Source organism: Leptonychotes weddellii, chromosome 1 (assembly GCF_054177405.1).
Source record: "Leptonychotes weddellii isolate Sample4059 chromosome 1, ASM5417740v2, whole genome shotgun sequence".
NCBI lineage: Eukaryota > Metazoa > Chordata > Mammalia > Carnivora > Phocidae > Leptonychotes > Leptonychotes weddellii.
Window position 1 is genome coordinate 160,948,750 of NC_138369.1, and position 144,179 is coordinate 161,092,928.

Here is a 144,179-nt window from a genome sequence, read left to right on the forward strand (position 1 = left end):
TTTTCACAGATGACATGATCATCTATGTAGAAAATCCAACAAAATAGACAAATTTTTCTTGAGCTAATAAGCTTCTATATAGCAAGTTCTCAGGATGCAAGGTTAATATAGAAGAGTTAATCACTGTACTATAAATCAAGGGGCAAGTGAAATTTGAGTTTAAAATAAGATTTACATTAGTACCCACAAAATGAATTACATATAAATTTCACAAAATCTGTATAAGTAAATATGAAGAAAGCTATAAAACTGATGAAGAAAAGCAAAGAAATAAGATAATGAAATATTCCATGTTAATGGATAGGAAAACTTAAAATTGTCAAGATATTAGTTCTTTCCAAATTGATATAAAGATTTAATGCAGTCCCCATCAAAATTCTAGAAAGTTATTTTTAGAATATCCACAAGCAGATTCTAAAGTTTATATGAAGAGGCAAAAGATACAAAATAGCCAAAACAATATTGAGGGAAAGAACAAAGTAAGAGGACTGACACTACCTAACTTTAAGACTTAATATAAAACTACAGTAATCAAGACCTCATCTTACTGAAAGAGTAAACAAAAATTAATGGAACAGAATAAAGCACCTAGAAATGCACCCATGTAAACATAGTCCACTAGTCCTTAGCAAAGAAGCAAAGCTAATACAATGGAGCAAAAATGTTTTTTTCTGGGGTGCCTGGGTGGCTCAGTCATTAAGCGTCTGCCTTTGGCTCAGGTCATGATCCCAGGGTCCTGAGATGGAGCCCTGCATGGGGCTCCCTGTTTAGCGGGAAGCCTGCTTCTCCCTCTCCCACTTCCCCTGCTTGTGTTCACTCTCTCACTGTCTCTCTCTCTCTCTCTCAAATAAATAAGTAAAATCTTAAAAAAAAAAAGGTCTTTTTAACAAATGGTGCTGGATCAACTCAGCATCCACATACAAAAATATGAATCTAGATACAGACCTTAACACCCTTCATAAAATAAGTCAAAATGGATCACCAATCTAAATGTAAAATACAAAACTATAAAACTCCTAGAAGATAAAAGAGAAAACCTAGGTGCCCTTGAGCATGGTAATAACTTTTTAGATATAATACCAAAAAATAGAAGATTTCATTAAAATTAACAAATTTCTGTTTGGCAAAAGACAATGTCAAGAGAACAAAACAAATCCCAGACTGGGGGAAAATGTTGCAAATGATACCTCTGATAAAGGACCATTACTCAAAGGGCGCCTGGGTGTCTCAGTCAGTTAAGCATCTGCCTTCAGCTCAGGTCATGATCTCAGGATCCTGGGATCAAGCCCTGAATCGGGCTCCTTGCTCTGCGGGGAGCCTTCTCCCTCTCCTTCCCACTTGTACTCTCTCACTGTCTCTCCTTCTCTCTCTCTCAAATTAATAAAATCTTAAAAAAAGGACCATTACTCAAAATACACGAATAATTCTTAATCTCAACAATAGGAAGACCTACAACTTGATTAATGAATGAGCCTAAGAACTTAATAGGATCCTCACCAAAGAAGAAACATAGATGGCAAATAAGTATATGAAAAGACACTACATATCTTATGCCATCAGGGAAATGCCAATTAAAACAACAGTGAGATATCACTACACACCTGTTAGAATGGCCCAAATATAGAACACTGACACCACCAAATGCTGATAAGATATGGAGCAACAGAAACTCTTTACATGTTGCTGGTATAAAAGCAATATGGGGGCGCCTGGGTGGCTCAGTTGGTTAAGCAACTGCCTTCGGCTCAGGTCATGATCCTGGAGTCCTGGGATCGAGTCCCGCATCGGGCTCCCTGCTCAGCGGGGGGGTCTGCTTCTCCTTCTGACCCTCTTCCCTCTCTTGCTATCTGTCTCTCATTCTCTCTCTCTCAAATAAATAAATAAAATCTTTAAAAAAAATAAATAAAAGCAATATGGTACAGCCACTTTGGAAGATGGTTTGGTGGTTACTTATAAAACTAAATGTAAACTAATCATAGAATCCAACAATCGCACTCTTGGCATTTACACAAAGCTATTGAAAAAACTTATGGCCACACAAAAACCTAAATGTGGTTGTGTTTATCAGCTTTATGCATAATTGCTAAAACTTGGAAGCAACCGAGATGTCCTTCAGTAGGCAAATGAATAAATTGTGATACATCCAAACAATGGAATATTATTCAGCATTAAAAATAAAGAACTATCAAACCTTGAGAAGATATGGAGTAACTTTAAATGCCTCTTGCTTAGTAGAAAAGAAGCCAGTCTGAAAAGACCACATGCTGTATAATTCCAACTATATGACATTATAGAAAAGGCAAAACTGTGAGGACAGTAGAAAGATCAAGTGTTTTCCAAGGGTTAGGGGGTAAAAGATGAAAAGGTAGAACGCAGAAAAATTTTAGGGCAGTAAAAATACTCTGTATGATACCATAATGATAGGTACTCATTTATCCAAACCCATAGAATGTACAATACAAATAGTGAGCCATAATGTAAACTAAGACTTCAGGTGACTATGATATGTTAATGTAGGTTCATCAATTCTAACAAATGTACCACTCTGCTAGGAGATGTTAACAGTGGGGAGACTGTGCCTGTGTGGGGCAAAGGATATATGGGAAATCACTATATTTTTTCATCAGTTTTGCTGTGAACTTAAAACTACTCTGAAAAAGTCAAATATTTTTTAAAATAATGCAATTAAAATATATTAAATCAATAATTACCAGTGATCTAAGGATGGCCACAATTGTAAATTTGATTCTTAAATCACTGACCTTTTGGAAATGGTAAATTATGGAAATACTTCATGTATTATAGTTTTATTCATTAGTTCAAATAATCATATTGCATTTGAAACACAAGGGACTTAAAATGGTAAAGTGAGGTTTCTGTAGTTCCCTTTTCACTATGTAACATTTCTATTGTATACATTCCTTTATTGTGAATTTCTTGAGATGAGGGGATGTGGCTCTGGAGAGGGAGATTAAAAAAAAAAAATAAACGTGTAGACAAGAAAACCTGCTACTTAAACAGGAAATAACACCAGCTTTTAAAGACCTTAAGAATCCTACTCTATCAGGGAAATGATGTTTTTAACAATTTATTGCTTTTCTTTAAAAAAAAAAAAAGATTTTATTTATTTTTAGAGTGTGAGCTGGGGGACGAGCAGAGGAAGAGGGAGAGAGAACCTCAAACAGACTCCCTGCTGAGCGCAGAGCCTGACTTGGGGCTTGATCTCAACCCTGAGATCATGACCTGAACTGAAATCAAGTGTTGGATGCTTAACCAACTGAGCCACTCAGGTGCCCCACAATTTATTGCTATTCTGAAACCAATCACTTTCTTTCCATTCTGGAAGAGGTGGGTCTCAAAGTCTTTTCATAAAGCAAGGTTGAAATGTTAGTCTTAGATCCTTCCATGCACTTCCACAATGTTGTAAGTGTGTCACTTGCACTTCTTAAAAATAGAACTGCTCTTTAAGGGCCAAACAAGAAATTTTAATCCCCACATCTTCCAACTCCCTAGCTCTTTCATATATTTAAAGGGCTTGCAACATTTCCTGAGCTTTGTTGCCTGATCTCCACAAAAGCATATCTACACTGGGGATATTTAGGAGGTCTGAAACCAGTCTCTGATTTTCACAGGTTGTTATAAAGGAAACATGAATTCATTACCATTATAGAAACTTACTTCTTCCTTATTCTTTGAGAATGCACATCAAAGGTTAAACTGATTAGTCCGTAGAGAAGGGTATGAATTATACATAAGAGAGCAGGCCTGTATCCCTTCCAGAAGACTCTGGTCAGAGCTATATACTTTATTGCTTTTATTCTCACACTGTCCCTATATCTCTGAGCCCCACTCAAAAGGCAATTGAAAATATGTATGTGCATTTTTCTTTGTTAGTCTAGCTAAAGTTTTGTCCATTTTGTTTATCTTTTCCAAGAACCAGCTCTTTGGTAACTATTGCTTTCCTGTTCTTTATTTACTTTTGCTCTAATCATAATTATATCCTTCCTCCTGCTATCGGGCTAAGTTTGTTATTTTTCAAATTTCTTAAAGCATTGAATTAGGTTGTTTATTTGGAATCTTTCTTCTTAATGTAGATGTTTGTTGCTAAGACTTTCCTCTTAGAATTGCTTTTGCTACATCCCGTAAGTTTTGGTATGTTCTGTTGTCATTCCCCTTTAATTTCTTCTTTGATCCATCGATTATTCAGGAAATTTTCACATATTCCTGAATTTTCAAGTTTTCTTCCTTTTAGTGATTTCTAGTTTTATACAATTGTGATATGATTTAAACCCTCTTGAATTTGCTAAGACTTGTTTTGTGGCCTAACATATGGTCTAGCTTTAAAAAACAAAAAAATGTTCCATGTGTGCTTGAGAAGAATGTGTATTCTATTGTTGGGTAGAATGTTCTGTTTATGTCTGGTAGTTCTATTTGGTCTATACTGTTGTTCAAATCTGCTCTTATTGATTCCTTGTCTGGGATGATGTGTCAGTTGCTGATAGTGGGATATTAAAGCCCCCAACTATTATCGTATTGCTATTATTTTCTTCTTTTAGCTCTGTTAGTTTTTACTTCATGTATTTAGGTGCTCTGATGTGGGGCATATAAATATTTACAATTTTTATAACTTTTTGATGTATTTGTTGGGGGAAGTCATTGAGAAGACATGACTACTGGTTGACCCATGAGCTGGACCTGGGTAATTGGAGATTCCCCACCCTCCCTATTATCCTTGGAATGTACATTTGCCTTGCCTTCCCCATTTCCAGAAGCTGTCCCAAGGATACAGCCTTGATGTAGAAGATTGAGGCTATTGGCATGGTATATATGACAGAACCCAGTTAAGGCCATTATATAATCTTTTAAGATTTGGTGGTAATATGCAGAAATCTACTTGTCTTGTGGCCACCCAAGACAAGCCTCATATGTATGTTTCCTTCCTTACTAAAACTGCCACCTACCAATCTTTTTTTTGGTCTGTCCCTGCCCTCCATATATGGGGCCCTGTTTCAGATTAGACCTGGAAGTTTTCAAGGATGTTGAAAACTAATATGACTGACCTTTTTATCATTATATAGTGATCTTTTTTTTTTTTTCTTTTTTACCATTTTGTGTTTAAGGTCTATTTCACTTGATGTAAGTATAGCTAGCCCTGCTTTTGTGTTGTTGTTGTTACCACTGTATGCTTGAAATATCTTTTTTCATCCCTTTACTCTCAGTCTGTGTGTGTCTTTAAGACAAAAGTTGGTAGCATTTCATTGGATTTAAAAAAAAAATCTATTCAGTCATTCTATGTTTTTAGATTAATTTAATCTGTTTACATTTAAAGTAATTATTGTTAGGTGAGGACTCATTTTTGCCATTTTGTTCACTGTTTTTTGTTTCTTTTGTGGATTCATTGCTCATGAGGAATTGTATCTTCCTAAGCAAACCTGTAAAGTCTCAAAGATTCTTTACAGGTTTGCTTAGGAAGATACAGTTCTTCACCAGTTAACTGTTTGGATTTCTGTGTGTGTCTGCTGGTAAGGTAGGATGGGTGGAGTTTATTATTAAGATCTATTTTTGGGCAAGGCAACTGCCCAAGCTCTGATATTAGAAGTTGGGGATGTGCTGCTGGCTGAAAACAGTTGGATGGGACTGTTGGTTTGATTCCCTATCCAAGTGAGACCGTAGGTTGGGCTCCACAGTTGCCTGGGTTCTCTGGTCAAGGCTTACTAGACAGCTGGGACTGGGTACTATACTCAGCAGTAGGTGAGTATAGCTAAGCTAGATAGCTAAGCTATCAATTAGCTTCCTTGGAGGGACAGAATGATGAGACTCAGGGCCTGTGCAGCTCAGTTTGGTGACCCAAATCAGGCAGGAGGTTACACTAAATTTTCTTTCCAGGTGAAGTCCCAGTTTTTCTCTGCACATGGGGAAAGCCACAGGCTGTGCTGTGCTGTGCTGTTCAAGTGCCACTGTAAACAGGTAGGTCTATTGGCTCTAAACCATCACAGTTTCCTGTGTGGCCTGGTAACATTCCCGAGTTAAGTGGGCTGAAGTCTATATTCATCAATGAATAGAGCTATGAATTATTTTTCCTGCCTGAGCTCAGTGGAAGAATCAGCTGCAAAACAGATAAAGTTCTTTGTGGTCTTGACTCAAGCTGACCCGTGCCACAAATTCCCTGGTTGGACAGGGTCTCTGGCTTTGCTTTGCTATCTGTCAACTCTGTTTTTCACACTTCTCTGCTTGAGCTTACACAATATCGAGGCATGCATTTCTTTCTTTTTTTTTTTTAAAGATTTTATTTATTTATTTGATGGAGAGAGAGCGAGCGAGCAAGTGAGCACAAGCAGGGGGAGCAGGAGAAGAAGAGGGAGAAGCAGGCTCCCCACTGAGCAGGGAGCCCAATACAGGTCTCCATCCCAGGACCCTGGGATCATGACCTGAGCCGAAGGCAGACACCTAACTGACTGAGCCACCCAGGTGCCCCAGTGTCCAGGCATTTCTACAGCCTTTCTGGCCAAATAGGCCAGGAGCCACACACAGAAGTAGAGAGGGCTGTGACTCAGCCTCCCTGCCTGGGTAGTATGGGAAGGCCCTCTCCAGGTACCTCCTGTAGCTGGGTGCTACACTAAGCAGTATGTAGGTTATGAATTAACTCCTTTGTCTGGGCATTGTAGGGGAACCCATCAGGCCTGGTACTGACTTTGCTCTGGGGCCATCAGCACTGCCTGCATGTTTCTCAGCTTCAGTGTTACTGGGTTATACAGGTTCCAGGTGTTCTTGCTAACCATTTTGGTAAGATGGGCCTGGGAACTACATTTAGTAGACAGTGGCTACACATACATATATCAGATTACCTTTATAGGATGATTAAAGTATTACTAATTACAATGTTATGAATTATCTTATTTTTTTTTCAAGGATACTATTACTATGAAAATATCCACTAAAAATAAATTGCCTTGTGTAAATATTTTAAAATTAAAAAGTACAAATAGGAGTAAAAATATGTTGGAAAAATATAAGTAGGAAAAACGTGGTTTTTTTTTTGCTTTTTATTTCCAATAATTAGGTTATTATTTTAAAATTATTGTTAAAATGGCTTAACCTCTGAAGGACAAATTTGTTTTCTAAGAAAGACACAGAATGAATCTTAATTGAGAATTTAAATAATTTGCCAAAAACAGGTCTGGGTGTAAAAGTGTTTAGCAGATTTTTAAATTGTATCTTAATATTATGTATTATCTTTACTTGTTTAAAACTCTGTATGCCTCTTTTTGTATCTGTTCCATTTTCATCCCAAGTCATTCTACTACAACTTAATTTTGATGCTAATGATATTCATTTTCCAAGGTTGCTATAACAAAATACCACAAGATGGGTGGCTTAAACAACATAAATTTGTTTTCTCATAGTTCTGGAGACTGGAAGCCTGAGGTCAAGGTCTTGGCAGAGTTGGCTTTGTCTGAGGCCTCTCTCCTTGGCTTTCAGTTTATCATACTCTTCTGCCTCTTCAAATGGTCATTCCTCTGTGTATACATATCTCTGGTGCTTATTCTCTTCTAAGGACATTGGTCATTTTAGATTAGGGCACTCCTCTAATGGCTTCATTTTAACTTAATAACCTCTTTAAAGATCTTATCTCTGAATATAGTTACATTCTGAGGTAATGGTGGTTGGAATTTCAACATATGAATTTTGTGGGGACACAATTTAGTTCATAACATTCCATCCTCTGGAACCTCCAAATTCACATTCTTCTTTGTGAAAAATACATCCCTCCATCCCAACAGCCCTAAGGTCTTAACCCATTCCAGCATCAACTCCAAGTCCAAAATCTCATCTAAGTATCATCTGAATCAAGTGTAGGATATTTCCACCCCAAAATGGAGAAATTAGATAGAGGAAAGGAGTTTGCTGGCCCCAAGCAAGTAAACGACTTAGCAGGTCAGATTCCATCAAAATTTAAAGTTTGAAAATAATCCTCTTTGCCTTGATGCTCTGTTATAAGGACCTACCTTATTGGTGACCCCACTTTCCTCCCACTGGGGTTGCAATGTTACTCAAACATCTCTGAATAGGCAACCTATTCCTCAGGCCCTGGGCTGTAGCAGCCTATTCTGAAAACAAGGTGTTCTCATTTTCTAAAACTAAAGAAGAGATTGCCTTGTTCCCCAGCCCTTGGTACTGCTTTTTAAGGTCATTCTTCCATTTTCTTTAAGAATAATGTGTTCTTGGCCACATAGCTCTATTGACTCATCTTACAGGATTCCAGAAATCTGACTGCATCCTTCATTCTGTCCCACTTTTATTCTCTTTAGTCTAAGCAGGTAATATTTCTGCTAATATAACCCCATCTCTATTCCTGGCTTCAGCCAAGATAGCTGATTAAATTTATGGGTAATTTTTTTATGGAGTTACTGTTCAGCCATACACTTTGTATTCTCCCCAGGGCATGTGTTCTTGTTTTTAGCAGTATGGATAAGCTGAGAATTTTACAAATCTTCATTTCTGATTACTTTTTCCTTAACAATTCATTCAAGTTATCTTTCTCTTGTTGCATTTTACTCTAAATAGTAAGGAGAAATCAAGTCATATTTTGAATATATTGCTTAGAAATCTCCTCTGCTAAATATCCAAGGTAGTAACTCATAAGTTCTACCTTCCACAAAGCACTAGAACACAATTCAGCCAGGTTTTTTGCCACTTTATAGCAAGAATTATCTTTTCTCCAGTTTCCAATATGTTCCTAATTTTTGTCTGAGATCAGAAGCACATTTAATGTTCCTATTTCTATGCCATTTTGTTCATTATGATATATGTATCCTCTAAGATGATACATTCTCTACACTCTGCTCTTTTCTTTCTAAACCTTCAGTAGAGTCATATTTAACATCCATATTTCTACCAACAGTCCCTTCAAGGCAATCTAGACTTTTCTAGCATGCATATCAAAACTCTTCCAGTCTCTACCCATCACACAATTACAAAGCCACTGCTACATTTTGAATAATTATTACAGCAGCAAGCCATTTATGATACCATAATCTGTTTTGTCAACCTGAGCTGTCATAACAAAATAGCACAGACTGGTTGGCTTGAACAACAAGTTTAAATTCTCATTTCTGAATGCTGGAAATGCAAGTTCAGAGGGCCAGCAGGGTTGATATCTGGTAGTTCTGTCTCCTCATCTTGCAGACAGTGCCTTCTCATTGTGTCCTCACATGGCCTTTTCTTTGTGTACACACATAGGAAGAGGGGGAGTAAGAGCAAGTAACTGAGAACAAGTGAGCAAGCCAGCACACTTGCACTCTGGTGTCCTTTCATTTCTTGTAAGAGTATCAGTCCTATTGAATAGAACCCCACCATTATGACTTCATTTAACATTAATTACTTCCTTAGAGACCCTGTCTCCAAATAGTCATATTGAGGTTAGTTCTTCAATATGTGAATTTTGGGAAGACACAATTCAGTTCACAACAGCCAGATAAAGTATATTAAAAACAGCATTTGGCATAGAGTTATGTTGCAAAAATGGCAGCAATAGCAGATGTTGATGGTACTGTGTGAATATTGGTGGTGTCATGCTATTAATAAAAGAGAAGCAATGAGTTAGAAATAATTATCACTAGAAATTTTCACTTGCTTTTTTGATAATTTACTTTGGCAATTGACTATCATTGAAGTGAAAAAATAAAACTATTAATTTGCTAGATCTGCCATAACAAAATATTACAAACTGGGGGCTTAAACAACAAAAATCTGTTTTCTCAATTCTGGAAACTAGAAGCCCAAGACCAGTGTTGGCAGGTTTGATTTCTTTTAAGACCACTTTCCTTGATGTGCAGATGACTGCCTTCTTGATGTACCCTCACATGGATTGTACTCTGTGCCTGTGCACTGCTGGTGTCTCTTCATGTATCCAAAATTCCTCTTCTTATAGATAATGGTCATATTTTACTAGAACCTACCCATACAATCTCATTTATCATAAATTATCTCTAAATGCCTTATTTCTAAATATAATCACATTGTAAGGTATTGGGGCTTATGGCTTCCACATGAAAATTTTGGGGAGATACAATTCAGTGCATTAATAATTAACATACTTTAGCACACTGTTTTGAAAAAATAGTTACAAAATTAAAAAAAAATAAAAACAACCTATACTATCTGCCTGTTTAAGACTATGTATGGATTTTTAGGCAAAAAAAAAATCTTGAAAAATTTGCTGTCAGAAGCTTTAATTTTACTTAAGGATCTTAAGGATCTTGCTAAGGCAAGAGACAGCACATTTGTAAATAACTTATCCAAAATTAGAGGTAAGTGAACCATTAATAAAAATGTTAATCATAGAAGGAGGGGGTGTTAACATAAACAGGAAAAAAAAAAAACCTAGTTAAGAACAGTGGTTTTCCCATTCTGTATGGGGAAGTTGGAGAGATGCCATTATTATTACTGTGAATTTCAGAGATGTAAAACATAAGGAATTGCTGAAGTAGATTTAATGATCACATTTATCCAGATACCAGTTTAGGTTATATTTATGTATTTAAAAATTAACTCAATGTTAGTCCTTAGTTATTGGAGGCATTACCTAAACCTAGTTTATGAAGAAGCAAATCTTTAATGTTTTGGATTTCAACAAAGAGGGTCCTGAAAATTACGATAGAGTTCATGCTTGGGAAGGTTTTGATCATGAGAAAATTTCTCTGCATAAATGTTATCATTGCTATATTGATTCAAACAGTATTTATCAAGTGTCTTTTGCCAGGCACTGATCTAGGCCCTTGGAATTTATTCATTAATAAAGGAAAAAAAATGCCTTCTATCCTTGAAGATGTTGCATCTAGCTTGGAAAGGGTAAAACACAAATTAACATAAGGAGTAATATAAGAGATAGGCAATAATTAATGGAAAAGTGGGCAAGAGATAGATGGCATAAAATTTTGTAGTTAGGAGAGGCTACCCTGAGATGTCTGGAGCAAGGACTTAAATTAGCATAAGAAGCTAGCACAGACTGGGTGTTATACGCAAACAATAAATCATGGAACACTACACCAAAAACTAATGATGTAATGTCTGGTGATTAACATAACATAATAAAATAAAATAAGATAAAATAAAAAGTTAGCACAGAGATTTAGGGGAAAAAAACAAACAAACAACTAAAATGGGAGTATATTCAGCTTCCTGAAAATCCTGAAGTGCATCAACCAGGAATAAGATGGTGTACATACACATGGAGTAAGATCTTGACCTCAAAATGTTTCAACATTATACTAGACCAGAGATTAAGATCATGACTCCCCTAATGCATCTACCCTCATAGTTAGCTTTGAATAAGCAAAGGCTAGAGCAAAAGAGTCAGTGTTTTGGCAAAGACTCAAAAGTAGGCAGAATAGGAAAGCTTTATAGTAGAAAAAAGGGAAGGCTTTGTGTATGGCCCTGGTTGGAGATGGTTGACATGAAAAAGTTGTAGGAAGGCAAAATAGAAGGGCATCCCATGTGATTTGGTTTTAGGTGCATATTTGATTTCTTTGGTAGAAGTGGGACAAAAATTGGAAAATCTGTCAGTTATTAATCATACCCTAGCCATTTGAGGCTAATCATTTCAGGGGTTATTGTTTGGTTTCCTGGATTGTTATTTGAGATAAGTCTAAGTTCCTATGCTGACTTCCTGGGATGTTTATTGTAAATAGAGGGGTTGGTATCCTGGGGAGTTTACTGCAGGCAGTTAAGAGTTCTGCTTTTATAATAAGTCTGGTCATTGTCTCTCAGTATCAACTAAAGCCCATGCCTTCCAATCCTTTCTTATTTAGACCTTTGCTATATTCTGTCTTGGGTCAACTGGAATCAGTATCATTATCCCTTTTATGCCTGATAATGGCAGCCACACCAAGAATACCAAGGTCCAAGTCAACCACCATCTCATAATCTATATGGCCGTATTCTTTTCTCATCATTTTTCCTTGTATAACTTCCCCCCAGTTGTATTATACTCTGGAATGTATGATTCATTATCCACAAAACCCCATACATTTTTAATTTTTCTCCATATGTTTCTTTTGCTTTTACCTTCTTTCTCTAATAAAAACCTGACTCTTCCCTGGGAACACTAATTCCCCTCAAAACACAAAATTAGCTTTGAATCTCCTATAATTAGATCATATTACCCACTAACTCTTGCTGCAGTCACCCATTCACCCTTGCATATTTCCCCTTTTTTGAGATTTTTCACTCCTAGATAATTCTATTCTTTCCACTAGTACTCCTGTCTTAATTCTTGGCGTGATGTAGTATAATACATATGTGTATGACACTTCTAAGGTCTAGCCTTTCAGTACCTCAAATTCCTTTCTTCTAAAGGTCTTGGACTCCAACCTTTTTCAGTCCCTTACTTGCAGATATGTAACCCATAAATTGTCAATACTTATCATAACAACCCCTCTATAACTGTAACTTTGTATACTCAACTCCCTAACCTACCACCTTCTATCATTCCAGCTCATTCCTTATATTAATGCCCTGAAAATCCTTATACTTCACTGTGACCATCAAGGCACTTACCTTCCCACTTTTTCAATGTTTCTCACCTTCTGTGTGTCTACAGTTCTCCAGTTTAAATTTCATGATCAGTAATTATAAACACTCCTTTGTTTATACACTTGGTTCCCTTGGCTTTTTCCTCATGTCATTATTACTGGGTTGACAAGTAGAATTTTGGTTGAATCTAACTTTTCATCTAATCTGTATCTTCTCCAGGGGATATAGACTGAAAAGCTGTCAGATTATTTTATTTTTCAGTTAGAACATATATGTTGTGTAATGGCCCTTAAAAGTTCTTTTATTTGATTCACATCTTATTCTCCCCAATATGTCAATTTTCTGTCAGTTTCTCTCTTTTCCAAAATATTATATGTTATTAATAAGCTATCTCTATGCTGCTCCTCTCTCAAAAAATGTGAGATTCTTGGAAATCAATTTATCAATGACAGTTGCTGGTTCTGCCACTACTTTTTGTGACGTTGGGGAAATTATTTAATCTTTGTCCATAAAATGAGTATAACACTAGTTCATGTAAGGTTTTAGTGTAATATCTTGACAAATGTTAGATTTTACTAAATGTACAACTCTTACCATTCTTGTAACTACTATTGCTTTATCATTACCAATATTATCAAACAGAAGGATTTGTAGTATTCATCAAAAATTTAAGGAGATGTTTTGTATTTTAGTTTGCTAGGGCTCACATAGAAAACATGACAGACTGGGTTCCTTAAACAGGAGACATTTATTTTCCTACAATTCAGAAGGCCAGAAGTCCAATATAAAGATATTGGCAGGTTTGATTGCTTCTGAGACCTCTGTCCTAAACTTGTAGATGGCCATCTTCTATGTCTTCACATGGTCTTTCCTTTGTGCACTTAAATCCCTGGAATCACCTTGTGTGTCCAAATTTTCTTTTCTTTTTTTATAAAGATACCATCAAATTGGATTAGAACATACTTTAAGGTCTTCATTATAACTTAATCAACTCTTTAATTCTGTATCATTGTAAACAGTGATATTCTGAGATACTGGAATTTAGGGCTTCAACAAATGAATTTGGGTGTGGGGACAAAATTCAGCCATAACAGTTTGTATTATGTGTTTCCTCAGAACAATATCTTCTTATAAAATCACAACTAAAGTGCACATTTAATATCTTAACTCCGATTCTTTATAAGCAGGGCTGTTGTTTCCAAAAAGTACTTACAACCAGAGATCCCAGAGACAGATCCCTGTCCTCTGCCCAACAAAATCCAGAAAATTAGTCTACTCTACCTCTGTCTACCTGAAAATGTCACCATTTCCATTCTATTCTTTTAAATACATGCCCTATCCTATTCCCTTGATTAGAACTTCCATGATCTGGGCCAGATTTGCAGGATCCCCATGAAGCCCTTCTCTGATTCTCACCACATCCTGCTTGTGTTAACGCATTTATTCAAAATTTCTCATCACTGCAGTAATTCTCAATACCTGCTCTGCAGTAACATCATACAACTTATATTGACTTGCTCTGTGATAACATTGTAAAACTGAGGATGATAACTTTCCATTGAGACTTTTAGAATAATATATAAAATTAGAGAAGTCTAATCTGTATCCCCCCAGATAGCAAAGGCTGTTTTCATTAAAATTGTGACAACTACTTTTTAGAATCCAGAAAGTATTCAAAGGAAATAGTATTCACAAATATAACCCAAAATAAAATGACTGGACATATCACAAATATACCATTTCAATTTTTTTGATAAAGAATTATTTTTGAAGCAATCTTTCCAATATACACATGTTCCTGACCTATAAATTTTCCTCTCCTTTAGGATTAGTTATCCTGATATTCCTCCTAATTCAGATGAAGATTGATGTTCTTTAAGGCTTTGTCACATTGTTCTTGACCTTTTTGGCTTCCAGTGCTATTCTTCCTGCCTGTTCACTTTCTCCCTCCTCAGTGTGTTTTTACCTCAGTCAATCCACATATTAGTCTTTCCCATGTTAAAAAAAAAATAAACAAAAAAAGTAAAGAAAAAAAAGATAAAAATACTTCCTTTGAAATTATCTTACCCACAATATCATGCCCTATTTCTTTACTTTCATGATAAAACTCAGTGACTGAAACAGTTAATGTCAATGTCTCTATTTCTACCTCATTCCCCAATGCATTAAATCTGGTCCATTTCTCTATGACTGCATAGAAAGAGATTTTGCTGCAATTACTAATGAATTCCTCATCAATAAATCCAATCCCTGGGTTTTGTTCTCATCCTACTTAATCCCGCTGCAGTATTTGACACTGTTAGATACACTCTTCTTTAAATCTTCTCTTTCACTACAGAGAGTTTAATTTTTACAATTTTTTCTTTGCCTGTACTTTTTCTCACTTTTAATATTATGTTCCTCTCTCTCTCCTAAAAGTTTTTATTTCCCATGGATATGTTTTGATATTTAGCTATTATTGCATTACACATCCTGCCTACCAGGTAATCACATTTATTACAAAGACTTTATTATCCATAGAAAGAAAGTCTTAATATAAGTTTGATAGAGGCATGGTCTGCCTATGTTTATTTACTTCTATACTCCTTGCAAGTTTGAGACTGTAAAATTGAGTATTTTATTACATGAATACCTTACTTAAATTTAAAGTCTCTATTAAGTCTACATATTTGCAGGTACGTACTAAACATCTTTATTTGCATGTTCCACAAGTAGCTCAAACTTAGTAATATTTTTTTTTCCTAAAAATCTATCCTTGTACTTCATGCCATTTCACTTAACCCATTCATTCATTTATTTATATATTAAATATTTACTAAGCGTGTACTTTGTACCCAGGCACAGGCTACAGTAATAAATAGACAAAAAATCCTACCCTAATGGAGTTTACATTACGGAGAAATAAACAGAAGACGCACAAGTAAATAACTAGAGGGTTGAGTATTCATGATAATCAAGAAATATATCAAGCAGAGATCAGTAATATAATGCATGCAAAGGAATCTAATTTTTGTAAAATCATAGGTAAAGACCTTAAGGAAGTAGGGAGTTTCTTTTAAACTCCCATGTATCAGTGGGATGTGCAAGCAAGTGCAAAAGCCCTGAGGTAGGTAGGAGTTTACCTGCTTGTATTTGGTGAAGATCAAAAAGGCCAGTGAGGCATGAAGAAAAAGAACTAAAGGGAAAGTAATACAAGTTGAGGTCAGAGACATAACAAAAGGAACAATTCATGTAGAGCTTTAAAACAGTGAGAAATGATCAATCTAATTTCAATATTATCTACATTTTTTAAAAAAGATTTATTGTTTGAGGGAGAGTGTAAGAGAGCATGAGTGGGGGGAGGGGCAATAGGAGAGAATCCCAAGCAGACTCTCCACTGAGTACAGAGCCTGACCCAGCACTGAACCAAAAATCTGAACCGAAACCAAGAGTTGGATGCTCATCTGACTGAGCCACCCAGGTGCCCCTATCATTTACATTTTTAACAAGGCTATCTTTGGCAAGATTATCAGGAACATGTCTGGTGGTTTTTTGCCTATTGCCATTGATAAATAATGTCTATATGTGTTCATTATATGTGACAAAACAGTTATACTCTAATTCTATGGATTTTTCAGTGTGTTAGTTGAGAAATATAATATGGATATTGCTATGGATTGAATTTTGCTGTTCCCAAAATTCATATGTTGAAACTCTAATCCCCAATGTGATAGTAATTGGACATAGGGCCTTTGAGAGCTAATTAGGTCATGAGAGTGGAGCCCTCATAATGGCATTAGTGTTCTTATCAGAAGATATATGAGAGAGCTTGCTTTCTCTTGCTATCCCCCCTTCCACTATATAAGGACTCAAAATTGACCTGCAAACCAAGAAGAGAGCCCTCACCAAGAACTCAACCATGCTGGCACCCTGATATAGGATTTCTACCCTCCTGAAATGTGAGAAACAGACTCTTCACAGATAAATGTAGAGAAAAGGCCACATTGAAAAGTAGGAAGGGTGGAGACATGGTCTGGAGCTTAACAGATGAGTGGAACTGCCTGTGGGAGGGAGAGATACCACGGGCATGGAGGAGGGAGAGAAACAGATCCTCACACCAAACACCCCAGGCATGAGGAAGACAAATCCCTATAACATTTGGCTTTGAAAACCAGAAGGGCTTAACAGGGTTCCTAACCTGGAATCTTAAAAATCAGTGGCCTTGGGTCTGGAAGAGCCAAGAGGCGGAGTCTCTGCCCCTAAAGAGATAGCACAACAAACAGCCCTACTGAGAGATAGTATAGAAACAAAATTTGAAAAATACCAGAGCCATATGAGAAGACGTATTTACTAATCTTAGAGCATGTGTGGGGGCGGGGGGGAGGCAGAGATCTTTGAAGGACTTCTCCAAGAATAAAAAAGATGGCAGATGCCATTTCCCTCCCTCACCACCCCAGCCTAGGTATATAGACACCTGCAGGAACCAGTGCAGCACCTACACTTGCCACCTAGGTTGCTAACATAATGCCCAGCAATTGTGTTCTGTGGGAATACTCCTTCTATCCAAGCCTGTGCAGGAGTTTTCGTGGGTAGCTATAGATCCCCTCCTGCAGCAGACTGGTGTTGACCTTACTTATATCATGCACCCTGCCCCCATGTTCTCCTATGAACCCACCTCCTCCAAAATGCCCTTGGCCAGAACCCATCCAAAGTAGTACCACAAACCTGGCAGTGTGCAAGCAGCCCCAATGGGATAGCACCACTCCAAAGTGACCCCTGCCCTGGGAAGAGGGGAAAATAACCACACGCCAGTCTAGCTGTGGCCCCACCAGTGGGCTGCGGACAGACATCAGGTCTGATTACTGGCCCTACCAATCAACGAAAGCTTCTCAGGGGACAACACAGTAAAAGCATCCTGCCGTTTGGTGATACTGCATCTCTGACAAATGCCTGGTCCGAGTCAGCTCCAGCCCAAGGTGTCCCTGGACTAACAACACAAAGACCAAGCCCTGCCCACAACAGTCAAGGAGAACCATTGCAGACAACTGGACTGAAGTCAAACACAGCTCAGCCATAACAGTAGGGCACACAAAACACACATTGGAGACACACCTGAAGTGCCAGGTTCTGGTGAAAAGAAGATGTTGCACTGCAGGGCACTACAGGACCTCTTCTTCATAAGGCCACTACTTTCAAGAGCAAGAGACATAGCTGACTTTCTTAACACATAGAAACACAGAGTTAGACAAAATGAGGAGACAGAGAAATTTGACCCAAATGAAAGAACAGGACAAAATCACAGTGAGAGAGCTACAGAAAATGGAGATAAATAATGTGCCTGATAGGGAATTTAAAGTAATGGTCATAAAGATATTTACTGGACTTAAGAGTGGAGAACCTCAGTGAGACCCTCAACAAAGAGGTAGAAAACATAAAAAAAAACAGATGATACTATACATAGAAAACCCAAAAGACCACCAAAAAACTAGGTGAACTAATAAATAAATTCAGTAAGATTGTAGGATACAATAATCAATATACAGGAATACATTGCTTTCTATACACTAATAATGAGATGGCAGAAAGATAAATTAAGAAAACAATTGCATTTAAAATTGCACCAAAATTAGTAAAATACCTAGGAATAAACAACCAAGGAGATGAAAACCTGTACTCTGAAAACTATAAAACATTGATGAAAGAAATTGAAGATGACACAAAAGGAAAGACATTCCATGCTCCAATTAATCTTCCACAAAGGAGTCAAGAATATGCAATGGGGGACGCCTGGGTGGCTCAGCCGTTAAGTGTCTGCCTTCGGCTCAGGTCATGGTCCCAGGGTCCTGGGATCGAGCCCCGCATCGGGCTCCCTGCTCCGCGGGAAGCCTGCTTCTCCCTCTCCCACTCCCCCTACTTGTGTTCCCTCTCTCGCTGTGTCTCTCTCTGTCAAATAAATAAAAAAAAAAAATCTTTAAAAAAAAAAAAAAGAATATGCAATGGGGGAAAAAAGTGTCTTCAACAAATGATGTTTGGAAAACTGGACAACTAAATGAAAAAGAATGGAACTGGACCTTTCCTTGCACTGTACACAAAAATAAACTCAAATGGATTAAGGACCTAAACATGAGACCTGAAACCATAAAATTCCTAGATACGTCCTGAAGCAAGGAAAACAAAAGCAAAAATAAATTATTGGAACAACATCAAAATAAAAAGCTTCTGCACAGTGAAGGACAATCAACAAAACTAAAAGGAAACCTGCTGAATGGGAGAAGATATTTGCAAATGATCTATCCATTAAGGGTTAGCATCCAAAATACATGAAGAACTAATACAACCCAATACAAAAAAAAACAAAACAAAAAACACTTAAAAATGGGCAGAAGACATGAACAGACATTTTTCCAAAGAAGACATCCAGATGGGCAACAGACTCATGAAAAGATGCTCATCATCACTAATCCTCAGAGAAATGCAAATCAAAATCACAATGTGATATCACCTTGTTCCTGTCAGAATGGCTAAAATAAAAAAAAAAAAAAACAACCAAGTGTTGGTGAGGATGTGAAGTAAAGGAACCCTCGTGCACTTTTGGTGGGAATGGAAACTGGTGCAGCCACTGTGGAAAGCAATATGAAGGTTCCTCAATAAGTTAAAAATAGAATTACCATATATTTATTGTAACATTATTAACAATACCTAAATTATAAAAGAAGTGATATTCTTTATCCATTCATCTATTGATAGACATGGGCTGCTTCCATTCCATGTGGAATGTTACTCAGCCATAAAAAAGAATGAAATCTTTCCATGAGCAACAACATGGGCGGATCTAGAGACTATAGTGCTAAGTAAAATAAATCAGAGAAAGACAAATACCACAGGATTTCACTAATATGTGGAATTTAAGAAACAGAACAAATTAATAAAGGAAAAAAGAGACAAACCAAGAATCAGACTCAACTCTAGAGAACAGATGATTAGCAAAAGGGAGTTGGGTGGGGGATGGGTGAAACAGGAGAAGGGGATTGAGTACACTTGTCTTGATGAGCATTGAATAATGTATAGAATTGTTGAATCACTATATTGCACACCTGAACCTAATATAACTGTGTTAACTATAGTGGAATCACACATAATTTCATTGATTTAAATGTTGATGGGTTTCAGTATAGTGAAATCATTATTATTGAAACATAACATTTTTCCATCTTTGACTAGTGGTAGTTCCTTTAAGATGACTTCAAAGACCTTTTGAAGTACTATAACGTGTGAGAAAATGCATCTCCTCTGGGCTTATCTTTATTTTTTTTATTTTTTATTTTTATTTTTTAAAGATTTTGTTTATTTATGTGACAGAGACACAGTGAGAGAGGGATCACAAGCAGGGGGAGTGGGAGAGGGAGAAGCAGGCTTCCCGCAGAGCAGGGAGGCTGATGCGGGGCTCGATCCCAGGACCCTGGAACCATGACCTGAGCCGAAGGCAGACGCTTAACAACTGAGCCACCCAGGCGCCACCCGGGCTTATCTTTAATATTTCCTGCTGCAATTCTGGAATCAGTCATAGCTCCAAAAGCCCTTTGTCATAAATGATATTATAACAATCAGCTACTAATTTCTCATGGTTTTGTAATTTTCAGTGGATACTCTTTGGAGGATAAGTATATGCACATATACGTGTATTTGAATTACAATTATATATTTGTATGGATATATCATATTGGATGATTTTATATTTATCATTTTAATCAAATTTAAGAATACATGCTTACTTAAATTTCTTTACTGTATTTACATCTTTCTTCCACAGTGAAATTTATGGTGGTCAAAAATATTGGACATGATAGAATTCAAATATCCCCAATTATTCATTTGCACTGCTCTTTGTACCTATATGAAAGTCTCAGAATAACAATAACACCATCACCAATATAACTTCTTAAAACAATAAAAAATTATGCATACTCATTCACCATTGTTATTTTTATAATTGGATTTTATGTATATTGTCATAGCATATAGCCCTTACAACCCTTACTCTTCTTCATTTCCTCTTATTTTATAGTTTAATTATATAGGTACCAGTATATTTAATGCTGCCCATCAATAGTTGGTGCCTATGTCTCTCCAGCCATTTCTAAAATTTACTTCAAAGGGAATTATTAGAACAATGTACCTCATACACTTGCATGTTGGTTTGTCTATGTTCTTTATGCTTACACTCATTTGCTAGATATAAAATACTTGCCTTACACTTTCTGTATATTTATAGACTATATGGTCTTCTATCATTTTTTGTCTCTTTCCTGATTAATTTGAACCCCCTTGTTTCTCAATTCAGGGCCCTGCCCAAGAATGGCACATAAGTTTTGAAAGTTAATAGGAATAGAATGCTTCAGCCCTTGGTCATTTTTACCACAGGCTTCTTGAAGTCACCTGGTATTGACTCTTTGTCATGTTTAAATGCTATTTTCAAATTTTCCGGTTACATTCTTTTCAGTGAATATCCATTGTTAATGTTGGTGTTTTCCTCCTCACAAATCCATTAGAGACTCTCTTTACTTCCTTACTATTCTTCCCACAAAGATATTGACATCACCTACTTTTGTTGAAAATACCCCCCATATTTTTGACTTCACTATCTAGTTGCTCTGTCTGAAAAATTACACTCTCATAACCATCATCTTGCCATAATTTTCTCCAATGAAATTTTATTTGACTCTATGCCTCCACTTTGTTATTAATGTCAGCTTTTGACATTTGAGGGCAACTTTGGGTACTCAAAAGGGTATTTGAAATAACTTGAGTATTCAGTTCATATTCATATTTAAGGGAGCACATTTAAAATCTAATTTCCATATAATTCATTCAAAACTACCCAAAATATTTTAATTAGTAACCCAATAATTTTATATAAATTATAAGCAATTATTTTCATAGGGAATTTTATTGTTTCTAGGTAATGCATATAGACTAATCCTTAAGTAATTCCATTTGCAATCTTTTTTTTTCCATTTGTAAACTTTATAAAACTTCTTTAAACGGGTTAATGTATAAAAGAATTTTAGTATATATTCCCTGTTAGTACTATAGTTATCCAAGTGAGTAATCTTATATCCAAAAACACAACCTACCTACACAAATACTTAACAGCTTTTATAAGTCTCTTGGGTAAGTTTATTAAATCTAAAAAATTTAATTTATATACAGAAACTTTATAAAAATGTTCAGGTGTGCTTCAAATATAGTTAAATTATCTGATATATTTCTGCTTAAAACCCGAGTTTAGAAAAATTATTCTTTTTCAACTAGAATCAAAATATTTCTTTTTCATTTATCTAACACCACATCCCTTCAAAATTACAATCATTTTAATGCTAAACATATCATTCCTAATTTTAAGACAAAATTATCAATACTAATGATTTGTTTTATTTCATTTATTTAATTACAAATCATCACAGGGTTAAATAGATGTTCATTGAGGGAGGGATCAAAATTTGATATCTTTAAAAATTTGATTATTGAATAAGCAATTCATGACCACAAAATCTCAAGTGGGCTTAGGATGTATTTTGATCACACTTTTAGATTATAATTTTCAGAACTTGAGCTAATATATAACCAGTGTGATCTATTCTGATTAGAAATACTGAGTAATTCTTATGGTCATTACCACAAAAACCATTATTTTGTAGACTGTTAAAGGAGTGTCTCATCTGTTTTAAAATTTATATTTTGATGAGTTTTGATAGATGTGTATGTCTTTGGAACAACAGCCATCATCCAGATATAGAACATTTCCATTATGCACAAAAGTTCTCTCATGTCACTTTGCAGGCAAAGACCTCCTTTAGGTCAGGACTAGGTAGAAACTGATCTGTTTTCTGTCATTATACATGTGTGAATTTTCTATTAGTTTATGTAAATCTTATTATACAGTATGTGCTCTTCTGTATCTCTTTTTTTTTTTCACTCAGTATAATGTTTGAGAGCCCTCCATCTCGTGGCATGTACTATTTGTCCATTCTTGTTGATCACTGTATAATGTTCCATTATGTACACATAACACAATGTGATTATTCATGGACAATTCAATTCTCTACAGTTTGGGGCTATTATAAATATAGTTGCTATGAAAATTCATGTACAAATTCTTCTGCGCATATATATATTCTGGGTAACTATAAAAGTAAATTGTTGAGTTGCATAGTAGGTAATATTTTGTTGCATAGTAAACGTCTCTCATACAATATGGCTGAGTGGTTACAATTTGTAAGTTGTGCTGATGATTTAGCTTCTTAGATAGATGAGTAGCCAACATCTATAATCACTATATCATAGTACTGTCATTTGAGTACTGCCAAAAAGTGACTTTTGCTGGCATGGTACTTTTGTTTGACTAGTGAAACAAATCCCTTCAAAAAGAAATGGTAAGGCTTCCAGTAAAATGTAGAGGATCAGGAAGAAACATTTCAGTTGTTCCCATATTTTTCTGTTGCTATAGGAACAAAATAAAATATGTTAACTATTTTCACTTTATACAATTAAAGCATGAAAACAAATATAGTTTGATAAAATAGTTATTAAATGGTGGTACACCTAAATTTAAACCACTATCATGAAGTAAAATAAAGTCTGAATTACAGTGTATCTGAAAATTGAAGCTTGCAGGTATTTCCCTAAAGACAAAAATGACAGAAGAGTCAGTGGCCTGATAATTGCACCCCATGAAGATCAAAGACCTAAAAGATAAAAGGAGATCCTCTCACAGAGCCCAAACTGGTCCTTCAGGACAGTGATTGACAAAATCATTCTTCACCTCACACACACATTGGGAAGATAATGAGGTCACCAGAGAGGACTGGGCATGTTTCTTGGATTTTGTATAAAGGATTCTGAGAAGAGAATTTCCTGGGAGCACTTAATCCAAACCCTTACCTAAACCATAGTAACCTACCATTTCACTTATAAATTATTCTGGGGTGCCTGGGTGGCCCAGTCATTAAGCGTCTGCCTTCAGCTCAGGTCATGATCCCAGCGTCCTGGGATCGAGTCCCACATAGGGCTCCCTGCTCAGTGGGAAGCCTGCTTCTCCCTCTCCCACTCCCCCTGCTTGTGTTCCTGCTCTCGCTCGCTCTCTCTCTGTGTCAAGTAGATAAATAAAATCTTTAAAAAATAAAATAAAAAAATTATTCTGAATTGAATATAGTTATTTTGAGGTGTCTAAGCAGGATATTTGTGTATGAATAATATCAAATATATTACTAATTGAAATGCCTTGCCTTTATGTCTTAAGCTTTCATCCTTTGATGAAGAAACTGCCATATATCTCTAAAAAATGGATCCAGGATGTTGAGTTTAATGGGGTGAATGGATAAGAAATTGGATAGTATTTTGTAGTGAGATGGTGAGTGTGTGTGTGTGCACACGCGCACGTGTGTGAGAAAAAGAGAGCAAGAGAATGAGAGACAGGATGGTGAAGCAAATATTTAGTGTTGAGAAGCATGAAACATAGTCATTTTTTGCCAAATATTTCCAGAACTCCTCAGGCACTTTTAGGATTAAACTTCTCAAACCCTTGAAGTTATGTTTGACATGTGATTTTCTTTGTACAACACAACCTGAGTATAAAATGTTACTTCCAGGGGCGCCTGGGTGGCTCAGTTGGTTAAGCGACTGCCTTCAGCTCAGGTCATGATCCTGGAGTCCCTGGATCGAGTCCTGCATCAGGCTCCCTGCTCAGCGGGGAGTCTGCTTCTCCCTCTGACCCTCCCCCCTCTCATGCTCTATCTCATTCTCTCTCTCAAATAAATAAATAAAATCTTAAAAAAAAAAATGTTACTTCCAGGCAGAAGATAGAATAGGCAATTCCTGATTTGCCCCATTTAAAATGGGGTTTATGAATAGCTTTAATTTCCCATTGAAACATTGAGAAAAAGAAAATCACAGCAGGTCAACTGCTACCAACCAATTTAATATCAAATTATAGCAGTATGGTGTGAATCCAGAAGCCCTCCATGGCAACTTTTAAAGATACCTTCATCTCCTGGAGGGCAGAGTATACTAAAAAATTAGGGCAAGATATGATTATGAGAATAGTGAAATTCAAAATCCTGGCAAGTCTTTGGGAAAACAAAACAAAACAGGGCAAAACAAGACAAAACAAAACTTAGTACTGTATTAAGGAAAGAGTGAAAGCCTGAAACACAGGATGGAAACATTTAGGTAGATTCTCCTAAGAACTTTGAACACCCAAATTGCCTGAACCATACGGGCTGACAGAGTTGTCTGTCTTCCCTTACTACAGGTGAGCAGATTCCCTTCTCTCGTGTGCTGTGAAAAAGAGTGACCTGAGGCAGATGCCTGTAAAGTGTTGTTTGCATTCCTAATTTGCCCCGCCCCATTCCTTTGACTCAAGTGATTTATAAAGGAGATAAGCAGCATCAGATACAGCTGAAAATATACTGGAAATCAATTCTTGGGGCCCAACCCAAACCTAGTAATGAAGAAAGGGCCATCAATCTATATTTTAACAAGCCTTCTAGGTATTTCTGATGCATGGCACACTTTGAACATTTCTGGTTTAAACTATTAAACTGAGTAGCATTTTCCCTGCTTTGGAGGGGAAAGCATTATACCCTAAAGAATCTCCTGGATCTGGTTAAGATATCCTGGCAGAAAATGGGAAGAATGTCTGGGAATGAACGTTTAGGGTGTTGAATCAGAGTTGGGACATAGAATATACAGCTGGATAGTGGGGACTTGCTTATGATTTAGTAAGCCTGGAATGATTCCTAATATTATTCTGGATTAGTTCCTAGAAACTTGAAAAAAATATGGCGTATTGTAAACAAGGTGGAAATTTTGGACCTGCCTTGAAAAAATACTGAAGGAGCATCAAAATATGCATTTAGGGGAACTTTTTTTTTTTTTTAGGTAAACCAGATAATCTACCACCTGACCATATTCCACAGGAGGGAACTAAGATAGCCAGAGCTTGACATTATTTAAAGCATCAAAGACAGAATTTATTCAGTAACTATTTTAATAAGGGAAAGAGATTTCAGTATAGACCTGAGCTCAATTCTGAATATAGCAAAGGCAAATGGGGATTTTATAGCAAAAGAGTAGTGTGAGATAACCAATGGATTGAAAATTACTAAAAGAAGACATCCAGGGGCACCTTGGTGGCTCAGTCATTAGGCATCTGCCTTCGGCTCAGGTCATGATCCCAGAGTCCTGGGATCGAGCCCTGCATCGGGCTCCTTGCTTGGCGGGAAGCCTGCTTCTCCCTCTCCCACTCCCCCGGCTTGTGCTCTCTCTCTTGCTGTGTCTCTCTCTGTCAAATAAATAAATAAAATCTTTAAAAAAATAAATAAATAAAAAATAAAAGAAGACATCCAGGGCAGGAGAAATTTTGCTAAACCAACTTAATAGGATTCTTGCTGAAGGCAGACCAAGGTGATGAAATATCAAGGTGAAGGGAAAGGCTGAGTAGGATTCTTTCCTAAGACTGGGCTGAGCAGGTCAAATATTGGACAAGGGTTGAGGCTTCGTGTATGACATAATGTTGAATAGACCTGGCAAATAAGGAGTTTTATGTCCTCTAGCTTGATGCCATGATTAGATATATGGACATCAGAGGGTGAAAGAAACATATGACAAATATTCAGATGTTATTACATTGGTAAAATTTATAGGAGTCAATTGAAATATGTTATACTGAACTATCTTCTCTAAGGTAGGAAAAGGTATTGCATCTTTTTTCATATTCAAGGTTTTTTTTTTAATTGAACTGTAACTGACATACAATATCCTATTTGTTCAGGTAGGCATCATAGTGATTCAATATTTTTATACATTATATGATCCTCATTGTAAGTGTAGTTACCATACAAAATTATTATAATATTATTGACTGTATTCCCTATGCTGTACATAGCATCCTCATGACTTATTTATTTTATAACTGGAAGTTTGTACTTCTTAATCCCATTCACTTACTCATCCCCTGCAACCCATCCTCCTGTTAACCAAGTTTGTTTTTTCTTGTAACTATGAATTTGTTTCTTTTTTTGTTTTATTTTGTTTTTTAGATTTCACATAAAAGTAAAATCCTATGATATTTGCCTTTCTCTTTATGATTCATTTCACTTAGCATAATACCCTTTAGGTCCATCCATGCTGTAACAAATGTCAAGATTTTATTCTTTTTTATGGCCACATAATATCCCATTGTGTATATATGTCCCATCTTCCTTATATACTCATCTATCAATGGACACTTGTATTGCTTATCTTAACTATTGTAAATAATGCTGCCATGAAAATAGATATATCTCTTCAGATTGATGTTTTCATTTTCTTTGGATAAATACCTGGAAGTTGAATTGTTGGATCATGAGGGATTTCTGTGTTTAATTATTCTGGGAATCTCTATAATGTTTTCTATTATGGTACATCAATTTACACTCCCACCAACAGTGTATGACAGTTTCCTTTTCTTCATATCCTTGTCAACACTTATTTTATGTTTTTTTGATAATGGCCAATCTGACATTGTGAGGTTGTGTCACCTTGTGGTTTTGATTTATATTTACCTGATAATTAGTGATGTTGAGCATCTCTTCATGTGCCTCTTGGCCATCTGCATGTCTTCTTTGGAACAATATCTGTTCAAGTTCTCTGTCCATTTCTAAACTGAGTTATTTATTTATTGTAGACATTAAGTTGTGTAAATTCTTTATATATTTGGATATTAAATCCTTATCAGGAGTTATGATTTTCAAATACCTCCTCCCATTTGGTAGATTGTTTTTTCATGTTATTGATGGTTTCCTTTGCTGTGCAAAAGCTTTTTAGTTTGATGTAATCTCACTTATTTATTTTAGTTTTTGTTGCCCTTGACTGGGAAGACTTGTCCAAAAAATATATTGCAAAGATTGGTATAATAGAGTTTTTGTCTATATTTTCTTTTAATATTTTTATGGCTTCAGATCTTATATTCAAGTCTTTAATTCATTTAGAATTAACTTTTGTATATGGTGTAAGATAGTGGTCCAGTTTCATTTTTTTGCACGCAGCTGTCCAGTTTCCCATTTATTCACCATTTATTGAGAGACTGTCTTTTCCCCACTATATATTCTTGCCCACTTTGTCCTAGATTAAGTGACCAAATATCCGTTATTTTCTCAGCTTTTTATTTAATTCTACTGATCTATGTCTGTTTTTGTGTCAGTACCATACTGTTTTGATTACTGTATTTTGTAGTATATCTTGAAATTTGGGATTGTGATACTTCCAGCTTTGTCCTTCTTTCTCAAGATTGCTTTGACTATTCAGTGTATTTTGTGGATCCATGAAAATTAGAATTCTGTAAGAAATTCTGTAGTTCTGTAAGAAATACTTTTGGTGTTTTGATAAGGATTGCATTGAATTTGTAGATTGCTTTGAATAGTATGGGCATTTAAACAATACTAATTCTTCCAATCTGTGAGCATAGAGTATCTTACTATTTATGTCATCTTCAATTTCTTTCATCATTGTCTTATAATTTCCCAGGTATAGGTCTTTCATCTCCTTGGTTAAATTTATTCCTATGTATTTTATCCTTTTTTATGCATTTGTAAATTTTATTGTCTCTTAATTTCTGATACCTTTTACTAGTGTATGGAAACACCAGTTAATGTGGGTTAATTTGGTATTCTGTGACATTACTGAATATTTTTATTCTGATAGTTTTTGGTGGAGTCTTTAGGGTTTGTTTGTTTTTTTTTTTTTTTTTTACATAATACCATGTCATCTGCAAATAGTGACAATTTTACTTCTTCCTTACCAATATGAATGCCTTTAATTTTAGTTTTTTTTTTTCCTTGCCTAGTTTCTCTAGCTAGAACTTCTAATACTAGGTTGAATAAAGAGTGGCCCTTGCTGGTGCCTCCAACCATGCAGAAGAGAGTTCAGCAGTTCCCCCCACCATTTAGCAGACACTCTAGCGTTAGTAAACAGATTTTCTTCACCTACACTCCAGTTGCCCTTTACACTGCTGTTTTTTCCATTGTGCCCTAGGGAGGGCAAGTCTGTGTGTACGCCCCTCAGTCTTCATCTCTCCTACCTTTCTGTGGTCCTTCTATTGTTTGTTGTGCAGAAATTGTTCAGTCAGCCCTTAGTTCTTCTTTAGGAGGAATTGCTCTATAGGTAGGTATAGATTTGGTGTGTTGAATTCAGGGTCTTTTTATGCTTCCATCTTGGACTGCCTTCCACTAAAAAGCTATTGAATCTTGACCTATCACTACAAAAGAGGCATATCACCTGGTAAGATTTTTCAGCTTGCTAAAGCTTTGTGCAGGCCAAGCGGCAATTATCAGAGAGTTCATGTTCCCAGAAGCAGCGCTCAACAAATGGAAGACATTGATTTGGTTGAAATCCCAGACTACTTGCCTTGTTGGTGGGATAACATATTCTACTCTATTTCCCCATTTATACAGTGAGATTAAGCTTTTTTCTTTTATTTTTTTCCCTTCCCCACAGTAATAACTTGTTCCATAAAGTATTCTTTGGGGGCTTTCTTTCCCTCCCCATCTCACTTCCCCAACTGCCCATCAGTGTTGCCTGGTGTTACATATAAACTTCATATGCTGTGCTCTTTGTTCCAGTGTCATCCTCTGTGATCTCAATACACAAAGTTTAATAGAGAATTTTACCCCTGATTATGGGAAATATAACTATATAGTGACATTAGATTTTTAGCATTTGCCTTTAGTAAAACTTATAAGGCAACCTTGCCAAATTTTTAATGATCAATTGCTGAAATCCCTTCCCCCCCCAAACGCTAGAAACAATTGAGATCTCCTTGCATCCTTTCTTATTTTCTTATTGTAACTCTCCATTTTACTTTTATCCATCGCCTGCATGATAATAAACTTTTCAAAGACAAGGTTGTTTATAAAAATGTATTTCTGCACTGCTTTAGCACAGTGTCGTATACATTTTGGTGCTGTGTAGATTAGACTAAAATAAATTACCTTAATTTTAATATTAATATGCCAATAATGCTAATGAAAATATATTTAATATACTTTTCCCCAAAAGGCATCTCTTAATTTTGTGAACATGGGGAGAGAAGACAAGAATTAGTTTACAAATGACCCTATGATTTTCTACATCTCTAATGCCTTTCATTCAAGATGTTCCCTCCAGCTAAAAATCAAGAATTGCATGCATATACAAGATATTGTGTTTTGGGCAAGTGATATATGCATTAATATATGAGTGTAAATCAAAGTGTGATACATTCAGAGAAAAGAAATTAAGAAAATAATCAACTTCAAGATAAATGTGTAAAATAATTATTTACCTAATATACACCAGTGATAAATCACTTACAAAATGAAACAGAATAAATATCTCATTCATAAAAGCAGCTAATATTTTAAAATTCTCAATTACCTACAATAAAGTTAGTAAGAGCTAAGTAAAACACTAAGAGAATGAAACAGTAAAATTAGACTGAAATGTAAAGTCTAACAGTAGTATATATAATAGGAATAAATAATATTGTAGAAGTGTTTTATTTTCCAAGTTATTCTGTAAGAGGAATATAGATCTGTATAAAGAATAAATCAGGATTTTATGAAATATTAACAAACCTGCAAAATAACCTAGTTTAAATAAATAGCAATAAATGAGAATTGCTTTCAACATATTGAAATATTTTATTAAGTTATAGAAATTAAATGTGTGAGCTTTGTAATATAAACAGACTGAAGAACAAAAACAAGTGAACACAACCAGTTGTATAGATTATTAACAGGGATTAAATATATGACACAACATTTCTAATGAACAGCTAATAGAGCAGTCAATACATAATGATAAAATACTTGACAATTTATTTGGAGCATAAATAAAATTAAATGAATTCCATAATCATACACAAATATAAATTTCAGGTTAATTAAAATATAAAAAAATAGTTCTAGAAGTCATAGAAGAAAACAGAAGAATAATTGTATAATATTTAAGTGGAAAATACCTTCCTATGTATATAAAAAATTAAGAGACTATCAAGAAAAAAAAATTTTAATGCATAACTGTGCAAAATGAAACACACCTTATGCAAAGGTATAAGACAACTGAGTGATTGACAAATTTGATATCTAAACAAGGAATGGATTAGTATCCTACAAGTCAATAAGTAAAATACCCAGTAGACAAATGGTTTCGAAAAGATATTAACTAAAAGGAAAAAGTGGAAATGGCTACTAATGATATACATTACATAGAAAATAGTGTACAAATCAAGGAGAAGAAAATCATAACTAAAATAGATATTAACTTTGTGCATATATTTGGGAAAATACACATCTGATAGTACTGGGGTTGTAAGGAAAGATTTATATTCAAAGTAATATTCATTGTAGCATTTTTTTCTTATACAGGAAGACTGGAAACAATCTTAAATTTTAATAATTTGGGTATTACTAAATAAAAGTTCAATATTATAGTATCCTATGGAATACTGTGCAGAATGACGAGGTATAATAATGAGAAGGAGAAAGTGAGTGATAAAGGGAGAGAGAGATCTCTAATACATGTTGTTAAATACATTGTAAAAAATAGCAAGTAATAAATACAAAATATAGATGATGATCCTATTTACATAAACAAAGTAACATATTTACTGAGTGTGTATGTGCCAGGGTGTGTGTGTGTGTGTGTTTGTGTGTATAAAATGCTGAGAAAGAAGGTTACATACAAGTTGTAAGAACTACCTCTGGGGAGGAATTTGACTATGAGAATGTTCCTAATGTAAATTTTTGCTTGTTACAGGATAATATACATCTAGAATTACAAAATTTGTAGTGCAGAGAGAAGGAAATGGAGGAAGTGAGCCAAGGAAGAAAGTAAAATGCAAACAATCCCTTTATGGGATGATCTAGGTTGTAATACCTCCACCTTTCTTTCCCCTTGGAATGGACAGATGTAGATAAGACAGTCTTGAGATTATGACTAACTACTATTGAACTGTAACTCAAGTCCTCAGGATTCCTGCCTAGGAGTTGAAACTGGGTGAGCTAACATAATGAATGCTATTGTGATACCAGATTCACATGAATCTGAGATCTTGCTCAATATCAAGTTTTACCAGTAATTTCAAGAAGACAAATAAGGGGCGGGGTAAAAGCAGAGAAGATGGGATATTGGGAGCTGCTTCCAAAGCCCCTTGTTCCTGCACCAAGCACACATTATTATTATTAATTATTATTATTATTATTATTATTGTTTGTAATAATCAGTGCTGAACAGGACTAAAAGCATTATATATAAAATGATCCTTTCTTGCATATATCAGTAGTCTACTTCTCAGATAGTCCACTTATCATTTTTACAAGAAAATTAAACCAAACCTCTCCTCCTTCTCCTGAAGCATCAGTGTTGACAGATAAATGAGTCACAGGCCAGTTGCTTTAACTTCTTTCCCCTTATTGGGAATAGGGCATGATCCAAACTGGATCTATGTCCTGAGGATAGAGTGATAAGCGCATTTCATTTTATGAGATTTTGGCAAAGTTTCGTAGAAAAAGTAGAATTTGTGGGTCCAATAATATACTGTGGCCTAGCATAGTAATTTAAATACTTTCAAACTTCAACATTTAATAAATGATTGTTTTCTTAATTTAGAATAATGCAAATGCATGCATTATTATTGAGCCATGTCAAACATTATTAGTCTATTAATATAAGTATGTCAAAATTGACAGGAAGATAAGTCCTATCAATTATTATTCTTTTTCTTTGTGTCACCACAGACTAATTCAAATAAGAGTACTTGTATCTTTGATGCTGGGAGAAGATTAGTATTAATTCAAATACAATTTCAATCTTTAGGTGTTTATAAGAATCATTTTTGAATATGTTTCATGATAGCAATTTATATTTACATCTTTAGTGTGACACAGATAAGATTGTTTGATGCATGAAACAGCAATAATTCACAACTCATGTCCTAAAAATAATTCTAATACAAATATGCAAATAACACAGAGGACATAATTTAAAAGATAACCCTGTGGAAAATCATAATTTACTTGAACAAGATCAAATGAATCTTTTATAATCACATGAAATTCACTGGGATAAATAAAAAGAACAAATAATTAATTCAGTACCAGAGCTTACATGATGTTAGAAATGAATGTAATAAATGAAGTCTATGAACTACAATCAAATAACAAAATATTTAAAACTATAGTAGAATCAAATATACCAGTTTGTCAATTCTCTCAAAACTGGATCCTGAACTAATAAATATGAAGTCACCTTTTGAATAGTATACATATTATTTATAAAACAATATTATTAGAAAGTTTTTTTAAAACTATAGTAATATTTTTCTGAGTGCTACTTTTGAGATTATTCTATAATCTATAATAAAAACATGAAAATAGGATATAGAACAGAAGGTAATATAGTGAAAACTGATAAATATGGACGTAGACTTGTCTCTTAAAACTAGGCTAAGGGCATAATTTGAAGGAAGAATAAAAAGCTATATATATATACATATTTTTTTTAATTCCTCAATTTATACAGCACTTACTGAAGACCTATTATGGACCAAGCTCTATTTGAGGTATTGGGTGCAGTGCGAAATGACACAAAAAAAGTCCCTACTTTTTTAATGTAAATTCCATCAGAGGATCGTGGAAAACTAAAGAAAAACACTCAAAAATATCACTGAAAATGTCTATGCGGAGATGTTAAATAGAATGACTTAAGAGACAATGATTTTAGGACTGCTTTGAATAAGGAGAGGAAAAAGCCTTCTGAGTGATTTATGCTGAGATTGGATGCCATGAAACTGGTTGTATAAGCCATTCCAACCAGACGGGATAAAAAGACCCTGTGGAGAATGTATTTAACATGTTCAGGTGCTAAACTAAACTAGTATGGCAGGAGAAGGGAAGCTACTTTACAGAGTCAGGAGATGAGCCCAGAGAAGTTAGCAGGGTCTTTATAAGCTGGGAAGAGAATACTATTTCACTATATTCTTCAAGTGTATGGATTATGAACATTTAGTGAAGTGGTGACAACCACTAATCTAATCTCCTATCTCTGTGGTTTTTCCTATTCTGGACATTTTATATAAATGGAATCATATGTGGTCTTTTGTGTCTAGCTTCTTTCAGTTAATGATTTGAAGGTGCATTCATGTTATCAGATGTATCATTAAATCATTCCTTTTTAAGGCTGACTACTCTATTGTATAGGATATACCACATTTTGTTATCCATTCATCACTAGGTAGACATTTGTTTTTCCTACTTGTTGTCTATTATGAATAATGATTCTATGAAGATCTATGTACAATTTTTTTTGTGTGTGTGAACATGTTTTCAGTTCTCTTGTATATATATACCTCAGAGTGAAAATGTTGGGTCACATGGTTACTCTACTTTAATCATATGAGGAACAGCCAGCCTGTTTTCCAAAGTTGCTTCACTATTTTACATTCCAATCAGCAGTACATGAAGATTCCAGTTTCTCTACATCCTCTTCAATACTATTTTTTTTTCTGGGTTTTTTGTTTGTTTTATTTAAATATCATTATAGCCAAATTAGTGGATGTGAAGTGATATCTTACTATGGTTCTGATTTCTATTTCTCCAATGAATAATGATATTGATTTTTTTTCATATGCTACTGGCCATTTGTGGATCTTCTTTGGAGAAATGTCTATTTAAGTCCTAGGTCCATTTATTAAGTGAATTGTTTATCTTTTCATTATTGAGTTATAAGAATTCTTCATATACTCCAGATACTACACTCTTACCTAATATGATTTTTAAATACTTTCTTTTATTCTGACAGCTATCTTTTTACTTTCTTGATAGTGTACTTTGACACACAAAATTTTAATTTTAATGAAATCTAATTTGCCAATTGTTTTTTTTTTGTTGCTTGTGCTTTTGTTTTCATATTTTTTTTATTTTTTTATTATTATGTTATGTTAATCACCATACATCACATCATTAGTTTTTGATGTAGTGTTCCATGATTCATTGTTTGCATATAACACCCAGTGCTCCATGCAGTACGTGCCCTCTTTAATACCCATCACCAGGCTAACCCACCCCCCTACCCGCCTCCCCTCTAGATTTTGTTTTCATATTTAAAAAAAATCACCTAATCCAAGATCATGAATATTTACTTATGTTCATATCTAAGAATTTGATAGTTTTAGCTCTTACATTTAGGTATTTGACCTATTTTGAATTAAATGTTTTTGTGGTGTACAGTCAGAATCCATCGTCTTTATTTTGCATATGAACATCCAGTTGTCACAGTGCATTGTCTAAACAACTGTTCTTTCCCAATGGAATGGTTTTGACACCCTAGACAAAAGGCTATTGACCAGAGATCTATGAGTTTGTAACCAAACTCTGAATTATATTCCATTAATCAATGTCCATCTTTGTCATCCCCACACAGTTTCAATTATTGTAGCTTTGTAGTAAGTTTAGAAATTGAGAAATATGAGTCTTCCAACTCTGTTCTATTTAAGATGGTTATTGGCTATTTGGGACCCCTTGTAATTCCATATGAATTTTAGGACCAATTTGTACATTTGTGAAAAAGAGGCAGCTGAAATTCTAATAGGAATTATATTAATGAATTTGGGAGTATTGCCACTTAAATAACATTAAGTTTTCCAATCCATGGACACAGGATTTCTTTCCATTTTCAAGTCTTTTTTTCTTTCAACAATTTATTATAATTGTTATTGTATAAGTAATTCACTTCCTTGGTTATATTTGTTCCCAAATATTTTATTCTTTTTGATGTTATTATAAATGAAATTAATTTTTAAATTCCATTTTGAACTACATGTCATTGCTAGAGAGAAATACAAATGATTTCCTGTATTTTGTTCTTACATCCTGAACTCATTCATTAAATTCATTCAATGCTTGTTGAACTCATTTATTAGCTGCAATAATATTTGGGGATTCATTAGGATTTTCTATATATAAGTTTTTTTCAACTGTGAATAGAGATACTTTTTCTTCTTCCTTTCATGTCTGGGTAATGCCTTTTCTTTCTTTTCCTTGCCTTCTTGCACTTGCTAAAAATTCTAGTATAATGACAGAAGTGGCAAGAGTAACATTCTTGTTCCTGATCTTAAGGGAAAATTTTGCATGCTTGTACCATTGTGTATAATGTTAACTGTGTTTTTAAAACATATTTTGTATTGGCCTAAGCAATATCTCTTCTACTCCAGAATGATTTTATCATGAAAGTGTTTTGGATAGGGTCAAATGCTTTTTCTTTATCTATTGGGATAACATATGCCCTTTTTTCTTAATTCTATTGCAATGGTATATTATGTCTATTGATTTTTGTATATTGAACCAACCTTGCTATCCTGGGATAAATGCCACTAGGTTATGGTGTATAACCATTTAAATATGCTGATGGAGTTAGTTTTCTAGTACATATCTTAAGATTTTTGCAACAATATTCATAGTGGTTACTGGTCTATAGTTTTATTTTTTTGTGATGTCTTTATCAGACTTTAGTGTCAGAGTAATATTGGCCTCATACAGTCGTCAAGAATTGTTCCTCTCTCGTATTTTTTGAAAAAGTTTGAGAAGAATTAGATTGGTATTAATTTTTCTTTAAATCTTTTATATAATATACCAATGAAGACATTTTGTCCTGGGGTTTTCTTTGCTGGGAGATTTTCTGGTTGCAGACTAAAACCTCTTAATTTGTTATAGGTCTCTTCAGATTTTTATTTCTTTTTGAGTCAATTTTGGCAACTGTTTTGTTTAGGAATTCTTCCTTTTCATCTGTATTATCCATTTTGTGACATGCAATTGTTCATAATAATCTCTTATCATCCTTTGTTTCTGTAAATTGGGTATCAATGTCTCTGTTTTCTCCTAGTCTTAGTGATTTCAGTCTACTTTCATTTTTCTTTATCAGTCAAGTTAAGGCTTGTCAATTTTATTTAAAATATAAAATAACCCAAAACAATTTATTTCATTGAATTGTTTCTACTCTTTTCATTAAATACTTATTTCTACTATAATCTTCATAGATTTCTTCATTTATTTTTCTAGTTTCTTAAGATAAAATTGTAGGCTATTTGAAAACATTCTTTAAAAAAAAAAAAAACTCAACCTCAACCTATCTTTTGTATCCAATATGTGTCTTATATAGACATCATGGAGTTGGATCAAGTTATATTTTAATCCATTCTGTCAATCCCTGAGTTTTAATAGATTTTAATCTATACACATTTAATGTAATTACTAATAAGAAAGGGCTTGCTTCTTTATTTTTTTCCCAAATGTTTTGTATCTTTTGTTCCTCATTTTCTCTATTTTTGCCTTGTTTTGTGTTACAAATATTTTTCTAACATGCCAATTTAATTCTTTTGTTATTTCTTTTACTATAGAGATTTTTAGTTATATTTTTAGTGATTGCCTTGTGAATATAATTAACCTCATAATATAAAAGTATGTAATTTGGATTAATATCAGCTAAATTTCAAGCTTCTTATATAGCTCCTTCTTCCCTTCCCTTTATACTGTTACCACAAATTAAATCTTTATATATTGTGTCCAAAATATAGATTGATAATTATTATTTTATATTTAAATCAGATAGGAAGAAAGGAATTATAAATACATATATACTGTTTTTATGTTTACTAAGGTTATTACCTTTATCAATATTTACTTATTTGTGTCAATATCTGCTGTCTTTCATTCAATTTGAAGAACTTCCTTTATCATTTCTTGTGAGAAGATCTGCTAGCAATGAACCCCCTCAGTATTTGTTTATCTGTAAATGCCTTAATTTATCCTTCATTTTTATTTTTATTTTTTTTAATATTTTATTTATTCATTTGAGAGAGAGACAGAGACAGAGCACAAACAGGGGTGAGGCAGAGGGAAAAGGAGAAGCAGACTCCCCGCTGAGCTGGGAGGCAGACATGGGGACCAATCCCAGGACCTGGAGATCATGACCTGAGCTGAAGGCAGATGCTTAACCATCTGAGCCACCAAGGCTCACCAATCCTTCATTTTTAGAAATGTAAATTGGCCAGATATAGAATTGTCATTATGTTGGTTCCTCAGTTAGATTAAGAACTAATTTTTTCAAAAAAAACAATGAATCCAGAAGGCAGTGGAATTATATATTTGATATGTTAAAAGGGGAAGAAAAGCTGTCAACGACAATTCTTTTCTTTAAGATTTATTTATTTTAGAGAGAGATTGAGAGAGAGCACAGAGGGAGAGGAGAAGACTCTACACTGAACAGAGAGCCTGACATGGGGCTCAATCCCAGGACCCTGGGATTATGACCTGAGCTGAAGGCAGACGCTTACCCAACTAAGCCACCCAGGCGCCCCTCCTTCAGTTTTTTAGATAAGTCTTTTTTTAGTAAGCCCAACCTCTGGACTTCCTCAGAGATAATTGCTGCCAAAAGCACTTTTCCTTTGCATGGAGTATAGTCTTTTTTTTTTGTATACCTCATAATTTTTTTAAAGAAATGGACATTTTGAATATTATAATGTGTCAACCCTGGAAATCAAATTCTCTCTTTTCTCCAGGCTTGTTATTTTTCTGCCTCTTATAATCATTGTTTGTTTAGTAAATTTATAAAACTAATTTATAAAGTGTTCATTTTTCAGTCTGTGGCCACTGAAGTCTCTGTTCTATTAGCTCATTGGTTAGCTAATTATTGACAGAAATATTTTTAAATCCCTGTAACTACAAAGTTCTCCTGATATTTGCACAAGGGTTACATACCATCAACCTTCATTTAGACAGTTGTTTCTAAGCATTTTCAACAAGACCTCCTGGGATAACAGCTTTAGCACTAGGCCAGTTCCCAGATAGGTGAGATCAAGACACATATTTTGTCTTTCAGAGAGTCAGATCACATATCAAACAAATAATTGCAAATAAGATCCATTCTGCCGCTTCAGGTGCTGGTACCTAGAATGCAGTCTGTTATTTTTAAGGCTGCTACTGAGCTGGAGAGCACAGAAAGAAATGGGGATTGGTTAAGACACTGCAACATTCAATCTTTTTATTAAGCATCCATCGTTTTGTTGAATAAAGACTAACCAGATTGTTGCAAGCTTTTGTTTAGAAGCAGAACTCAGAGAAAGTTTGAGAGTTTTTGTCAGATTTTTTTATTGCTTTATGAGAGTAGACTTAACAGCATTCCTTACTCTGACATGTTTCTCCTAACTCTATTCTGTATAAAATTCTGGTTTGGGAGTTTTTTGTTTGTTTGTTTGTTTGTTTTATTTTCATCAATTTAAACATCATTCCATTGTCTTCTACTTTTACTGCCTCTGTATTTTTTTTTTTCTATTAGGAAAGTCAATTTATTATCTTTTTCTGCTTTAATGTTATTTTCGTTCTGGATATTTTAAAGATTTATTTGACCCTTTTATTTATTTAGTTTTAGTATTTTTGGAATAATTTATGCTGATTGAGTATATAGAAATTTTAGAATCCATGGTTTAATTTTTAAAATAATTTATTTAATATTTCTATCCATTTTATTTGCATTTACTGTTCCTGACCTCTATGTTCTCCACCCCAGAATCACAAATTATGAATATGTGAGGTCTTTTTATCCTCTTCTATATGTTACTTTTCTGTATTTTCTATGACTTTTTTTTTAATTTGTGCTTCTGTCTGGATATTTTTTCTATATATCTTTGATTTTTTTTTAATTTATCTGTGACCATAGAGATGTTAATTATCAGTTATTGTGGTTTTTATTTCAGAATTTGCATTTGGTATTAATTTATACCTTCTGAAATACTTTGCTGAAATTCTCCATATTGCCTTTTCATATCTTGAAATGTTAATTTTTAATTGAAGCATATTTGACATACAATGTTATAATAATTTCAGGTGTACAATGTAATGATTCAACAGTTCCATACATTAGGCAACATTCACTATAATAAGTGTAGTCATCATCTGTCTGCAAACAATATATTTATAATAGGATTGATTATATTCCTTATATTGTACTTTCATCCATAAATAATCAGCCTAGTTATTTATTTTATACTTGGAAGTTTGTCTCTCTAAATCTCCTTCACTTATTTTGCCCATCCCTGAACGCTCTTCTGCTCAGGCAACCACAGTTCCTTCTCTGTATTTGTGAGCCTGTTTCCTTTTGTTTGTTCATTTGTTTTTTAGATTCCACATATAAGTGAAATCACATGGTATTTTTCTATCTCTGTCTGACTTACTTCACTTAGAATAATATCCTCTAAGTCCATACATGTCAAGATTGGCAAGATTTATTTTTTTTCTTTTTTGTGGCTGAGAAATATTTGATTATATGTATATGTGTATATATGTGTATGTACACACACACATGCTCACACACACACCACATCTTTAACTCTTTATCTGGAGATGGATACATTGGTTGCTTCTGTATCTGTAAATAATGCTGCATTAAAGATAGGGGTGCATATATATTTTTTAATTAGTGTTTTTGTTTTCTTTGGGTAAATACTAGCAGTGGAATTACTGGATCATATGGTATTTCTATTTTTAATTTTTTGAGGTACTTCCATAGTGGCTGCCCCAGTTTACATTTGTCTACATCCTCACCAACAGTTGCTATTTCTTGTCTTTGATACTAGCTAATCTGCCTGGTATAAGATGATACCTCATTGTGGTTTTGATTTGTATTTCTCTAAGTAATGGTGTAAAGCATTTTTTCATGCATCTTTTGGCCATCTATATGTCTTCTTTGTTAAAATGAAGGTCCTCTGCCAATGTTTTAATCATATTGCCTTTTTGGTGTTAAGTTGTATGAGTTCTTTATATACTTTGCGTATCAACCTCGTTTTGGATATAACATTTGCAAATATCTTCTCCCATTCGCTAGTTTGCCTTTTTGTTTGTTTTGTTGGTTTTCTTCATTGTGCAAAAGCTTTTTAATTTGATGTAGTCCCATTATTTTATTTGGGACTTGCCTCAGGAGACATATCCATAAATATGTTGCTAAGGCCAATGTCTAAGAGATTACTCTCTATCTCTACTTATAGGAATTGTATGATTTCGGGTCTCACATTTATGTCTTTAATCTATTTTAAGTTTATTTTTATGTATGGTTTAAGAAAGTGGTCCAGTTTCATCACTTGCCTGTAGATGTCCAGTTTTTCCAACACCATTCATTAAAGAGACTTTCTTTTCCCCATTGTATAGTCTTGCCTCCTTTGTTACAGGTTAATTGACCATGTAAGTGTGGGTTTATTTCTGGGCTTCTTTTTCCATTGATCTGTTTATTTTTGTGCCAGTGCCATACTCTTTTGATTACTATAGCTTTTGGTAAAGCTTAAAATCTGGGATTGTGACACCTCCAGCTTTGTTCTTTTTCAGCATTCCCATAGCTATTCACAATCCTTTGTGGTTCCATACAAATTTTATGATTTTTTTTTTTTGGTTCTGTAAAAAATATTTTTGGTATTTTGATAGGCATTGCACAGAATCTTTAGATTGCTTTGGGTAGTATGGACATTTTAACAACATTAGTTCTTCTAATCTATGAGTATGAAATATCTTTATATTTGTTTGGGTTGCCTTCAATTTATTTGATCAACATATAATTTTCAGAGTACACCTTATAGTTTTCAGAGTACAAGTCTTTCACTTTCTTGGTTAAATTAATTCCTATGTGTTTTATCCTTTTTGATGCAATTGTCAATGGGATTGTTTTCTTAATTTCTCTTTCTGCTACTTACCTCATCATTAGTGTGTAGAAATACAACAAATTGTTGTGTATTTTGTATCATACAACTTTACCGAATTTATTCTAGTATTTATTAGAATTTAAATTAGTTCTAATATTGTTCTGGTGGAGTCTTTAGGTTTTTCTATATATAGTACCATGTCATCTGCAAATGACAGTTTTACTTCTTTCTTACCAATTTGGATGCCTCTTATTTCTTTTTCTTGTCCTTTTGCTCCTGTTAGGACTACCAGTACTATGTTGAATAAATGTGATGACAGTGGGCATCCTTGTCTTGTTCCAGACATTAAAGAAAAACCTTTCAGATTTTCACCATTGAGTGTGATGATAACTGTAGGCTTGTCATATATGTCCTTTATTATGTTGAAGTAGGTTTCCTCTAAACCCACTTTATCAAAAGGTTTCATCATAAAGGGATGTTTAATATTGTCAAATGTCTTTTTCAACATATATTGAGATTATCATATAATTTTCATCCTTAATTTTGTTAGTGTGGTGTATCATGTTAATTAATTTGCAGCTATTGAATCACCTTTGCATTCCTGGAATAAATTACACTTGGTTGTGGTGAAATGATCATTTTAATATATTGTTGAATTTGGTTTGCTAATGTTTTGTTGAGGATTTTTGCATCTGTGTTCATCAGGGATATTGCCCTGTAATTTTCTTTAGTGGTGTCTTTGTCTGGTTTTGGTATCAGGGTAATGCCGGTCTCATGGAATGAATTTGGAAGTTTTCCTTCCTCTTCTGTGTTTTGGAATTATTTGGGTATTTACTCTTTAAACTTTTGGTAGTATTCACCTTTGAATCTGGTCCTGGACTTTTGTTTGGTAGGAATTTTTAATTACCAATTCAATTTTGTAACTAGTAATTGGCCTGTTCATATTTTCTATTTCTTACTCATTTTTAAAAGAGTATATATTTCTTAGAATTTATTCATTTCTTCTAGGTTGTAGAATTTGTTGGCTTATAATTTTTCATAGTTGTCTGTTATAATTCTTTATTTTGTTGTGTCAGTTGTTACTTCTCTTTCATTTCTGACTTTATTTGCTTCCTTTTGTCTCCTGGAAGATTTTGGCTTAAGAGTTATCAATTTTATTGATCTTTTCAAAGAACCAGTACTTGCCTTCATTGATCCATCCTTCCTTCCTTCCTTTCCTCTTTTTTTAGTTTCCTTCCTTCTACTAACTTTGGGCTTTGTTCTTTTTCTAGTTCCTTTAGGTGTAAGTCCAAATTTTCTTATTTCTTGAGGTAGGCCTGTATATCTCTATAAACTTCCCCTTTAGGGGCACCTGGGTGGCTCAGTCATTAAGTGTCTGCCTTTGGCTCAGGTCATGATCCCAGGGTCCTGGAATCGAGCCCCGCATCGGGCTCCCTGCTTGGCAGGAAGCCTGCTTCTCCCTCTCCCCCTCCCCCTGCTTGTGTTCCCTCTCTCACTGTGTCTCTCTCTGTCAAATAAATAAAATCTTTAAAACAAAACAAAACATTGGGCGCCTAGGTGGCTCAGTTGGTTAAGCGACTGCCTTCGGCTCAGGTCATGATCCTGGAGTCCCAGGATCGAGTCCCGCATCAGGCTCCCTGCTCAGCAGGGAGTCTGCTTCTCCCCCTGACCCTCCCCCCCTCATGCTCTCTCTCTCTCACTCTCTCTCAAATAAATAAATAAAATCTTAAAAAAAAAAAAAGATTTAAAACAAAACAAAAACCTTCCCCTTTAGAACTACTTTGGCTGTGTCCAAATATTGTGAATGATTTTATTTCCATGTTCATTTGTCTCAGGATATTTTTTTTTTTTAATTTCTTTTTTGATTTCTTCATTGGCCATTGGTTGTTTAGTAGTATGTTGTTTAGCCTCCATGTGTTTGTGATTTTTCCAGTTTATTTTTTTTTGTAATAGATTTCTAATTTTATAATGTGGCCAAAAAAGATTATTTTTTTAAGTTTTTATTTGTTTACTTGAGAGAGAGAGAGAGGGAGAGAAAGCATGAGCAGGGGAAGAAGCAGACTCCCCATTGAGCAGGGAGCCTGATGCGGGGCTTAATCCCAGGACCCCAGGATCATGACCTGAGCCAAAGGCAGATGCTTAACCAACTAAGCCATCCAGGTGCCCAAGATTATTGATATGATTTCTAACTTTTTAAATTTCCTAAGACTTATTTTGTGGCCTAACATGTAATCTGTCTTGGAAAATGTTTCACGTGTGCCTTGAAAAGAATGTAATTCTGTTGTTTTTGAATGGAATGTTCTGTATATATTGGTTATATCCATCTGGTCTAATATGTCATTTAAAGTCACTGTTTCCTTATTGATTTTCTGACTGGATGATCTATCCATTAATGTTTTAGTGGTGTTAAAGTCCCCTGCTATTAGTGTGTTAATGCCAATTTCTCCTTTTATGTCTGTTAATACTTGCTTTATGTATTTAGGCACTCTTATGTTGGGTACAGAGATATTTACAGTTGTCATATACTGTTCTTGGATTGATCTCTTTATCATTATCTAATGCCTTTTTTGCCTCTTGTTACAGTCTTAGTTTCAAAGTCTATTTTTATTTAATCTAAGTATTGCTACCCCAGGTATTTTTTTTCCACACTTCCATTTGCATGGAATATCTTTATATATCCCTTTATTTTTAGTCTTTGTGTTTTAAGGTCTGAAGTGAGTTTCCTGTAGGCAGCATGTAGATAGGTCTTGTTTTTTATCCATTCAGTCACCTTATGTCTTTTGATTGGGGCATTTAGACTATTTACATATTAATGATCGATAGGCATGCACTTATTATCATTTTATCAATTGTTTTATTTTTCTTTCTTTTTTTTATTTTTGTAGTTCTCTATTCTTTTCTTCTCCTCTTGCTTTATTCCTGTGTGAGTGATGACTCTGTTTAATGTTATGCTTGGATTCCTCTTTTTCTGTGCGTATCTTTTATGGGTTTGTGGCCTGTGATTACCATAAGGTTCATATATAACATTCTAAGTTAATAGCAGTCTATATTAAAATGATGGTTGCTTAATTAAGTTCTAACATATTCTACAATCATTATATTTTTATTCCCCCTCCATGTTTTATGTATATGATGTCTTATTTCATATCTTTTTATTTTGTTAGTACCATAATTAAATTTTTAGATATAATGGATTTTATTACTTTTGTCTTTTAATCTCCATACTAGCTTTATAAGTGATTTATCTAACTACATTTATTGTATGTTTGCTTTCACCTGTGAACAGTTGTTTTTCACAATTTTCTAACTTTTAGTTGTGGCCTTTTCTGCTTAAAGTCTCTAACATTTCTTTTAAAGCTGATTTAGTGGTAATGTACTCTTTTTTGTTTTACTGAAAAACTCTTTTTCAATTCTGAATGATGACCTCGCTTGTAGAGTATTACTGGTTTTAGGTTTTTTCCTTTTAGTACTTTGACTATATCAGGCACTCTCTAGTTTCTGCTAAAAAATTAACTCAGACCCTTATGGGGTTTTCCTTGTATGTAACCAGTTGCTGTTCTCTTATTGCTTTTAAGATTCTCTAATTATTTTTAGTCTTTGACATTTTAATTGTTATGTGTCTTTGTGTAGACCTCCTTGGGTTATCTTTTTTTGGCTTTCTGTACATTCTGGACCTACATGTTTGTTTCCTTCCCCAGGTTAGTTTTCACCTATTATTTCTTCAAATAAGTTTTCTAACCCTTGTCTCTCTTCTTCTGGGACCCCCTATCATGCAAATATTAGTACACTTAATGTCTCAGAGGCCCCATAATATTTTCATTTTTTTTCTTCTGTTTAGCTTGGTACTTTCTTTGTTTTTTAAGAATTCATTTATTTATTTGACAGAGCGCAGGAGAGCACAAGTAGGGGGAGTGGCAGGCAGAGGGAGAGGGAGAAGCAGGCTCCCTGCTTAGCAGGGACCCTGATGTGGTGCTTGATCCCAGGACCCTGGGATCATGACCTGAGCTGAAGGCAGTCACCTAACCAACTGAGCCACCTAGGCACCCATAGCTTTAGTACTTTCTTGAAATATTAATTATAATCATTTTAAAGTCTATTTATGCCCCCCAAACTGCTTTAAAGGTCTGAAATTTCCTCTAGTTTTTAGGAGCACTTCATTGTCTGATGCTAATCTTATTTTTTTCTAATATATTTCTTATTGAAAGTTGAAGGTTGAATATAAAATACTGTAACAATGATATGTAATGTGCAATCTTTATGGAAGTTCTATTTTTGCTACCAAATTGCAGCTGGCTAAAGCTCACTAGATATGCTAATTCATGTTAATATTATAAAGAGTTGAGAAAACTCAAAACCAAGTGTCAGTCCTGGGATGCCTGGTTTATTGAAACTTCAGATTTATTTTCCTTGTGTCTCAACAAATTCTGAAACTGTTATACAACTTCTTTCTCTTTGGCAGACTTTGAATTCCAAGTTGTGCCTTTTAACCTCATGATTCTGTCAGCATGACCATTTAGCTACAAAACCTTTTGACTTCCATTTCAGAATAGACTTTGGAAGGGAAAATTGACCTAAAAGTTCAATGCTGATTTTTTAAGTACCTATTTAAGTATTGCTTTTTAGTCTGCAGAACCTTCAAAAATGTTAGATTTGCATTTTTCCAATTTCTTAAATTATTTTCAGGGAAATAATTTGTCTAAAATCAGCTAAACCATCATTTCAGGAAGAAGAACATATATAACATTGATTTTAATGATTTATTGCTTGACTCATTCATTTTTTATGATAAATCTTTATTGTACAGTCTATACTTATTTGTGATGTTACTTCATTTAATTTGCTTGCATTTCTCAATCTTGACCAATTACCCTTACCATCTTTTTATCCATAATATTTTCCTTTATGCCAATTCTAACACCATTAATTCACTGATTTTTAAGGTTTAAACTTCCATTCAGCTTGAGTTATTTTTATTGTTTTATGTTTGTTGTCATATACTTCCATCTCAATTTTCTAACCATTTTGAGGTTTGGTTTTAATTTTTTGGTTTTTTATTTCATGAATATATATTGGATCATGAGTCTTATTTTTATATTTCATGTTTTTTTTTTTTTCTCTTCTTTTCTATAGTTGTCATTTTCTTTTCTTGAATTGTCTTTATGGAGAGCCTATGCTAGTTTCTGTCAAAATTATCTTTCAATCAGGTATGCAAATTTAGGCTGTTTTTGTGTGAAGGGATGATGATAGTATTATGGAATAGCTAGGATTCCCATTGATTCAAAGCAATAGTCGTTTGATGTGGGTGAGTTGTGTCTGTCTGTATTTCTGTGTGTACATGTTTTGTAGGGTGTTTGTGCATGTGTGTGTTTAATTCATTGTGTTTATTTTTTGTAGTTGACAGTGTTTAGCTACTATAGATCTGCTCACAATTTTCTTTTCAATCAGCATCAGTTGACTGCTTCTTACAAAGTAGCATACTTGGGTATCTCCACAATCATTTGTTAGGGCAGTTTTCCCTGCTTATTCTCTATTTACAAAATGAATCCAAATTAATTATTGGAAACAGTCCATAAAATGCATTTCAGCTCTTGCAAAGGTGGGTGCTTTTGATAAAAGAATCTTTTGACTGAACTGCATGCAAGGACATATTCTCTCTTCCTTTTTGTAGCATCTGTCAACTATTTCTCTTTAACCTTCTTTTATAAAAAGTCTTATGGAGAAATTTATAGGATAAGAAATGTAAGATTTTTTAAATACCAACACAGCACTTATAGAATGAACAAATAAGGGATGTATATATAAAAGAGAGCATCTACAAAAATAAAATCTATTGTCAATTACTGTTTACAAGTTCTTAAAGTACATGCAACAGGTAAATATTTTAAATGAACACCACTACTGGGAAAAAAAAAAAAAGCAAACCCATTTTATATTTAGGAAAAATATTTTGATGTAAAAAATTTAATTTTTAGGGGTTCTTGGGTGGGTCAGGTGGTTAAGTGACTGCCCTTGACTCAGGTCATGATACTGGAGTCCCAGGATCGAGTCCTGCATCAGGGCCCTGCTAAGCAGGGGGTCTGCTTCTCCCTCTGACCCTCCCCCCCTCATGCTCTCTCTCTCTCTCAAATAAATAAATAAAATCTTTAAAAAATTAATTTTGAGGGAAGGTTTTGGAGGTTAAATTTTCTTCAATGTGACACTTAGAGCTATGTGAATTGGATGGCCTGCAAAAAAAGCTAAGGTTCAAAGGAATAGCCATTGAGAAAGTCCCTGTTATATCAATAAACTTGAATAATTTCAAAATTAGTCACACTATTTAGCTTCATGCTATTTTTGGTACTTTGCACTTACATTACTCACAGAATTGTGACAAAATTTTGTGACCTACATTCACACTCTAGCAGTGGTTCTTTTGGTAACTTATGTAGAAAGGTGTTTCTGTACTATGTTTGAATTGAGTTTTTTTGGATAACTAACAACTAAAAAGGGGAAACTAAAGCTAGAATCCAGCAGAGTTCAAAAATCTGTCTGGTAATGGTTGACTGAAAAGTGAGATAAATGCATCTGCCTTAGGGAAGATCTAGGTGGACCAACTAACTTGTAAATTTGAGCTCTTTTTGTTTACATAAACTGAATGTTTCCTCATGAAACTGGTGATTTGAAAGCCCACAGGCCATTAGCATCAAGATTACACTTGTGCTTGCTGTTGGCAAAATTTCTCAGATTAATCAGTCTCACTTATGAGTAAGATAAATTTTGTAACAATGAATGAATGACACCCATGCATGATTAATAAAACTGCATTGACCTGAATGATATCAGATAAATTAAAACAACAGATTTCCCAAACATTTATTGTATGGTGAGGTGAAAAAGTAAAATTGTGAGAAGGTTGGAAAGAAGTATAAATTTAAGCATACAAAAGAGTACAATTTCGTGCAACATAGTAAATTTGTGAACTACTGAGAAATAGTTTCAACAATCTTGAAATAAAGCAATAAATAAACAGGTTATTCTTTTTAAACTAAACCGTTGAAAGTATCATGAGTATTCGAGACATTTCCCCAAACAGTGACAGATTTAACAGTTTTATGCTTAAAATAAAATCAGTCATATTATGTTTTGAATTTATTAATCCAAGACCCACCTATGGTTCTACCGTGAAGGAAAATAATAAGTTAAGGTTAAGAAATACCATTTACCAGTAAAATTGAGTTTCCTAAAAGTATTTGAAGCAGCAAAGATACTGCTAAGAATTTTCCTACAAGAGTATTCAATTCCTATAAAAAAAACAAAAACAAAACAAAACAAAGATTTTTGCCTGTCAAATGTTTTCCATTTTTTTAAAGCTTTTAAATAAGGCTATTAATTAAATACTTGGTTTGAAGATATATTTGCCTTCATAGACATTAATAGTTATTTACACAATATTTTAATATTAGTGAGAATAATAAATATATAGCAATCATTACTGTTTGAAATATTTGAATTTTAGGCCATTTGAAAAGGAATAGAAAAAATGACCAGATTTGATATCCGTCCATCAGAACTGACTTGCGCATGATGACAGAGAACAAGTTATCTAGGACCAATCAATGATTTCTAGTTATTATTTTCTAAGTTATAATTTAAAGGAGCGCCTATAATCTTTGTAAATAAATGCTGCATTACTCTGGAAGTTTAATTGACAATCCTATTTATATTAAATCTTTCCAGGAAATTAAATTTGTCAAATGTTCATTTTTAGGAAATAAAAAAATTAAGGTTTACATTGAGTTTAGATAGATAGCTTAAGCTCAGTGCAGAAATTTTACAAGGCATATATATTTTGTTGGTTGCTTAGTAACCCTACAGTATGAAAAGCTAGGGAGGGTTTTTTTAACTTACTTTGTGTAGAACATTTTGAAGATTTTAATAATCCCTTGTTGTTTATTAGCTACAATCTGTGGCATTCTGTTATCGCCGTGTGCCCTTTGAGTAGTAGTTCTATTATGTTTTCTTTAAATATCCTTGAGATGGATCATTACTGACAACACATCTTTTTCCGAATGTCGTCTATGGCCAGAACTAAAGTATTCCAACACGGTTTTTCCACATGAGGAAGAATAAGTAAGGGCAGATATGCATTTTATATGTTACTTTAGTTGTCATTAATACTTATAATTTATTTCCAAAGTATAAAAGTTACTGCAGTTTTTTAATAAATGAAATTTTATGAAAAAATTAAAAAATAAAATTCAGTTATCTTTATTATCGATTTATCTCCATATATACATTTGACCACACGGTATTTAGCTAGTGTGTTTGTGTGTGTGTGTGTTTTAACACATTATGAATATGTGTGAAACTGTTAAAGATTTCTTCAAGGGAGTTAAAAATAAATTTGCCCATCCATTTATGTAATGGAGATCGCAAGGAAAACATGTAATGTGTAAAAAAAAAAAAAAAAATTCAAGGGTCCCAATTTAAAGAATCTTAAAATTTTCCAGACTAATTAAGCACAGCAACAATATGTAAAGATGGGAAATAATTATTACATAATGATCGTATATAATATATAATTGTACAACTATAGAATTATAGAATATAATAATTGAATATAATTTAAATAAATATTAAGATTAAGGCTTAGTCATGAAAGGCTAACAAATGCTACAGTAACATTCAGTCTCAAACTTTAGTGGCTTGACAGAGCAAAAATTAATTTTTCCACCATGCTACATGTACAAAGCAGAGCAGGAGTGGTCCCAAAATTGTGTTTAGGCAATGCTCATGCTATAGACACCAAAAGAATAAAGATCTGATGATTTATCATTTATATACATATTCAATAGCATATTATTGTTATAATTTTAGTGATAATTCCATGCAAGAAAAAAGTATATTACATGGCTGAGAAAATCAGCTTTATTCTTTTTTTTTTTTTTTTAAGATTTTATTTATTTATTTGAGAGAGAGAATGAGATAGAGAGAGAGTATGAGAGGGGGGGAGGTCAGAGGGAGAAGCAGACTCCCCACCGAGCAGGGAGCCCTACACGGGACTCGATCCCGGGACTCCAGGATCATGACCCGAGCCGAAGGCAGTCACTTAACCAACTGAGCCACCAGGCGCCCAATAAGCTTTATTCTTGATGAAACCCATTTTCTGTTAGTTATTCTGTTAGAGAAAGATAGTGTAACATATGCTATGTTATTAAACAAACTCAACACCTCAGTGTCCAAAGACAGTGCAATTTTCTTATTTTTTATTTCATTTGAGGAAATGTTGGGGCCATATTTATTATAGTCACTCAAGAACCCATATTGATGATAGCTTCATTTCAACATGGGGCTTTTTGTGCTTTGTATTACAGAAAATGAATAATTTGGTATTGTATGAAGATGTATTATCACATTTATACATGTTCATATTTTTAGTTACTTTTAGTATTTTTAAGTAAGAATGTCTTCGTTCATATACATATATTACATGTCACATCTATTCTCACCTGGGAATATTTCATAAATTTTGCCCTATGAGAAAAGTTATTGTTAGTGAAATACACAGAACAGCCCTGACAGTGATTGAGAAAAATCAATTTCAGCAGAACTATGTACTCCAGAGAAAACACAAAATTGTTCTAAAGAAAAGCTGTCATTGATTTATTTTTTTTATCATGACACAAGCAAAATGTAGAATTTCATACACCTTTTTCCATCTCATTCATTTTCATTTACTCTCTACTCACCAAGGAAAAACAAAACTTCTCCATCTATATTTCATTGACATTTTACTTTAAAAAGGTTGGATGACATATTTTACTTTTGAGTTTTATAGTATGTTTATTATAGATGATATTGCAATCCTTGATGTTTTAGGTTATTTTGTAGCTAGACAGAAACTGTAAGTAAATCAAGGAGATTTAACATTTATAAAGTATCTCAATATTTTTTTAAAAAATTAAGGAAATGATAAATACATATTCTAAAATTTAGACCAGCGAGTTCATCACCATTACTTGTAATATTATTAAATTAGTGCACATAATTCTGTGACACTATTGCATTCTAGCTACATATATAAAAAGAATCACATAAAGCTAATAAAAAGGATTCCATTATCTTCATGAATGCCATTAAAACCACTGGTGGAGTATGACTTTTTAAAAAATTGTGACAGAATGGTAATTCAATTAAGAAGTCTATGAGATTTAAAAAAAAAAAAGTTTATGAGATTTTTATTCAAACATGACAAGAAGCAGCGATGATGTGAATCTTTCTTTCTTCCTTTCTTTTCCTTCTTACCTTTCTTTTTTACTTCTCTTCTTCCCTTTCCTTTCTTTCTTTTCTTTTTCTTCTCTTTTTTTCTTTTCTTTTCTTTTCTCTGTCTCCCTCTCTCTCTCTCTTTCTTTCTTCTGTCTTTGATTCTGGTATCTGGGTCATATTAGCCTCATAAAATCAACAAACTGTTTAGTTTCTTTCTAGAATAAGTTGTGTAAAGCTGCTGTAAATCTTTCTTTTATTGTTTGGTACAACTGTCCACTGAAAACATTTTGGTCTGGAGGTTACTTTTTGAAAACTTTAAATTACAAATCCAATGTTTTTCATAATCATAGGACTACTCGAGTTATATTTTTGAGGAATTGGTCCATGTCTTTATTTTTTTTCAAGTTTTTATTTAAATTTCAGTTAGTTAACATACATACAATATAACATTAGTTTCAGGGATGGACTCTAGTGATTCATCAGTTACATACAGCACCCTGTGCTCATCACTATAAGTATACTACTCAATACCCATCACCCATTTACTGTTCCCCCTCCCACCTTCCCTCCAGAAACCCTCAGTTTGTTTGCTATAGTTAAGAGTCTGTTTTCTGGTTTGTCTCTCTTTTTTATTTTTTTCCATATGTTCATCTGTTTTGTTTCTTAAATTCAACATATGAGTGAAATCATATGGTATTTGCCTTTCTCTGACTAACTTATTTCACTTAACATAATAGTCTCTAGCCCAATGCATGTTGTTCCAAATGTCAAGAATTCATTCTTCCTTCTTTTTGATGGCTGAATAATATTACATTATATATATATACACACACATTGTATAATGTGTATAATACACATTATATATATGTGTGTGTATACATTATACATTGTGTGTGCATACATTATACATTGTATGTGTATACACACATACATATACATACACCACTTTTTTATCCATGCAATAGTTGGTGGACACTTGAATTCTTTCCATAATTTGGCTGTTGTTGATAAACATTGGGGTGCATGTATCCCTTCAAGTCAGTTTTTTTGTATCCTTTGGGTAAATACCTAGTATTGCAATTGTTGGGTTGTAGGGGACAACCATTTTTAACTTTTTGAGGACTCTCCATACTGCTTTCCAGAGTGGCTGCACTGTGGGAAACAGAACGCCACAGTGACCACTGGTGCATGTTCACTCAGACTCCGAGATCTCTGAGAAAACTCGAGATTGCAGGGTTAAAAATAATCCAAAAGGATCAGAGTGAAATGCCCTTGGGACATGTGTGGTCAGTTCTAAAGTACGCAGCAGAAGATGTTTTGTAGATAGGAAGCCAACTGTAAACAGCACACTGGGCACTCCCCTCTGTTCCTTTATTCTGGTTTAAAGATTCTTACGTGCTTAACTAATCCTGTATACATGGAGGAATGTGCCTTACTACGCCCCTGCTGTAGAAAGTATATAAGAGTATGGAAAATAAACCTCGGCGCCTCGGGCTGTTTGCTCGGGGTCCCCTGTGCCTCACTATACTCTCGTGTCTTTTTCTCAGTTCCTTCGCTGCCCCAGGTCCCCGACTCTCTGAGGTTGACAGCTGCACCAGTTTGCATTCCCACCAACAGTGTAAGAGGGTTCCCCTTTTCTGCATCCTTGCCAAAACCTGTGGTTTCCTGTGTTGTTAATTTTAGCCATTCTGACAGGTGTGAGGTGATATCTCATTGTAGTTTTGATTTGTATTTCCCTGATGATGAATGATGTTGAGCATCTTTTCATATGTCTGTTTGCAATCTGTATATCTTCTTTGGAAAAATGTCTATTCATGCCTTCTACTCATTTTTTTTTAACTGGATTAATTCATTTTTGGGGTGTTGAGTTTTATAAATTCTTTATATATTTTGGATACTAACCCTTTATCAGATTTGTTATTTGCAAATATCTTTATCATTCTAAAGGTTGCCTTTTAGTTTTGTTGTTTCCTTTGCTGTGCAGACATTTTTTATCTTGATGAAGTCCCAATAGGTCATTTTTGTTTTTGTTTTCCTTGCCTCAGTAGACATACCTAGAAAGTAGTTGCTATGGCTGATGTCAAAGAGGTTACTGCCTGTGTTCTCTAGGATTTTGATGATTTCCTGTCTCACGTTTAGGTCTTTCATCCATTTTGAATTTATTCTTCCATATGGTATAAGAAAGTAGTCCAGTTTCACTCTTCTGCATGTCGCTGTCCAGTTTTCCCAACACCATTTATTGAAGAGACTGTCTTTTTCCCATTGGTTATTTTTGCCTGCTTTGTTGAAGATTAGTTGACCATAGAGTTGAGGGTCCATTTCTGGGCTCTCTATTCTGTTCCATTGAGCTATGTGTCTGTTTTTGTGCCAGTACCATACTGTCTTGATGACTATAGCTTTGTAATATAGTTTGAAGTTGGAATTGTGATGCCTCCAGCTTTGTTTTTCTTTTTCAAGATTGTTTTGGCTATTCAGGTTCTTTTGTGGTTCCACACAATTTAGGATTGTTTTTTCTAGCTCTGTGAAAAACACTGGTGGTATTTTGATAGGAATTGTATTAAATGTGTAGATTGTTTTGGGTAGTAAAGACATTTGAACAATATTTTTTTCTTCCAATCCAAGAGCATGGAACTTCTTTTTTTTCCATTTCTTTGTGTCATCTTCAATTTCTTTCATCAGTGTTTTGTAGTTTTCAGAGTATAGGCCTTTCACCTCTTTGGTTAAGTTTATTCCTAGGTATCTTACATATTTTGGTACAATTGTGAATGGGATCCATTCCTTGATTTCTCTTTCTGCTGTTTCATTATTGGTGTATAGAGTTGCCACAGATTTCTGTACTTTGATTTTGTATCTTGCAACTTTACTGAATTCATGTATGAGTTCTAGCAGTTTTTGGGTGGAGTCTTATAGGTTTTCTATATATAGTACCATATAATCTGCAAATAGTGAAAGTGTGACTTCTTCCTTGCTGATTTGGATGCCTTTTATTTCTTTTTGTTGTCTGATTGCTGTGACTAGGACTTCCAATACTATGCTAAATAACAGGGGTAAGAGTGGATATCCTGTCTAATTCCAACCATAGAGGAAAAGCTCTCAATTTTTCCCCATTGAGGATGATATGAGCTGTGGTATGCCATACATTTTGGTATACTTGGTATACTTTGGTAAATGGCCTTTATGATTTTGAGGTATATTCCCCTCTATCCCTACTTTGTTGAGGGTTTTTATCATGAATGGCTGTTGTATTTGTCAAATGCTTTTTCTGCAACTATTGAAAGGATCATATGGTTCTTATCCTTTCTTTTTTTAATGCAGTGTATCACATGTTGATTGATTTGTGAATATTGAACCCCCTGGCAACCCAGGAATAAATTGCACTTGATCAAGGTGAATGATTTTTTAATGTATTGTTGGGTTTGGTTAGTATTCTGCTGAGGATTTCTGCATCCATGTTCACCTGGGATATTGGCCTATAGGTTTCTTTTTTAGTGGAGTCTTTATCTGGGTTTGGTATCAGGGCAATGGTGGTACCATAGAATGAATGTAGAAGTTTTCCTTGTTCTTATTTTTTGGAATATTTTGAGAAGACTAACTATTAACTCTTCTTTAATGTTTGGCATTGGTAGAATTCACCTAGAAGCCATCTAGCCTTATCATCCAGCAATGACAGTACTGGGTATTTACCCAAAGAATACAAAAACACTAAATCAAAGGGATACATGCACCCTTAATTTCATAGCAGCATTATTTACAATAGCCACGTTATGGAAGCAGCCCAGGTGTTCATCAGTTGATGAATGAATAAAAAAGTAGTGGTATACACTTACAATGGAATATTATTAAACCAAAAAAGAATGAAATCTTTCCATTTGCAACAACATGGATGGAGCTAGAGATTATAATGCTAAGTGAAATAAGTCAGTTGGAGAATGACAAATACCATATGCTTTCACTCATGTGTGGAATTTAAGAAAGAAAACAAATGAGCAAAGAGCAAAAAAAATAAAAATAAAAAAAAAATAAACCAAGAAACAGACTCTTAACTTTAGGGAATAAACAGATGGTTACTAGAGAGGAGAGGTGTGGGGGTAGTGGTGAAATAGGTGATGGGGATTAAGGAGTATACTTGTGATGAGCACCTAAGTAACTAAAATAAAAACTAAAAAAAAAAGGAGGAAAATACACAGAGTTATCTCTTTCTCCCCCATGTGAGAACACAGCCAGAAAGCAAACATCCATTAGCTGGGAAGAGAGGTCTCTCTGAAAACTAACTCTCAGGAAACACACTGAGGGTTGCTGGAGTGGGGGTGGGTGGGAGGGGATGGGGTGGCTGGGTGATAGACATTGGGAAGGGTATGTGCTATGGTGAGTGCTGTGAATTGTGCAAGACTGTTGAATCACAGATCTGTACCTCTGAAACAAATAATACATTATATGGAAAAAAAAAAAGAGGAAGAAGAAGAAGATAGCAGGAGGGGAAGAATGAAGGGGGGGAAAATGGAGGGGGAGATGAACCATGAGAGATGATGGACTCTGAAAAACAAACTGAGGATTCTAGAAGGGAGGGGGGTGGGAAGATGGGTTAGCCTGGTGATGGGTATTAAAGAGGGCACGTTCTGCATGAAGCACTGGGTGTTATATGCAAATAATGAATCATGGAACAGTGCATCAAAAACTAATGATGTAATGTATGGTGATTAACATAACATAATAAAAAAAAAAACTAACTCTGATGGCACCTTGATCTTGAACTTCTAGCTTGTGGAACTGTGAGAAAATGAATTCTGTTGTTTAAGACAAAAAAAAAAAAAGTATTGGTATATTCTACCAATAAATTCCAAAGATACAAATAACAAATAACAGCATCACTCATATAAACACATAGCAACAAAAACCTAGACATCTCCATGGCCCAAACTGATCATATTACTTCACCCTTCAATTTTTTTTTTTTAAGATTTTTTATTTATTCATTTGACAGAGATAGACACAGTGAGAGAGGGAACACAAGCAGGGGGAGTAGGAGAGGGAGAAGCAGGCCTCCTGCAGAGCGAGGAGCCCGATGCGGGGCTTGATCCCAGGACCCTGGGATCATGACCTGAGCCGAAGGCAGACGCTTAACGACTGAGCCACCCAGGTGCCCCCACCCTTCAGTGTTTTATCACTTGCTAGATGGCACCACAGTTAAAACCAACATTCAATATGAACAGACACAGAAGCTAAGTAAGTTTTAAGAATTGTAATAACATGTGAACTAGCCAAGTGTAACTAATTAACTGGCTAATACAACAGAAAATCCAGTCAGTTGAATTCTTAGGGATAACTTAATTGGGAGGGGTTGCATAAGAAACATTCCTCAGTTCAAAATAAGCTGCTTCCTTCCTTTGCCAACACTAATATTAAAAAAGATGCCAAATGCCTTTTGTAACTATTTTGAATTTTGAAGGATATTGCACCTGGACATTGAGTTAACCCTCTCTCTTCAAGTGTTTAAAACATTATTTGAATTAAAATAGAGTTCAGACAAACACTGGCTTTGAGAGAGTTGGTGGAAAAGGCCTAAACTATTTACTGTAGTCTGAGGACTATGAATCAAATATAAAAATCATTTTGAAAATAGCCATCCCACGGAAGTATTCTAACTGAAGTATTTGGTAGATTTCTAAAACAGCCCCAGTGATAATCATTGGAATTTGGGGCTTAAAATTTACCTGACACAGTGGCTAATACATAATCTCTTAGAGTGAACAATCATTAAAACATGCCTAGGATTTTGTAGAAACAGTTATCAAGTAATTTTAAACTCAAAATACCTCTATGTCATGTATAATGATATAGAGAAGTTCCAATAAGGATTGTGCAGCTCAGCAGAGTACACTGGAAAAAAAAATGATATGAATGTGGGAATGCAGAAGTTTATTCTTTCACAGTTCTGGAACATAGAAATCTTAAATCCAAGTGTTAACAGGATTGGTTCTTTCTCAGGGCTCAAAACATATATGGTCTTCTTCCATAAGCAGCTGACTGAAAAATACTAGGAATGTAGCCAGAATGCCCAACTATAAAGAAGGCATTAAATTTTTCCTGGTTTGTAAAAAAGAGGGGAACTGAGTCCTGAATAAGGTGACCACTGGGACTTGCATGTTGTGCAGAGACAACTTGGAAAACACAGAATCACTATTGTTTAACATTTGGTCAGGTGACCAGAAAAATAATTATTTGAGGAAGCAATGACAACAATAAACTGTCTCTCAAAGTTCACATTAATACCTTCTGTTCTCTGTGTTGAGTAAGTGTGTCATCTGCCTACATAGACATTAAAATATATATAAATGCACTTTGGGGGTTTTTGTAGCCCCAGTGTAGACTTCTGTACCTTGTGAATTATTCTTCAAAAGTAAAGGAGAAATAAAGACCCTTTCAGACACACTTGATATGAAAGAAATGTTAAATGAAGAAGGAAAATAATACAGGTCAGAAACTCACATCTGAAAAATAAAGGAAGAGCATGGAAGAAAGTATAAGGAAAAGTAAAATTAAAACTTGTATTTCCTTAATTTGTCTAATAACAGTTTATTATAATAAATTATATAATAATGTTCAGTTATGTATGTTTGTGTATGTGTATATATATATATATATACACACTTATTTATATGTAGAGAGAAGTGTATATACACAGAATTCAGTGCCTATAAATAAGTAAAGTGAATGACAGCATGATAGAAGAGAAGGGAAAAAAGAATTAGTGTTATTTTGCTTTTTTTATGTTTTTTTCTTTTAGGTACTCACACTCCTCTTGAAGAGTATAGCATTATTTAAAAGTTTACTTAAATTAGTTGCAAAAGTATATTGCAACTCTAGGACAACAATTTTAGAAGTTTTTTAAAAAGTATAACTGATATACCAAGAGAGAAAAGAAAATGGAATAACATAAAATGTTTTATTAAAAACACAAAAGGTGGGGGGCACCTGGGTGGCTCAGTTGGTTAACCGACTGCCTTCGGCTCAGGTCATGATCCTGGAGTCCCGGGATCGAGTCCCGCATCGGGCTCCCTGCTCGGCGGGGAGTCTGCTTCTCCCTCTGACCCTCCTCCCTCTCATGCTCTCTGTCTCTCATTCTCTCTGTCTCAAATAAATAAATAAAATCTTAAAAAAAAAACCACACAAAAGGTGGAAAAAGAATAAAGATAAAAAGAAACAAAGAACAAGGGCAAAAACTAGAATACAGTAAAAAATTGTAGGAGATATTGATTCAACTGTATCCATAACAACTTAGAATGTCAGTTATCTAAGCGGACCAATTAAGAGACAGAGATTGCTGAAGGGGGTCCAAAAACAAGACCCACTTTAAATAAAAAGGTACATAAAGATTAGAAGTACATTGTTGGAAAATAAGACCTACAGAAGCCAACAGACATGAAAAAGCCAACAAACACATGAAAAGACATTCAACATCACTCATCATCAGGGAAATGCAAATCAAAACCACAATGAGATATCACTTTACATCTGTCAGAGTGGCTAAAATCAAAATGACGTAAAACAATAAGTGTTGGTGAGGATGTGGAGAAAAGGGAACCCTCATATACTGTTAGTAGGAATTATATTGGTATAACCATTGTGAAAAACTGGAGATTTCTCAAAAAAAATAAATGTTATATAACCCAGTAATTCCACTACTGGGTATTTGCCCAAAGAAAATGAAAATATAATTAAAAAAGATATATGCACCTCTATGTTTATTGCAGCATTATTTACAATAGCCAAGGTATGGAAGCAACCTAAGTGCCCATCAACAGACAAATGGATAAGGAAGATGTGGTGTGTATATATATATATATATATACACACACACAATGGAATATGACACAGCCATAAAAGTGGATGAGAACATGCCATTTGTGACATGGGTATTATGCTAAGTGAAATGAGGTATTATGGGTATTGTGGTATTATGGGTATTAGAGGGTATTATGCTAAGTGAAATAAGTAAAACTGAGAAAGACAAATAGTATATTATTTTCCTCAAATGTAGAATATAAATAATAACAAACAAAAAGCGGAATTAGACCTGTAAATATAGATAAAAAACTCATGGTTGCCAGATTGGAAGTGGTGGAGGTTGGGCAAGAGAGGTGAAAGGGAGTGGGAGATACAGGCTTCTGGTTATGTAGTGAATAAGTCACAGGAATAAAAGTCATAGCAGAAGGGATATAGTCAATGATACTGTAATAGTGATGTGTCAGACAGATGGTAGCTATACTTGTGAATATATCATAATGTATAAACTTGTTGTTTCAACTTTTTACCAAAAACTAACTCAAATGATGAAGAAATTGAAACTTTCTTCTGTGATCAGGTACAAGGATAGGATGTCCCCTTTAACTGTTCCTTTTCAACATCATCCTGGAATTTTAGCTAATGCAATAAGACAAAAATGCCAAATAAAATTTATACCAATTAGGAAGGAAGAAATTAAACTTTGTTTGCAGATTACATGATAATGTAATCACAAAAAAACAAAAAACACTCCTGGAACTAAATAGGGCTGCAGGATGCAAGGTTAATATAGAAAAGTCAAGGGTGCCTGGGTGGCTCAGTTGGTTAAGCAACTGCCTTCGGCTCAGGTCATGATCCTGGAGTCCCAGGATCGAGTCCTGCATTGGGCTCCCTGCTCAGCAGGGAGTCTGCTTCTCCCTCTGACCTCCCCCCTCTCATGTGCTCTCTCTCTCTCTCTCTCAAATAAATAAATAAAATCTTAAAAATTATAAAAAAAATATATAGAAAAGTCAATTTCCCATATAACAACACTGAACAAGTGGAATTTGAAATGAGTAACACAATATAATTTACATTAGCACTTGAAAATTAAATACTTAGGTATGAATCTTACAGACACACACACACACACACACACACATATATAATATTTATGAGGAAAACTATAAATCTCAAGACCAAAGTAGAACTAAGTATTGGAGAGATGTTCCATACTCATAAATTCAAAGTCTCAACATTGTCAAAATGTATGTCCTTCCAAACTTGATCTATAGATTTAATGCAATCCCAACAAAAATTCCATTAAGCTATTTTGTGCCTACTTAAAAACTAATTCTAAAGTTATATAGAGAGGCAAAATATTTGGAAGATCCAACACAATACTGAAGAAGAACAAGAGTTGAAGGACCTATCCTACTCAATGTCAGGACTTACTACAGAGCTACAGTAATCAAGATAGTGTGGTATTAGAGAAAGAACAGACAAATAGATTGGTGGAATATAGTAGGGAGCCCAGAAACTGACCCATATAAGTACTGTTCACTGATCTTTGACAAAGGAGCAAAGGTAACATAATGAAGCAAATATAGTCTTTTTAACAAATAGTTCTGGAACAACTGGGCATCCTCATACAAAACATGAATCTAGATAGATCTTACACTTTTTACCAAAAACTAACTCAAAATGTATAAAAGACCTAAATGTAAAATGCAAAATTATTAAAATCCTAGATTTAACAAAAGAGAAAATCTAGATGACCTTGGGTATGGTGGTATCTTTTTAGATACAATAGCAAAAGGAGAATTCATGAAATAAAGAATTGATAAACTGGACTTCATTAAAATTGAAAACTTCTACTCTGTGAAAGACAATGTCAGGAGAGTGGGAAGGAAAACCACACACTGGGAGCAAAAGACTCATCTGATATAAGACTGCTATACAAAATGTATAAAGAATTCCTAAAACTCGACAATTAGAAAACAACTTAATTAAAAACTGGACCAAAGATGTTTGTAGACACCACACCAAAGGATATTTACATATAACAAGTATATAAAAAGATACCCCCTATTATATGTCATCAGAGAAATGTAAATTAAAACAAGGATGAAATACAATTACATACTATTAGAATGACCAAAATGCAAAATACTGACAACACTGAAAAACACCAAACGCTCTCTTGATGTGGAACAGGAAACCCCATTTACTGCTGGTATGAATACAAAATGTAATAGCCACTCTGGAAGATAGTTTGGTGGTTTCTTACAAAACTAAACATAGCTATAACCAATCAATTCATGTTGTTCCTTCATATTTCCCTAAAAGGAGTGAAAACCTATGTCCACACAAAGACCTAAAAATTAAGTTTAGAATAGCTTTATCTATGATTGCCAAAACTTGGAAACAACCAAAATGTCATTAAGTAGGTGAATAAATAAACTGTGGTACATTGAGACAATGGAGTATTATTAAGCACAAAAAGAAATGAGCCATCAAGCCATCAAAAAACACGGGGGAAATTTAAATGCATATTACTAACTGAAAGAAGTCAATCTGAGGGTATATCCTGTATAATTCCAACTACATGACATTGTAGAAAAGGCAAAACTATGGAGACAAAAAAGATTAGCAGTTGTGATTGGCTTGTGGGAAGTATTTAATAGAGGAGAGTATTGGGCGCCTGGGTGGCTCAGATGGTTGAGCGTTTGCCTTCGGCTCAGGTCATGATCCCAGGGTCCTGGGATCGAGTCCTGCATCAGGCTCTCTGCTCCTTGGGAGCCTGCTTCTCCCTCTGCCCCTCTCTCTCTCTGTCTCTCATGAATAAATAAATAAAAATCTTTAAAAAAAAAAATAGAGGAGAGTATTTTTAGAGTAATGAAAATATTTTGTGTGATACTATAATGATGAATACTTTTCATGAATATTATTTTACATTTGTTAAAACCCATAGAATATACAAGAGTGAACCCTATTTTAAACCATGGACTTTGGATGATTATGATGTGTTAATGTAAATTCACCAATTGTAAACAATGTATCACTCTGGTGGGCTATGTCAATAATAGGGAGGACTAGGCAAGTGTGGGGGCAGGGGATATATAGGAAACTTTTGTACTTTCTCAATTTTGCTGTGAAACTAAAACTTCTGTAGAAATTAAAACCATTAAAAGCAATAAAGTTGTAGCCAAAGAAACCTTGAGAAAGAAGAAGAAACCTGGAAGAATAACAATTGCAGATTTCAAGCTGCACTACAAAGCTATAGTAATCAAAACAGTATGGTATTGGCACAGAAATGAGCACATAGATCAATGGAATAGGATAGAGAGCCTGTAGAATAGGATAGAGAAATAAACCTGTGCTTATGTGGTTGATTAATCTGTGAAAAAGTGGATAAAAAAACACAATGGGGAAAAGACAGTCTCCAGTATAGTGCTGGGATAAATGGAGAGCTACATGTAAAAGAATGAAAAAGGAACACTTTCTTAAACCATACACAAAAATAAATTTAAGATGGATTAAAGACCTAAATGTGAGACCTGAAACTATAAAACTTCTAAAGAAAACAAAAACAGTAATCTCTTGGACATTGGCCATAGGAACATATTTATGGATGTAAACAAAGAACAAAGGACTGCATAAATGTATGTCTACCATAGAGACTCTTAGTACGTTTGGGGATTTCAAATAATCCTAACTGTTCAGTTAAGTGTCCATTTTGACTAAAAATATATTACTTTCTTGGAACTATGAATTACTTGGGAGTTCCACAATGAATCAGATTATTTCTTTCATTATGGCAATGACATAATTGAGCTAAAAGCACTCCATGGGTTGGACTTATGATACTCCTTAAAACTCAAAAGTTGTTCTTTGATTCATAATCATAACTATTACAAAGTAAAACACTTGTTAATAAAAAATGGAGAAAGGGGTGATAAGGACTTTATTGATTCACTTGCTTAATGAAGTGATATATTTCATCTGAATGTGATTGGTTGTAAAATAATAACTCTTATGGAAAAGTTTCCAAAATGAATGTTGAAATTGATGCAATCACTTAAAACTATGTTTTCTCTCATAGAATATGTCCTTTATCTTACCAGAAAGTCTTGTACTAGGTATATAATTATAGTCACATATCAGGAAAAAAAATGCACTGATGCTCAGTAGGGAATTTTAATTCCTCTGAATTTGTGCACATTCCTAAAGGAACAATAGACTTGATCAGGAATTTATTTCATGTGGTTAAAATGGTACTGATTGTAATAGCTCCTGCACGGCCTAATTGTAGAAATAGTTTCATTATTCTTTTCTCTTCAATCTTCCTGGAAATAATAAAAATGGAGGCTTTGGCAAGTTTATTTGTGCTCTCTCCCATGGTTGGGTATTATTGCTGAAACAAAAACTTTTTCCCGGGGAGGTCAAGTGTGCAATGAAACATTTAACAGAGAGAAAGAAGGGAAAAATCATGGATAAAATGTGTGCATATAAACAGGTAATAATAAAGTAAAAAATGCCATCATTCTTTTCCCAAGAGAATATTTTAGAGCAAGAGAATAGTACTTGGATATTTCTCTCATGATCAATCCTAAAAGAAACTTTCCATGCAGTTTTTTTTTTACTGTTGCCATTTTTTGTTTGTTTTACCCCTAAGAAGAAGAATAGAATTGAGCCAAAATACTAGATTTATTAAAGGTCTCTATGTGGGGTGATTTGAAGAAATAAAATCAACCAATATGCTCTCAAAAGTCAAATTTATAATAATGGATTAGAATTATCATGTATTCTTAGTTATATTTCTTACATTGGTTCTCCTTTGGTCTTTAGACAGATTCTATCTTTGAAATTAAATGTGTCACTGAGATTAGAAGCCTATAGCTGACAATTGCTTTTCTGTGAACCCAGATGACATCATGTTAAGGCAACTACCTAGGTATGACATGACAGAATCAGAGATGTTTCTTTTCCTAATCCTTTAAGAACCAATACTTAGGTAAAATGTAAAATAAAGTCCTGAAGTGTCTTGATGATATTTCTATAAAAGTTTAAAAAATACTTAGATTCATTTTCTGTATTTATCTCATTCTCAAACCAGTAAAAAAAAGAGTTTCTGTACTGATATCTTCCATAGGTTAAACTTTGAGTAGCCCTATACAACGGTAAAAATGATGTTTTTGAACATTGAATATATTTAGCTATAGAGTGAAGAACAAGAAAACAAGAATAAAAATGATAAAATACTGTGGAGACGATATGGCAATAGAGAAATATTGCAACTAACATAACATAGAGAAGAAGAGAGCTATATTGAAAGTCCGTATATTTGACCCTTGGCTACTTGCTGATAAAGAATTAAAAATAACAAATCAAAGAAAGGAATTCAAGCTTATATAAGAAGAACAAAAATGAATACTAAGATAATATGAAGGAGTGAAATTGGATAGTTTGGAGAAGAGAGAAAAGGGAGTTGGTTAGTATGAGTTACTATATAGCTGTGGTATTTCTCAGAGTATGGCACAGACAGTATCAAAAACACAGATAAGATTAAAGATATTATATATTTTTTTAATGGTATAACTTCTGTTTTCAGAACAAGATGATTATTCACTTTTCCCTGGTTTTCCCACAAAATACAACTAACATACCAGAAGATATTTAACAGCTAATGGTTAAAAAACTGAAACCTGGAAAGAAGTTGGGCTGATTAGAAACTTAAGTAACAAGAATGTAGGGAGTTTCTTGGGTTTTCTGTTTCCCATACAATCCCAAATTGTATGTCAGAGGGGCCTGCAACCTGGTAACCGGTTGACACAAATAAAACATCTCCAAAATGCCTTCTATTTCTGGCAAAATGATTTGGAAACAGGAAACCTAAGAGCAACTTAGTTGGGAACCTCAAAACTCCTTCAAACTAAGGTTCTATCAGGTGGTTCTAGGCAGGGGCAACAGTGAAAACTCAAGCTGTTTTAATTCTTGCTCCGCAACCATTGCCCCAGTGGGTGGCCTAACCTGTCCACAGCAACATTGGTATGATACCTGGTGTCTCTTGGCACTCCAAACAGCAGAATAATGTGACTCAGGATCAGTAGGTTTGACCTAAATCACCTTGAAGTTTGCTCAGCGAAAACAAGTGATACTGGGAAGCTCCTTCTACCTAGGTAAACATTATTAACTAAGACTTAAAAGCAGTGTTTATACCACTAGAAAAATAAAGTAGACTAAAATATTCTTGGCAAGAACTCAAAAAAAAAAAAAAACTGTCATGAGACTAAAGCCCATCAAAGTAAGAAAGTACATATATGCCAAATCTGAACAAAATGGCTGAATGATAAAATAAAAGTAAGCAAAGTCTCCCAAGGTAAATGTTCAGAAAACAATTAAATGTTCAGAATACAAAATGCTCAGAATACAATTAAAAATCATTCAACATAAACCCAAGCAACCAGCATTTAAGTTAAAAAAAAAAAATGATCAACTAGTGCCAATATTCAGAAGAATCAGATACGGGAATTATCTGACAAAGATTTTAAAGTGACTTTCATAAAAGTGCTGCAAAAATCAACTTGAGAAGTTGAATAAATCCTAATGAGGAATAATCCAAATAAATCCACACCAAGAAAAATCATAATTAAACTTTGTAAAACTGAAGGGGGAGGGACTCTTAAAAGCAGCAAAGAAAAATGATGTATTCCTTATAGAGAACACCAATTAGAATAACAGATTTTATGTGGCTCCACAGAGTCCAGAAGACAATGACATTTTACTTTTAAAAAAAATTTAGTTAATATCCATCACCATAGTTATAATATTTTTCTTGTCATCAAAATTTTTAAGATCTGTCTTAGCACTTTTCAAATGGTGAAAGAGAACTGTCAAACCCAAAACTACTCAATACTATCCTTCAGGAACAAAAGAGAAATAAAGGTATTCCCAGACAAAGGAAAGCTAAAAGAATCTTTTCCTAGCAGATCAAACAATAAAGAATGCTTAAAAGTAGCTTTTGAAACTGAAAGAAAATGGTAACACAATAAGTCTGGGCCCTTCAGAATTTAAATTAGAACAATAGAATTTGTAAAAATAGAGTTAACATAAGAGTGTTTTTACGTCATGAGTTTTTTAATTATATTTTTCAATTGAAGCAAAAGTTAACATCAGATGTGCTACTCAGTGGATATAGAGGAAGTATTTAAGAAATATATTTTTAAAATTGTGATGGTAAAGAAACGTAAATGGAAGTAAGATTTCTACTCTTTATTCAAACTGGTAAAATATTACACCGATAGAATGTGATAAGTTATGTACATATGTGGTAATACCTATAACAACTCATAAGAAAACTATACAAAGTAATATACCCAAAAATATTGTAAATAAAATGGAAATATAAAAAATGTTCAAGTCATTTATAAGAATCTCAGAAAACAAAAATGAGAAACAGGAAATAAAAACCATCATAAAAAGGCAGTCTGAAACTGTAATATATTATTTTAAATATGTGTCTAAATACACCAAAAAAAGAGATTATTAAAGTATATTTTTAAAAAGCAACCATATTCTGTCCACAAGAAACCTACTTCAAACTTAATACCGATTGTTTGGAAAAAATAAAAAAAAGAATGTAATATGCAAAAATTAATGAGTAAAAATAACTATATAAATATCAGGTAAAGAAAATTTCAGATGAAACATTACTAGAGACAAAGCCAGACATCAGATAATGATAAAAGGATCTACTTATGAAGAAGAGATAAGAATTCTAAATATGTATGAATCAAAGACCAAAGCTTCAAAATACATGTAACAAAAACTGCTAAACCTAAAATATAGACAATATCACATTTAGAATTAAGGACTTCACCATACTCTCAGCAACTGAGAAGTACTAGACACAAAATCAATAAGGATAGAGCAGTACTGAGTATTGCCAGACAACAGAATCTGAGAACATTAGAGGACATTCCATCCATCAACAAAATATATATTCTTTTAAAGAGCCCATGGAATATTGAACAAAAGCGACAGTATTCTGTGCCATAAACAATCCTTAACATATTTAAAACAAAATCACACAGAGTATTTCTCTGACAATAATAGAATGAATAAAACTAAAAATAACATAAAAACAGATAAATTTTCAAACACTTAAACAATAAATTTCTAAATCATTCATAGATAAGAGGGATATAAAAATAAAATACAATACATAGCACTGAATAAAAACGAAAACAATATAACAAAATTTATAAGATGAAGAAAAACAGTGTTTAAAGGAAAATTTAGACTCCTAAATTCATGCATTAAGAAAGAGTAAAAGGCTCAAACTAATAATTTCTCACCTCAAGAACCCAGGGGGGAAAAGAGCAAAATTAACTTGAAGCAATGAAGAAGAAAAATAACATAACCACTAAACTCAAAGAAGAATAACAAAAAAATCAATAAAATAAAATTAATAAATTTTCCGTGAGATTGAAAGATAAAAAGAACTTAAAATCACCAATGTCAAGAAAAACATCATTTCTATCCACAATAGATCCTGCAGCCATTTAAAAGATAAAATAACATGAACAATTTGTTTGTAAAATTGGTGATTTAGAAGATATGGACCAGGTAGGGAGCTAAGATGGTGGCATAAGAGGAGGACCCCAGGCTTGCCTCTTCCCTCGAACACAGGTAGATAACTATCAAATCATTCTGAATACTCAAGAAATTGAGTATTGGACTGAGGACTGATAGAACAAACTGCACAACCAGAGGAAGAGAAGAGGCTACATCATGGAAGGTAGAAAGTGTGGAGACCTTGTTTGGGGGAGAAACAGATCATGGATGCTGCAGAGGGGAAGGAGCCCTCGCTGTGGAGAAAGGCAATAGAGAGTGGAGCACACAGGGATACACACAAAGAGAGCAATTTCCCAAAATCATTGACTGGGAAAATGAGAGCAGCTGAATTTTGTGAGTTTTTGCAACCAGTGGGGCTCAAAGACTGGAGTTTTAGAGGTCCCCAGGCTTGGCTGGAATAGAGACCTCTGGGCGCTACTCTACTGGAGAGGAGGCAGACAAACAACCCCAGGGCAAACTGTTCCATCTGTGGATCGTCTAAGGGTCATGGGGAGAGACTGTACTTTTTGGAACATATTTGTGAGAGATGATATTGCCTCTCTGGGGACAAAAGAACCGATGGGCACCAATTCCCTCCCCCACCCCTCAGTATAGGTGCAGAGACACCTGCTGAGGGCGGCTAACCAGGACACTGGCTATTTAGCCTGGTCTGCTTGTTCCAAATCCCATGTCCCTGTGCTCTGGTGCAATTGCCATCTGGGTAAAACCTGCATCAGTTCCAGAGTGGCAAGACACTTTCCCAAAGGACCAGTGCAGGTCCCTGCCACATCATGTTCCTGCAGTTTGGAAATTCAAAGTCAGCAGGCCTGGCTAGGGTAGAGGCCTGTGCTGCTCCAGGCACGCAAGCGACACAGAGACAGTGTGAAATCAGCAATCTGAAAAGTGCCTGTGATGCATGAGGAAAAATTATTTGCTCCTCTAAAAGTGCTTCCTGAGAGCACTTTAAGAGGGACTCCCCTCTCTGGGGACAAAGGAGGAAGCTGGCACCATTTCCCTTTCCTGCCTTTCAGCATAAACAAATTTCAGTAAAAAGCAATATGCCAATACTGGCTACCTAACCCGCTTACACAAAGTCCCACCCCAACATGCTCCACTGGTACTGTTTTTCTCAGGCAAATGTGCCTCAGGACCAGGGAAGTGAGCACCTTCCCCCAGGAAACCAGCACAAACCCCTGCACACACCATGTCTACTGACCAGAGTACTGCAAAGCTCAACTCTAGTTGAAATAGTTATCAAGTCTCTTTTAACAATAAGAACAGAGCACACCTAGTTTAAATTCACCACACTCTGGCCAAACTCCACTCTTCACTGCAGGCAAGGAGAAACTCTGCAGAGGACTGACCTGAGGGTAGCCAAAACAAACCAGCAGAGTGCATGCAGCACACACCAGGGATACTTCCTGAAGCATCAGGCCCTGGACATTATATGACCTCTTCTTTATAAAGCCATTACCCTTAGGAGGAGGAAACATACAGGCTTTCCTAGAACACAGAAGAAGACAGACCTAGATAAAATGTGAAGACAGAGGAATTCATCCCAAAAGAAAGAAGAAAAGATCATGGCCAGGGATCTAAATGAAACATATATAAATAATATGCCTGATCCAGTATTTAAAGCAACAATCGTAAGGATATTAGCTGGGCTTAAAAGCATGGAAGACATCAAACAACACTTACCACAGAGATGATAGAGTTAAAAAACAATTGGGCTGAAATGAAAAATGCAATAACAGTTTTGAAACTGACTTGATGTAATGACCACAAGGATGGAAGAAGCAAAGGAATGTGTAAGTGACACAGAAGTTAGAATTATGGAAAATAACAAAGCTGAACAAAAGAGAGAAAAATAATTTGGATCATCAAAGTAGACAGGTAACTCAGTGACTCTATCAAATGTAATAACATTTGTATTATAGGAGTCCCAGAAGAAGAGAGACAAAAGAGAGCAGAAGATTTGAGAAAATTATAGATGAAAACTTCCCTAATCTGGGGAAAGAAACATCCAAATCTAGGAGGCACAGAAAAGAACTATCAAAATCAACAAAACAGGCCTCTGCACAGTAAAGGAAACAACAAAACTAAAAGCAACCTTCAGAATGGGAGAAGATATTTACAAATAATATATCTGATCAAGGGTTAGCATCCAAAATGTATAAAGAACCAATCAAACTTGACACACAAAAAAACAAATAATCCAGTTATGAAATGGGCAGAAAACATGAATAGACATTTTTCCAAAAAAGACACAAAGATAGCTAACAGACACATGAAAAGATGCTTAACATAATTCATCTTCAGGGAAATACATACCAAAACTACAATGAGATATCATCTCACACCTGTCAGAATGACTAAAATGAACAACACAAGGAACAACAGGTGTTGGTAAGGATGTGGAGAAAAAGGACCCTTCTTAAACTGTTGGTGGAAATGCAAACTGGTGTATCCACTCTGGAAGACAGTATGGAGATTCCTTAAAATGTTAAAAATAGAACTGTCATCTGATCCAGCAATTGCACTACTAGGTATTTACCCAAAGAATACAAAAATACTAATTCAGTGGGATACCTGCACCCCAGTGTTTATAGAAGCATTTTCTACAATAGCCAAATTATGGAAACAGCCCAAGTGTCCATCAAGTGATGAATGGATAAAGAAGATGCAGTATATACATATAGAATGGAATATTAGTCATGAAAAAAGAATAAACTCTTGCCATTTGCAACTACATGGATGGAGCTAGAGGGTATTATGCTAAGTGAAATAAGTCCATCAGCAAAAGACAAATACCATATGATTTCCCTCCATTTAAGGAACAAAACAATTTAAGAATTCAGGAAACAAAATAAATGAGCAAAGGCAAAAAAAAAAAAGAAGTAAACCAAGATACAGACTCAACTATAGAGGACAAATTGATGGCTACCAGAAGGGAGATTTGTTGGGGGGATGAGTTAATAGGTGATGAAGATTATGGAGTACACTTGTGATGAGCACTGGGTGTTGTATGGAAAGTGCTGAATCACTATATTGAATGAACACTGTAGCTTAGTCTTGATATTTCAAAAAAATAATATAAAAAATAGTAATCTAATAATTCAAAAAATGTTGAACTCCTAGAATCAGAGAATACAACAGTGGTTGCCAGGGGCTGGGGCATAGTGGAAAAGGGGTACAAATTTTCAGTTATAAGATGAATAAGTTCTAATTAAACATATTTTATTATATACCTGAAATTTGTAAAAGAGTAGATCTTAAGTGTTTTCACCCCCCCCCACACACACATTTCCCTTGTTCTTACACTTAAAATAAAACTGTATGTCCTAGAAAATAAATTGTTTAGATAATATTGCAAAAGATTAGAAACTAATCCTATGATAGGACTATATGTTCAGGGTACTTGCATTTTTTTACAATGTCAGTGGATTATGGCAGTCTCAGCTCTTGGTTATTCTTATCATCCAAAAATGTTGCCATGAAAGGATATATTTAAATTCATAAATCAGTAAAATCGAATTTGGCTAAATATCCCCGCTATTTCACATGCATGAAACTTGCCACATAAACCAGAGGGTTTTTTTTTAATATTCCTAAAGTTGAGTTCATATATTTCATTAATTATAAATGATATTTTATTGTACTCTGAGAAGAAAACACAAGGTTTGGAAGATTTAAAATTTTTCTTGAGGGCCCTTGGTCAAATTTTCTTGAGTAATTCATTACTTGTGTGTTCTAATCACCAAGAATTAGGAGTTCTTGGAAAATGCTTTTCTGCATTAAAAAAATTTAGAATACCAGAAAATACTTGCAAGAAACTCTGGTTTCATAAATCAACACCAAAAAAAAAAAAAAAAACTCCCCCAAATAATCCAGTTAAAAATGGACAGAAGACATGAACTGGCATTTCTTTCTTTCTTCTTTCTTTCTTTCTTTCTTTCTTTCTTTCTTTCTTTCTTTCTTTCTTTCTTTCTTTCTTTCTTTCTTTCTTTCTTTCTTTCTTTCTTTCTTTCTTTCTTTCGAGAGATTGAGAGAGAGAGCACATGAGAGGGGGGAGGGTCGGGAGGGTCAGAGGGAGAAACAGACTCCCTGCCGAGCAGGGAGCCCGATGCGGGACTCGATCCAGGGACTCCAGGATCATGACCTGAGCCGAAGGCAGTCGCTTAACCAACTGAGCCACCCAGGTGCCCTGAACAAACATTTCTTAAAAGAAGATATACAGATGGCCAAGAAACACATGAAAAGATGCTCAATATCACTCATCACCAGAAAATGCAAATCAAAACCACAATGAGGTATCTCCTCACCCCTGTCAGAATGGCTAAAATCAAAAACACAAGAAACAAGCGTTGGTAAGGATGTGGAGAAAAAGGAACCCTAATGCTCTATTGGTGGAGATGCAAACTGGTACAGCCACTGTGGAAATGGTATGGAGGTTCCTCAAAAAATTAAAAATAGAATTACCATATCATCCAGTAACTCCAGTATTGGGTATTTACCCAAAGAAAACAAAAGCACTACTTTGAAAAGCTATGTGCACCTCTATATTTATTGCAGTATTATTACAATATGCATGACATGGAAGTAACCCGAGTGTCCATTGATAGATGTATGTATAAAGAAATACTATATACATACAATGGAATATTGTATCAGCCATAAAAAAGAATGAAATCTTTCCTTTTGCAACAATACTGATGGAGCTAGAGGGTATAATGCTAAGTGAAATAAGTCAGTCAGAGAAAGACAGATACCATATAATTTCACTCATGTGGAATTTAAGAAACAAAGAAAGAAAAAAAAAAAGGACAAACCAAAAAACAGACTCTTAACTATAGAGAACAAACTAATGGATACCAGAGGGGAGGTGGATGGGGGGTTGGGTGAAATAGGTAAGGGGATTAAGAGTGCACTTATCATAATGAGCACTGAGTAATGTATAGAATTTTTGAATCACTATATTGTACACTTGAAACTAATATAACTGCATGTTAACGATACTGGAATTAAAATTTTAAAAAGTTGTAGTAATGGGGAAAAAAACTTCTAGTTTCTATTTGCTATAAGTGAAAATAACTATTATAGAAAAATTAAAATCATCTTAAAATTCAATAAGTAAAATTTAATATGAACAATTGAAGTAAAAGGAAAAAATTCTGAAGTGTTAGAATGTTATTAGCTATTCCAAAAAGTCAAAGTTGCAGTTTACTTTTTCTGCCTTTTTTGTTGAGGGTCAAAAATCCAAAAGAACAACTCATCAACTACTGAATGGTTAGTGTTTTTCTAGTGTAATTGATTTTTAAATATTTTATTACACTGTTATTTGATTACTATAGCAGAATAGGACTCTTTGGAGGTATAATAATGACTTTAACATTCTTGAATAAGAATTTCAGATTATATTACATAACACTTTGTGAAAATTGCTAATTGATTGTTAGGTCTGAACTACATAGCTCAAGCGATGTAAAACTAAAACTGAGAAAGAAGAAAATGTGATATAATTATCACTCAAAATAAGTCTGTAAGTAGAAAGAATAGCATAAAATATGTTTAAAAGCATTAAAAATGGGCAGCAAGCAGGCAGAACAGGAAGAATGTTCCCTACAGCCAAGTGTTTTTGTTTTTTGGGTTTGATTTTTTGAATGATCAGTACTAAAACAAAACAAAAAAATTAAAAAGCAGGATATACGTTCTCTAGTTTGTTACAGTCTTCACACCTGTAAATTATGGGAGGAGTTTTCCAGTTTACTGAACTCAGTGGTTCTCTATCTTGAACATGCGTTAGTAGCATTGGAATGCTTGTTAGACCACATATTGTTGGGTTTTCTTTCTTAACATTAAGTGAGGATGGGGAAAGAGAAGGATGTTGTTGAAGGGAAGACAGTCAGACAATTTATCGTTCTAAATGGTTCTCTTATTCAACTCGTCTGGAGATGAACTTTGAGAACCATTGACCTTACTAGGTCCTGAAGGTGTTTTGGTTTGCAGAGCATGACTAAGTCAACTTCCAGTTCCGCTTTTTCATTAAGGGGAGATTACAAGAAATCATCTGCAAAAAGAGTAGCATCCACCAATGTCCCCACTTCTACTTGAAAAAATAAATAAAAAAAGAAGCAGCCAACCTCAAAATAATACCATCAAAACATCATTTAGATTTTTGTTGAATGATAGTTGTTTAATCTGTTTCTCCTGAATAAAAAAGTTTCAATTACCATTCTTATGGTAGGCCAGCCCCCTTGGATGGAGAAGAGGAAAACAAATGGGGACATTGGAAGAGTCTCTACTCATTGGCAATAGTGGCTGATGAAGAAGGAGCCAAGGACTTTGTAAGATTTTTACTTCATAATCATCTGGAGGCCAGAAAGAAAAATTCATTTCTCACTAGGTCTGGTGGGAGAAGAAGGACATTATTTTTCTGGTGTGGAATCTCCTAGCTGATAGCCTTTGGGAATTTTAGTGAATAAACAAAGTACACTGAAGCCTAGATAAAACTATTCTTTTTCGAAGCGACCAAGTTCTGCGATGCTGCTCAAGGATATTTGAAATTTCTAGCATATGAGTTGGTCAAATCCTTCAGAAGAATTCTAATTAGACGTCTTCACATGTCAGGGACGCTTCTGGTGATGAATATTCTAACACCTAAGGAAGTGGGCAACAAAGCACTCAGAAGTATTGTAGTCAATATACCAAGTGCATGAATTAGCTATTTTACTTGGATCAAAGATACATACAAAATTTTATGTTTGAAGTTAAAATTATAGTTTTGTTTACAAATTAGCAAACATTTATATTCAATTGCTCAATTGGAATCATGAGTTAGTAAAATAAATTCTATCATTTATTTGACTTTACCCACCTGTAGGCTAATGTAAGTCTGAGCACATTTCAAATAGGCTAAGCTAAGCTGTGATGTTCAGCAGATTAGGTGTATTAAATGTGTTTTTGACTTGATATTTTTAACTTATGATGGGGTTATTGGGACATAACCCCATTGTAAGTCAAGGAAGATCTCTACTCAATAGTTCATATCTCCAAGACAACGGCTACTTATATTTACATCATGTAAAGTCTCTTTACTTGACTAAATTAATCATTTTACATTTCCTAAATGAAAAGGTGAAACTATTTACATATGTATAAGTTTCCTTACCATCAATAGTATCATGATAACTGCAAAAGTCTGTTTTCAAAGGTTTCTGAATATCTTAGGGTTATTTTCAGCTATTTGGCAATTTTACCAGCTAGTGCTGAATTATATTTCCTTCTATAAGACTTAACAAATCTGCTCAAATCTCATCCTCACCCCATTTGTTATTATCAACATGAAATATTGATAAATCCAGTGAGGGTACTTGCAAAGATGGGACACTTCTGTGATATCTTCTTCTGGAGTATATTGACAAACCTTGTCTATGTTATTTCTTGGTCACATACATGAATTACTTGAGAGAAAAAAAAAAGTAATATTAACAGCTACACTGTGAGAGGTGTATTCTTCTGAATCCGAACAACTGGCCCTTTTTACACCCGTAGGGGTTTATTTGTACCACAAAACTGTTGTTTAAGGGGAAAAAAATGACTGCCAAGTTTTTTTCTGAGGAACTGGTGCTAGCCATGTAATCACTAGAGAATTCAGAAAGTCCCTGTGGATCCACAATAAGGATATGTCCATTAATCTATACCAAATGAGTCCATTCTTCTCTTAGTTTCTCAGAAATTCTAAAGGAAAAAAACTCAAGACATTGATAAATCAACAATCACAACATCAGTTCTTCAACTTCTTATGGGAGGGCATCAACAGTGAGAATTATTAAAACCAAATTTATTTATTTATTTTAAAGATTTTATTTATTTATTTGACAGAGAGAGACACAGCGAGAGAGGGAACGCAAGCAGGGGGAATGGGAGAGGGAGAAGCAGGCCTCCCGCCGAGCAGGGAGCCTGAAGCAGGGCTCGATCCCAGGACCCTGGGATCATGACCTGAGCCGAAGGCAGACGCTTAACGACTGAGCCACCCAGGCGCCCCTAAAACCAAATTTAATTTAGCAACTCTCATATCCTATGCTTATCTCTTTCATGTATCTGATATGATATCTTTTTTTTTCCTTTGAAGGTTACCAGAAGCTTGAAAGCAGACACTGCCTTATTCATAATTTTATTTTCAGAGTTTAGTATGGGATCTGGTGTGTAGCTGATTCTTACAAAGTTTTTCATGGAATAAATAGTTGGATGAATGAGTGAATGATTGAATAGATGTATTACTCCAGTATCATAAAAGAACTGATTTTAAAACAGTTCCATAATATTATTAGATCAAAAGTATATAATGACTTCAACTTTACTCCTTTGGTTTTTAAAAAAGTTATCAGGATTGAACAGAGAAAAAAATCTTAGTTTAAAAGTGATAAGGCTCTTGAGCTATCTGATTATTTTGTCTAAATAATTAAAATTTTAGGAATATCTCACAATTATGTCAATTTATAATATAGATGGTAGGTTGATTTGTAAATGCATCTGTATTTTTTTCACTAGTTAATGAAAAAGAAATATGTTTATAATTAATTGGAAGGTCATGCCAGGAAATTGGTAGTTTGTAGAAAACATCATTGAAAAACAATCCTGTTAGATAATGAGTTGGTGGACAATTCTGTGTAAGTCAGAAGACTTGTATAGATGTGTAGAAAGGCACATTATGACTGGACACCAGAGTTTATCCAAAACAAATGTATCATTTAAGGTTAGATTTACCTTTGAGTAATAAAAAATCCCAGTATAACAGTGGCTTAATCAACAGAGAAACATATTTATTCCTTAAATTGAATCTGAAAGCAGTCTAGGACTTATATATTAGGAAGACAGTGTGCTATAATCTGGTCTGCTGGTCTCCTCTACTGGTCTGCTCTACTTAGCATGTGGATTTACTCCATATTCAATTTAGGTAAAAAAAAGCTGGACAAAACACCCACCCATTCCTATTAAAGACACTTCTTAGAAAAGACAGTCAATACATTTTCTTTCATTCCATTGGTCAGATTTTGGAACATGACTACAGCTATGTCTAAGTAAGTCTTGGAAATACAGTGTTTATTCCAAGTGGTCATACACCCAGATGAATCCAGGTCCCTAAGGGAGAAGGAAAAAAATATTCTGGTGGAAAACTAACAGTTTGGACTCTAAAATGAGCTAACTGTATAATACCTGTGTTTGGTTTAATAGAATGTTTGAAGAGTTCTAATCCTCAGGTTCTAGGTCTATATGCAGATGGAATCATATATCTAGTTGTAATGGTTAGTCTTAGGAGTCAACCTGGCTGTCCACTGTACTCAGATATTTTGTCAAATATTATCTGGATATTTCTGAAAAGTATTTTTTATACAGAATAACATTTAAATAACTAGAATTTATATAAAGCAGATTACACTCCATAAAGTGAGTTGGCCTCAACAAATCAGTTGAATGCCAGATTAGAAAAACACTGACCTCTGAAAACCAGGTGATTCTGTCAGCACACACTACCTTCCAACTTAAACTACAGCATCATCTATTTCCTGGGTCTCCAGCCTACACTGAAGATTTGATGTCCACTACAGCATAAATAATTCTTTCTGTGTGTATGTGTGTGTGTGTAAGGTGGGAATAATCAGGTGTATATATAGATATAGATATTTCTATCTATCATCTATCTACCTATCATCTATCACCTATCTATCCATCTATAATCTATTATCTATCATCTATCATCTATTTATCTATCATCTATCTATCATCATCATCTATCTATCATTTATCTATCTTCAAGATATAGTAGAATAGTTTCAAGTTCAGCTGTTGCTTTAAGACAAGAAGGTGAATCAGCAAATCAGCAACACTTGGTGTGAGCTACCAAGTGGTTGCTCCTTTCCTTTGAGTCTCAAAATCTTCCAACAATCTCATTTGAGATTCTACCCTAAACAGAAACATACAAAAAATAGACTTCTGGGAAATAAGGTCAAACCTAGCCAAAGGAACGCAACACGAATCTATTACACCATCCAATAGAAAAATGGGCAAATGATAAGCATTGATAATTCAAGAAAACAAATAAAACTGGGCAAAAAGGAAAATGGCTGTTAAAAATCTCTGTTAACAGAGATTTTGTAAAGTAGAGAAATTAAAATTTAGGTAAAGTTGCTATATTATTTTACCACCATCAGACTTTCAAAGGCAAATGTGGGATCCTATTATTCATTGCTTGGGAAAATGTAAAATGTACATAATATCAAAAATTTAGAGATGCATGTATTCTTTTATGTATCAACCCTGTTCTTATGATTTAAAAAATGAAATAGAAGCATTAATGGATATATATGTGTACTGAAACAGTTTACAATGACAAAAAAAGGCAACATTGTGAATTAAGACCAATGGGGACATAATTTATTCATTTTGCTTTATAGAAGCATTAAAAATAAGCAATTAAAACTATCAAATTAAGTATTTCCAGAATGAGTGTAAAAATAGATTAATTTCTATAGCATAAACATTTCTAAAAGCAAGTAATAACAAAGATGTGTATTTTATCATTTTCTATATGTTTATATTGATGTAGAAAGATGTTAGCCTTGGGGTTATTATTGAGTGTATGTGGGATATAGGACAATCCTGTAGGGGTATAAGAAGAGGAGAGAGAAAAAAAGGATAAGCAATTTCCTACATTTATCATATATCATTTATGCGAAATTGCATATGTGTGTGTGCATATGTTTGTGTATAAAAGTAAGAAGACAGTGTTAGGCTGCTATAGCCTAGACTTGTAGATATAGCCATGATTTATCAAAAGAAAAGAAAAACAAGGTTGAATATTATGTTTATAGTATATTTCTCTGTAGGAAAACTATCAAAGAGAGCTTTATTAGGAAAAATGCATGTATGTAAGCATATAAACAAAAGAAAATGAAACACAACAATTTATAATAGTTACTATAAGAGGGTATATTAAAAAATGTGAGGAAAGTATTAAAATAATAAAAATATTCAATGTTTGAAAGGTCATTATTTCTAATTTTCAACTAAGTATCTTAGTGCATATTTTAATCTCATAGGTCTTATTTAGTGCTATTTAATTACCAAAGTTTCCATCAATTCAATTAGATATTTAAGCATAGCAAATGTACAATATCTCAGGTACCAGATCTTTAGAAACAGTTTGGTGAAGGAAATGAATTGTGAAAAAATTGAAAAATTATATAATAGTTTAATATATACTATGTTATATATTACTTTAGGAAAGAAAGAGAAAATGCCTAATTTTCCAGGGAGTGATGGCAATAATTTATCAGTTGGGTGATGCTTGATCATAATCCTGAAGATTTTAATCCCCGAACAACCAAGATACATTATGGTTGGAGTGTGGAATTTAAGTTACACATGGAAGTTTGATGATAACTTTAAAAATGTAGACAAGGTTTTAAATATCAAGGATTTTGTATAACTTACTAATGATATTAAAAACAGTATTTGTTGAGCAGCAATAGGTCAGCACTGGACTGAGTAGTTTATGTCAATTGTTATTTAATTGTATACTTGCAGTAATTTCAAAACTGGTAAATTAACCTTCATTTTACAGATTATAAAAGGAAGCTTAAGTTATGGGTTATGGGTTTTGGTTTTACTTTTAGACCAGGTAAGCAAAAACACCGAGGAAGTCAGAGTTAAGTAATTAGTGACATGGTCATTGTTTTAGAATGTTAAGGTGATACTATACAATAGCCCAGTGATGTAATTTTTGAATACATAAATTAAAGTAGTAGCACAAGGAAATGAAAATAGTGGGCATCATTTTAGTGATATTTGGAATACTCAACTAGCAAGATTTAGTAATCTGTTGCAAGTTTGAAATCAGGAGAAAAAAATACAGTCACATTTGATCTTTTATTTAGGTGCCTGAGTGAATAAGTGCTATTAATTAAACTCATGAATGCAGTAAAAAGAACATGTCTCATTTTATCCTGAGGAAATCACAAGTTCACATTTGAACTTAATAAAACTGAGTTGCCTATGGGATGTTCAATAGAAAAATATCCAGGAGAAATTAGAAATATATGGCAGGACTTGGCCATCATCTTCAGGATAGAAATAGAGATCATGTTTGTGGGTTTTATTTTCTTGATTAACAATGAATTTTGATTGAATCAGTCATATTGCATGGATATGATAATCCCCAATTATATATTTGTATCAAAATCTAGAATCAGGATAGAAAGCCTAGTCTTTGAGAAGCTGGTTTGTCCTCTTCTCTCTGCTTAAGTGTAAGTTGATTATTTGCCTTTATTTCTCCTTTTCTGGATGATATAATGCCTTAGAGATAGCTTCATTAAAAATATCTTAAGAATCCAGAAGGAGATTCACATAAAATGTATGCATTTAATTTTTGACAAAGGAGAGAAAGCTGTTCAGTTGAATAGGGTTAGCTATTTCAACAAGTGATGCTGGATCATTTAGGTAATTAGAATTAGTGAAAATATTTCTTACCTTGATATCAGAAATCTAATTCATGAAAAGAAAATATAAATTTGACCTCATCAAATTAATATTTGCTCTGTGAAAGATGCTGTTAAAAGGATGCAAAGACAGATTACAATGTGGAAGAAAATATTTACAAGTCCCATATATGACAAAGAATTTATAAAGAACTCTCAAAATTCAACAGTAAAAAAATACAATTAAAAAATGCTCAAAGGGTGTAAACGGACATTTTACAAAAGAGGATATACAGATGACAAGATGAAAAAAAGTCAACATCATTAGCCATAAGAGAAAGGCGTATTAGAATTACCAGTAAATATCACTACATTCCTATCAGAATGGCTAAATATAAAATTAATGATCCCACCAAATGCTCATGAGGATGCAGAAAAACCGAACCACTCACACATTGTTGGTGGGAATGTGAAAGTGTACAGCTACTCTGGAAAACAGTTTGGCAGTTTCTTTTAAAACTAAAATAAAAGGACTTATATATGCCCTGGCAGTTACCTACTTGGGCAGATATCCATGAAAATGAAAACATTTTCATATTAAAATTTGTAAATGAATGTTCAAGACAGTTTTATTAAGAATAGCCAGACACTGGATACTACCCAAAGGTCCTTGAATGATGACTAAGCAATCTGTGGCACATCCATATCATGGGACGCTGATCAGCAATATAAATGAATAAACTTGATGCATACAAAGACTTGTTTGGACTTTAAAGAAATCATGCTGAATGGAATCCTGGGTGGCATTGGATGACTCTATTTGAGAAGGTTTATATTTGTTTTGTTAGCCCCCCTATATATTTCCACAATATGAATGTTTAGTTGTAATATTTATATATATTAATATTATCCTGAATGCCAATACAAGGTATATTAAGAGGGGACAATAAGCATGCCTTTACTCTTTGCCCCAATTCTTCAGCCTGGGGTGAAACAAGGAGAACCAAATGTCATCCTATATATGGTAGAGTCTACTGTAAATGAGGAATCTCAAAAAAGTAAATGTGGACAGTTATATAGGAAAGAGAGTCAGCTGTCTCTCTTCCCCCTCTCAGAGAATCTCTCCAGAAATATAATGGGAAGGATTTGGGGTTCTTACTCAAACCCTTTGGAATGTAAATAATTTTTTTAGGGGAAATATGATACTGATATTGGCAAATTTATAATCCAGAGATAGGGTAATTTATCTACTATTGAAATGTAAACATAACTCCAGGGATGTTTATCTCATTATCTAATTAGTCACAATTTAACTTTCAGGTTGTTTTATTTTAGAGCAGGTGACAAGTTTCAGTAAAATTTACTTAGAAAGGCTTGACTGTACAGAAATACAAAATATTTTTTCTCTTGCCTCAGAGAAGAAAGGCATATAATCAAGATTTTAAAACAATTTTAAATGTACTGTTCTATATTTTGTAGAAATGATTTATTACATTTCTTTGATATGTTAAATTCAACATCCACATATCACCATTTTCAGTGAACTCATTGACAAGATACTACAATTATTAATAGACAGCATTTTGTCCCACAGGTGGATCATTACAGCGGGCATGGGAACTTTAAGATTTTATCTTCCCCCAAGGAACTGAAAGAGATTTAGAAATATTATGTGGACCACTTATCCAATTGTGAAGTTGATTAAGTTTTGAAAATAAATGACCTAAGCAAATCTATCTCCTCTCTTTGAGATATACTTTCCTGAATTGTGTAAGAATGTCTTTCCTATCCTTATGCTCCCTCTATATAGATTTGTGACTTAGTCTCAATAGCATTATTTTTCACAAGTTTTAATATTTCACTCATGACTTTATTCCTAATTATCCTTAAGAGAAAATATGTCCATATATGTATTGAAACTTGTTGATAAATATTATAAACTTGTATGATAAATATTTAACATACTAGAGAGATTAGGAATATCAGCCATCAGTTTATTTTTCAATTTAAGAATTTTAAGAAATTTTAGAATTTTAAGATATTTAAGAGTCTCATTGTTAGGCCCCAGTAGTTGTTAGTAAAGTTTTACTGAGTTTGACTTTTGGCTTACCAAAATTTGCTGAAATATTTCTTCTTGCAAAACATAAAATGTAAGTGTGATAAGCAGTGATTCTATCAGATTCTGTTTAGAAAAGTTATCTAATGGCTTCTGTAAACTGAATTTAGAGGCTACTTATTTTGCAATATCTACTTTAACGTCAAAAAGAAATTGATAAGTGTCTGAAGCTTTGACTTTGAGGAGTTCCTATTGGCAAGGATTTTTTTTTTTTTTTTTTTTTTAAGGTAGAGTAGGTAGATCTATAAGCAGAAATGCTATTCAGAGCCTCTTGGAGAGTGACTAAAATAAAAGCATTAATATTTCTGGTAGGTGACTTGTTCATTGATAGTTCACCTTCTACAAATTCAAGGTCTAAAGTTTTTGAGTATATGCATAAGATTATGAACCTTCTTTCCTTGGGAGCTTTTACAGTATCAGCCCAATTTGACTAACTATACATCAGAGCACATGGGATTGGCTTGTGTGAAATGGGTTTAGAAAGAATCATAAAAATTTTGTTAAATGATTTAAACAGTCTGAAAACCATACTTAATTGAATATGCATAAATACACCTTTGTGAATAATATCCACAATTACTGATGGTAAAATCCAAGGAAGACAACAGGATTATAAAAAATGTCTAAAATACCTGTTATGCAGAATCTCCTGAAAAGAAAAGAAATAACTTCTATAGAGATAATAAACATATGTTTTTTGTGCTTTTCTATATTATTTTCATATTGCAAAAGAAGAAAAAGCTGTTTGTACTGGTGCTATATTAATTCAAGCATTGAAATAGTAAACATTTAGAAAAAAAACAGCAAAAATACTGTAACTGAATACAGAAGCTTTGGGTAAGTTTTATGGAAACTTTATGGAAGTTTCTAAGCATATGCAAATGTGGAGAGAATAGCATCATGAACTCCTTTGAATCCATCCTCCAACTTCAATGATACCTACCTGAAAATACTGTTTCATGTATATGCTTGCTATTGCCTACCCACAAATTATTTAGAGGTAATCACAGATATTAGGCCATTTTTTGATAACCAATTTTCTAATAATATCCAATATCTGGTTTGTGTTTAAATTTCACTGCTTACCTGAAAATATTTTTTATTTCAAATTTGAATACAAATAAGCCTGTTATTACATTTAGTTATATGTCCTTTAGCTCTTTTTTTATCTATAGCATGTTCACCATTCCTACCTTGTCACCTTTTTAATGCTAGTTTTTTTAAAAAAAGGTAAAGGTAGTATTACGTTAAAAAATGTTTGCACTGCTAAAGATAACCAATACCTCTGTCTAAAATGTACTATTTAAAAAGAATGTCATTTTTTAAGGTAAACTTTCCCACTCAAACATTCATATTTTTTTTTCTTTTTTAGATTCTGTCAAGCTGTGATCATATAATGAAGCTTCTAAGAACAACCCCAAAGGATATTTGTGTCCAGTCAGTTCATTCTCCATAGCTGAGTAAGTACATATTTATGATAGTTTGAAGTAGACATGCAGTGTTTCACACTATTTTTAGAGTTAACTATATTTAAAATGACATTATAATATTAATTTTCAAAAGTATAAGTAATTTAGAATTTCTAATGCATTTATTTTCATTTAAAAATATATTTCCAAGATATTTCTTATTTTTGGAAAACTTGTATCAGTAGGAGAAATTATAGTTTATTTTGTTTTTATTGCATAGACTAGATTTTCAATAGAAAATTATCAGCATATTTTATAGGTTCAGTACACTTAACACAAAACACTAAGTATGAATTTCGGTAACTTCTCTTTAGAGGACCACATTAGACTGCATGAATATAAACCATGGTTCCGTTCAAGAGAAACTTGCACTGGTACATTAACATAATCCATTTGTAAATTTCAGGGTATTTTTCTGCAATATTTCTGTCTATAGACCACCACCTGACGTTTCTGTACACAATTATAAAACTATACAAACAATTCAGTGTTGTCTAAAACTGCACCTTAGACTTTAATATATTTTTTCTATGTACAGAATCATAAAATATTAGAAGCTAGAGAAGGAAAAGACTTCGAGGTCATCTTATCTCTCTCAGTTCCAATATGAGATCGTTCCAGGCAATATATTCTTACATATTCTGTGTAAAAGAGATTTTAAATGATTCAAGTAAGAGAACTTCTGTTACTTCCCATGGGATGCCATTCTGCAATCTAACACACTTCAGTAGAAACCCATTTAACATTCTCACTTATATTTTCATCTCTTCCCTTTTACTACACTTTGTTGAATTTGGTGTTGGAATGCTGCTTTGTCATGCTATCCTTCAGATATGATGAGCATTTCTATTGCCATGCCACTTGTTAAGTGCAAGGGAAGGAAAACATTATTAGAATAATAAAGGAAGCCTACTGTATCATACTGTAGAAAAACAACTTAAATATAATTGTAATAGAATTTTATTTGAGAAGTTAAATGCTTTAGTGACTTAATATGCCTGTTTGAGAAAAGTGGCAGGTAAAGCATGCTGAGCTAGTCTAATTTCTTAAAACATAGAGGCAGTTTGTCCAAAATCAGTTGAAATCAGTATTTCAGTTAAGTTCATATTCTAACATTCCCAAATCTCTAAAAATGAAAATATTAGTAGAGATAAATAGGCAATGAAAGAAGGCTCATTGAACAATAATCCTTTGGTTGATAAAAATCTGGACTAACCTTCACTGTAAAGCAGAAGCACAATGTTGAGTGTTTTGTGCATACATACAAACATTCCAAATATCAAATTATTCTTCAGCACACCCTGAAGTGACCCTTTGTATGAGTACATATTTTCTCCTAAGGAGAAAATATTTTGTTCTAGTCTAGCGTTAGCAATGTATATACTACAGGCTAATCAGGGGGAGAGTGTACTTCTGTTATTTTTAATTAAGTATGGTTAATATATTTATATTAGATATTTTCATTAGCCTCCATTTAAGATTTTAAACCTATTTCAAATGTTTACATGTTCTGATCCTAGAAGATTTCAGTGAGGAAACAATTTGCACCCCCTACTTTTTTAAATGAAAATGTTGAATATCAACATTTCAAACCTTTTTTTTTTTTCTTTTGCACTCAGTCCCATCCAATAAAAACCCAGGGTATATATGGGTGTGTTATATATGTGTATACATGTATATATGTATAAATACACACAAGAACTTTCATTGCAGCACATACCTTTTAAAGAAAAAAAACGTCAGTATCCCTTTTCATGATATCATTGATAATACCTGAGTTCTTAAAAATACATTAAAAAATAGTATTTCAATTATTTTATCTCACATTCTATTTAAGTTAAGGTATATTTTGCCTAGAAAAGATTGAATTGGAAGTTGGAATGACCAGGCTTAGATCTAATTCTGCTGGTAAATAGCAGGGTAACTAGATTCAAGATGTTTGTTGCTCTGTGATTTTATATTCAAAAAAAGACACTTAAGTTGAATATCCACTAAATTTTCTGAAATGTTGCCTTTCTTTATAATTTTTGTTGTTGTTGTCTTTCAAGTATAAACAATTTGGTGAGTGTTTTAATAACTATAATTTTTTTGATTTAGAAAAGGTTTGAGATATTTTATTTTTTACAATTTTCCATGAAGCATTTCTTTTGTTTGTAACATATTTCATGTTAATAATTCTGTTGACTTCCTGTACACTGACTAATCTGTAACAATCTCTCTTTCAATCATGTACATTTATATAACACACCTCTTGTTAACACTTTAAAGTGCTTTACAGATCAGAACAAATTAAGAAAACACTAACTCAAATAAAAGTGTTTAATTTGGGTTTAAACCATGACAGGGTCTATGAGAATTTAATCCTGAGAGAAATAAAATGAGGAGAATTAAATACTGGCAGTTATTATACAAACAGTCTATTTTACAGCTAGCCTATTTCTAAAATGAGGCATTTAAAATTAAAGTAGAAATGAGGGACAATTATAACATGTCAAACATGCAACTTTATTCTGAGAAACTGAAAACATGCCAATTTCTGTCACAGTGTGAATATTCCAGAAGGGAGTATTGTCAAATGACAAATTTGGGGCATGGCATGCAAAACACTAGAATCATAACAAATTATATTACTATGAATATTGGAATACAAACTTCTGTTGTCAGTATTATATCAAATATCTGTAAAGTATACATTGCTAAACACGGCAAAGCTTCTGAAGAACTTACAGTTGATTAGCTTTGTTTTTACGTATGTAGTTTCTCTTTATGCCAGGTTGTGAGGTTTTATAGTGCTGTAAATGGAGTTGAGAGGAAAGGCCATGGAGGGATAATAAAGTAACATATATTTAGTTCTGTAGAAACTAATAGTTATGATCTAGAGGAAGAAAGGAATCAGTGATGCTCTTCATTTTGAATTTCTGTCTGCCATTTTGTATTATTCGTATAACTATGTTGATATCCTTATCTTGGTTATAGAAGTATTCAAAATATACATTTAAATTGTGTCTAACTTAGAAATTTTGATACGATATATATGATCTTTTGAAAATAAATAAGTAAATAAAATTGCTTAATCAAATTTGGGGGAAAAAATACCATTTACCTGATATCTTTTGGGTCATTCTATTCTGCCCATCTACTTGTCTACAGCCGACAATTCATCCTTTTTTAACTTGTTTTGCAAATATAGCATCATCTACTGTTTCCTGATCTGCCTCTCTCTATGCTGTATAAACTAAACATATTCCTTAGGCATTGAATCTTCTTTTGCAATATGGTTATAACTCTTAATGACTTCATACAATTCTATAGCAAGCAGAATACAAAAATAATGTATTATTTTTCATCACAGTTCATTTGTTCAATATTAGCTTTCCTTAATTATGAATTGATGGTCAGCTTTTAGAATATATTTAGTTACTTAGAATAAATTCCTAGAAAAAAGAATTTCTGTTGCAAAGGGCTTACATATGTATTAGAGTTTGGAAAAAATATGAAATATATTTCCAGAGAAGAGGTGGACACATATGTAAATGGAAGAAATTCATATTTAGAATGCTATGAAATCCATTTTAATTCTATGAACCGGTTATGTGACAAATTGTATTAAAAGTTCTTATGATTGTAAACAATTCTCCTGTTGGTATATTAAACTCCATTTGACCATGGCAGACGTTAATAGTCTACCATTAATAGTTATTTATTAATTGATCTGTTTTATTTCTCATTTTATGTTAATGTTCATATTTGAAACACCTCTAGTTTTTTTCAGTCAAGCAGAGAAAGCTAGGCTATTACTACATCATCAGATATTTTAGGCCCTTTAATTCTTTTATGTTTTTTTAAATATAGAATTTATCAGAAGTATTTTAGCTCAATAGAACACAATATAAAAATGAACTTCTGATTATATTGAAAGCTTTTTCTAAATCTTCCATAGTTATTGGTCTAATCATTTTTGTCTCTTTAGCTTTTGTGCTTTATTTTTGTTGAAGTATAGTTGACAAACAATGTTATATTAATTTCAGGTGTACAACAAAGTGATTCAACGCTTATATACATAGAAATGCTCACCATGATAAATGTAGTTATTCTTTGTCTCCAAAGTTATTACAATATTATTGATTTTATTTCCTATGCTGTACCTTTTATCCCATGACTAAGTTATTTCATAACTCAAAATTTGTACTTCTTAATCCCCTTTACCTGTTTCTCTCCCTCCACCAACTCCCTTCCCCTCTGGCAACTACCAGTTTGCTCTCTGTATGTCTATTTTGTATTTTGGTTTTTTGTTTGTTCATTTTGTTTTATAGATTCCACACATAAGTGAAATCATATGGTATTTGTCTTTCTCTGTCTGACATTTCACTTAGTATAATATCTTTTAGTTCTATCCATATCTTCACAAATGTGAAGATCTCATCCATTTTATGGCTGACTAATAGTCCATTGTGTATATATCACATTATTTCTTTATCCATCTATCATTGGATGCAACAGTAGTTTGGTTATTGTAAATAATGCTCCAATAAACACAGGTGTACATGTATCTTCTTAAATTAGTGTTTTCATTTTCTTTGGGTAAATAACCAGTAGTGGAAGTACTGGGTTGTGTGGCATTTCTACTTGTAATTTTTTGAGGAAACTCCTCTACTGTTTTCCACAGTGGCTGCACCAATTTACATTCCTACCAACAGTGCATAAGGATTTCCTTTTCTTTACATTCTCAGCAACACTTGTTTCTTGTCCTCTTGAGTCTAGCCATTCTGACAGGTGTAAGATGATATTTCAATGAGGTTTTGATTTGTATTTCCCTAATGATTAGTGATATTAAGCACTTGTTGAGGAAAATATACAAGATCCCTATCTGATATGAGCTCCCCTAAACTAATGTCTTAGAGCCAATAACTTTGTGAGAGAATTTACATTTTCCCACATCTGTGCTCCTCCTAACTGTCCTTTAAAATGATAGAGCAGCATAGGAAGAGATTTGTTGTCCTGGAGTCCTTCCCATGGTGTGACAGCCATGCCCAAGGCAAGTACACTTCTCTGTGGACTGATAGGAGCTTAGGAGACTCTGTGCATTTGGCCTAGTCTTTGTGTCTAACTTCCGTGAAAAAATTCTGTATACATTATTTCCATAAGTGGAACAATAAATTATCAAGAAGCATAATGAAATATGTTTAAGATTACATGAAATTAAAACTATAACTTAAAGCCATGATAAGATGGCATTATTTGCCTTAAAAAACTGGCAAGGACTTTAAGTAATAATCATTTTCTACAATAACCTTTACATATTGCATGATTCATTTATCAGTAGTTAGTTTTTTATACCATCCTATGACTGATTATTTAGGGAGTCATATTATTCTCAGTGCTTGGGGTTCTGTATCATTTTTTCACACCAAATAATGAATGGTAAGTTTTCCCATTAGATAGAAATGGCTAAGTACAAACCCAATTACAAATTCATATAAACTTCTTCGAGCACTTTAGTTTGCACTAAATATGGAGAGAGAGTTTTTCTAAGTATGTTATTCAATAGATATACATGTTTTATAATTCATGGGTATATTAGTTGAAACATATGGAAATGACATTTTTATAGGTTAAAATTATGAGATATTGGCAAGTATATAAGTTTTGACATGACAGAATACAATATATTTCATTCTCTTTAACATTAATCAGGTAGCAATAATATCCAAGTATAAATATTTCACACTACAGGCTAGTAACTAATGACAATAATTAATAAATTGATGTAATTAGTCCTTTTTAAATATAAGACATTATATAATCTATAATTCATCTAAAATAATTTTCTTCTAAAAATTTCCCAAAGTATATGCTATAGATATAAGCAGCACCAAATTTGCTATGGTTTTATGGTTTTATTAAAGCTCAAATCATTCTATAGTCCTTAAATATTTGAAGGGAGATAGATTTTCTTGTTATATTCCAACTTATTTCTTCAGAATAATTAAAACATGAAAATATTTTGTATAATATATTCATTCTTTTCCAATCAATGAAATAAGCCTGTTTAGTGCTGAAAAGTGCAGAAAATAGGTTTGCAAAACACACTTACTTAGTACATTGTCCATAATAACCGAGGTATGATAAGTAGAGAAAAAATTGAAAACTGCTGTCTAGCCTCAAAGGATTACTGACAGATAGCCTTGACCAGAGATTGTTGCTATCTATGATTAGAAAGTAATCAGTCATTTTAGCACATTATTTACTTTTGGAAAGACAGACCAAGGTTTCTTGTTGCCAATTCATCTTCAGGTTACAGACTATTTGTGTTTAATTATATATATTTGTTTAAAAGCATATATTCAATATGTTAAATGTTTTACATTTTATTTTGCTTAATTCTAAATAGAAAATATTCTTGAAATGTTTAATGAAAATTACCTAGTATATGTTCTTATCTTTTTTATTTTTAAGATTTTATTTATTTATTTGAGAGAGAGAGAGAGTGCAAGCAGAGGGAAGAGCAGAAGGAGTGGGAGAAGCGACTCCCTGCTAAGCAGAGAGCCAGACTTGGGGCTCATCCCAGGACCCTGAGATCATGACCTAAGCTGAAGGCAGATGCTTAACCAAATGAGCCACCCAGCCACCTCTGTTCCTATCTTTCATTTTTCTATGCTTTTGGATGGTATAGAACCATTTCATAATCTTAAAAAAAATGAAATTAGATTTAGTTTCAGATATAAAATATAATACCTGAAAGGGATATGATATCTTGAGCGTTGCATTGTAACTTCCTTTTTCTCTACATGTTTTTTTATGAATGTATTTTATAGCATTTTAAGTTTTCTTTAAAAATTAGTGCATTAAAAAACACTGTATAAAGAATGAAGTATTTTTAAATAATATATTCAAAGCTAAAACATATTAGAGATCTAGAGAAAGCTTTGTTACAAAATGTGATATAAATCAAAGAAATGCAAAGTTGCTCAGTGTTGGCAAAATAAACTTGGTGCCTTAGCATTAGTATATTTTAAAAATACAAGTTTGATACAATAATCAACAGTTTTGCTTATTATTTTAGATAGTATATATTATAGTTCACATGTCTTAGATGTTTGCTCTATACCTGTTTTTGAGGTTTTATTTTTTCCATCTCTATTGAGATATAATTGACATACATTTTTTAAGTTTAAGATGAGCATTGTAATGACTTCATATATGTATATATTGTAAAATGATTATCACAATAAGGATAGTTAACACATCTGGCACTTCACATAGTTAAAGTTTTTTTGTGTATGAACTTTTAAGATCTACTCTCTTAGCAACTTTCAGATATGCAATACATATTGTATAACCATGCTGTATATTACATCCCCAGAATTTATTAATCTTATAATTGGCAGTTTATTGCCTTTGACTACCTTCACCCATTTCCCACCAACCCCCACCTCCCATCCCAGGCAACTACCAACCCACTCTTTGTTTTTTTGAGTTGTTATTTAATTTCACATATAAATGAAATCATCTATATGATGAGATTATCATATAGATGATTTCATCTGACTTATTTTACTTAGTACAATGCCTTCAGAGGACATTTGTGTTGTCATAAATGGCAGATTTCCTCTTTTTTTTTTTTGTTGAAAAATATTCCTGTGTGTGTGTATATGTGTATGTACTTTATCCATTCATCAACATTTGTTTCCATGTCTTGGCTTTTATATGAACATGGGAGGGTGCAGATATAACTTTTAGATTGTGATTCAATTTCGTTCAGATACATACCCAGAAGTAGTATTGCTGAATCATATAGTAGGTCTAGTTTTAATTTTTTGAGGAACCACCATACTATTTTCAATAGTGGTTGCATCAATTTACAATCTCATCACAGGGCTCCCTTTTCTCCAAATCCTCACTGGCACTTCTTAGCTTGTCTTTTTAATGATGGCCATTCTAACAGGTGAGAGGTAATTTTTCTATGTGGTTTTAATTTTCATCTCCCTGAAGATTAGTGATATTGCATATTTTCATGTTCTTTTTGACCATTTGAATATCTTCCTTGGAAAAATGGTTATTCTGAATCTTGCCTATTTTTAATCAGATTATTTTTGCTGCTATGTAACATGAGTTCCTTACATACTTTGGGTATAAATCCTTTATTAGATATGTAGTTTGCAAATATTTTCTCCCATTCCGTATATTGCCTTTTCATTTTGTTGATTGTTACTTTTTCTGTGCAGAAGCTATTCAGTTTGATGTAGTCTCATTTCTTTGTACTTTTGTTGCTTGTGCTTTGGGTGTCATATCCATAAAATCATTGCTGCCTGCCCTCTCTCTCTGATCCCCAGTGGTCAGATCCTGAAAATTCATCCAGTGATCCACTGAGGCGAGGCCTGAGTGCAACTCTGGGAACTGTCATTCAATGCTGGGGAAACTGGATGTCCATCTTTGACTCTCTTTTTCCCACTGATGAAAATGTAGACCCAGCAAGGCCATCTCAGAGAGACCTTGCATAGGGAAGGAGCGATGTGGTCAGAGTATAGCTGCTTTTCTTACCATTCTAATATAGTCCTTCTTAGTCTCTCTTATCCATTGAGGTGCTTCAGCATTGGTTTCTGGGATTTTCACAATGGTATCTTGTCTATGGATATTTGCTAGTCAGTCTTGTGAGGGGGACTGAAGTTGGGAATGACCTATATCACCATCTTCATGGATTTTCTTTAAAGATTTTATTTATGTACGTACGTATGTATGTATGTATATGTATGTATGTATGTATTTGAGAGAGAGATTGCACAAAAGCAGAGGGGAGCGGCAGGCAGAGGGAGAAGCAGGCTTCCCGCTGAGCAGAGAGCCTGATTCAGGGCTCCATCCCAGGACCCTGGGATCATGACCTGAGCCACAGGCAGATGCTTAACCAACTGAGCCACTCAGGCTCCCCCTGAACTATTTTTATAGATGGGATGTATTCTGTCTGTAGCTCTCTTCTCTCAAAACAACAAGACAGGTTTACTATTACTCTAAGCAGATATCATTTAATAATGCAACTCTTTCTCCTTGGGAGAAAGGATATTAAAATGACCTAATTTTAGTTAGCTTCTCTATTTTTTTTTCCTTTTTTGCACAATGTGAGTCGTAGTATTCCTTTAAGATATTATGGACACTATTATGCTAAAGAATGAGAACCATTTATTACAAATAAAAAAATACAAAAAGAAATAAGAGATATGTAAAGGAAATACAACTTATCTCTAAAAGTTACTAAGTTCATTTTTGTTTTATTGTTTCCATAATTGCAATGACGATACTTATACAAGAAGGGGGAGTCAAGAAGATGAAAGATAGTCTCACCACAATCTAGTTTTATTTAAGTTATACCATGTGTTTTATTTTAAGTTTTTATTTAAAACCCAGTTAGTTAACATATAGTGTAATATCCATTTCAGATGTATAATTTAGTGATTCAACACCTCCATACAACCCCCGGTGCTCATCACAAGTACACTCCTTAATCCCCATCACCTATTTAACCCATTCTCCCACCTACCTCCCTTCTGGTAACCATCAGTTTGTTCTCTATAGATAAGAGTTTGTTTCTTGGTTTATGTCTCTTTCTCTTTTTCTCCCTATGCTCGTTTGTTTTGTTTCTTAAATTCTACATATGAGTGAAATCATGTATTTGTCTTTCTCTAACTGACTTATTTCACTTAGTATAATACTCTCTAGCTCTATCCACATCATTGTAAATGGCAAGATTTCATTCTTTTTATGGCTGAGTAATATTCCATTGCATATGTGTGCAATATATATATATATACACACACACACATACATGCATATGTATATAGACCGACTCTTCTTCCTGCATTCATCAGTTAATGGACACCTGCTGTCTGCTTGTGTTCCTGCTCTCGCTGTGTCTTTCTCTAATAAATAAATAAATAATAAATAAATAAATAAAATCTTTAAAAATAATTAAAAAAATAAAAAGATTTTTATTTATTTATTTGACAGAGAGAGAGAACAAGCAAGGGGAGTGGGAGATGGAGAAGCAGGCTCCTTGCTCAGCAGGGAGCCCATTGTGGGGATCAATCCCAGGACACTGGGATCATGATCTGAGCTGAAGGCAGATGCATAACCAACTGAACCACCCAGGTACCCCAGGTATAAAAAAAAAGTTCTGAGCGCCTGGGTGGCTCAGTCATTAAGCGTCTGCCTTCGGCTCAGGTCATGATCCCAGGGTCCTGGGATCAAGTCCCACATCGGGCTCCCTGCTCCGCGGGAAGCCTGCTTCTCCCTCTCCCACTCCCCCTGCTTGTGTTCCTGCTCTCACTATGTCTCTCTCTGTCAAATAAATAAATAAAATCTTAAAAAAAAAAGTTCTTTATATATTTTGGATACCAACCCTTTATCAGATACGTCATTTGCAAATATTTTTTCCAATTCCATAGGCTGACATTAGTTTTGTTGATTGTTTCCTTCACTGTGCAGAAGCATTTTATCTTGATGAAGTCTAAGTAGTTTATTTTTGCTTTTGTTTCCCTTGCCTCAGTAGATATATCTGGAAAGGGGTTTCTGTTCCATTGATCCATGTGTCTATTTTTGTGCCAGTACCAACAGTTTTGATGACTACTGCCATGTAATATTACTTGAAGTGCAGAATTGTGATGTCTCCAGTTTTGCTTTTCTTTTTCAAGATTGCTTTGGCTATTTGGGGTCTTTTGTGGTGTCATGCAAATTTTAGGATTGTTTTTTTCTAGCTCTATGAAAAATGCTGTTGATATCTTCATAGGGATTGCGTTAATGTATAGATTGCTTTGGGTAGCATAGACAGTTAAACAATATTTGTCTTGCAATCCATGAACATGGAATGGTTTTCCATTTCTTTGTGCCATCTTCAATTTCTTTCAGAGCAAATTCATTGAACAAGATAAAAAATGTTGCCTTATAATTGTTAAATTGCAATAAAATTTTAACTAGAAATATATACTTTACACAATAGCCAATGCAATACTAAAGGAGAAGAAGAAAGTTGGAAGATTGGCATTACCCAACTTTAAGACTTACTATAAAGCTACCATAATCAAGATAGTGTGGTATTGCCAAAATGATAGACAAATATACCAATAGAATAGAACAGAGATCCCAGAAATGTATTCACATGAATATAGTCAAATGATCTTTTAAAAAGGAGCAAGGTCAAAACAATGGAGCAAAGACATTCTCTTTGATAAATAGTGCTGGGAGAACTGGACATCCACATGCAAAAAATAAATAAATAATTCTTTATACAGATTCACCCTGCACAAAAATTAATTCAAAATGCATCATAAACCTACATGTGAGATGCAAAACTGTGAAACTCCTATCCCTGACAAACATGGATGCAAAAATCTCAATGGAATACTAGTAAACCAAATCCAACAATACATTAAAAGAAATCATTCACCACAATCCAGTAGGATTTATTCCTGCGTTGCAAGGGTGCTTCAGTATTTGCAAATCAATCAACTTGTTACACTACACTAATAAGAGAAAGTGTAAGAACCATATGATCTTTCTATAAATGCAGAAAAAGCATTTGACAAAATACAACATCGATTTGTGTTAAAAACCCTCAACAAAGTAGGTTCAGAGGAAACATATTTCAACATAATAAATGTCATATATGAAAAACCCAGAGCCAATATCATCCTCATTGGGGAAAAACAGAGCTTTTCCTCTATGGTCAGTATGAAGACAGAAATGTCCACACTCACCACTGTTTGTTTGTTTGTTTGTTTAGAGAATGTGAATGGGGGGGAGGGGAAGGGGGAAAGAGGGAGAGAATATTCAGCAGGCTACATGCCCAGCATGGAGCCTGATGTGGGGCTTGATCTCATGACCCTGAGATCAATATCTGAGTAAAAATCAAGGCTCTGACACTAAACTGACTGAGCCACCCAGGTGACCCACCATTGTTATTTAACATAGTAGTGGAAGTCCCAGCTACAGCAATCAGATGATAAGAATAAATAAAAAGCATCCCAATTGGCAAGGAAGAAGTCAGATTTTCATTATTTGCAGATGACATGATACCCTATATAGAAAACCCGGAAGATTTCACCAAAAAAACTCCTAGAACTGATACATGAATTCAGTAAAGTCGGTGTACAAAATCAATGTGCAGAAATCTGTTGCATTTCTATACACCAATAATGAAGTAGAAAAAAAGAGAAATTAAAGGATCAATCCCATTTACAATTACACCAAAAGCAATAAGATGCTTAGGAATACACCTTACCAAAAAGATGAAAGACTTGTACTCTGAAAACTACAAAACACTGATGAAATAAATTGAAGATGAGACAAAGAAATGGAAAGACATTCCATGCTCATGGATTTCAAGAACAAATATTATTCAAATCTCTATACTACCCAAAAACAATTTATATGTTTAATGCAATCTTTATGAAAATATCAACAGAATTTTTTACAGAGCTAGAACAGACAGTCCTAAAATTTGTATGGCACCTTAAAAGACCCCCAAATAGCCAAAGCAATCTTGAAAAAGAAAAGCAAAGCTGAAGGCATCACAATTCTGCACTTCAAGTAATATTACATGGCAGTAGTCATCAAAACAGTTGGTACTGGCACAAAAAGAGGCACATAGATCACTGGAACAGAATAGAAAACCCAGAAACAGACACACAACTATAAGCACAACTAATCTTCAACAAATCAGGAGAGAATATCCAATGGGAAAAAGACAGTCTCTTCAACAAATGATCTTGGGAAAACTGGACAGCAACATGCAGAAAAATGAAACTGGACCACTTTCTTACACTATACAGGAGAATAAGCACCAGAAGAATAAATTCAAAACGGATGAAAGACCTAACTGTGACACAGAAAACCATCAAAATCCAACAGGAAAACACAGGCAGTAACCTCTTTGACATTGGCCATAGCAACTCCTTTCTAGTTGTCTACTGAGGCAAGGGAAACAAAAGCAAAAATAAACTATTCAGACTTCATCAAGATGAAATGATTCTCAACAATGAAGGAAACAATCAACAAAACTGAAGTAAGCCTATGGAATGGGAGAAGATATTTGCAAATGACATATTTGATAAAGGGTTAGTGTCCAAAATCTATAAAGAACTTATCAAACTCAATACCCCAAAAATAAATAATCCAGTTAAGGAGTGGGCATAGGACATGAATAGACCTTTTTCCAAAGAAGACATCCAGATGACTAACAGACACATGAAAAGATGCTCAACATCATGCATCATCAGGGAAATACAAACCAAAACTACAATGGCTATCAGAATGGCTAAAATTAATAATACAGGAAACAGATGGTGGCAAAGATGCAGAGAAAGGGAAAACCCTCTTACACTGTTGGAATGCAAACTGATGCAACCACTGTGGAAGACAGTATGGAGGTTCCTCAAAAACTTAAAAATAAAATTACACTATAACCCAGCAATTGCACTACTAGGTGTTTATCCAAAAGATACAAAAATACTAAATTTGGGAGGCACATACGCCCTGATGTTCATAGCATCATTTTCAACAATAGAAAATTATGGAATGAGCCCAAATGTCCATCAACTGATGAATGGATTAAGAGATTTTATATATATATATATATATAAAATATATATATATATTTTTAAATAAGCACACACACACACACAATGGAATATTACTCATCCATAAAAAAAGGAATAAAACCTTGCCATTGCCATTTGCTGTGACATGGATGGAGCTAGACTGTATTATGCTAAGCAAAATGAATCAGAGAAAGGCAAATACTATATGATTTCACTCATATGTGGAATTTAAAAATAAAACATGAACATAGGGCAAAGAAGAAAAAAAAGACAGGGAGGAAAACTAAGAAACAGACTCTTAACTATAGAGAACAAACTTTGGGTTGATGGAAGGTTATTGTGGGGGATAGGCTGAATGGGTGAATGGTATTAAGGAGGGCATTTGTGACGAGCCCTGGGTATTATATATAACTGATGAATCACTAAATTCTCCTCTTGACACCAGTATTACACTATATGCTAACTAATTGGAATTTAAATAAAAATTTGAAACATTAAAAAAGAAAGAATTTGCTTTGTATTCAACTCAGTATCATGTTATTAGATTTTGTTGTGTGTTGACTTAAAGGTTTTTTTGTGATCTAAATATTGAAATGTTTATTTTTATAAATATCTTATTTATATTTACTGTAAAATGGGATATGTTTGTTCTTGATTGTGTCATCTTCTATTTGTCACATTATCTCTTTCTAATGCTTCCTTTGATATCCTTCCTTTTTCGTATGATCTGTGGTTATTTTTGTATTGAATATATTTAGAAGTTATACACATATTTTAATTTCTTCTCTGATTTACTTTTATCATTTTGATTAATAGTCTATTCTTTATATGCAGTATCCACTGATTCTCAATAAAAAAAAAATGTGCTTTCATTTCCATACCTATTTGTCCTATTCACTTTTGTATATTTTAGTTACATTAATTTTATACCATAGTTACCAATCTATTCTTTAACCAGGATTTTCCAAATTTATTAATTTATTAATTTTATGTATTTTTAATTCAATCTAATATTTTGACATTAGATTGGTTTATATTAAATATAATGTTCATCAAGTTTTTCTTTTATTATTATTAAAATTATAAGACATGCTTTATTCCATAAACCCTCACATTTACAAACATTATTAGGTATAATCAAAGATCCTTGGGTCAACCTTTTCTTGCCCCACACGTTTAAACTTGTATATTATTTTTATAATTCATTTTTCAATGAAGTGTAGTTAACATACAATGTTAGTTTCAGGTGTACAACACAGTGATTTAACAATTCTATACATTACTCAGTGCTCACCATGATAAATGTAGTCTCCATCTGTCACAAACATTATTGACTATCTTCTTTATTCTGAACTCTTCATCTTTGTGACTTATCTATTTTATAACCTGTAGTTTGTATCTCTTAACCCCTTTTATTTCACCCCCAACATCTCTCCTCTGGTAACCATCAGTTTGTTCTATTTAGAAGTCTAGTTTTTTGTTTGTTTGTTTATTTCCTTGTTTGTTCATTTGATTTTTTTTTTTTAATTTCACATATAAGTGAAATCATATGGTATTTCTGTTTCTCTGTCTGACTTATTTTACTAAGCATAGTACCCTCAGGTCCATCTAGGTTGTCACAAATGGCAAGATCTCATTCTTTTTTTATGACTGAGTAATATTCTATTGTGTATCTATTATATTATGAGAATTACTTCTGGTGTTTTTTTTTTTTTTAAAGATTTTATTTATTTATTTGAGACAGAGAGAATGAGAGAGAGAGAGCACATGAGAGGGGGGAGGGTCATAGGCAGAAGCAGGCTCCCTGCCGAGCAGGGAGCCCGATGCGGGACTCGATCCAGGGACTCCAGGATCATGACCTGAGCCGAAGGCAGTCGCTTAACCAACTGAGCCACCCAGGCGCCCACTTCTGGTGTTTTTGAAACAAAGTTAACATCTTAAGTTGTTTATTTTTTTTCCTTTTTTTGGATTTATTTATTTATTTGAGAGAGAGAGAGAGAGAGAAAACTAGTCTGGTGAGGGATGGAGAGAGGGAGAGAGAGAATCTCAAGCAGACTCCCTGTTGAGTGTGGAGCCCAATGCAGGGCTCGATCTCTTCACCGTGAGTATCAATTCTACAATTAGTATCTTCCCTCTATTATTATTTTCTCTGTATCTTTACAATACATATCAATCCATGGTGTAAGTTTGTAGCCTTTTCTTTGGTTCAGTAAAGACTGAGTTTTCTTGGCTATTTTATTTAAAAAACTTAATAAACAGTTCAGATTTCCAGGTAGAATTTGGATAGCTGTACATTATTCTTCCATTCTTTTTTTAAAACTTATATTCTATTAATGTGTCTGAACACTTTACTTGACAAAATTTGAAAAAAGAAAAATAAAAGCCAAATTAAGAAACTAGTTCTTTTGCATATGGAGAGAAAAGAAAATAAAGTTAAATGTTTTTAATGCACATATGTTCTTAGTGCAAATATTTAAGACTGTGCAAATGTTCTCAGTTTGCAAATATTGAAAATACGATTTCCTGCTATGTATGTTTTAATTTTATAAAATCCCTAGGTTAGCTTATTCTCAATTGAGCATGATTACTTTAACATGTATTAAGACTTAGAAATTTATAATTTGTTTATTTTAAAAATTCAAAGGGGTACAAAATAAGTAAATTGTCTATCAAGATAAGCCAAAGAAAAATCTGAAAAATTAAAACCAAATTAATATCTCTGTAAAGAATGTAGGCAAATTTTTCAAGAGTTAAAAAAAAAGTTAATTTTATTACTCAGGAAATTTTAAGTGTTTTTGTTGTTGTTTTTTTGTAGAACTATGTGAATTGACAGTTCACAATGATTCATATCACTGGATAACTTCCTATATCTTTCTTTGTATTTTACCTGGGAAAATATCGTTTTTTTCTACACCAAAGAAATTTTTATCTAAGAAAGCAAAAATGAGCCAAAAACAAAAGAAACATTTTCAAAAATAGTGTCATGAACTATTTATTTGAAGAGGCACCCAACTGAGAATACAATGGATATTTTTTTATTTGACGTTTTGTATATGCATGTCTTTAAGAATGGCAAATATGTGAGTTTTTCTTGTCTTAAAATTTCAGATACGTTTTTTTTTTAGTGTCACATTTTTTAAGAACAATGTTTTTCACCACATTAGATTACCATAATATAAAACAAATTTTTCAGTCAATGTGGCAAATAATATTCACCACTAGGGACTAGAAGGGTATCTTATTTATAAGAACAAAATAGCATGGAGACATATATCTTCCATTTCCCTCAGAACAGGCAAACATTTTGCAGCCTAACTTTATTTAGTTATTTTTTAGTCTTTGGGAAAGTGTTCATAATTCGACTGATTTCTAATATTTATTGAGTAACTACAACATTCTGGGGGGAATGTTTCATTAAAAGAAAGTAGAATAACTTCTAGTTTCTTATATATTATTTCTGATGAGCTCTTCCCTGTTTCTCTCTAGTATTTATCTCCTTCCTATGAAAGTTTGAAGTAAACATTTAGGTTAAAAACATCCCATTATTTTGATATTGTGCCTTATTTCTGATGATTTTTTTTTTCTGCTACCAATTAGGCTAGGAAATTATGTTTATTTAGAATATTGATTAGGAAATATGTTTAAATTTTATTAATTAGTACTTCTAAGTTATGTCACATGATTAAAGAAATGTGTATGTGTGATATTATTACCAATTCAAGTTATAATATGTAAGTTCCCACTTGAAAAGAAAATCAAAAGAAAACAACTAGTCAAGAAAAAAAAAATTGAAAAAACATATTGCTTGTGAGAGGTGATTATCATTATTCTAGTGATTTGGTGTTGTGTGTAAGTTCACCATTTTTTCCTCAAACGTCAACCTTTCCACATTACCTATCTGCCTGATCCAATGAGGTAAAGAAAAATGGCAATTCTAGAAAAGACTTTGCATCTTAGAACTGGAAACTCACTGCCTGAGTTTTCTTGGTTTCTAGACTGTCTTGAAATTGAATGTTATTTTAAATCTGTATCCAGGAGTGCCTGGGTGGCACAGTTAGTTAACTCTCTGACTCTTGGTTTCAACTCAAGTCATGTTCTCAGGGTCCTGAGATGAAGTCCCATGTCAGGCTCAATGCTGAGCATGGAATCTGCTTTGGATTCTCTATTCCTCTCCCTCTACCCCTCCTACTGGTGCGCTCTCTCATAAATAAATAAATAAATAAATAAATAAATAAATAAATAAATAAATAAATAAATAAGTAAGAAATAAATAAATAAATAAATAAATAAATAAATAAATCTGTATCCATAGTCTTTAATCTCTCATTTTCATATGCTGAAAACATAGATTCTATAATTATGGTTGCTTGAATCTAGAAATGGAATAATATCATCATCTCTTCACTGGCTTCTGAAGGTCACTAAGTGTATTGGTATTAATCATTCAATAATAGCTGAAATCTAGGCAAAAACAAGTTTATTTATGAAAAGAGTTAAATTGTAGATTATTGAAGTTGAAATTTTTCAAAATTTATTATTTTATGAAAATTTTAAAAGAAAATTGTGCCATGTTACATTGTAGTTGCAGAAACATCTAATCAAGAGTAATTAAACATTTTATGAATATGTTTTCATTGATTATAAAGTAAATTTTTATAGAGTATTTGAATAATACAGCTATAAAACAAAGTTTACTAATAATTCTTCTGGCATAGAAAATTTCTCTTAAAATTCTGATATGTGAAATTGAAAACTTATTGTACATACATGTCCCATTTTTAAATTTGTCATATCGTGATGATTACATTTACTTAAAAACATGATTCTAGTAGTTCCATACTAAATATACTTTGTCCAATGTCTTCAAATTATTTATACTTCATTATTTTTATTATTTATTAACTGATATTTATTGACTGATATTTCATTTATTTTTAATTTACCTATAATTAGACAATATGCCAAAATAATGTATTCATACAGAGGTTCTACATATCTCTATTGTCTTAATTTTGCCCTTAGAAATTGAATATGTAAAAAAAACTCAAGGTATTTAATACATACTGGTATTATGTATTCAATTTCAAATGTTTTAAGCTGTGAAATTCAGCTCAAATTTTATTTTTCTTTTCAGTATATTTATCTCATGACATCTTTTATTATATCTTAAATAATCTCAACTTGTTCTATAATATTTTCATAAAGAACTTATCCTCAATAAACAAACAATTGGATTATCAAGATTTCTCTATCATTTTGAAATTCAACTTTCACTAATGAAATATTGACACAGATTTGAAACTTTTCTTTGATTTTTGCCAACTGTACATTGATTAATCTGTGCTTTTAGTACTAAACACTCTTTTTTAGTTTTAGATTATTTTATTTAAAAAATAGCACTTAATCAAGTATTAGACTTAGTGTAGTGCTTAAAAAATATTGTCAGGGTGCCTGGGTGGTGTAGTTGTTTGAGCATACAACTCTTGGTTTCGGCTCAGGTTTTGATCTCAGGGTTGTTAGATTGAGCCTCACATGGGGCTACGTGTTCAGTGGAAAGTCTGCTTGAGATTCTCTCTGCTCCTCCCACTCATGCTCTCTCTCTCAAATAAATAAATAAATCTTTAAAATATATTGTCTATTTGTACTAAGGTATTTATAATTAGATATTTAAAAAAATCATCTCAGTAATATGATTGTGATTGAATTAAGCCTATCAGCTAATAGGGAATTTTGCATTATATTAGCCACTCTACTTCAATAATGCTGCCTAACAAACAATCACAAAAATCCCAGAGGTTTATAACAATAACTGTACATAGTTTTACTTAACTTCTGTATACATTTTTATTTGGCTTGTTTCCTTTTTCTTTTTTAAATTACCTAGGATATTTTTTAGTTTTTTTTTTTTTTTCTCTTTCACTATTTAGTAATTGTCCACCCTTAAGGAATGATGTGCCTATTATTGGAAAATGGTTGAAACATTTGGAGGTCCTTCTTGAAATATTTTGGGTTCAGATGAAAAGAGAGGAAAGAGCTAAGGTAAGAGTTTTTACAATTCTACTCTGCCAGTTCAGAAACACAGCAACTGGCAGTATTAAGGACAGAGAAAAAGTAGTAAAAGAAGGCATTATTCTTTCATTCTGAAGAGTATCATTCTTCACTCTTTTTATAAATAAAAATTCTATGTACTTAAGGTGAACCACATGATGTTTTGGTATCCACTATGAAGTGATTATTATAGTCAAGCTAATTCACATGTGCAATGATTCACATAGTTACATTTATGTATGTGGGTGGTGAGAAAACTTAAAATCAACTCTCAGCAAATCGCAAGTACACAGTACAATGTTGCTAACTTTAGTGACCATGTTGTATGTTTGATCTAGGATTTTATTTATCCTACATGACTGAAACTTTGTACCATTTGACTAATGTCTCACCACTTACCCCACTCTTCACCCCTGGTAACCACCATTCTAATTTTTCCTTCTGTGAATTTGATAGAATCTATGAATTGTTTAAATTCCAAAAATAAGTAAGGTAATAGAGTATTTTTCTTTCTTTGTCTGGCTTATTTCACTTAACATAATGCCTTCCAGGTTCATCCATGTAGCTGAAAATGGCAGATCTTCTTGTTTAACAATAAAGCTTTGTGTGTATGTATGTGTGTGTATGTATCTATATCTGTCTATCTAGATAACATATGTATTATCATAGATAATATGACAATTGCTTTGGCCATTAAGGGTCTTTTGTGGTTCCATATAAAGTTCAGGATTTTTTTTTTATTTCTGTGGAAAATGATATGAAATTTTCATAGAGATTGCATTGAATCTATCTGTCACTTTGGCTAGTGTGGAAATTTTAACAATATATATTAGCTTCAGGTGTACAATATAGTATTCAACAATTCTATATATTATGTGATGCTCACCACAATAAATGTACTTATCATCTTGGCATATTTTTGTTTTCATTTGTCTTAGAATATTTTCTTAAATATTTTATTTATTTATTTTAGAGAGAGAGAGAAAGAGAGTGGGGACAGGGGCAGAGGGAGAGAGAGAATTCCAAGCAGACTCCATGTTAAGCATGGAGCCCCTTGCAGGGCTTGATCTCATGACCCTGAGATCATGACCTGAGATGAAATCAAGAGTTGGATGCTTAACCAACTGAGCTACCCAGGCACTGTTATCTTAGAATATTTTTAAATTTCCTTTTGCTTCCCTCTTTGACCCAATGATTATTCAAAAGGGTGTTTTTTAGTTTCCCTGTATTTTTAAATTTTCCCATTTTCTCATTGTTATTAATTTTTTAGTTTCATTACTTTGTGATCTGAAAAAATACACTGAATGATTTTAACCTTCTTGAATGTATTGAGACTTGTTTTGTGACCAAACATATGATCTACCTGACAATGTATTTCATGTGCACTTTAGAAGAATATGTATTCTCCTCTTATATGAAAAGTTCTAAATATGTCTGTTAGGTCTGTTTGGTCTACAGTGTTGTTCAAGGCCATGGTTTCTTTATTGATTTTTCTATCTTGATGGTCTATCTATTATTGAAAGTGGGGTATTAAAATCTATTATTGTATTGCTATTAATTGGTCACTTTTGTGATTATAGTTATTCTTAATATTTCTGTCTTTTAATTTTTATGTCAAAGTTAAAAATAATTCATGCACTACCATTATACTATTACATTGTTCTGTGTTGACTGTGTATTTACCTTTACCCTTGAGATTTATGTTTTCACATGCTTTCATTTGTTGTTTAGCTTATTTCACAGTCCCAGACTTCAAGTTATATTACAAAGCTGTAGCAATCAAAACAATATGGTACTGGTACAAATATAGATGCATAGATCAATGGAACAGAATAGAAAACCCAGAAATGAACCCACAACTATATGGCCAATTAATCTTCAATAAAACAGGACAGAATATCCTATTGGAAAAATACAGTCTCTTCAACAAATGATATTGGGAAACCTGGATAGCAACATGTAGAAGAATGAAAGTGGACCACTTTCTTACACCATACACAAAAATAAATTCAAAATGGATAAAAGTCCTAAATGTGGAACCTGAAACCATAAAAATCCTAGAGGAGTACATAGGCAATAACCTCTTTGATATCAGTCATAAGAACGTCTTTCTAGATATGTCTCCTGAGGCAAGGGAAACAAAGGCAAAAATAAGCTATTGGGACTTCATAAAATAAAAAGCTTCTGCATGTAAAGGAGACAATCAACAAAAGTAAAAGGCAACCTATGGAATGGGAGAAGATATATGCAAATGACATCTGATAAATAGTATCCAAAATATATAAAGAACTTATAAAATCCAACACCCCAAAAATGAATAATCCAATAAAAAAATGGGCAGAAGGCATGATAGACATTCTTCTAAAGCAAATATATAGATGTCCAACAGACACATGATAAGATGCTTAACGTCACTCGTCATCATGGAAATACAATCAATTTGAATAACTCTTAAGCATTTCTTATAAGGCAGGACTATTGGCAACAAAGTCAGTTTTTGTTTGGGAAAGACTATCTCTTCTTAATTTTTAGAAGATAATTTTGGCAGGTATAGAATTTTTGGTTGGTGGGGTTTTTCTTTCATAACTTTGAATATATCAACCTAATCTCTCCTGTCCTGCAAAGTTTCTGCTATAAAATCTTCATATAGTCTTATGAGACTTCCCTTATATGTCATGACTCATTTTTCTCTTGCTGCTTCCAAAATTTCCTTTGTTGTTGACTTTTAACAAATTGATTATAGTGTTTCTCCACATAGTCTTATTTGAGTAGATACTATTCAGGAACTTTTAAATTTCATGAAACTGATGTTGATTTATTTTCCCACTTTTAAGAGTTTTTAGCTACTCCTTTTTAAAATAACCTTTCTTCTCCTTTCTCTTTCTCTTCTCTTTCTTGGACTCCATTAAGTGTTTATTGGTTCCTTTGACAGTATCCCATAAATCCTGCAGGTTTTCTTTATTCCTTTTCATTAATTATCTTTTTTCCCTCTCTCTGGATAATTCAAATGATTTATCTTTCAATTAACTTATTCTTCTGCTTAATTGAATCTGTTGTTGAAGCTGTCTATTGTATTTTTCACTTCAGACATTGTATTTTTCATATTTTTCAGCTCCAGTGTTTTTCTTTGTGTGTTTATTTTTTTAATAATTTCTGTCCCTGTTGAACTTCTCATTTTATTCATGTATCATTTTTCTGATTTTTGTTGTGTTATCTCTGTTCTCTTATAGCACCACTGAGCTGCTTTAAGACAATTATTTTGAATTCTTTGGTATTTCATTGATATCACCTCTTCCAAATGTCACAAACTGGCCTAGAAAGAAAAAGGCCTCCTTTCACAGGTGGGCACAAGCACACCAGCTGGGTAAGATATGCCATGGCTCCCAGTCAGATCCATGTCCAGACACTTACAGGGATATGAGTTTTGTGGGACCGTAGTGCCACTGTCTTAGGAAAGTGTTCATGGATTGGGTTCAGTGGGAAGTGGCTGTAGTTGTGGCAGGTGTCTGATCTTGTGAATGTGCTTTGTGGTAGGCACTGGTCCCAAGCATAAGACTGCATGGTGGTGTCAGCAGGTGCTGGGGCCAGTGCACATTTGTGTACTTGGTGGTGGGTGTCTGTGGGCTCAGGCGAACCCAGTCTCACCAGGGCTACAGGGATACAGTGGCCTCAACTCCAGGGTAGGGAGGGACAGTGCTTGGTAGCTCCAGCTCTAGGAGATACAGGAGCTATAGCTCTCAGCAATGCCAGCAGCTGGAGTCCACATCAATAAAGACATTGGGGATCATCTGTAGTCATAACTAGGGCTTTTGGGATCTTATTTGGTAAAGGCAATTGAAGGCTCTCTCTCAGTCTCCCCCTGGGGGAACTCAAAGCCAATAAGATTCCTCACAGTGCTTCCCTGGTGTTGGAGATGATAAGATATAGACACAATATTTTCTATCCATTTCTAGGCAGCCATCCCCAACAACTACATTCCTCTGGCTTGCTGCAACCCCCTAACCACACTCCTGGTTTTTCCAGAACTAATTCTTTGGTAGATAATTGACTTGATCATTATTTTTGTTTGAGTGAGAGCTAGGATCTCCTACAAGGAGATCTCACCATCTTAATGACATCACATCTCATTACTGCAACCACCCTTGCCTACAATAAGCATTCAAGCTATGTTAAAGTAAATCATAATTTTACCATAAACTCAGTTTCAAGGCAGTCCTCAACATCTGTGTCTGAGATAATTGCTAGTGTCCTGGAGATCTTTTTCAAGTATGACCCCAAAAGCTTTTCACAAGTCAGGCCTGGATTTATCTTTCCTTTTATCACATATTACCTGAGTTTTTTAGGAATCTGCAACTTTCTGTATCCTAGTACAATCTTAGATTTTTTCCTTTTCTATTAATTTTATCTTTCAAGGAGAAATACTGTCTTTTTGTCAGTTTCAGTACAAACATTTTCATTTTATATCAGAAATTCAGGTGGCATCAAGATTAAAGGAAAGATTATTTGGCATTCTTTATCTATACTAAGTTATGGGATTATTAGTAAATTGGTCATTCTTTTATAAAATTTTTGAATCTTTGGGAAGCCTAGGTGGCTCAGTTGGTTAAGTGCCTGCCTTCAGTTCAGGTCATGATCCTAGGGTCCTGAGATCGAGTCCCACATCAGGCTCCTTGCTCAGCGGGGAGCCTGCTTCTCCCTCTGCCTGCAGCATCCCTTGCTTGTGCGCATGCTCTCTCACTCTCTGACAAATAAATAAATAAAATCTTTAAAAAACTTAAAAATAAATAAAAATTTTGAATCTTTATAGAGATCTTTCTTTCTTTAGGCCTAGTTTCTAGCATCTCTGATCTACTGATTTCCAGGAAGATGTTGACCCCAGGCAGGATAATTTAAGAGGCTCTCTGTTAAACTTCTTGGACTGAGCATCAAGTCAATTTAATGTTTCTTGGTCTGAACTGGCACATTTAACCAAATGACTGTGTTCTAAAATAAAGGTGACTGCCTCCAAGATCACATTTCCTTGTAGTGGTCACAACTGGTATCTACAAGTCTTCTATAGTTTCTCTACCAGTGAGACAGACTATGCTTAGACAATTGGCAGGACATAGTCTATGTAAAAGTCACAGTCATTTTCAGAATCTGGAGTAAAATATTGTAACTATTATTATAATAGTTCTTTATTGATATTCAAATCACTCCCACCACTATCATCACCAGAAAAGAAACAATCAATTATATTCCTTACAAAAGATTTTGCTTTTCTATGGTTTTCTATTTTATGGTATGCTATTGTTTATAGCACTTTGAAGCTTGAAAATACAATTTCATTGACCATTGATTTTATTCTGTGCTATTTAACAGGCACTGGGATGCATGGAGATTTATAGAACTAACTTCCAATGTAGTATGATTAGAAAATACAAAATTCTGTCATTCTATTTTTTATCATCCAAAAGTAAAATATAAGTTGGTTTCCTTGTGTTTGTTTCCTAAATTATTTATTGGGTTTTTCCATATTAATTAGTGTTGATTATTTTATAAATTCAGGTTTTAAGAGCAACTCAAAATAAGCAGGCATATACTTTCACAACCCAACATGGATGTTTAAACACATCTAGATTAGTAAGCTTAATTATTAATATAAACTTAAATATAGGTTGAGTTTAAATTACAAGAAAAAGACACACAAGTATATATTTATAAAAACAATGCACTCCAGTCACCAGTGATTTTGACGACATTATTCTTTTTGTTTTTCACTAACTCACATGTATTTTTAAAGCTTTTTACAATATGAAAATGTGTATAATAAATGCCAGCATTGAGAAGGCTTGCTTAATCTAAGTAAGTAATTATGCTCACTCTTTCTCTATGAATGGCAATACTTCCTGCAGCACACAATTTAGAATATATTTTATGTCCTCCACAACTGAATAGTTAAGGTTATACAGGATAAAAGAAAATGGCTATAATTAGCTTGTAACTTTAATGCAACAGTACAAAGAAATATCAGAAGTGGGTCTTAAAGTATTTGTCTCTGTTCTTTTATGAATGAACATGATTATATGTGTCCTAGAAGTTTTCTATATGGATTCAATAATGGAAACATTTGTTCCAGCATGCGAGAGCTAAAGCATTAATTTATTCCTGAATAAACATAGTGGACATAGATTGGAGTGTTTCTTCACTGACAATCTATGACAAAACAATAAAGATACAATAATTTAATATTATTAATTGTTATCAAGCCTAAAAAATCAAAGTAAACTCATCCATTAACATATTTTAGAAAAGAAAATCGTATGTGTAAATGAATGATCTACTAGTTATGATGCCATATGATGTAGAAAGAGTGAAAGATGAATTAGATACAGTTAAATAAATATAGTTCTCTTATAATTTTAATTTTTTAAAAAAGTAATATTAATCTGGTGGTAGACATGGCTTAGAAGCAGTTAGCTGCCAAAACCCAAACAATACCAAATTTTTATGAATTAGAAGATACTTGTGAATGAGAAAAACAAATGAAAAGCTAATGGAAAAGTAAGCCTAGCATAGCAGATCATAATCTGAGAAAGGTAAAATTTTTAAATGACAGATTTATAATACTTAATAGAAAAACAAATACTCTTTGTTTCTTAATATTAAAAAGTCAGGGGAGACTGTCAAGTTTTACATGGTATTAGGGTTGAATTGTGTCCCATCAAAATTTATATGTTGAAGTCCCAATACCCAGTATGTCAAAATGTAACATTCTTACTATACTCACTCTTGCCCAGAATAAGCATCTAAGACATGGATACTTTATTATTTAGAAATTAAGTCATTGTAAAGGTAATTAGTTAAACTGAAGTCATTGCAGTGGGCCCTAATATGACTGGTGTCTTTATAAAAAGGGGAAATTTAGACAAAGACACATTTAGAGAAAAATCCATGTGAACAGGATCATAGCCATATACAAGCTAAGGACAGAGGCCTGGAACAGAGTCTTATCCTTATAACACCTTGATTTCAGACGTCTATCTGCCAGAACCGTGAAATATAAATTTCTGTTCTTTATGCCACCTAATTTATAACACGGTTGTGACAACCCTAGCAAAGTAATACATATGGCATATTCTAATATTCAAATGGTGACTATACTCACCATTGAACTTCAAATTTAAATAGTAAGTTGGAGAGTGGTTTCAAAGTGTCACACACATGCACACACACAGAGTTGAGTGAGTGGGAGAGAGTTTAAGGAATTGGCTCATTGTGGGGGCTGACAAGTCTGAAATCTGAAGAGCAGACCCTCATCCTGGAAACTCAGGCAAGAGTTGAAGTTGTAGACTTCAGTAGGTGAGTCAGGCAAGGTTTCTATGTTACAGTCTGGAGGCTGCATTTTTCCTTCTCTGGGACACTTGTTTTTGCTCTTAAGACCTTCAACTGATTGGGTGAGGCCCACACATGTTATTGATAGTGATTTCCTTTATTTAATGTCAACTGATTGAAAAGTTAACCACATGTACAAAATACCTTTATAGCAACATCTATACTAGTGTTTTTATAATTAAATTAAATTTTAATTCCAGTATAGTTAATATACAGTGTTATAATAGTTTCAGGTATAAAATAGGGTGATTCAACGATTCCATATATTACTCAGTGCTTATCATGATAAGTATATATATATATATATATATATTTAATTTATTTAAATTCAGTTAGCCAGCATATAGTACATCATTAGTTTCAATTATAGAGTTCAGTTATTCATCATTTGCATATAACACCCAGTGCTCATCACATTACCAAATAATTGGGTGCCATAGTCTAGCCAAGTCAACCTTTATCATCAGTCACCACACAGATTTATGTCCTCCTCTTTGAATGAAATCTCAAGAGGGACCATTATTCAAAGCCACCCTCACATAGTAAACATGGAGTTTTGTATTTCTTTTTAAATTAGTGTTTCATTTTCTTCATATAAATACCCAGAAGTTAAATTTCTGGATCATGTGGTAGTTTTGTTTTTAAATCTTTGAAAAATCTTCATACTGTTTTCTGAAGTAGCTGTACCAATTTATGTTCCCACCAATTGTGCACAAGGGTTCCCTTTTCTCCACATCCTTACCAATGCTTCTTATTTCTTGCCTTTTTGATAATAGCCATTCTAACAGATATGAGGTGATATAGCATTGTGGTTTTGATTTGCATTTATGTGATGACTAGTCATGTTGAGCAGCTTTTCACATACCTGTTGGCCATCTACCTTTGGAAAAATGTATATTTAAATCTTCCCATTTTTAAAGTGGATTGTTTATATTTTGCTATTGAGCTATATGAGTTCTTTATATATTTTGGAAATTAACCTCTTTTTAAATTTTTTTAATTTTTAAAGATTTTATTTATTTATTTGACAGAGAGAGAGGGAACACAAGAAGGGGGAGTGGGAGAAGGAGAAGCAGCTTTCCCGTTGAGTGGGGAGCCTGATGTGGGGCTCGATCCCAGGACCCTGGGATCATGACCTGAGCCGAGGGCAGACGCTTAACGACTGAGCCACCCAGGCGCCCTGGATATTAACCTCTTGTCAAATATATAATTTTCAAATACTTTCTCAGATTTGGTAGCTTCCTTTTTCATTTTGTTGATGGTTTCCTTTGCTGTGAAGACACCTTTTTATTTTGACATAGTCCTACTTCTTTACATTTGCTTTTGTTGCCTTTGCTTTTGTTGTCAGGTTCAAATATCATTGCCAAGACTAATGTCAAGAGCTTACTGCCTATGTTTTCTTCTAAGAATCTTATGGTTTCAGATATTACATTCAAGTTTTTAATCCATTCTGAGTTTATTTTTGTGTATGTTGTAAGACAGTGGTCCAGTTTCATTATTTTGCATGTGGCTGCCTAGTTTTCCCAACACCTTTCACTGAAGATTGGTTTTTCCCTTTGCATATTCTTGGCCCCTTTGTCAGAAATTAATTGGCCATACATCCATGAGTTTATTTGGGGGCTATTTTGCTTCTTGGTAAATGTGTTTCTTTTAATGCCACTACCACACTGTGTCTTCTTTGGGCCTCCCTAAGGAATATAATTATCTAGTGGGTATTCCAGCCATACACAGAATGTCAATTTTCTCAACTTTTAGTCCCTTTCTGACTACTTATAACAATTCTGTCATTTTAATTCTGGTCAACTTAGGCCATCGTCTCCCCCATTCTTTTGGGAACAATACTAGTGGTCAGTTTACATTGTCTCCTGGAGTCTTTACCATGTTCATCCTGTATCTTGGGATACTTTGCCATAATTAAAACAAAATTATGCTCCATCATCCCACCACCTCTTGATCAGCCATTCAAACTTCAATTCTATGCATAATTTTCCAATTTCTAATTCCTGTTGGCACATACTGGTTATATATTTTGGTTCTTTTGGATATAGTACCTTTTCTTCCTTATAGACCCAGCACATCTCCAGCTAGGTTGCTGACACTTAAACCTAGTCATAAGTCCATTTGTCAGGAAAGGTGCTGGGTCCCAACTAAGTGGGCTTTTTTTCATCTTCTCAAATTCACAGAGTAGTCTGCATTTTCTTCTACCACAGGGGTAGGGATAATTCTTAATAGGGTAAAATGGGTCTCTTCTTCAGGTTTAGAAGTTACAGAAGAGAAGAGGGTTAAAACCTTTGCATATCCCCATCCAAATGCCCCATCAATGTGTCAAGGCTTCAGATTTTTCTAATCAGGGCTCTTATTTCAGCATAATTCTTATTCTTTGATTGATTGTTTAATCATCTTTGAAGTTCAGCTGCTCTTGATTATTAATTCTAAGAGTACAGTCCTTGGACTTGGCTCTGTCCCCACCTCTTCTGATATGGGAAATGATAGCTCCTTTGTTAGCAAACACGTAGGTCTTTTGGCTTTCATACCAGGCTTTTAATTGCCTATTACTGGACCTCAGCTCTTTATTATTTTTTCAATACTATACTAAACATACTTATTTTTATTATCACTATTACTTTTCAATATCTCCAAATGCCTGATGCATCACACCAGCTAGTAAATTCCCTTCCATAGCTACATCTCCTCAACTCATCATTGATTAAAGTATTAATGGGGCTTATTCTGTGGACCATGATCTATCTGTGCTTACCTACCACTAGTGATTTGGTCCTCATTTTCTGGTAAGCACTGAGTGATTCTCCTCTTTAACCAAATTGTATTACTTATTTTCTCCAGCCACTCCTGGTACCAACTATTTAAGATTGGCTTTGAAGAAAACAGAAGCTGAGACAGGTTTTGAGTGAAAAATATTTATTAAAGACCAATATCTATAAAAGATAAAGAGAGAGAAAAATCAGAATTATATATAGGACCACATCAACTGGCAATACAGACCTGAAAAAGTCATTGCCAACTGTTGAGGGAGATCTGTAGTGAGTAGTGTCCAATACTGTGGGGAGCTATGTAGCAAGGAGTTTCCACCAGAGCTATCTCTGGCCTTTATTACCCCATTGTATTCAGCCAAAAATATTTGAGATGTCTAGAAAGGTCAAGACTCCAGGCAAGAGGTCTCTTTGCAGTTGAGGAAGACCCTAAATTGCCTGATAGCTGAAGATTCACTGCTGACTACACTCTCTATTTTCTAAATGGCCATCTTTTCCCTATGTCTTCACATAGTCTTCCCTCTGTGTGTGTCTGTCCTAACCTCCTCTTTGTATAAGGACAGCAGTCATATTGGATTCGAGCCCACTTTAGTAACCTCATTTTAACTTACCTATTTCTTAGAGGATCCTATCTATGCAGTCATATTATAAGGTACTGGTGTTAAGGACTTTGACATAAAAATGTTGAGGGAACACAATTTAACCCATAGCAAACAGTTTTTAATTAATTCTTGAGATTCAAGCCATTATAAAAGTGTTCTTTTTATGTTATTTATTATTGTTTAAACATATATTAGATTTAAGATTGCAAAAATGGAGCTTCAGGGGTGTCATCATATAAGAATTAGCACTACTTGAAAAAAGGTTGTTCAACTATTAATTTATTAATCATTCAATATACTTTTCATTCGATTTTCAGACTATTTAAAAAGAATTTTTTTTAAGAGAGAGAATTGAGTTTTTCCTCATCTAGAGTCTTAATCTTCCACTGTAAAAGTACATAAATTAAAAAAAATTAAATATTTAATAGATTTACATGCAGTGCCTTGTCTCATTGATTTTCTTCAGAGCATCACTTCAGTTCAGTGCTTTACTCCAGTACTTTTAGCAATGCCAGCAAAATAGAAGGTGCTCAAGAATATTTGTTGAATGAATAACCAAGTGACAAATTGAGAGATTACTTCATCTCTCTGTAGAGGTAGCGTAAAATACTATTAGAAGGCTTTGATCAGGTTTTCAAAATTTGCTTATAAAATATTTATCACTTGTTCATTTTATTACCAAAATATACGGATTACCATATAATAGAAAAGATATCTTTTCTAGGTCTAGAAAAATTATATGAAATTATATGTATTAGTTATATAAAATTATTTATTTCCCATATTTAACCAAAAAGTTGGTTTCAAAATAATATTTATGTATACTACTTGAAGGATAATAAATTTCATCAATTCCTATATATATATTCTAAGCTGTATTCCAAGATCCAACTGGATCCTGTGACTCATATTTTTTTTGATGTATTTGCATTCAATATGTACAAATATTCAATTTTAGGTTTCATCTTTACAAAACTTTACTATGACATTGTCCATGTCACCTCTGTTTTACTCATGAATGAATATCCACCTGAGACATTTCAAAATTAATTTTGAAAACTTTTTTTTCTTCAAAGAACTGGATAGTCATTTCTATATGGCAATGAGAAGCACAGGAGAGGTTGAGTTTTACTTTGTCTTAGGTTGCAGAGAATCCTAGTGATAAATTTCTAGTTCAACGTTTGGAACGATCTTGGCTCTGTTGTTCGTATCTCCATCCAAACTTCTAATATTTTCTCATTTTGAGGGTTTATAATTTATTCTTGTTTTGTTGTGTTAATGAGTCAGCAAATAAATTTATATGCACATAAAATCTTTCAAATGTTAACCATAGTTTTTTATGATTTTACTATAATGTATCAGGTTGGTATCCGGTCTCACTTTTATCATGACTCTATGTGATTCAACATTTATTTTTGATATTTATTTAATACACTGGAGTGGGAGTTGATTAAGAAAACCAGAATCTGTTTACCATATAGCTATAGTTATGTAGGTCCCCCAAATTACATCAGACATATTGAAATATGAATCCACTTGGCAATTGCTTTTGACCATTCACTTTGGACATCCTCTGTGATGTTAAAGCAAGAAAAAATAAAAGTGCCAAAGTTTATGAGTTCCCACTTCTATATTTGTATGTGTGTGTGTATGAATAGGAATGTGTATGAGTATGTATATATATTTACATATATATGAAATATTTTCCTGAAGGTAGGTTACTTTCTGCATTATACCAAAAAGGATCCATAATAGTTTTGTGATAGTACCTGATATGTTTTCTGTTTATCATAATACATTTGATTGGGATCAGAATGCTTGGTTTTAGGCAACTTATTGACAATATTCAGGAATTCTCACTACTATGATAAACTACAAATCTTGTGGAGACTATGAAATAAAATTTTGTAAAAAAGATCCTTTACATTCTTTCCTAAGCTGCTATATGATTGTTAAGCTTCTTTAGAAACAAATGAATTTAAGTATAAGAAATGGATATTAATTTTAGAACTCACACAAAGTGAATCTGTTACTAGAATAAATAACTAATGAATAATACCTAAAAACTCTTTTCAATTTTTAATAAAATAACTAGAAAAATGGAATCAAAGACTAATTCAGAAAGCAAAATCTTAAAAAAAAAAGAATAATGTGCTTGAGAAATGGAAACATTTTAATGGCAGGATTGTTTATGCATAAGGTGGGATTGTATTTGTTATTCAGTGGTTTGAGGCTTATAATTTGTAGGAGGTTACTGGAGATCAGAAAATACAAGAATAGGTTGATAATTGGGGTTTTACAAAAATTTATAGAGTACTCTAAGTGTATTTTAGAGAAGGAAGTAAAGGTCTTATAACAAATGTATACTTGCTATATATGCTATTAAGTTAAAAGGAAGAGTTGGAAAATAAGATGTAACTGCCAGCTGTAATTAAATAAACAACAACAAACTTAGTGTCTCACAACAGTAAATATTTTTTTCCATGGATCAAAAAGTTATTTGAGATAATTCTGATTTAGGCTATGTTTTATCATTCTTGGCTCCAAACTGCATGTTGGGTCCAGATTTGGTCCATGTGCCATTACCCTTGGACAAGCTAGCTAGCATGTTCTTCTCATAGTGATACTAGAAGTGCAAGAGAGCAAGTGGAAATAGGTGATACATCATAAGGCTTATGCTCATAACTGGCACATTGTAACTTTTGCCTACAGTCAGTTGGTCTAAGTCAGTCTGTGATGGTTTTATACATCAAATTGACTGGCCTAGGGGATGCCCCGTTAGCTGGTAAAATACTATTTCTGGGTATGTCTGTGACAGTTTTGCTGGAAGAAATCCATCCTTTTTTCTATAAAGTGAGTAAAGAAGAGTACCCTCACTAATGCAGGTGGGTATTATTAAAAACAATTATAATTATTCTTACCTGCGCAGTATTTGGATGAAACCTCTTCATTTCAGTTGATTCTAATATAATTAGAGACAAAATTTATCCTAGGAAAATTTATCCTAAATTTTATCTTAACTATGCCATTCTCAGGAAAATTACTAATAAATCTGAAAAATCCTATAGCCAATATAGCAATAGATTCAGTAATCAGATACAAAAAAAATTCAAAATCCTTATTCACATTTTCTGCCAATTTTGTATATATATACAAATGTTAATAAATAACATTTATTTTTATAAAAATTTAATTCAGTGTCTGAAAAATTTGCTCAAAATAAATCTGATTTTTGTAGTTATTTGGCAGTTGTCTTTTATATAAGAAAATGCTCAAACCTAATAGTGATCATGAAAATAAAAAAATTAAGACTTTTCACACATATCTGGTAGATATATATTTTTTAATTCTGAAAAATGGAGCATTAGAGTGTATTTGGATCAGTAGAAACTGGAAGTTTAGGTTAAATTGATACAATCTTATTAAAGAGCAATTTGATAATGTCTTTCTCTATTTTTTACTGCTTCAAGTTTTTATTTAAATTCTAGTAGTTAGTTAATATATAGTGTAATATTAGTTTCTGGAGTAGAATTTAGTGATTCATCACTTACTGGTACTGGCCAGTTCTATAAAAAAATATTATAAAAATATAAATATATGTATATAATATATTATGTATAATATATATATAATATATAATATATAGTATATAATATATAATACCAAAAGTTCACATACAAAATGTATAAAACATGTGTACAGTTTTAAAGCAATAATTTAAAAATTGAATATGTGGTTAATACAAACCAGCTGGGAATAGAACGTTGTCAATTTCTTTCAAGCCCCTCTGTTCTTTTCACTAATCATATTCTCTTTGGTGACCCAAAGATAACCACTGTCCTGGATTATTTCTTTGCTTTTCCTTATAGTTTTACCACAAAAAATTACACCCACAGACAACATATTTTTCAAGTTCTACATTTTAAATACACGATAATCCCTAGTAGAATTTTTATTTAAGTGATATAAAATCTATACAACAGTTTTAAAAGAACTCACATCCTTTCATTACTGAATTCCCTTCCTATGAACATAGTTTAGGTTTCTTTCAATGCTTTTCTATCAATTTTTATATAATTAAATATAAAAAATTGTGTCATATTTTCTTGTATTCTCTTACAACAGATAGGATACAGTATTTTTAAGGAATATATGCATTTTGGGGCGCCTGGGTGGCTCAGTCGTTAAGCATCTGCCTTCGGCTCAGGTCATGGTCTCACGTCCTGGGATCATGCCCCGCATTGGGCTCCCTATTTGGCGGGAAGCCTGCTTTCTCCCTCCCCAACTCTCTCTGCTTGCGTTCCTTCTCTCGCTGTGTCTCTCTCTGTCAAATAAATAAATAAAATCTTAAAAAAAAAAAAAAGGAATATATGCATTTTATCTCTAGTTTAAATTTTACTCACATAAGTTTGTAAGATCTTATTATCACATTAATATTAGTATAATCTTTAATGATGACCCTTTACATTCTTTACATTATATTCTTTTTAAAATAATGAGCCTCACAAGATTTTTTTTTTTTTTTGGTCTTTCAAAGACAAAATATTTCATTCTGCTAATACTCTTTATTCTGTCTTCTATTTCATTAACTTCTCTTTTTTTTTTTATTAATTTTTTTTTATTCTTATGTTAATCCCCATACATTACATCATCAGTTCTAGATGAAGTGTTCCATGATTCATTGTTCGTGCACAACACCCAGTGCTCCATGCAGAACGTGCCCTCCTCAACACCCACCACCAGACCAACCCATCCTCCCACCCCCCTCCCCTCTAGAACCCTCAGTTTGTTTTTCAGAGTCCATCTTCTCTTATGATTATTTTTTCTTTCTATTTATTTTGCACTGATTTTATTGTTCTTTTTCTACTTTCATGAAATAAGTATTTATTGATTTTCTACCTCTTCTGTTTTCTGATATGCACACTGAAGGGTGTAAATTTTTCTATACTTCACCTGACCTTCACAATTGTGATATGTAATATTTTTGGTATAATTAGTTCAAAATTTTTAAGTCAGTGTAAATTTTTTTCTTTGTACTATAAGTTATTTTGAATATATGGATATTTTACAGTATGTTTTTGTTATTTTTTTTCTAGAATAATTGAATTTTGGTCAGAGAACATACTATTTATGGTCAATTTTTTTTTTAAGTTTTGGTACATTCTACCATGGTGGGTACCATATTTTGTATATGTTTACTAGAATAAATTTACTCCTTGAGTTTTTAAAAATATTTAATATATTTTTGTGTTTATTTTTTTAAATAGTTAGGGAAGTATTTTTTTAAAAAATCTTATAATCATGTTTTGTTTATTTATGCTTATAGTTGTGTGCATTTTTGTTTTATAAAAATAAGACAAGGTCAGCAGGTACATACTCATTTGCAATTGCTGTGTCTTCCTGGTGAATTGAAAATTTATTATTCTGAAGCATTTTCTTACTTTGAATAAAGATTATTGCCTAAAGTCATTTTTTTCTGAAATACAGCCATTCTTTTTGAGTTTCTTTTGTATAACTTCTTCCATTTTTAAAAAAATTTCATACTATTTGATACCTATTTTTAGATATGTTTTTTATAAGTAACAAAATAGTATATATCTGGAATTTGCTTTTTTTTTAAAGTCTTGCAATCTTTATCTTTTAGGTATTTAGTCAATTTAAATTTATTATTATTGCTGATCTGTTGAACTTAAAACGTTTATATTGTGCACGCCTTCTGCTTTCTCTGCCTGTTCTGTTTCTTCTCTCTCTCATCTCTTCTTCTATTTTAAAATGACTGACTATTCTGTATTTTCTACCATTAACTCGATTTATTTACTCTCTTACTATTTTTTTAGTTTACACTAAATATTACTACATGTATCCTCGAGTAATAAAATTTAGCATTAATTGGTACCTTTTTCCTCTTAAAATACATAATAAACAAACATTTTAACTATTTTTATTTCCTACTGATATATATGCTATCCTTGTTGGTGTGATTTAATACTAATATCTCTCAAGTGCATTTGACATTATTTTTATTTAGAATGTTATCACTTCATTATATTTACCCACATTGTTATTACTACAATTAATCTTCATTTATTTCAACATTTCCAAACATTCTTCTTGAATTATTTTCTTCCTGCTAGAAGAATTCTCTTAATTTTCTTCTAGTTTTTCCTGTAGTGCATACCTGTCAGTGATAAATGATTTTTAAAATGTCCTTAGAATTTTTTTCTTTTCTTTTCTTTTTTCTTTCTTTTCTTTGTAGTTTCAAGTTTTTATTTAAATTCTAATTAGTTAGCATACAGCATCTTAGTTTCAGGAGTAGAATTTAGTCATTCATTACTTACATACAATAGCCAATACTCATCACAACAAGTACACTCCTTAATACCCATCACTCATTTAACCCATCCCCCTAACTGCCTCCCCTCCAGAAACTCTCAGTTTGTTCTCTGTAGTTAAGAGTCTCTTTTATGTTTGCCTCCCTTTTTCCCCCCCATGTTCATCTGCTTTGTTTCTTAAATTCCACATATGAGTAAAATCATATGGTATAATATTTCTTATAACTGAAGGTAGTTAAACTTTCATCCTAAACACTAAATACCCTAAAAAAAAAATCTCATAATTAAGGGAGGTAATGTACAAAAGTTACAAAATAATTTTAATTTATTTTAATTTAAACATTTAGTATAGAGAATAAAAATTTGCTATAATTGCCTAATAGTTTGAATAGTAACTGGTATAAAGTTGGAAAGAAAAACTTCATCATAGAGGAAAATATCTAAAAATCTGTAGTAGTTAAAACAATGAAGACAAGAGTGGTAACTGATTGCTAGAGGATTTTTCTCATATCTGCATATTCTTCACTCTTAAAAATAAAAAAAAATCTTATTTCATGTTGAAATTTTAAATTAATATTTATGGAGACTTGTTTTTAAAATCATTTGAATTTTTCAGAATATGCATCTATGATAAACATTTTCATTTGTGATTAGTTTTAGGTAATTAAAAATATTTAAGTAATAAGAAACATTAACATTTAGGTAATTAAATAAGTACAAATAAATACAGTCATTCCTCATTATTCGCAGTCCATATATGTGAATTTGCTTACTCACTAAAATTTATTTGCAAACTTCAAATCAGTGCTCCTGACAGTTTCATGGTCATTGCAAATATGTACAGAGTCATAAGAAACACCTGGTTGCACATTCCCATCTGAAGTCAAACATGGGGACACTCTGCCTTCTTGTTTTAGCTCCAATAATGTAAACAAGTGTGATTTTGTGGCTTATTTAATGTCATATTTTTACATTTTTCAATTTTTGTTGGTGGATTTACCATTTAAAATGGCCCCAAACAGGGCAAGTGTGGTATATTGGTCCCAAACTCAAGAGGACTGTGATGTCTCTTACAGGGAAATTATGTGTGTTAGATAAGCTTCTTTCTGGTGTGAGTTATTGTGGTGTGGCCCATGAGTTAAAATTAATGAATTAACAATATATATTAAATAAGTGTCTTTAAACAGAAAGCAAACCATAAAACATAATTACGTATCGATCAGTTGTTGAAAATGTGACCAGAAGTCCTCAGGAACCTAACTTTGTGTTTCCTCTATAAGCAATGGTTCTGTATTCATCAATTAACTAAGTGCTCACAGTGACTTCATAGAACATAACTACCACATATAACGGAATCTATTGTAGTTCTTTGTTTACAGTGATTTGATGATCATTTCAATATATATCAGTACATTATTTATATCAGGTCATTAGTTAAATAATTAGAAAGAAATACCACAAATATTTACAAACACTTTTTACTGAAAAATATCACTATGCTTATTATATATATGATAGTGCTATAATTATATTTTAAAAACACAGGGGCCTTGGTAATAAACCAGAAATCTAAGTACAATGAGGACATGTGGGAACACATTCAAAAGTAAAATAGCAACTATATGTAGGAAGTCAGTGTAAGAAGATTTGATAAGAGATACAGTTTTCAGTATATATTTGAGGAATTCAAGGAGTTCACTTAATTCTTCTTTGGTGGGCAGATGTTTTCTGAATGGGATGTCAGAAAAATGAAGCTTGCTACACCAAGTAGGATGGGGAAATAATAGGAGTTGTTAAATATGAGTTAGAGGACACATTTGTGTAGAATTATAAGGAAAAGTGATATTCTAAAAGAAATATGAGATGATAAAAATGCCCAAAAATATAAATGAGAATATTCATAATTAATATATTAGAAAGCCATGATCAAAAAAAAAAAAAGAAAGCCATGATCAAGAGGGCTCTCACTGAAAGTAAAAGTAGTTTAGACAAAATAGCAAAAGAAGATCTCTAGTGTTTCTACCTTTAGATTATCATAAAAATGTTTGGCTATTCTTAGTAAATTAGTAAATAGACTAGTGAAATTAAAGAGGAAATATATACTTGTTTAGTAACACTTGGGGAGGAAGATGTGAAAAGATTTTAGACTGACAATAGAAATAAATGGGTATAAAATTTCTATAATATATGCTTATAAGATTTCTGTTTAGAATTCATCTCAAAAACTCTGTTACCACAGACCGGAAACAGTTTTCCAGTAGTTCAGACAAGTGGTGATGAAGTTTATTTTTATGTTAGTCCTTTGGATGGCAAATTACCATACATACTCAAGAGAAATTGAAACAGTCTTCCCTATTGCTCTGCCTGGTGGTTTAGAAACTTCAAGTAGGAATTAAACATAAAAACTGCTGCAGGACTACTGACATCATTGTATCACTGACAGCCATGTAAAACCACTGAAAAGGAGGAAAAAGCATGACAATGAAAAGAATAGAAATATATGAGAAAACCAAACATGATGAAGAAAAGCTAAAGGATGCAGTAAATTAAGAGATTAACTTCCAAGGAAATTCAAGACTATACAGGTATAAGATATATTTTATAAATAATAAAAAAGAATGCTCATCATCTTAGGTATATTATTAATAAGAAATAAATTAAAACCAGAAATCAATATTGAAGTATAAGAAATATGAATGAGCAAAGAAACTGTTCAGTATATGGATAATTTTAAATAATTTCTATGGAAATTAATTTTAAAGTTATAAGCTTAAAATGTAAAAAATAAGATACAAAGGAAATCTTCCTCAATATTACATAAAATATTGGTAGCTGTAAATAAAGGTTAATATATTCTTGTTGCTGTTTGGGGGAAAGATGGATATACTGGTTAAATCACACATACAGATGTTAAATTTTTATAGGTACTTAACAAAATATTCAAAATATAACAAAAACTGTTTCTGTACTGGGGGAGAAAAGGAAAGAGGGAGACATACTGAGTCAGAAAGAGACAATTGAGTTAAAAACTTGTTCAGGATTTGACTGATAAAGGACATGCTTCACTCAATTACCAAATTGTAGACAATGCACATTTTGTACAAATTTCAACTTGGTAGAGTATAAACTGTAATTTAAATGTAAGCTAGTTTATATTTGGTAATGTTTTCCTAGATGTCATTTGCCTTGGTTTGCTACAGATTTACTGCATAGAAAGAGCTAATAGCCAGATTACAAAGTTGGTCTTCTTTATCTTACCATATTTTGTAATAAATCTAGGGTACTATTCTTACTTGTTTGTTTTGCTAAACATATAGACCACCCTGGAAATGGCAGTAAGAAATAAAGTTCAGAGATTTTTATTTAATGTGCCCATAAAATTGAAAAAGGAGCCTGTAAAATCCTATTTATTGCACAGAGTGACAAAGAGATTATAAATAATTGTTTTCAAGATGGTTTCGGTCATTATTATTTCCTTCAGGCCTAAGCAAATATTTTAGATGGATTTGATTAATACTAAGAAAAAAAAGGAAATGATCAATGTGGAGACTGAACAGATTTTTGTTTCTGCTTTCTAGATTTTATATATTTGCATGCTTTTAAATACATTTAAAATTTACATTTTAAAATCAATATAAGGAAAATTTATGTGAATAACATAGTTTTTTTTGAGAATGGAGCAAGAAATTTAAATGTCTTTCTCATGGCAGTTTGAAACAGAAGAATTTGGCTTATTTTAATTAATTTATTAACTTGGTTAATTACCAAAGAGATCATTTTCCAAATTTCTTCTGTGAGAGCCATTTCTGAATTTAATATCCCATTTATTCTTCAGTAATTTCTTCTATAATTTTGTTTTTAGGGATGTTCTTTTTTAAAATAGTATTTATTGAGATATAATTATGTCAATTATTTATATATTGCACAGGTTTAAAGTATACATTTATATATTGTAATATGGTTACTATCTCAGTGTTAGCTAACACAAGATTGTTATTTCTTTTTTGTAGTGAGAGCAATTAAGGTCTGTACTCTTAGCAACTATGAAGTCTATCATACAGTATTTTTGTCCATATTTACTATGATGTGTATCAGATCTCCATTGTATCTTTGAAATTAGTTTTGCTTATATGTTTAAAATAATTTTCTTCTTTACCACATTTCAGTATCTTTATTTTATTTTATTTTTTTAAATATTTTATTTATTTGACAGAGAGAGACACAGCGAGAGAGGGAACACAAGCAGGGGGAGTGGGAGAGGGAGAAGCAGGCTCTCCGTGGAGCAGGGAGCCCGATGTGGGGCTCGATCCCAGGACCCTGGGATCATGACCCGAGCCGAAGGCAGACGCTTAACGACTGAGCCACCCAGGCGCCCCACATTTCAGTATCTTTAAATCCTTATTTCCACTTCAATTTTATTCCATGGTTTTCTATCCTTTGGTGTTTTTAGTCTTTTAAATTACCAACTAACATTTCCTAATATATTTCAGAAGTCCTATTATACTCTGGAGTTAATGTTTCTGCCTTTAGCTCTCATACATAATATTTTGTAAGACAACCTCAATGCTTAACAATTAAATTGAATAATAATAGTGATTTTCATGAAATATCAGTTTTTTTAAAAGTACAGCAGTTATATTGAGCTTGAATAATGCATTTATTCATTACTAAGTTGTTGTCAATGAAAATATACCTGTGAAACTGATTTCCTCCACTTTAAATAAAACTATAATTTTATCAATGATGTTTTTGAACTGTGGAAATAGAATGCACAGAAATCTTTAGAATAATAGAATATTATTCTATAATAATATAATTGTCTTCACTGTCTTCAAACTTTTTCCATATTTGATCTTTATGTTGTTTTTCATTAGTATAAGATAAATTTTATACTGTTTTTTATATTTAATATGCAATTTGTTACTGCAAGAAGCTATCTGTAGCTAAGGCATTTTTATGCCTTATTCAGTTATTATTATATTTTAAAAATTCTCATTACAAGTTTTGTATGGACAAATGCTTGTCAGTGGATTTCAAAAACACAAAGTTTACTTTATGTTAGATCTTTCAATTATATAAATTACAGTATTTTTACTGTCCTAATAAAATGTAAGCATCTTTTGTTCTGTGAATGGCATAATAATTTCATAAAGATTTTTTTCAGATATTATACTTGTTAATTGCTTTAGAGTGAACTTGATTTAATCTTGATGTTCTCTTGTTTTACATTGCTTATAGCATCACAAATATTTCTCACCCCAAGAAAATTACTCATAATTTAGCATCAATATACTCTATTAGAAGAGGCCAACTGATATAGGAGGAGTCCTATGAAATTTTTGATGAGGACTTTTTTTCACCAGGAAGGAGTATGTTTGCTACATTTGGTAATAATGTGCAGGGCAAAAATTTCCATGTAGTATTTCAATAATAATAATATACTCTATATCTCAAAGCTTTCATGAAAAAATGTATTGATCTTAATAGCCTTATTTTTTTATCTAAACTACTGTATGAATTCCATGATATAGTTTGTCTTATTTATCTTTGTTTCCAGTATATGGCAACATCCAATTGCTACTGTAACCTCTCATAAAAGTACATATAATTCAGATTCTGCTGTAACATAATAAAAAGGGTATAAGATTATTTTAAATATTTACATATTATGAAGTGATAGTAGTGAGAATTTGTATTAGCCACATTCTTCAAGAAGAGGATATTAGAATTGATCCATATACCCATTCAAAGTGGTAGGATGGGCTTATTAACTATTTTTTTTTTAAATCACTGAATTTCTAAACTTAGGTTTCTCAAAATGGAAACCAATCTATATATTCAAATTTTAACAACAATAAAGGGAAGATTCTAGAGGAATACTACCTTCTCCCCTCTCTCCGCCCCCATAACTGGTATTCATTCCCTCATTATTCTAAGACAGAAAATGTCCAAATTTATTACAGGAAAATGGGAGAATGTTTACTACTCTGAAACCTAATTATGGATCATAAAATCCTGTGTGTGGGACTGTCCAGAGGCTTTCTTTTTTTATTGAGATATAATTGGCTTATAACATTATATTATTTTTAGGTGTACACCATAATGATTTGCCATTTGTATATATTGTAAAATGCTCACTGCAATAAGTCTAGTTGACATCCATCACTATACAGTTACAATTTTTTCTTCCTTGTGATGAGAACTTTTAAAATCTCTCAGCAATTTTCAAGTATGCAATACAGTATTATTAACTATAGTTACCTGCTGTACATTACATCCCCATAACTTATTTATTTTATAACTGAAAGTTTATACCTTTTGTCCCACTTCACCCATTTTGCTCACCCCAAGCTCATTACTTCTGGCAATCACCAATCTGTTTTCTCTCTCGATTAGCTCATATTTTTATTCCACATAAAAGTGAGATCATACAGTATTTGTCTTTCTCTTTCCAACCTATTTTACTTAGTAGAACACCCTCAAGTTCTATCTATGTTGCTGCAAATAGCAAGCTTTCTTTCTTTTTTATGGCTAGATAATACTCAATACACACACACACACACACACACACCACATTTTATCTATTCATCCATTAAGGAACACAGGTTGTTTTCATATCTTGACTATTATAAATGCTTCAATGAACGTGGGAGTGCATATATTTTTTTTTTGAGTTAGTGTTTTTGTTTTCTTCAGATAAATCCAGAAATTGAATTGCTGGATCATATGGTAGTTTAATTTTTTTTTATAAATCTCTGTATTATTTTCCATAGTGGCTGCACCAGTTGCATTTTCACCAACAGTGCACAAGTGTTCCTTTTCCTCCGCATCCTCTCTAACATTTGTAACTTCTCCTTTGGATAGTAGCTATTTAGCAAGGTCACGGTGATATCTCATTGCAGTTTTGATTTGCATTTCTCTGGTGATTAGTTACGTTAACACCTTTTCAAGTACCTGTTGGACATCTGTCTTTTTGGAAAATGTCTGTTTGGATCTCCTAATTTATCAATCAGATTATTTAGTTTTTTTGCTATTGAGATGCATGAGTTCTTTATATATTTTAAATATTAACCTCTTATCAGGTATATGATTTGCAAATATTTTCTCTCATTCATTAGATTGCCTTTCCCTTTTGTTGCTGTTTTTCTTTGCTTAGCATAAGGTTTTGAGTTTGATGTAGTCCTGATTGTTTATTTTTGCTTTTGTTGCCTTTGCTCTCAATCCAAAAAATCATTACCAAGACTGATGTCAAGTAGCTTATCACCTATGTTTTCTTCTAGAGGTTTCGGGTCTTTTATTCAATTCTCCAGTCCATTCTAAATTTTGTGTAAGGTTTAAGAGAGTGGTCCAATTTCATTCTTTTGCATGAGGCTGTCCAGTTTTCCCAACATCATTTATTGAAGAAACTCTTTCCTCTTGTATACTCTTGGTTCCTATTTCCTAAATGAGTTGACCATAAATACATGGGCTTATTTTTGGGTTCTCTATTATGTTCTATTGATCTGTGTGTCTGTGTTTATGCCCAAACCATACATTTTTGATTACTATAGCTTTGTAATACGGTTTGAACTCAGGGAGCGTGATGCTTCCAGCTTTACCTTTCTCAAGATTGCTTTGGGTATTCAAGGTCTTGTGTGGCTCCATAGAAATTTTAGGATAGTTTGTTCTATTTCTGTGAAAACAACCATAGAAATTTTGATAGAGATTACATTAAATCTCTATGTTCCTTTGGGTATATGACTATTTTTAAAATATCAATTCTTTTAATTCATGAGCATGGAATATCTTTCTGTTTGTGTTTTCAGTTTCTTTCAATAACGTCTTCTAGTTTTCAGAGTACATGTCTTTCATCTCCTGGTTAAATCTATTCCTAGGTATTTTATTCTTTTGGATGTAATTGTAAATGTGATTATTTTCTTAATTTCTCTTTTTGATAGTTCAATATTAATGTATAGAAACCAAACAAATTTTTGTATATTTGTGTCCTGTAGATTTACTAAATTTGTTGATTAGTTCTAACAGTATTTTGTGGAGTAATACATATCATATGTGTGTGTGTATATATATACATATATGTGTATATATCATAGCATATATGTATGTGTATATATACAGGATATCTCTATATGTGTGTGTGTGTGTATGTGTGTGTATAAATAGTGTCCCATTATTGGCAAGCAGTTTTACTTCTTTTAAATTTCGATGAATTTATTTATTTATTTATTTATTTATTTATTTATTTATTTATTGAGAGAGAGAGCAGAGCCTGATATAGGGCTTGATCTCACAACCCTGAGACCATGACTCTGAGATCATGACCTGAGCTGAAATCAAGAGTAGGACACTTAACCAACTGAGCCAACCAGGTACTCTCAATTTGGATGAATTTAATTGTTTTTCCTGAAGAATTGCTCTTGGTCAGAATGAATATCCTCGTTTTATTTCTGATCTCTGAAGAGAAGTGTTAGTTTTTCACTGTTGAGTATGATATTAGCTTGAGCTTGTTATATATGGCCATTATTGTGTTAGGGTTCATTCCCTCCACATGCACTTTATTGAGAGTTTTTGTTCATTTGTTTGCTTGCTTTTTTTCCCCCCATAAATCAATGTTGGATTTTTTGCATCTATCAAAATGATCATATGATTTTTATGCTTCATTTTGTTAATAGGATGTATAATGTTAATTGACTTATGGATATTGAATTATCGTCTTTGCATTCCTGAAATAAATCTCACTTGATCATGATGTATGATCCTTTTAATGTATTGTTGAATTTGGTTAGCTACTAATTTCTTGAGGATTTTTATGTCTTTGTTTATCAGGAATATTGGCCTGTAATCTTTCTTGTGGTATCCTTGTCTGATTTTGGAATCAGGGTAGTGCTGGCCTCATAACATGAGTTTAAGAATGTCTCTTCCTCTTCCATTTTTGGAAGAGTTTGAGAAAAATTCATGTTAATTCTTCTTTAAAAGTTTGTTATAATTCACTAGTGAAGCAGTCTAGTCCTGGACTTTTGTTTGTTGGTAGGTTTTGATTATCAATTCAATCTTACTAGTAAATAGTATGTGCAGATTTCTGTTTCTTTGTGATTCAGTCTTAGAAGGTTATATGTTTCTAGGAATTTATTCATTTCTTCTAGGAAATTTGTTGGAATTTCATTTCTCATAGTAGTCTCTTATGATCATTGGTATTTCTGTCATATGAACTGTAAAAACTTTTTAATTTTTTATTTTATTTGAGTCCTCTCTCTATATATATCTCTCTCTATCTCTCTCCTTGGTGAGAGTAGCTAAAGATTATAGATTTGTCAGTTTTTGTTTTGTTTTGTTTAAAAAAAAAACAGCTCTCAGTTTCATTGATCTTTTTATCGTGTGTTTAGTCTCTATTTCCATTCTGATCTTTATTATTTTCTTTCTTTACTTTCAAGTTTGTATTTCTTTTTCTAGTTTTAGGTATAAAGTTAGGTTGTTTATTTGAGATTTTCCTTGTTTCATGAGATAGGCCTTTGTTGCTACCCCTTAGAACTGTTTTTGCTGCATTCCAAAAGTTTTGGTATGTCATATTTCCATTTTTATGTGTCTCAAGGTATTTTTTGGTTTTTCCTTTAATTTCTTCTTTGATTAAACATATTGTTTAACACTACATATTTTTAATTTTCCAGGGTATCTTTTGTAATTTATTTCTAGTTTCATACCTTTGTGATTGGAAAAGATGATTGATATGATTTCAATTTGCTTAAATTTATTAAGTCTTGTTTTGAGGTTTAAAATATAGTTTATCCTAGGGACACTCTAGGGGCTCACTCAGTTAAGCCTCTGAACTTGATTTCAACTCAGATCATGATCTCAGGGCTGTGAGATGGAGCCCCACATCAAGCTCTTTTCACTGGGCATAGAGCCTGCTTAAGATTTTCTCTCAATCTCTCCCTCTGCCCACCTCACTGTTCACGTTCTCTCTCTCTCTCAAAAATAATTAATAAATAAATAAATAAATAAATAATAAAATATAAAATAAAATATGATTTGGCCTAGAGTATGTTCCATGTGCACTTGAGAAGAGTGTGTATTCAATTGCTCTTGGATGGAATGTTCTGTATATATCTTTCAAGTCTGTCTGGTCTAACATGTTATTTTAAGCCAGTATTTCCTTATTGATTTCATCTGGATGATCTATTCATTAATGAAAGTATGGTACTAAAGCCATGTACTATATTGTATTGCTTATTTCTCCCTATAGGTTTGTTAATAGTTGCTTTATATATTTAGGTGCTTCTATGTTAAGTCCATAAATATTTACAATCATACTTCTCCTTTGATTGACCTCTTTATCATTATGCATTGTCCTTCTTTGTCTCTTATTATTATAGTCTGTTTTAAAGTCTATTTGATATAAGTATAATTCTATTTATCAAGTCTATTTTGTCTGCTATGACTTTGGTCATGCATTTTAGTCTCTCTATAAAGTGCTTGGGGGCGTGGGGGGGGTGGTAGCCTGCCAAGAGCTTACTTTCTGATTGTTTCAGTCCCATGGGACCCAGGAATGCAAGCCCTTCTTTTCGCCAGAGCCAGGCAATCAGGACACATTCTCTGGGTAGCAGCCACAAAACCCATGACACCAGATATAAAAATCAGGGTTCCAGAAGCATGTAAAAGCTCCCCTCCAGGAGATACTGGCTATCCAACACAGCAAAGGAAGAGCTTGAAGATAACACCCACCCTCTGAGTTCTCTGGAAAAGATTACCGTTAGCTTGTAGATATGTTTTTAATTAGAAGCCTGACCCTCAGGGTGCAGCTAAAGACATAAGCTAATAGGCATCATAACAGAAAGAGTGGGCTCTTTGGACAGTTGCCTGTTCCAGTGTCCTGGGGGTATAGCCATTTAAGAACTTTATCCACTGGTTACAGTCATGTGAGACCCTTGAGCATAAGCCCCACTGGCCACGAAAGCCAGATGATCTAGAGGTGTCTCTTTGGGTGGCAACCCCCCAAATCAGGGTACCAGTGGAGGTATAAGTTTCTTTCTAGGAGATGCCAGTGAGCCACAGTGAGGTAGAGGGAGATCACAAAGATGGCACCTCTTGGCTAAAGTGAAGCACAGGGAGAGCATTACCAGCCTTTGTTGCTGGAGTGTACCCCAGGAGACCCCTAGGTGTATGTTAAATTTGATGCTTGCCCCACAGGTCAAAGCCTTAAGATAAGAAATAAGCCTCTTTCACATAAAGCCTGGGTGCGTCTTAATCTGTTGCCTCTGCACTGGTCCCCGGGTGAGTTAGTCTGAGCATGCAAGCCCTTTAAGAGCTGGTTTCCAGCTTGCTATAGTTTTGTGTGTCCAGTGTATGTGATTTCCATTGGTTCAAAACTAGATGTTTTGGTGCAAGTTTTAAAATGTAGGGTGCCAGATGTGGGTTTCAAACCCTTTGCTCTTTAGGGCAAAGCTCTCGGTTTTGAATTCTCGCCTAATGGTTACTGTGCTGAGGGTGGGGCTTATTACAAGATTGCGTCTGATCCTCTCCTTTTTCCTTCAGTGTGTTTTTTTCTCAGTTGCCTGGCATGTGGGAGTTGCTCAGCTAGTTTTTAGTTGTTGTTGTTTTTGTTTTTTTCCAGAGCAAATTATTTTATACGTAGCTGTAGATTTAGTGTGTCTGAGAGAGAAGGCGACTTTAGAATCTTCCTGCATCATCATCTTGAATGGGAACCCTGGAGACTATCATATTAGAAAGCTGAACAAAACTTCAGTACATGGAAGGGGGCCGAGACATAGAAACATGGTGGTTGTACTAAGGATCTGAGAAACCTAAGACTAATATTATAGCTACACTGTTGCTATGGGCTATATGTTGTGTCCTCCAAAAGTAAGATCTTGACACCTAATCCCCAATGTTCTTTGAAGATGGGAACTTTGGGAGGTAATTAGGTCATGGGAGTGGAGATCTTATGATAAAATTAGTGATCTTATAACAAGAGACATGAGTCTGCCTCCCCTCTCTTTGGGCTCTGTTGTGAGAAGTTATAGAAAGAAGGTGACCAAATGCAAACTAGGAAAAAGGCTTTTGCCAGAAACCAACAATGCCAGTATCCTGATCTCATATTTTTCAAGCTCCAGAACTGAACATTTCTGTTGTTTAAGTCATCCGGTTCATGGTAATTTTTATAGCCACCCATACTGATTAAGAATTTACATTACTAATCCTTTATTAATGAATACAAACTTCCTACTCTATGTTATAAGAATGCTATAAGATTCTGGAAACAAAATGTTAGAAAAACAATGAGAATAAAACCAAACAGTCCAATAATTAAACTAAAACAAAACAAAAACAAAACAAAACAAAAACCCAAAACAAGCCCCCCCACCCATGCCCCGCAAAACCAAACCATAATCCCTTTCCTTATGAGACTTGGAATTTAGTGGCAGAAATAAACACTGAAAAAATAATCATACAAATGTAAATTTTCAGTGTAATACATCTGCAAAAACTGAGCCTCATATTAATAGTAGACAAGATAGAAGGGAGTGCAATGTGCAGAAAGTATCCAGAGGATGCCAGTGTGGTTCGAATGCAGAGGAGGGTTCCATATGGTAGAAAACAAAGTTGGAGAGGAATACAGTATTAGAGAGATGAGACCTTAAATGGTTACTTAAGGGAAAGCATGATCTGATTGGTATTTCATAAAGTATCCTGATGAATTCTTGTTAAAGTAGCAATATAATTTATACTCCCCTTTAACAATAACAAATAATATATAGAAACACATTATCTGGAAGTCAGAGCTGAAGTAAGGATTTATGAAAGAGTAGTTGAAAATTTTACATTTCAGGCTAAGATTATTTTTTATTGATTATCATTCATATACAGTAAAATGTACAAGTCTTAAGTGTAGAGAAAAAATGAATTTTTAAATATGTAAAAATTTCTGTTATCACATCAGAACTCATAGAATATTTCTATCTTCCTTTTAGAAAAGTGGGTCCACTTATAATCTGACTGACTTAATCGGTAGAGCATGTGACTCTTGATCACGGGGTTATAAGTTCAAGCCCCATGGTGGGTGTAGAGATGACTTAAAAATAAAGAAGTGGGTCCATTCTCCTCTTGGTGGACACTTGAATTGTTTCCAGTGATGGCTCTTTTAAATGAATGTTACAGAACATACTCAAACAAGTCAATTTTACAGACACAGGTACACATCTCTCTTATAAAAACTTAGTCGAATTCCAAAGGCCTAGGGATATGGTTACTTATATCAAACATTATCAAATATTTTTTTCCAATTTAATTATACAATTTTACAATTGTACTAATGAGTGAAAGTCCAGTCACTGTACATTATCAATAATATATTGTATTTCAGTATTCTTAGTTTTAGTCATTTTGGTAGATATATAAAAATATTCCACTGTGGTTTTTTTTTTGCATTTTTTTATTTTATTATGTTATGTTAATCACCATACATTACATCATTAGTTTTTGATGTAGTGTTCCATGATTCATTGTTTGCGTATAACACCCAGTGCTCCATTCAGTACGTGCCCTCTTTAATACCCATCACCAGGCTAACCCATCCCCCACCCCCTCCCTTCTAGAATCCTCAGTTTGTTTCTCAGAGTCCATAGTCTCTCATGGTTCGTCTCCCCCTACAATTTCCCCCCCTTCATTTTTCCCTTCCTATTATCTTCTCTTTTTTTTTTTTTAACATATAATGTATTATTTGTTTCAGAGGTACAGGTCTGTGATTCAACAGTCTTACACAATTCACAGCACTCACCATAGCCCATACCTTCCCCAATGCCCATCACCCAGCCACCCCATCCCTCCCACCCCCCACCACTCCAGCAACCCTCAGTTTGTCCACTGTGGTTTTAATTTGAATTGAGTAAAAATAGTAACTTTTCCTATGTTTATTGCCAACTTAGATACATATTTTTGAAGTACCTATTCAAATAATCTCTCCATTTTTAATTGTTTTGTCTTTTTTCTTATAGGATTATAAGAGTTGTAATAGTATAACTATGAGTCATTTTTCAGATTTGTGTGTTTTTTTTTAAGATTTATTATTTATTTGACACACAGAGAGAGAACACAAACAAAGGGAGTGGCAGGCAGGGGGAGAGGGAGAAGCAGGCCCCCTGCTGAGCAGGGGGCTGGATCCCAAAACCCTGAGATCATGATCTGAGCCAAAGGCAGACACTTAACTAACTGAGCTACCCAGCCAGCCCTCAATTTTCAGATTTTTGAAATCTAGTTTCCTTCTCCTAGTTTGTGACTTGACTTATGGCTTATTAATATTTTTTAATAGATTAACATAACTTTTGAAGTTTCAAGTTCTTAATTTTCAAGTAGTCTGATTTATCTTTTTATTTTCTTTTATAGTTGTTTGTTTCTGATAAAAAAAAAGTATTCCTCTAACATCAGGCAGTCTATCTTTTTGAAATATTTAGATATATAATCTGCCTCATATTATTTTTTCTATGGTGTGAGGTATTAGACAAGTTTTGTTTTGTTTTTTTTCTGTATTGACATCCAGTTACTCCAGTAGCATATATTGAAAGGGTACATTTTTCTTATCCAGTGTATTTCCTCCTCCTTGGCTGAGAATTTATTTTTTTTATTTGTTTGTTTAAATAACAACTAGTCATTACATTTTATCAATTTTTTATCATTCTTGTAAGGTGGTAAATTGCATTGATTGATTTAACTTTGTCCTTGTGTTCTTTGCATACCCTTTTTTTTTGGTCATGAAGTATTATGCATTTTATAAATTTTATTCAATGTACTAAAATATTAAAAACATTGTATTTATGAGGAATACTGATTATGATATTTATTTTAATATCATTTAAGAATCTGTTATTAAAGTTAGTCTGGCTTCATTAAACAAATGGTAGTATGTGTTCTGTTTTAATTTCTGAAAAATGTGCTAAATGGATAGTGTACTTTTTTTTTTTTAAATTTTTATTTATTTATTGAGAGAGATAGTGATAGAGAGAGAGCATGAGAGGGGGAGAGCCAGAGGGAGAAGCAGACTCCCCGCCGAGCAGGGAGCCCGATACGGGACTCGATCCTGGGACTCCAGGATCGTGACCTGAGCGAAGGCAGTCGCTTAAACAACTGAGCCACCCAGGTGCCCCTGGATCGTGTACTTTTTGACTTAGCTGAATCCTACGAACTTTGCTGTTTTACTCTTATAATCATTCAGTTCAAATATTTTATTTTTATTTTGATAGTTTGCCCTGTGAACTATTTTGAAGTATATGAATTTTTAAATTTTGGGGTTTTATTTTCTTTCTAATTTTTATTCTGTTGAAGTAAGATAGCACACTTTTAACCTTTTGATTTTAACCTTTGATTTAACCTTTTGATTTAACCTTTGATTTTAACCTTTTGAAATTTGTTAAGATTGTTTTTTTGTTTTTTGGGGTTTTTTTTAGCAATCCCGCCCCTAACGTGGGGCTTGAACTCATAACCCCAAGATCAAGAGCCCTGTTCTACTGACTGAACCAGCCAAGCACCACCTATAAAATTAGTTCTGTTGCACAACATTATGATCTATTTGGGTGTATTTTTCATGTATATTTGAAAATACTTTCTATTATTCAGTTATTTCAGTGTTCTAAAAAAACAATTAGGATACATTCAAAGACTTAATAATGCAGTTACTTGTAGCATAGAATACACATAGGGGAGAGACAGAAATCACAATGAATCCTCATCATTCCTCTGGGGTTAAAGAAGATTAACTGTAGAAATAGAAAATTTTGCATCTTTTTAAAGTAACTTTTCAATTTATAGTTTTCTCAATCAGGATCCTGTTATTTTGAAATATCCTTATTCTCATGAAGATGAATTTTATATTGTAACTGTTAATGTTAGTCAAACAATTACTACCTAAGGCATATTTGATTTCGCCGATTTTATATTGGTTGTTTCCCATATTCTTCATCTCAATCTCATCCTCTTCTCACTATTTACAGCCATTGCTTATTACCACAATCTTTTCATGATAACATCCATATGGCTGCTGCAATTTGGATGGCTTTTACTGGCATGTAGAGATTTAAGTGGAGCAATTTACTCTGTGCTATCTAACTGCAGTGCCATTGAAATACACAATATCTTTCTTTTATATTCAATGCAAGAAACTAATGAAAGTTGTCTTTTTTTAAAGTAAATAAAAATAAACAAAAATATGGTTAATATATTTTTCATGACAATAAAAGAGAACTTAGATGTGGATAAATTATTGTTTTAAGATGCTCATGGAATATTTAAAATATTATATTGGAACCTACTATCAAATGTTAAAATGGGGCGCCTGGGTGGCTCAGTTGGTTGGGCGGCTGCCTTCGGCTCAGGTCGTGATCCTGGAGTCCCGGGATCGAGTCCTGCATCGGGCTCCCTGCTTGGCGGAGAGCCTGCTTCTCCCTCTGACCCTCCCCCCTCTCGTGTGCTCTCTGTCTCTCTCATTCTCTCTGTCTCAAATAAATAAATAAAATCTTTAAAAAAAAATGTTAAAATGTGAGTTTAGCCATATTGATTGGTATTTTGATTATATGCATTGTTTTATAATCAGATTTTCCTTTATTCATAGAAATATTCACCATTGTAATCCCTGTGTGATGGTCCAAAAGCACTCATTGACTTACATGCTTAAGTACTTACTATATGCAAAGCATCATGATAAGCACAAAATTTATTAGCAGTTTTCTTGACTTATGCCCTGGGAAGATAAATTATATTCCAATATGATGATGATTGCTCTGGTAGATGAGTAAAAAACTATTTCAATTAAGGTTTCGTCAGCTCTGTACTAGGTACCTAATACCATTTTACTTATCCCCAAATGTAGCATTATAAATCAGCACTTATTATTTATAGTTTCTTATATCAATAATTCAGCATCAGCTTAGATTAATGGTTCTGGCTCAGAATTATAGATTGCAGTTAAGAAATCAACCAAGGTTGTAGTTATCTAAAAATGTGAATGTTGCTGATGTAGCTCTGCCCAAGACGGCTTACTAACATGATTGTCAGCAGCTTCTCTCAGTTTCTCACTAGTTATTAGCAGGAGGTTTCTGTTCCTAACCAAGTGGACATTTCATATGGATGCTTGGGTTTCCTTTTAACATGGCAGTTGACTTATCCCAGAGTGAATGTTCTGAGAGAGAGCAATATCTTTTAAGACTTAGCCTTAGAAATAACATATTATTTCTGCTATAATCAACTGCTCATAGACACCAATCCTGATATAAAGAGGAGAAGGGACAACACAAGAGCATGAAAACTGGGAATTAAATTCATTAGGGACCATCTTGGTGGCTGTCTTCTACAGACTTAAATCATTCCTATATGAAAATTTGACTTTCCACTCTCATGTCCCAAAGGTTAAATAATAAAATTTAACTTACTTTTTAAGATAAAAAAGGCAATTATTTATCAATTCCCTTTAATGAGTCTTATTTTCTGCCCCATCAATGACTACCAAAGCTCTATTTTCTCACCCCTCCAGTTTCTTGCATAGGTAATGACGATGATTATATTTTCCCAAATAACTTAATGGTTGTATGGCATTTGTGTTAGATACAATATATTCACTTTATGTGCATTAACTAATTTAATCCCCACAAAATCTTTGAGATTTGCACAATTAATATTCCTATTTTTTATTCTTATGCATTTCATTGTTTTTGGTACAATTGTAAATGGGATTGTTTTCTTCATTTCTCTTTCTGCTATTTCATTATTAGTGTAAAGAAATGCAACATTACTGAATTAGTTTATCAGTTCTCGTTTTTTGGTGGAGTCCTTAGGTGTTTTCTATATATAGTGAAATCTACAAATAGTGAAAGTTTTACTTCTTTCTCTCTTTTTTTAATATTTATTCATTTATTTTAGAGAGAGAGTGAGGAGAGGGGCAGAGAGAGAGAAAGAGAGTCTTAAGCAGACTCCGTGCCGAGCACAGAGCCAAACACGTGGCTTGATCCCTTGACCCTGAGATCACAACCTGAGCCAAAACCAAGAGTTGGATGCTTAACCGTGCCACCCAGGCATCCCCATGTTTTACTCCTTTCTTATTAATTTGGATTGGATGCATTTTATTTCCTTTTCTTGTCTGATTGATATGGCAAGGACTGCGAGTACTATGTTAAACAAAAGTAGTGAGAGTGGACATCCTTGTCTTGTTCCTGATCTTAGAGGAAAAATTGCTCAGTTTTTCATCATTGAGTATGATGTTACCTGTGGGTTTTTCATATAAGGACTTTATTATGTTGAGGTATGTGCCCTCTAAACCTACATTGTTGAGAGTTTTTATCATGGATTAATGTTGTACTTTGTCAAATGCTTTTTCTGCATCCCCTGTGATGATCATATGGTTTTTATCCTTTCTCTTGTTAATGCAATGTATCATGTTGATTTATTTATGAATACTGAAGCAACCTTGCATCCTAGGAGTAAATCCCACTTGACTGTGGTGAATGATTTTTTAAATATATTGTTGGATTCAGTTTGCTAATATTTTGTTGAGGGTTTTTGCATCTGTATTCATCAAAGATATGGGCCGGCTTTGTTTGTTTGTTTGTTTTTGTACTGTTTTTATTTGGATTTGATAACAGGGTAATGTTGGCCTCATAAAATAATTTGGGAGCTTTCTTTTTTTCTTCTATTTTTTTCGAGTAGTTTGGCAAGAATAGGTACTAACTCTTCTTTAAATGTTTGGTAGAATTCGCCAAGGAAGACATCTGTTCCTGAAAGTTATATGTTTCTAGAAATTTATCCATTTTTTCTAGGTTGTCCAATTTGTTGGCATATAATTTTTCATATATTCTCATTTAATCCTTTGTATTTCTGTGGTATCAGTTGTTATTTCTCCTTTATTATTTCTGACATTATTTGAGTCCTTTATCTTGATGACTCTGGCTAAAAGTTTATCAGTTTTATTTATCTTTCAAAGAACCAGCTCCTGGTTTCATTGACTTGTTCTTTTTGTTTTAGTCTCTATTTCCTTTATTTCTGCTCTAATCCTTCTTTTTTTTTTTAAATCAGTTCTTTTTTTAAGTTGATGATGATGATGATGGTGATGATGATTTGGTAATCTCTACCCCCAGCATGGGGCTTGAGCTCATGACCCCAAGACCAAGAGTCACATGTCTTCCAACTGAGCCAGGCAGGCACCCTGCTCTAATCTTTATTATTTCCTTCCTTCTACTGGCTTTTGGCTTTTTTTTTTTTTTTCCTAGCTCCTTTAGGTGTAAGGCCAGGTTGTTTATTTGAGACTTTTCTTGTTTATTTAGGTAGGCTTGTATTGCTATAAATTTCCCTCTTAGAATAGCTTTTGCTGCATTACAAAGATGTTTGATCATTGTGCTTTCATTTTCATTTCTCTCCATGAATTTTTGAGTTCTGTACTTGATTTTTTTTAAATTTGACCCATTTGCTGTTTAGTAGCATGTTATTTAGCCTCCATGTATTTGTGCTCTTTCCATATTTTTTCTTCTGATTAATATTCCCATTTTGAAGTTGCAGAAACTAACACTTAATGGTTAGGTTCATAAAACTAATAAGTAATAGAAGTAAATTAAGGAGGTTAAATTAATTGATATTTGTTTTCGGTTTTACTCAACTAATAATAATGCTTATATCATGCCAACTATTCTCCATCTTACTCATAAGCCAGTCCTTTTTTCTGGAATAATCATCTAAGTTTTTGTCTACTTGGAAAGTTCTATTCACTTATTTATCAAAGTTAAATTTAAATGTTTTTTCTATTATTCCTAATACAAACTTATTTTCTCTATTATGTTCCTCTGTATTTCATGCATATCTAATTATTTTACTGTATTTTTTTTACTTATAAGATTTGCTGCAAGGTTATCAGTTCTTTTCACCTGTTTAAACGGGCTAGAGCATATAATAAATATTTGTTGAATGATTGGAAGTGACAGTAAGTTGGTCTTAAAAGATTGGTAGTACATGAAGGAATTGAGATATAACACAATAGCATATGTATGAAAACAGAAAGGTATTTGGAATGCTAATGTTTTGAATACTTATAAGTAATAACCCTGCTTCCAAACAATATTCACATGTATCACTTTAGATTTTCCCTAGCATCCTATGGAATGTATAATGTTAGTGTTCCTATTTTCAGATAACAAAATGATCTGAAGCCAGGACTCTTCATTCCAAATCTACACTCTTAGTCAGAAAGGTATTTAACAAGTGTTATTTGGAATTTGGTCTGGACTTTATCCAATAGATAATAAGTAGTCATAGAAGACATTTTAACATGAGACTCACATGTTCAAAAGATACATGATCTTTTTTTTTTTTTTGCAGTGAAGAGTGGACTGAGTTAAGGAAAATCTTGAGGCATGGAGATGATGTCATTGTAAGTCATAAACTCTCACATTATTACTAATATATATTATAGAGAAAGAACATTTTAAATTCTATGCACCTTAAGGGACTTATACTTCACTATTTTATGTATCAAGGTAAAAGACTGAGTTCTAAAATAATAATCTTAGTTCATATAGTCAGAATATTGAGGCCCAGTTCTTGCTGGAGATTGTGTGGCCATTTTAATGGGAAAACCTACATAAGGAGAACCTGGTGTTTTTTCAGTCCTAGTGTATTTCTTCCCATTAAAACCCAATTAGTTATTAGGAAAAAACTTCTTGCTACAGAATGAAAAGCTTAACTTTCGGATCTATGAAAAATCTATGAAGGTAAGTTGGTATTTAGAAAGTATCTGTGGTGAATAATTCATACCATTTCAATTTAGATATCTCTCTTCAGACTGAAAAAATAAGAGCGCATATTAGATATACCTCAAATATTTTGTTTTTATTTTTAGCATTGGGTTAGTACTTCTAATACTAGGTTTCTAATTTTAAAAGCTTTTAAAATTTATTATTGTTAGCCTTATACTTTCCAAATAGAGAAAAATTTTTTCATTTTATTTGAGTGTAAAAATTTCTCTAATCCATCATGCTAAAATAACAGTACAATGTCAAACAAGAAATATCTTAATAATTTCCTACCACATATTCTAGCAACCCATTTATTATCATCATGAATCTTATGCAGAAAATCTCAAATACCAAGTGCTGACAAGATGAAATCTGATTTCTCTTCTCTGAAGATGCAGAAGATGAAAGTTATTAGCGACATTTGAACTCCAATGCAGTCTTTCATTTCTAAGTTATATGCTAGTAATACTAAAAAATCTTATGCCGTAAAAAGAAGTCCTTTACAAGATTCATGGACTTTGCCAGTGATCCTTTCACCTTTCAGACGCTTTCAAATATGGTTCATATCAACTGTGACATAAAATCATTATGAGATAACCTCTGTCCATGGGAAGTGAACAGGTGGTCTCTGTGAAGTGTTCCCACACAGCTGACTGTATAATAAGTACAACCATGGCTTGTTTCAACTCTGAAGTCAGAGGTTGAGTCTGGATAGAGATGAAATTCTGTTACACAACTTTGAGGGAAAATCAAATCCGCCAGGCTGGAAGCAATATCTTCTTCATCAGAGCTCTGACAGTAAATTTCTATGTCTAGATTTTATCATGCTTCCCATTTTCTACCTTGTACTTCAGTTGATTCATGGACGTATTTTCACAGGGACCTCTTTGAAGCAGGATCTTTGTCTTATTTGCCTTTGTATTACAACCAGTACATAGCATGGTAAACCAAAAACATGTTTCTATCTCAACCAAACTTTGTTAAATATATGTGAATTAATTTTGTTGAAATTTTGCTTCTACAGACATACAGAGGATGATTTCAGATACTATACTTAGCAGACAGGAGACAAAATTATTGTTTTACAAGTTGAATCATTCAGGGTTCAGTGAGAGAAACAGAATCGGTAGGAGATATATATTAAGAGACTTATTACGGGGCGCCTGGGTGGCTCAGTCGTTGAGCGTCTGCCTTCGGCTCAGGTCATGATCCCGGGGTCCTGGGATCGAGCCCCGCGTCGGGCTCCCTGCTCAGCGAGAAGCCTGCTTCTCCCTCTCCCACTCCCCCTGCTGTGTTCCCTCTCTCACTGTGTCTCTATCAAATAAATAAATAAAATCTTTAAAAATAAATAAATAAATAATAAATAAATAAAAGAGACTTATTACGAGGAATTGATATATGCAAATATGGGAGTTGGCAAGGTAATGTAAAATCTGTAGGCCAGGATGTCAGGAATTGCAAGCTGGCACTCTCAGACATATCCTGAAGCTACCGTGCAGAATGAAATTTCTTCTTCAGGGAAATCTTGTATCTGCTTTTTGGGTCTTTCAATTTATCGAGTTGGGCTCATCCAGATTGCCTAGGATAATCTCCCTGAATTCAACTGACTATGAACTTTAATCATGTTGATAAAATACCTTTATAAAGCAAATCTCAATTAGTCTTTGATTGAGTAAGTGGAAATCATAGTTCAGCCAAGTTGATACATAATGTTGACAATAATACAGGTAATAAAAGTGACGGTGCCATCCATATCCAACAGTATATACTACTTAGGAAATGTGAAATAGTTATTTGACTAACATGACTGTCAGAATGCCAAATCATACATAGAATCATTAAATAACTCTTCCACATAATCCAGGATTAGCCAAACTGTTAAGGTTTTATTTTTTCAGACTGTCCAGCTGGTCCAAGACTTCTGATATTACCTTCTGATTCTACCTGACAGTTGGGGGGTCCATAGGGTTACCCTCTCTTTGGAGCAACATATTGTTGAGATATGGTTTTCTCTTAAGCACATGTCAGCAACCCCCCACTTCCCACTTGATGTTTCCCCAACCCTCCTGATGACATCCTTCTGGAGGCTCCTAATTTTATCCTGAGGCTACTTGGACATATAAGCATTAAATTTTACCTGATGTCCCAGGGTATCTCCAAGTTTGGTTTTGAAATTTATTTTTAAAGATTTATTTATTTATTTATTTGGGGGAGAGAGAGCACAAGCAGGGGTAGGGGCAGAGGGAGAGGGAGAAGCAGACTCACTACTGAGCAGGAAACCAGACAAAGGGCTTGATCCCAGGACTCCAGGATCATGACCTAAGCCAAAGGCAGACACTTAACTGACTGAGCCACCCAGGCACCCCTTGTTTTGAAATTTGTAGTGGCTGATTTCCAACCAAGCAGTACTGAACGTTCCTGTTTGTCAAAAGGAGGTCTTCCTGGAATTAACCTATTTGTTTCTGTGATCATTAATTCTGTACTATCCAAACTGAGGTTTCATATCTGGTCATTGAATCTTAAGCAGATGATGAAAAATATTCAATATTGAAACTGGGTAAGGCTGATGCACTTAGAATATGTCGAGCCTGTGAATAATTATTTTCTCTTCTCCTTTCTGTGGAAAATCACAGATATAACACAATATAGTCCTTTGACTTTATTCTAAAATCTTTGAAAATGACTTTAGGGGCTTCTGGGTGGCTCAAATGTTTAAGCGTCTGCCTTTGGCTCAGGTCGTGATCTCAGGGTCCTGGGA